The sequence below is a fragment of the Mixia osmundae genome, assembly GCF_000708205.1.
Source record: "Mixia osmundae IAM 14324 unplaced genomic scaffold scaffold_14, whole genome shotgun sequence".
Lineage (NCBI taxonomy): Eukaryota > Fungi > Basidiomycota > Mixiomycetes > Mixiales > Mixiaceae > Mixia > Mixia osmundae.
This window is the reverse complement of record NW_014575550.1, coordinates 250-120,564: the sequence shown is the minus strand read 5'-3', so window position 1 is coordinate 120,564 and position 120,315 is coordinate 250. Positions and strand designations below refer to the sequence as shown.

Genomic DNA, 120,315 nt, shown 5'->3' with positions numbered 1-120,315 from the left:
AGCATTTTGAAGCGTGACGACGCATCGTGGCCCCACCAACCGGAGAGTCTGCAGACCCATATGGCTGAGTCTACGCGCAGACTACGAAGAATGGCTTGCTTTACCTAGGTCTGGTTGCTGGGTCAGCGTGTCTTTCGTGGACGTACAGACCCGCTATTGCGCCAGGACCGGCGTTGAGATATTTGTAGGAGCACCAGGCTGCAAAGTCGACGTTCCACTTGTGCAGCCGTAGCGGTACGTTGCCGACTGCATGTGCAAGATCCCAACCGACTAGACAGCCCTGCGACCTCCGGACGATCATCAGTACGGCAATGCGTGATGATGAACGCTTGGCGGGCTCGCCTTTGCTTGCGCCGCTCGAGTGATCGGTTCCATCTGGAAGCATTGGCCGGTGTAGTATTGCACGCCTGCCAGCATTGAGACGGCGATGGTGTCGCCCTCTTGTTCGATGACTTTGAGTATGTCTTCTATCCTCAGGGTATACTCGCCTGTTCGGGGCACGAGTGCACGTAGCGCTTCTGCTGGATCGAGACCATGATGGATGACCTGTGAAGCGAATGCATACTGTCTCCGCCACCAGCTCATCGTGGGACGCGCTCAAGTTGGCTGCTTGCTGACCTGGTCCGATCCAAACGCTTTCTCTTCGTACAAGATCTTGTATCGCGTCGCTGTTGGTGTGTAGAAGGAAGAGAGCAGCAGATGCAAGTTGCTTGTCAGTGTACCCATCGCAATGACCTCGCTGGGCTTTGCACCTGTCGCGTGCGTGACCGTGAGCACTTGACCCTATATCCTGACGCCGGGTGAGCGTACCGACGATCTCGCCGAGTGCTTCGGACGTCTTGTCGCCAATGTACATCCATGGTCTATCGAGCGGATGATCAAAGTGCCCTAGGACGGCTCTGTGCGAGTGACGAGCGAGACATGAGCTCCGTCGCGCGAGTTCATGTCGGTCGTGCTGCACCTCGATGACCAGATCTCAAGCTCCTCAGAGACGACCTTGCTGACATTCTTGGGCATCAGACCGAGCGAATTGCCGCAGAGATAGACACAGTCTGATGGATCCTTGTCGGAGGAGCCCGTGATCGTGTCTTTGGAGGGGATCGCATAGTGCTGTCGACAATCCTGGAGCGGGTCGAGTGAGTCCAAGTACCGTGCAGTCTCGAGTGCTCGGACGGGCTTGTCGCTGAGGAGTGCGTCGAGAGCTGACATGCGTTCGTCGGCTGGTCAGCCAAGGCGCGCGAGCAGACGAGGTTGCCACTGCGAGCAGCAAGCCCCAGTGAGCTATGACGCTGCAGTCAGTGGCCGCATAGGAGGCATGGCATTCAGACCCTTGCGAACATCGGCAGACGATGATGGCACGCTCAACGACTCGTCCATCACCTCGTCGGTCACCCAACAAGGCAGCGGCAGCAGTCCCCTCAAGCCGAGCAATGCAGCCGCATCCGAGTCTCAGTCTCTCCTCGACAGCCATGCAGAGGAAGACGCAGGACAGGCGACACTGTTCAGCTCGGTCGCCAACTTGTCCAACACCATCCTGGGCACTGGCATGCTTGCTCTGCCTCATGCGATAGCCCAAGGTGGACTGGTCACTGGCTTCATGTTGATCAGTCTGGCAGGCGCAGCCTCCGCGCTGGGCTTGTACCTCCTCTCGAGATGCTGCGCAAGACTGGGCAGCCGTCAGGCTTCCTTTACTGCGCTCGCCAGTCTGACTTATCCCGCCGCTTCGACTTTCTTCGATGCCGCTATCGCACTCAAATGCTTTGGCGTCTCCATCTCTTATCTGATCATCATGGGCAGCCTCACTCGTGAGCTCTGATCATTTCGCTTATGTGGGGAGCTTCGCTGATCATGCGAGGAGCAGCACAAGTGGTCGACAGCTTGACGCCCAAAGGCATCGAGCCGCACCCGGTTCTGCTCGACAGACGGCTATGGATCTCACTTTCGATGATCATTCTCACCCCTCTGGGCTTCCTCAGACGGCTACATTCCTTGCGATTCACCAGCTATTTGGCTCTCCTAGCGGTCGCGAGCTTGGTCAGTCCACGCGTATGAACCAGCGGTTATCGCTGATTCGCAGACATCGTCGACAGTGTCTCCTTGTCGTGGTCAACATAGCAGACCCTTCCCACTTACCTCAACGGGGCGAGATACACTTGTTCAGATGGTCTGCTGGCCTCCTGACGAGTCTGCCCATCTACGTATTCGCATTCACCTGCGCTCAGAACCTCTGCTCCGTCTACAACGAGCTTCAATCAAATACGCAAAGCCGGATGAACATCGCAAGCTTCTCCTCGATCGGTGCTGCGGCCATCATCTATCAGCTCGTCGGTTGTCTGGGCTATATCAGCTTCGGCGCAGCAGTGAGCAGTAACATCATGCTCGACTATCATAATTCTGTTCTGGCCAGCATTGTCCGGATAGGCGTCACCCTTTTCGTCCTCTTTAGCTATCCTCTCCAGCTGCATCCCTGCCGTGCTTCGCTCGACAAGGTCCTCGCTGGTCAGCAAGCGGTAGCCAAAGCCGCTGTAGAAGGAACGCAACAAGAGGAGCCCACGCCACACGAGATCCCTCAAGGCAAATTCATCGCGATGACCGTCGGCATCCTCGTTGCGACATACACAATTGCCATGAACGTTCAGAACCTCTCCGTGGTTCTTGGTATTGTCGGCGCGACAGGCTCAACGACAGTGAGCTTCATCCTGCCTGGCTTATTCTTCCTGGCGCTCTTCAGAAATGACCTATCCGCCAAAGATAGGATCCTGCGCATCTTCGCCTGGATCTTACTCGTCACCGGCCTGACACTCATGATTGTCTGCCTGTCTCTGCAGGTCTGGCAAGCTCAGCGATCGACAAGGTCACCTCACCCGTCCATACTTCAGCAAAACTAGACACAGTGTACAAAAATGAATGTTGTATGTACGACACACTGCCACATTACGAACTGCATGAGCATTGAAATCCGAGTAGCTCTTTCGGTCCTTGGCTACACAGCCTTCTTTGCTCTTTGAGATCATCCGTCTCCGGTGCACAAGCTTGTGCGGTCAGGTCTTCCTCGCCGTAGGCATCAAAGGGCGAGACGGACATGGCCAGCACACGTTCGAGGAATGCAGTGTCTTTATCTTGCTCAAGTCGCTTGATGGTTTCTTCAAGGATCCACTGCCGCAACACGAAGCGTGGGTTGACCAGTCTCATTCGTTCGGTGCGGCTGGGCAAGCTGGAATGACTCGCTTCGTCTTGCTCGAGACGTTCTTGCCACTTGCCTAACCATGTTCGCCACTGAGAATGAGCGTTATCGCGTAGGTATGTAGGCACGATCGATTTGGGAACTAGCTTGTTGAGATATGTATCGAAGCGTGGCGAGTCGACCGATTCGAATTGACATAGCATTCGAAGTGTGATGGCATAGTCAAGCTCGTGTGCTTCCATCATATCGAGTAGAGGTGTGATGAGGCCAGCAAAGTCATCCTCCTGCAAGCTCAGCAATCCCAATCGCTGCAACAGGCCATTAGTCAATATCGACAGGTATGCACGAGGACTGACTTTGACCATCTGGAGCTTATATTCGCGCATGAAGACGAGCGTGAACTCTTGCGCTACGTCGTCGATGATAGGCTCAGACTTTTCGACCCATGCTTGAAGCTGCTTGATCGGTACGTGTTCTGCCCATCCTGGCTTGGCAGCGCCATGCTCGCTCTCGTACCCTATGAGAACGCTCAAGCCTTCGCCGAGCTTGCGGATGTTGTACACGCCAATGCTCGGCTGGTTCTTGTAGCTGTATCGACCTCCGTCATCACTATGGTTGCAGATCGTACTTGCATCGAACTTGTCCATGAACGCGTAAGGACCGTAGTCGATCGTTAGTCCCAGCAGCGAGATGTTGTCGGTGTTGAGCACGCCGTGCATAAAGCCCACAGCTTGCCACTTGGCCGTCAGATAAGCCGTGCGCTTGCTGACATCTCGCAAGATACGTGTTGCTAGTCCTTCTCTCAGTTCTCTGCCATCTTCGGCTCTGATGACCTGGCCGGCACTGGGAGGACCGTCTGGCTTGCCGAAGCCGAGCACCTCTGTGCCGGCATACTCGGCAAGCTGGAGCAAGCTATCCCATTCCTGTCGCTGGAACATCGCATGAAAGCTGCCCACGCGTAGCCAGCTCGGCGCGACTCGACAAACAACAGCAGCTGTTTCGACCTTCTCTCGCTCGACGTGAACATCGGGCAGGTGTACGAGCGATAGTGCGCGAGAAGTGGGTACACCGAGTGCAGCCATTGCTTCACTACCCAGGTACTCTCGCACGCTGCTCCGTAAGACGGCCAGACCGTCTGCAAAGCGAGAGTAGGGCGTTCTGCCGGCTCCTTTGAGCTGCAGCTCTGCTAAGGGCGGGTAGTAGAAGCCGTGTTGCCGCGTTTGTGACTGAGTGGAGGCTTGCGATGTAAGTATGCTGATGGCGCGCCCATCGCCCAGCTGGCCGGCGTTGCTACCGAATTGGTAGCCTGCATAACATAGCGAGTGAGGCGCAAATGCGTCGGGCTTGGCAAGGACTGTCTTGGCACCCAGAACGTCGGCAAGCATTTGTCTGGACTCCGAGCTCTCAATGTCAAGCTCTGGCAAGATATCGTCGCGGCACGTTTGGGAGAGCCCAAGAAGCTCTGTACGACCTATGTCTTTGTTGCGAGCTCGAGACGAATATACAGCTAGCTGGCTAGCGTCGCCAGCGACGGGGTTCGAAAAGTCTGGCTCGAGCCTTGCCAGCCAATCCTCGACGGTAAGCTCTTTCTGCTTGCCCTTTGCTACGGGCGGCGACGCTACGTTGCTCGCGCTAGCCCCAACAGTAGCAGACCCATCGACCTGCACAGATGAATCGTCTGTGCTGGCTTCTTCGGGCTCATCCTGAACGTTGTACGGAAATACAATGGGCAAGGGCGTAACGAATGAGAAATGGGCGCCCTTTGTGATCTGACGTGATCGCCTGAGCATGGAAGGCGGTTGCGCTTGACTAGACTCGTCATACTGATGCAGCGAGAGCACTGCCTCGACGGAAGGCGTGAGAGGGTCGGGTTTGAGGAACTGGGGCAGCGATTTGCCAAGTGGCAATTGGTCGATCGTCTTGCGAGCCATGCTTGTACTTGGCTGCTTGGGAGCCGAGGTGCTGTGTACGTAACGCCGTGCAGCAGCAGCTCGAACTCTGCTTACAGATGCCACACTTGTGTCTTCAATCCGATGCAGCTCTGTAGGCCTGTCGATGAATCGGTGATGACGACGTTTAGATTGACGCGTTGGCGGGCTGCCAACATGGCAAACCCCCTCTGCCTCGCCCAGGCTCATCCTCTGTATCATCGTCAGGGCACACTGTCAATACGGCATGCCCGATAAACGTCCAACTTTTGGTTTCCGGGCTTGACAAGCTCTTGAGGGCTTGTTCTTCGAAAGCTTGCAGTAATGCTTCGACTACAATGTCACGCGAGCAACAGCTTGGCATTCGATTTACAGCGAAGCTCGAATGGCCCGGCGTCAACATCAAGCGACTGGTGTGGGCCAGACTGTACTCAGTCGTACATGATGACTGCAAAGATGTCACGCCATGCTCTCAAGAGAACAGTCACCCTAGGCGTACAGCAAAGCGCACATCAGAGCACTGCAACGAGCCTGGTGCATCTGGAAGGTCCATGGTGTCAGGCCTATCGTTCGACGAGAGACCGCCTATGCTAGCTCGCGCGGTTTTACTAAGCCCGACCTAAGATCACAGACGTATTCTCGTGCTCGCCCTCATGAAGCTGAGCCTGGCTGAGTCCGCCCTCGAGGCGGGGATTGTATGCATGCACTGTGACAGTCGTGCATGAATGTGTAGTGGTGCTCGTTCGCTATCCATGGTGAGATGCTGCTCTCGTCGCGGCCGCCAGCGGGCTGTAGGGACGCGCTCGGCTGGCCAATCAAATTTCGCGATGAATTTTGGCGTACAGGCAAGCCGTTGGCCCAGAGATCGTGGACAGGCACAAATATGTCGTTGATTCGGGCAGGCCGGATAGGCTTGAGAGCAAGCCAGCCGAGCTATGGCTCCTTGTCGGCTGCCTCTCTGGCGCCCAAGACACTCCGATTCGCCTCGACTGCAAGCTCCGCTCATGCCAGCGGATCGACGGCACAGGTATGCTGCCCTGATTGACAGCTTCACGAGAGCTACGCTAAGGCCACAGACGACAGTCACTCTTCTTCTCGCGCACCTCCGCTTGGTCCTTCACGCTTCTGTCGGCGGGCACGATGGCCGTGTACGCCAATGTGTTCGGGCTGCCATCGCTCTTGCCGGAAGTGAAGGCGATGACCCCGGCAGAGGAGGGCTTGCACCCGCCTAGCTACCCCTGGGCACACAAGGGACCCTTCGAGGCTTTCGATCACGCTGCGTCAGTACCCTCTCCCCCGCTCCGTTGCCACGCCATGGTCTGACAGAGCGTTTGCAGCATCCGACGAGGCTATCAGGTCTACAGAGAGGTCTGCTCGTCATGTCACTCGCTCGATCGTATCGCCTGGCGCAACCTCGTCGGCGTCTCACACACAGTAGATGAAGTGAAGGCCATGGCAGAGGAGATAGAGTACGAGGATGGTCCAAGCGATACGGGCGATATGTTCCAACGACCGGGCAAGCTGGCAGACTACATGCCGAGACCGTACGCCAACGATGAGGCTGCGCGAGCGGGCAACGCAGGCGCGCTGCCACCGGATCTCTCGCTCATCATCAAGGCTCGCCACGGCGGCGCTGATTATGTCTACTCTCTTATCACGGGCTACGTCGACGCCCCTGCCGGTCTGACTATCCCAGGCACGATGAACTTCAATCCGTGCGTGTCCAAGTCAATCAGGGGAGATGGATCTGACTGACTGAGTGTAACAGTTATTTCCCCGGCACACAAATCGCAATGGCGCGCGTGCTGTACGATGGCCTCGTCGAATTTGAAGACGGAACGCCCTCAACGACATCTCAAATGGCAAAGGACGTCGTCTCTTTCCTCTCGTACGTTTGACATTGCGTGCGACGTGACTTATCTCACATGCATGGGTACAGATGGGCAGCAGAGCCAGAGACCGACGAGCGAAAGAAGATGGGTTTACAGACAGTCTTGGTGCTCTCGACGCTCACCGCGCTCTCCGTCTGGGTCAAGCGATTCAAGTGGGCACCGATCAAGACCAGGAAGCTGGTCTACAGCCCTCCACCCATGCCTCGTACTCACTGAACGGGTCGCCAAGTCCTGTCTTTGATTGCATGACGTCTCGGTTTCTACAGTCTGGCCCGGTCAAATGATGTTCTCGCTGGCATAAAGAACATGTCCCCTTGCCACACTGGGCTCTATTCGCATCTTGAAAGAATGAGTCAGTGGCGTTGACGCGTCGTCTCGGTAAGCTCAGACCTTCCAAGGCACGCTCCCTCCTTCACACGCCCGAGGGCCTTGCAATTCCATCTCTCCTTCGACCATGTTGACCTCCTCCCGATCGTCCCATCCTCGGTCTAGCCGTCACACACAATGTACGCAGCGATTCTACTAGCATTCTACGGGTCAGCATTTGCGCAAACGCCGGGCACGGGTCCGCTACCTCCAACACTCACAGCAAGCGCCCCAGCCGGCACATGGACACCGCGCCCTCCGAGCAACGGTCTGCCTCCGGCCTCACTCACCGGGATAGGCAGACAAGCGCACGTCAGGAGCAGTACGGATTTCTGCCTCTTTCTCCCCAAAGATCCCGTTCACGAAAGCAAGTCAATCCCCAAGCACGTGCAACCGACTCTGATGTTGGGAGCAGACTTTGTGATGGCCGAAGCGGATGCCGTGGCTTATTGTCTCAATCCGGCAAACGATACGAGACCCTTTCCAGACGGATTCATCTTGTCTGCTCACTATCGCAACACATCGGTCTACTCGCAGGTGTCCGGTGTCTTTCGAGCGAGGCCGATGAACGTTGCGCCGGCAGAAGCAGGTGGCGAGTACGAGTGCGTTATAGACCTGAGCTGCTGTGCGCGTTGACTGATGTACTGCGCAGTAACCACGGTGCGCTAGGTGTGGGGAATCCAGTAGGCGCAGAGGTGGACGGCGCCAACAAGTAGGTCTTGCTTTCGAGACCTTCGAAGTGAGGCTCACCGATCCAAAGCTGGTTTCAATTTGCTGGCATGACGGATGAGCCTGACCTGCAAGCTCAAGGAAAGGGCATCTTTGTCATCCGTGCATGTCACGGCGATTATGATACATCTTACGCTTATTGCCGTAATACGTACGATCTCATGGGCGCAGAATGGGTTGCCCCGGGCGTCTACACAGAGTCAGGCTTCGAAGACTGTCAAGCAGATCTCAATTTGCCCGTGGGCGTCTACAACGCAAGCTACACTTTTAAGCAAGGCATGTCGCCCACACCCACTGCTGTATCTGCACCTGCGTCCAGCAATTGTATCATCTCACCCACGCCAGCTCCATCGTGAGCTCGTACGTTTGCGTAGGATGCTCGCTAAAATCCAGGTAGTGGCGTGACATATTCGTGGGGAGAAACCAGCCAGCCCACTGCCACGCCAAATCCGAGCAACGGAGCTTCGTCTCAAGCGGCACAGAGCGCCGCTTCACGCTTTGGTTTCGACGCGATGATCGCTTCGCTAGCGCTTGCGTCGACGATGGTCGTTATGGTTGTTGTCAGCTGGTAGCCATCTTCATTTCACGCACTTCAATCATTGGCAACGCTCTTTGCCGAACATGCCCATCGTTGCCCCGAGCAGAGCTGGTTCGCTTCCGTCCCATCCTGTGATACGTTCATGCAATGGAGCACAGCAAAGAACGCTCAGAAGACTCGATATTGACTTTTATCACCGCGCGCGTTGCCGCCGAGCCAATTGCGCCCACGATTGCAGCGCTTGTGAATGCCGACGATGTGATCGAACAGGATCCACCGCCTCGCAACGACTATGCGACATACGCAGAAGAGGTCATCCACATTGCCTCGGACGTCAATCTAGTCCCACTAAGACAAAACTTTGCGAAACGATGTCTCGCTACTTTGAACCCGAGACCTCTGTGGAAGAAGATCGCACGGCCATTATCATCAGGAACACTCGTGCGACGAGCATCACTGAAGTCGCCAAAGCTGCTTCGCGCGCGTCGCTTGGCCACAGAACAGAGTGGCGATTCGCCGGTGACGGAGCAGAACCGTGACTCTGCGCACGTCGAGCAGCCCGCTACTGATGCTGCAAGCGTCAACATCGACACTCAATCGGTCGTGAAAGATACAATACTGACTCCTTCGCTTTCATCTGCCTCTCATGCAACATTCGCGTCTGCTGCAGTGCTCGACGAGCGATACCTTTTACTCGGCTCGACGCTTGGCCTATCCTTTATAGCGTTGGATTCGCCAATTCCTTGCAAGCCTGTTGCAATCCTTAGACATATCCGTGTAAGCAGAATCGTCATCCTGCCTCGAGCTTCGATTTTGCTACTTGCCGTTGGGCGCCCAACCGACGTCAGAGTGCGTGTATACAATCTCGCAGAGATACGCGCTCGGATCGAGCACAAGCTCTCGCCACATCTGCGTCGCTATACCGCGCAACTCCTCAACCCAGACCGCTCTCAACCCCGATCGAAACCGGTCGCAGTACCTGTGCAAGACGTTCAAGCGCTTCCTCCCGTGGCCGGACCAGTGCGGGACCGCCAACCTAGTATTGCGCAACAAGTGCACGAACGCGAAGTTGCGAGAATGGCCGCGTCTGCCCTTGTCACGGCGGATGATACGCACTCCCTGATCGCTTGGGCCAACGACTTGTGTCGTACCGCATTCGGAGAGTCTGATGACCCTGGCAACCAAAGATCGGTACAGCGGGCATCTTGGCGTAATTCATGGCGAAGAAGCTGGCTGGGCGGACTGCCTCTGCATCTAGATCCTCCACGCATCGCGACGCCTCCAGCTAGAAGGACTGCGCGAGAATCGACCCGCGCTTCAGATGTACTGGATCACGAGGCGCTCCTCTCGATGCTCAATGCCACGCCAACTACGTCCATACCGGCTGCGACAGTGACGGACAGAGCACGTCGACCTTTGCCAGCGGTACCAGACACCGCAATAGCGCCTACTCCCAGTGCCTTGGAGAGCAAGACTCAAGAACAGAGACCTTCTTTCGAATTGCCTCTTGTGGATGACACACTCTCAAAAGTACTGTTCGGTAGCCAGTCGCATCGCGGTCTCTCTTTTGGACGCGAGCCACCGTTCGTCGTTCTGCAAGACTGCTACAAGGTGTGCGACATCGTCGCACACGAAGACGAGTCTCGCTGTTTCATTCTTACGCTTGGCGGACAGCTCGGTCGGATCTTGCACACCTTCGAGGTAAGTGCATAGCGTCGAGGTAGCAAGTGAGCTCATACTCGCCACAGGGCACTCCACGCAACCCTCTTGCATTGAGACGAGGCTTCGCTCTGCCCGAGAAACCTATCACAATCAAGTTGCTTTCGCACGCAGTGGGCTGCCTCGAGATCGCGCTGCTTTACCCTCATGCTGTCTTTCTGCTCGATCCTTTGACCATGCGCGCCCGCCGGCTCGGCATATCTCAACAAAACGCAGTCGTGCCATTTCAGAACCTCGTTCCTGTACCGCGCATGCCTTCCTTGCCATCTTCCCAGCTGTCCAGGTCATACGCTATCCCGCCGACGTATGCGAGCGCGCTTCGCCGTACGGAGCCGCCTGCGCCAGACTTACTCTCGCCCATCAATCTGCTCCTGGCTTCTCATCCGCCGGTCCTGGTGCTCACGACAAGCTGTAGTACAATCCTGATCGACGAATGTGGCAAGGCCATCCTTGCATCGCCTGTCAGGTGGCAAAGGCGGCAAGGTGAAGAAGCACGTGATTGCCCGCTGTTCCGCGCAGATGGCTCCTTGCTTTTGGTGCGCGTGAGTGCAGCCGTCTCTGCGGTTGACCTGGCTCAGGTCGGCTGGCCTGTCACTACACTGACATCTTCGAAGAGGAAGAGTCATTCGCTGCTTTGTCTAACGGATCGCATGCTCTACTATGTGCAGCATACTCAAGTGAAAGGAAGGACAGAGCATGTTGTACGCTGTCTACGTGCATGAAAGCATGCATGTACAGATGAGCTAGTCTTGGCTAGCAGGCGCTGGTGCTATTGCAGCGGATATGCGCTATGAGCTCGCTCCCAGAGAGGGGAAAGCTGTAGCGTCTTCGGTGTTGACTGAACGAGCACCGCCACGTCCTCCACGAGACGAGGTACCATTCTCTGCTCCACGTCCTCTTGGCGCGCCACGGGCACCTCTCCCACGGCCGCCACGAGCACCACGGCCACGATCTCCACCACGATTGCCAGAATCGACGGGAGCGTGTCTGAGATCGACGTCGAGGAAGGTCTTGCCTTCTTTTTGCTTGCGCTGTCTCGCTTTCTGCTCCTGTCGATGGGACCAAGTGTATCAGCCGAAGGCCAACTGAAACGCCAAGCAACGGACCTTTGCGCCAAAGTATTCATGGTCATCAATCAATGCCTTGCGTTCGGCAACCTTTGCGTCTTTCCATTGAGAGTCATCTGATCCTTCGTTTGCCTGTCTAGCCTTTGGCAGTTCGAATCCGAGCGTCTTGCCGGCCTTTTCGGCGAGGTATTCGTCGTACGTCTTCGAGTTGTCCACTTCCTCTTCTACCTTGGGCGCAGCATCCGCGCTGACGGGGCCCTTGGGATCAGCAACGTTGGACTGATCGATGAGCGTCTCTCGCTGAGAGTGATCCTCGGCATTGGGCTGGGCATTCGCGCCGTCTGCCGCATTGACTGCATCGAGCGCGCCGGCGTTCTCTGCCTCGAGCTCACGTTTGCCGTCATCGCCTCCCCAACCCTGGTGCTCTTGCTTAGCGCTATCTCTGTAGCAGCGAGCATCAGCATGAAGTCCATCGCACGGGCACGATAGACTCACGTTATGCCAGTGTTGGAGTGACGGTCAAAGGGCTTGCCACGACCACCTCGGCCTCGTCCGCCGCGACCACGACCACCGCGTTCGCTCTTTGCTCGAGATGCAGCTGCGATGTGTTGGATCGCATGAGCCGGTATGACGACCGAATGCAGAACGAAACCCACCACGCTCGTCTTTTGCATCGAGAGAGTCTCCGGCAGCATTGCCAGATTCCTCTGCAGCCGTCCTCCGTGGACCCTTGCCAGATTGAGCGTTGGGTGTCTTTGCGCCGATGCCAGGAATACGGCGGGGTTCAGCAGCAGATTTTGCGGCTCCTCCTACGGCAGAAGTGCCAGTGGTGCCTGCCGTCTTGCCTGCCTTGTGCTTCGTCTCCGGTGCTGACGTGGCTGCAGGTACCGATGACTGCGACGGTGTGGGAACATCGTCTCCATCGGTGTCTGTCCAGCAAGAGCAAGCGGTTCGTCGACAAGAGGGCGGAAGAGCGACAGAGGAAAATCAGAGCACAACGTCAGCTTGCGTCCTCCTGCGCTGGGGAGCTGCCAAAGGGCACAGATAGATCACTGCACTCACCGCCTAATAGGCTGAACCGATTCGCACTGAAGCCTGCCATTGCAAGCTCTCAATGATTGCTCGCACGAGCTTCGAGCCACATTTCCCACTTACGACGATTACTGTGCGCGAACGCGGGAGCCAGCCAGCACTTCAGCTAGCCACGCGCGTCGAGACTGCATTCCAGCAGATGCATGCAAGCTACAGAGCAGGCGCAGCATGGCCATCACCGCGAGGGTCAGAGCCGGCAGCCCATATGAGCTCCTTCCCGGGTAGCTTCTGCACGATCTGTCCTCTTCCGAACATGCCTCGATTGGCCCCCGAGACAACCTGGACATCGTGACCTTTCTTCCTGAGCCCTTTGACGGTGTCTGCCGAAATACCGTCTTCGAGGAAGATCTGACCATTGAAGTTACCCGAATCTTCCTGGTTGTCCGTTGCGTCTGGCATGGAAGGCGAGATGACCGCCCTGGGAGCGTCTAGAGCAGATTGGGGATGCAGACCGTGATGGAGCATGTTGAGCATGACTTGTACTGTGCATTGCGGTTGCGCAAAACCGCCCATGACGCCAAAGGATAGCATGAGCTCGTCATCCACAGTGAGCATCGAGGGCATGATGGTATGATACGGCCTCTTATTGCCTGCAAGACAGTTGGGATGGGACTCGTCGAGCACAAAGCCAGAGCCACGGTTCTGCAGACTGAATCCACAGCCTGCAGGTACGGCGCCTTGACCGAACCCGGCATAATTCGATTGGATGAAAGAGCATGCGCCGCCAAACGAGTCTGATACTGATAGGTAGACAGTGTGACTTGCATTGGGCGGCGAGCCCTTCTTGACATCTGCTTTCGCTCTGCGTGGATCAAACATGGCTGCTCTCGAGCGCAAGTACGCTGGATCGAGCAACTCCTGCACAGGTATGCGAGAATGTTCTGGGTCGCCCAGATAAGCCCTCGTGTCTGCAAAGGCATACCGCATAGCTTCGAGAATGGCGTGTAAATACTCTGTAGAGTTGTGTTCGACCGAGCTGAGGTCGATCTTGCCAGCTTCGTGCATTGCATCCAGAATACCGAGCGCAATGAGGGCGGTGAGCCCTTGTCCGTTCGGTGGGCACTCGTGTAGTCGGTACTTCTCCCCATAAGTATAGCCAATAGGCTCGATAAAGGTAGACTCGTGTCTCGCTAGATCGTCGAGTGTCATCACGCCGCCATTGGCTGAGATCACATCAACAATGCCTTGGGCGATCCTGCCCTTGTAGAACCCATCCCGTCCTTCTTCTGCCAACGTGCGAAATGTACGTGCAAGCGTAGGGTTCCGAAAGACCTGTCCGGGCCGAGGCGCGGTCTTGTCTGGCATGAGCAGCTCGCCACCGTTGGCGCTCGCCTTAAGCAATAGCTTTTGTGATTTTTGCCACATTGCAGAAGTGAGCTCGGCAACGGGGAATCCGTTCTCTGCTAGCTGGATGGCCGGCGAGAGTATGTCACTCATACTGACCTTGCCGCTTCCCCATTCGCGATGGGCATCCGTCCAAGCAGCGGCAGCGCCCGGCACCGTCACGCTGTCTTCTCGCTAATCAGACCATGTGCTCGGGTAGCAATGCCGATACGCGAGACTGACGCATTGATATTGCCCAGAGGTATCTCTCGCTGCTTTATACCCAGCTCACGGGCTTTGGTAAGTGAGAGTGCAGCGGGCGAACGTCCCGAGCCATTGAGCGCGAGCACTTTGCGCTTTTGAGGATCCCAGTACAACGCAAAGACGTCCCCGCCAATGCCATTATTGCATGGTTCTGTCACATTGAGCGCGGCTGCGCAAGCAATGGCAGCATCGACTGCATTGCCTCCCTTTGAGAGGATGTCGAGACCGGCTTGAGTTGCTGCAGGTTGGGTACAGGCAACGATACCTCGCGAGCCAAAGACGACTGAGCGTCTGCTTGCGAACCGATAGTGCTCGTACTCTGGATTCGAGCTAGGGAGGAGTCTGTCCCAGTGGATGGACGACGTCATCGAGCCGACGACGCCTTGAAAGCGCGACCTGACGAGGAAAGTGAAGCGGCCAACGAGTCTCTTGCTGATCGAGCCATGGCAAAGAAAGGATCAGTGACACTATCGCAAGTTGTCCAAAGGCCGACTCAGCCGAAGCTACACAAAGGCAAGGGCAAAGCAATCGAAGTTGTCCCTCAAGAGGATGCAATGTCAAATTTGAGCGAGGGCGACAGCGACGACTTGTCTGAGGACGGGGAGCATGGCGCTGCACCTGCGAGCGATGTGGACGATGAGGAAGAGATCGGCAAAGCACTCGCCAAGCGACGGGCCCAGACGCAGTCAGGCAGCAGCAAGAAAAGTACGTTTTCCCTGTCGGTGACTTGATGGCTACAATGCTCAGGCTTGCCACGTACAGAGAAGCGCAAGGTGCTCGATCCAGAAGAGTTTGGGGCCTCACTGCAAGCTCTGCTGTCTGCTGCCCCCTTGTCATCCACCAAATCCAACAGAGTCTTCACTTCCCTCAAGCCAATCCACGAATCCCAAGCCGAGACAAACCAAGCTCGCAAAGCGCTCAAGCAAGTACAGCAGACTCGACACCAAGTCGCAGAACGAGGACATGTTTCGGATCTGATAGCAGATTGGCGTCCCAGGCCGCAGAGACCGTTCTCCCAATGGACAAAGAAAACTGAAGGCGATCTCGAGCAGGAAGAGCTAGGCGTCTCTTCTGCCGAACAAGAGAAAGCTCTGCGACGATTAGCTCAAAAGGGTGTCGTCAGGTTGTTCAATGCTGTCAGAGCAGCTCAGGGAGTCGATCAAGCTCATAAGCCGAAACCTGGCCTGGGCGCGCCTGCAGCCACACCGCGCATCGCAGCCACAGCTGCAACAGCCACGCCTGCGATCGACACAGATCACCGTAGAGCGAACCTGCTCGGCAGTAGGGGTAGAGAAGATGCTCTTGCAAATCTGTCGAAAGATACTTTCCTTCAGCTCATCAAGTCAGGTGGAGCAAACATCAAAGTCTGAAATGCAATGCATACTAGACTTCTGTCTCAGCGACCATTTGGTCCCCCGTCGCTTCTGTCTCGGGCGCTATCTCGTGCATGGCGCCCACTTGACAATCTTTCAGCACGCTGCGATCGCCAATCCTTGCACCTTTGCCCACCACGCAATTCTCCAATTTGACGTTCTCTCCTACTACGACTGAATCCATCAAGACAGAATTGAGGACTTTGCAGCCAGACGAGAGCGTGCATAGCTTTCCGACAATGCTCCGTCTGACCATTGACTTTTCGCCCATCGTCGTGTTCTGCGCAACGAGCGAGTCTGCCGAGACAGTACTCGAAGCGCCTTGATGACCTGCTGCATGCGTCGAGGGCGACCTGAGCGCATACCGATTGAGCTCGATGTAGCTCTTTACAGTATTGCCTCGGATGCAGAACCCATGCGATTTACGCCATACGTAGATGGCTACCTTGTTCTGCTTCGTCATTGCTGGCGTGGACTCGAGCGAAGGCGCACGAGTGATGTCGGGCGTATCTTGTTCCATTGGCTGACGGTGTAAAGCTGAAGTGTGGCGTTGAGCGGCATAGACTGAATGAAGCCGTGACACAGGTGGCCGTATAGGCTGACGAGGCTTCTCGGGCGCGGCCTCTGTTCGCAACGGAATGTGACCAGGCGGTGGGAGGGTAGACGAGCGAGCGAGCCCTCCATTTGTCAGATCCTTCGGTGTCGTGAGCGCATTGCCTTTTGCCGGACGTCAGTCAGTCTCTGAGCAAGCGCCAAACAGCTCACCAATGCCTGCTTTGCCTGCCAGTTTCGGCTGCCATTGCGCTTTGCAGATCCAAGGCACGACATCGTCGCGAAAGCTAGACCTGGCCGGGAAGTCGGGCAGGATCTCAAGAACGCGCTTCGAGCAGATGTAGATATGCGTCGTGGCGAGGGTAGTCAGATAGAGCGGCGATGGGAACCTGAACCGGAAAGCTCGAGTCAGGACTGATAGTGATGACGGGACGCCTTGCAGACCTTTTCAGCAACGACGCGCGGATGACAATCTCTTCGTCAAAGTCGGCCAGCTCCTTCTGGTCGAGCAAGGTAGATGTTGCGGGGTCCAGAGTGACTAAAACGGGCGGTAATCCTGCTTCGATGCTTCAGCGACGAGGTCTGTTGTATATCGCTTGACTGACCATCCTTGAGCCTCTCTTCGCCGCCCGCTCTACGTTCGTAGTACAAAGTCGTGATATAATTGTCGTCCACGCGATGTCGGTCGACTAGCGAGCCCAGCGAAGGTGCTAGCCCGCTGTCAGGAGCAAGTCTGAGATCGCAAGGAAGCACAAGAAAGTCCGTCTGCTGGACGACTTAAGCTCGTAGTATCAACAGATTATGAGCATGCGCGCCTTTATGAGGTGCTGTCGAGTCGCCCATGCGAGCACACCTGCCGTCTCTAGCTCCTCATGTTGCTCTTCATCATTCGATCCATCAGGGAAGCAATGCAAGTCTATTCTGAGCTTCGTCGAGCTCGTGTCTGCATGACTCCGCCTCGAGCGCAAGTAAGAGCTTAGTTGCGCTTGTTGAGCTTGGGGTGCCAGAACAATCACATCTATCTGCAGGCTGTGAGCGTACGGTCACAAAATGACATGACTGGCTTGCCGTAGAAGCCTGCCTCTTCGGCCAGCTCAAGAGGACCTTCGAGCAATGGTCGGTTGGCGACAGGTAGCAAGCACTTTGGTAGCGAATGGGCGTTGTCGGGATCGACGAGCGGATAGAGATCGTTTCCAGGCCCGGATAGTATGACGATCTGGAACTCGATGGGCAGCCTGCTCGGCCCAGCAGTAGGCTCTTCGAACATTTTGGCTCGCTGGTGACAAATCGAACGCGTTCAAAAGATTGGAAGACTGCCGTGACATGAATCATACAACAGGCTCTGCGTCTTCGCGAACTTGCACGCACATCAGCTTCGCTTCAACGTCGCAGGTGTTCTCGATACTGTAGACATTGTCTGTTGATCTTGTCAGCCGAACGAGCGCGAGAGGCAAGCAAGGCGAGCTTACTGGGAGGCACGACGAACAATCCTGCTTCAGAGACGGTCATGCTCTTGTTGTGGATTGTGACGCGCAGGCATCCGACGGTGACATAGAAGAAGTACCTGTTATCGACTGTCATGCGATTCTTCCTGGACGCGGTGGGCGGGATCGTCAAGACAAGAGCCCCGCTTGTGCTCGCAAAGTCAAAGAGTGGCTCGATCCGTATCTTGCCATCCCTGATCGGCCGAAGATCTCGCATACTGCTGGTGCAGACAAGTGCTACACAGCGTATCAGCTATGAGCCGCAGAGCAATGCAGAGATACCTACTTTCCGTCACCACATTACCAGAGCGATCGAGCACCTCGACTGTGCTCGATGTGTCGTCGTCCCAGCCGTCGAACCGTCCAATACCCGTCGGCGTTGGTTCTGATTCCACAGATCGCTGTGAAGGCGCGGCAGTGAGGGCTCTACGTTTGGGTCTCGCAGGCTCATCGTCTGGCTTTCGCACGACATTGGACAGGACGAGACCTTGAGAGTCGCCCCGTTTGTATTCGGATCTATCGCCCGCCCACCACTTGCCAGGTCGTACAGAGTTTCTGCCCGAGCGGGTTGTTGTCTGGAGGGGTGCACTGCTCGCTCGTTCTTTCCGAAGCGTCGCAATGAACGTCTCGTCGCCTTGCTCAGGTTCTGATTCTTCTTGTACGATCGACAGATCAGGCGCCGGAAGGATTGCTCTCCGTTTGGAAGGTAGTACAAACTGCTTGCGAGGAGGCGAGGGAGATGGCGAAGCAGAGGAAGAATAGTGACGTCGCTCAGCTGGTGATTGACTCCTGCTGATCTTGCGAGAGATGGTCACGTCATCGTCGGACGAGCTAGGACTTGTGGACCGTTGTTGCGCGTCGCTGTAGCCTCCCTGACCGTATTCGTTATCGTCTATGGCATACTGGTCTATACTCGGTCTGTCGTCAAGGAGGGACCCGCGCCTGGAACCAGATTCACTCGGCCCATCGTCGTCAAAGAGCTGTTCGACCGAGTCATCAAGTAATGTCGATACATCAGCCGCAACAAAGGCAGCTGATTGTTGTGGTCTTCGCTTGGCATCGCGTTCTCCGGCAGTGATGAGCTTGCCCGTCTTGAAATCGACAAATTTGGTAGAAGCCGTCGTCACATTAGCCTCAAAGAACTTTGAAACATCCTCAAATCCGTTCGAATCGACAGAAACGCGCCGCATAACCTTGCCTGTCCTCCTGCCGACCTGTCCATATAGCTCATGTTGGCCCTCGGGAAACAGGATAGGTCTATCTCCTCGATCTCGTTTGCCAAGTGTGCTCTCCGTTGCAGTGGGCGGCGGCGGCGGTTTAGGCTGGGGGTAGACATGCACAAAAGGTGCCTGTGATGGCGGGAGGATGCCAGACTGGTCGAAGAACTTGTCCACATCTTCGAACCCTTGAGAATCTACAGACACGCGAGGAAAGTAGCGACCCGTCTTTGGGCCGATCATGCCGCCTTGGGTATCGTACAGATCTGGCCTGGGCGCTCGCTTCTCCCTCGCGGGTGCCATCACACTTGCACTCGTTCCCTTTGTCGGCGCTGTATAGTCGACATACTTTGGCACGAAAGATCCTCGCACATGCAAGTTGTTTGACTCGACAGTGACATCTGCCAAAGGAGCCCGATTTGACCTTGCAGTTTCTACCGACTTGACTACGGGTGGCAGACCAGTCTCGTGATCGTCTGGTACCATGGCATTGAAGAAAGCAGACACATCTTCGAAGCCATGACTGTCCCGGGGTACATGCTTGGGCACGGGTATGCCTGTTCGTCTGCAAAAGTCGTTGATCAACGCAACGCCGAAGTCCAGCTAACGCGTGATTTACCTTCCATGGTTCTCTGTGTCTGTCCACTCTTGCTTTGCTGGCTTGGGCGCCCTCTCGCGGACCATGACCTGCTCGCTATCGCTGCGTTTCTCTGACCGTTCGTTGTGCGTAGATTGTTATTGACGCGCGTTGTGGCATCTTGTTTTCAGCTAGCGAATCAGCTGATCGCGAAGTTGTGTGCCTGGAAATTCTGAAGTTGCCGAATTGACACAGAGAGCGCTCCGATGCTTTGCCCTGTCAGATCTGCAAGCTTGCGACATGCAAGACGGCACACTCGACTGGACCGGCGCAGTTTTGCAAGTCACGTCGCGGTTCCCGGACAGAGCTACATCGAGAAAGTGGTGCAAAGGCACGTCGTTGATTGGCCAGAGGGTCGCCAAGTCAGGGCAGGCGACTTCGTCATGCTCAGACCTCAACACGTCATGACGCATGACAACACCGGTCCGGTGATATCAAAGGTGCGCTCATCTTCTCTTCGGATCTAACCAATCTGAAGATAGCCTTGCGAGCACAGTTCAAGTCGATTGGCGCCAAGGCTATCTCGAATCCCCGTCAGCCTGTGTTCACTCTTGACCACGACGTACAGAACAAGTCCGCAAAGAATCTAGAAAAGTATGCAAAGATAGAAGCGTTTGCCATGGAACGAGACATCGATTTCTACCCTGCCGGGCGAGGAATTGGACATCAAGTCATGATAGAGGAAGGCTACGCGTTTCCTCACACCCTTTGCGTCGCCTCAGACTCTCACAGCAATATGTATGGTGGTGTAGGCTGTGTCGGCACGCCCATCGTCCGCACAGATGCAGCGTGAGCTCTTTCCTGCTCAAGCCATCTTGTTCGCTGATCATCAGCGTTGGCTCGCAGAGCGATATGGGCGACTCAGCGGACATGGTGGCAAGTCCCGACGGTCGTTCAGGTCGAGTTGACAGGCAGACTTGCGCCTGGCGTGACGGGCAAAGATGTTATCGTCGCGCTATGTGGCAATTTCAACCGCGATGAGGTACTCAATTGCGCCATCGAGTTCGTCGGTGCCGGTGTATCTACGCTCTCGGTGGACGAGAGACTCGCCATAGCCAATATGACCACAGAATGGGGCGCACTAGCGGGCGTCTTCCCAGTCGATTCGACTCTGCTCGACTGGTACCATGATCGGATACGCAAGCTCGACTTTCATAAATTCCGTTCAGAGTTCACGACACATCCTCGCTTGTCCACGCAAAGATTGCAAGATATCGAGACCAATCCCTTGAGAGCTGATCCCGATGCGCACTATGCGAAACGACTCACACTCGACCTGAGCTCTCTCGTGTCTCACGTGTCTGGGCCGAACTCGGTAAAGATCTCTACGCCTTTGCCGGAGCTCGAAGCGAGAGATATCAAGATCCACAAGGCGTATCTAGTGTCTTGCACAAATTCTCGGGCGTCGGACCTGGCAGCCGCAGCTCGTGTACTACGAGGACAGAGGGTCGCATCTGGCGTCGAGTTTTATGTCGCTGCAGCGAGCAGCGTCGTTCAACGAGAAGCAGAGGAATCGGGAGATTGGGGTGCAATCGTCGATGCAGGCGCTCGTGTCTTGCCTGCAGGTTGCGGTCCCTGCATCGGTCTCGGCACCGGCTTGCTCGAAGATGGCCAGGTGGGCATCTCTGCGACCAATCGTAATTACAAAGGCAGGATGGGAAGCCCGAATGCACAAGCATACCTCGCCAGTCCAGAAGTCGTTGCTGCGAGTGCGATAGCTGGCAAGATCTGTGCGCCTAAGGATCATATCGAACCGAGACAGTCTCAATCTCCTACCATCACACTGTCTCGTGCCGTTTCGAGCGAAGATGCAGCAGATGCCTCTGTGTCGTCTAGCACGACCGACGCAGTTTTGCCCTTGTTCCCAGAAATCTTTTCTGGTCCATTGCTGTTCGCTCCTCAGGACAATCTCAACACAGATGCGCTCTACCCTGGCAAGTATACGTATCAAGACGACATCACGCCAGATCGACAGGCAGAGGTTCTCATGGAGAACTACGATCCCAGCTTTGCATCACTCGTTGCATCGATCCGATCACAGGGCTCGGCTAAGCCCGCCGGCCCCGCACACACGACACGAGATGGCAAGGGAGTCCTCTTTGCGTCTGGCTACAACTTCGGCACAGGCTCTTCTCGCGAGCAAGCTGCTACTGCTCTGCGCAATGCAGGCATTCCACTCGTCATCGCAGGCTCCTTCGGTGATATCTTCAAACGAAACGCGATCAACAACGCACTCATCTGCTTGGAGTGCCCCGATCTCGTCGATGATCTCACTACGCTCTTCGGCAAAGACGGCAAGCGAGGGTCGGGTACTGCCGACGGACACTTGACCGCTCAGACGGGCTGGCAAATCAGTGTTGGCAGCGCAGATGGTAAGATTGAGATTACGCTGTCGAACCAATCGGCATCGCAACCTCAGCGTACGGTGTACAGGTCCAGTCCGATTGGCAAGAGCGTACAGGAAGTCTCTGTCGCTGGCGGACTGGAGCAGTGGGTCAAAGCTAGGATCTAGGCAGGTTTATCCTTGCCAAAAACGCGAAGACAAAGTCGCACAGGTCGGCAAAGTGTACACATCAGCGCGACGACAGTGCGTTCAAGCTCCTGCAAAGTCTGCGGCTGCGCCTAGCGCGCGGGTCACTGCAATTCATCGCGGTGGCAAACGTCACAGCGATTCATGGGAGCAGGCAAGTCCTCGGGTTTGATCAGGGCAGGCGTTGTCAATCCATGTATGCCTGTGCGCTGTGCGAATAGACTCTGGACCTCACAGCGCGCCGCGTCATGCATTGATCGTCTACTGGTTCGCATACGGCGAGACGACCTTGACATAGGCATCGATCGTTTCGTGTGCCTCGACCTCTTTCTCCCAGCCTGAGGAGATCCGTGAGGCTTGTTTACGGACTGCTTCGACACCATGAACTTACTTCGGAAGAGCGTCGAGCACTCTCTTGTGACGGGAATCTTCATCGCGGTCCCAGGTGAGCAGTGGAGAGTGACATGCGTCGGCTCCAACTTCTCTCTCTTCATTATCATCGGCGTTACTGCAGGATCAGCCGCAAACCTGGCCACCGTCTCAGCAATCGCTCGTCACTGCAAATCTGAACACACGTGGTCACGAAGTTGAACTCGCAACACTCGCGAATCTTCGTCAGCGTTTCGAGATCGGCAGGACTACCGTCCAATGCGATTCTCTCGTTCCAGCTCATACTGACACGTTTGTAGCCCGTCTTCTTGGCCTCGCCGGGGTTATGGTCGTCCAGGGTATCTTCGGTGATCTGAGTCTCAACGCCATCCTGAATGATCATCTCGACAAGATATTCTGTTGCTTTGAACCAGTGGGTGACCGTCTCGACTGTAACGTATTGCGTTCTGCGACTCGAGACGGGTACGCTGCGGGTCCAAGCATCACGCTCGTAAGAAAAGAAACGGAAAGATCGCGCCATTGTGACTTCGAAGCCGTAGGATGACATATCCCCCGGCAGGGACAGCTTCGATGTATTCAGAGAGGGAGCGATAGTCGAATCGAGGGACTGATCGTGGTCGCGTTGGGGGCTGCCGTCAGTGGGCACACCTTGAACGAAGATGGCCAAACCGAGCAGGCATCCCAGGGCAAGCAAACCCATCGTGCTCAAAGGGTGTGAGCCCAGCATGTTGAGCTAGCTAGACAATCGACCGTCTAGCCAAGAGTCGTCGGGTTGAAAGCGAGGGCGTATGGGGCCGTATGGGGCAGGCGCGCTAACGACCAGGGCTGTATCACTACCCTCTAGGGAGCCCCGTTTAGAGCCCCTCTTAACTCTTGACAACCGCATATTCCCGCCGACGAGAAAGCATGTGGGTATGACAGGTTCCTGTTCGGAGCCGGCGAGGTTGAAGCCGCAGATGGAACATCCACCAGCTTGGGGGGTTTTGCTCATCGTATCTGATCGAATGCGTGCCTGACCGGGAGCGTTCAGAAGAGAGCTATGACGTCGGTTCGCTTGCTGGGGTCGATGATCCACAAGGCAGCTCACTTGACCTGGATGCATGATAGCTCTTGCGATCTTTAGCTCACAGTTTGAACGCTCTCCTCACAAGACCATTGAGGAACCAATCACATCGCCGAGCAACCAATGTAGTCGCAGAATGCGAAGCTCGGTTTGCGCGATGTTGTACAAAGGCACAAAGGTCAGGAAGCAGAGATGGAGGCAAGTCATGCATGGCAGGTACCGGCAAGTGCACGTGTTAGTGAAGCGCGTCAATTATTGAAATCGATAGCTTTCTCGCCCCCATGAGGGCCTCGACGAAGCACGCATGACTTTTCTAAGCTCCTCTGACCTGTCGTCTAGGTCTTCCTCGTCTCCTGACTGTGTCGCTGCTCATCGGGTCAGCCCTGCAAGAACCTCCTGAATCGGCCTGCACATTCAGGCCTCTACGAATTAACGATTCGATGGCAAGACACGATCAAGACGGACGATAATCGTGGCGAAGACCGGCAACTCATCGAGACGTACTCAGACTGTTGCCGAATTACTATGCAATGACGCTATCATTGGACACAGCCAGGGATGCGTCGGACTGATGCTCTCTGTCACGGCAATGTCGTGGTGAACCCCTGGACAGTAAACCTTCGCGTGCTCAAAACCGATCAATATCCGAGCTTCATGTCGCTTATCTGCGAGCCAGACGAAGCCTTTTACCGTTACAATCCCGCTCGCTGTACCGAGCTATACAAGAGCATCTCACGCGCGCCTTGCCTTGCGTGTACGTTGACACGCGAGAGCAGATTTCACTTTCAAATTCTACCAAGACCCTCAGTGGGATGTAGGCTTCACACCTGCTGCATGACTGTAGTAAACATCGGACCGACCAGTAGAATGCATGACGAAGATGAGAGCCCGCCAAGTGCTCGAGCAGGCCGCATGCTTCCACGTGTCACTCTAGGACGATGCCACGCGTGTCAGCACCTTTCGTTGCCAAAGCCCGCGTGACCGGTGACCTGTCTCCTCTTTACTCCTTATCGCCAGTGCGCCATCTTTCTACATCGTTCAGCTCCGCACAGAGCCGCTCGACTGGCATCGACAAGGCTTGAGCCTTCCTCGATCTTCTACGAACTCGCAAAAGCGCAAAAGCGATGCACAAACTCGTTCTCGCCCTCGTGGCCTCCTTGGCTTTGCTCAACTTTTTCAAATGCGTACAAGCCGATGATGGAGATGATCCCCTCGGACCATCGGACACCTTCAGCTATGTTCTCAGGGTCGACATCGCTGTGAGCTCTCGAGTCTGCTTGGCATATGCCTTTCATAACATTGATCTTTGGCACAACAGCGCAGCATGCAAATCCAGTATGGGCCGGACGACCGTTACTCTGATGTCATTCTTATGGACGGCACGCTTGAATTGCCTTTCACCACGCCCTTCAAAAAACTCAAGGGACCTGGTGATCAAGGGAGGCACAACCAATATTATTTTCGCTATCAAGGTCAGTCGAGACAGCCGAGGACTTCGTTTGGATGACATTTGTCTCACTGCGTACAGTCCAAGATGATGTATGGATCAAGACCTCTAGCGATTGGTATTTCAATTACAACATCTCTCTTGCATGGTACGGTCGCATTCCCCGCCGCTATGATTATACCGATGAGCGATGGGCTGTCAATCTCTGGCGAGATTGCTGTCGGACTGTCTTCACGACCTCGCTCTTAGTCAACCCTGACGCAAGACCGCTTAGTAATAGCACAGTCATCGACGCAATGCTGACAAGCTGACAAAGTGCGTGCAGAGATCAAGAAGGAAAATGGCTGGAAGACGACTGTCAAGATCAGCTGCGAGCATGCGGACGCCGATGTGCCGGAACCTTACGATCAGCGATGCATCAACTTTTGGGCAAATCGTACGTTACCGGCTTGCCGGGCGCAACTCGCTAAAATGCAGCGCGCAGATAAACCTCCGATTTACCTCAACGACCTCCGTGCAGGATCTGTGATCTCTGCTGCAGATGACCCGCCCATCGTCCCATCGAAGTGAGAGCTCATGAAGACCTTCACATGGCGCACACCGAACGCAGTCTTCCCACGGATGGTCTTCTGCGGAATGCAATCTGCTGGGTTGCTACGACTCCTGTGCGACGTCATTCGTGCAATGTCTACATGTCCTCAATGCACCGTGACGCGAATCATCAGCAATCTGCATCCCACGATGAAGCATCTCTGCGAAGCCTCTGTCCTAGCACCCGTCGAAACCTGCTCATTGCAGCACTCGTGCAAATATCTGCTCGGTCGAGGATCTCCAAGGACTTTGCGACGTTTCATCCCCTGTGCACCTATCCGATAGCTCATCTGATCTGTCTTTGCAGCGGCGACCATCACAGCGCCTGAGATCATCATGTTGCTCAGCCTCTTCTCAATCTTCTTCGCCGTGCTGCCTTTCGGCATCGCTGTACCGATGCAGGCTGGTCTGCAGAAGCGCGACGTCCGCGAGACGGCCTTTGTCGTGAAAATGTGGGTCAGTGCCCACGAGGCTCGATCAGCGTCCACGGCTCAAATGGACGAAGAACCATCTCCGCGTGCAGTCACCCACAGACAACCGCTGGACATCGCTCCTTCTCGTCTCTTCAGAGATTCGCCAGCCGTTCACGATCAGCGGGGGAGACAAGTGGTATCACTGGGTCATACCAAACTTGCCCGAATACGTTTTCGACTTTGCCCCAATCGACGGAGTGAGCGCCCGGGTCAAAAACAACATGAAAGCGGCGCAATGGACCGGCTTTTACGATATGACGCTGCAATGGCAAGACACCATCAAGACAGATGATTACCGTGGCGTCAATCGCGAGCTCATCGAAACATATGCAGACTGCTGCAAAATCCACTACGCTATGACGTGGGTGAAAGCAAGGACTCCCCGTAAGAGCCCAACAGCTGATGTTCGCCGCAGAGTCGTCGTCAACCCCTGGGAGGTCAAGCTCAGGGCAGTCCGCATCAATGACGAACCGACGTTCATGAAGCTCGTCTGCAGCCCCAGCGAAGTCGAGTTTCATCCTGTCCCTGACCGCTGTACCAAGCTGTACCAGAGTATGTCGTGCATCATCACATCTTCCGATCCCGACTGACGCACGATCACAAGAATGGGTTTACGATTTCTATCAGGACTATCAGTGGAAAGTATTCTTTCCGCTGGACTAGTAGCGTCCGAGGAGACACGAAGAATGTGCCTGTCGACCAGTTGCAAGCCGACCGTGATCGCTTGTGGAAGGCTTTCCGTGTGTTTCACTCTGTCACAGCCACTCTTTTGCAACGATCCGCGTGACTAGTTCATTTCTGTCAACCCGAGCTGAGTTATTGCGCAACATGACTGTCGCTATGATTGCACTGATCTATCTGGCTGCCCTGCTTGGGGTCAGCTGCACACCTCTCAACTTTTCATCGAGCGAGGTTGCGAAGACCCTTGTGCAGCGTGATGTCGATCGATTCGGGATCACGGTGGAAGCACGAGTGAGTGCCGTCTCGTCGACACTCAATATGATACGCTGATCTGCGCAAATGTAGCGACCTGCTCTCCTGCACAATCTCGCAACGAACAGATGGTCTTCCATCATTATTTTTAACGGCCTTGCCACCCAAAAATTCTCCGTCATCCCGGTTAACGGTCGCTGGCCCAGTTGGATCAAGCCCAAGTCTAAAACGAAGTATCGAATCGACTTCGACCTGACGAACGGACTGCAAGCGCATGCGGAGGAAGTGGCTAATGAGAATGGCTCGAGATTCAAGATCACGCTGCGATGGCGAATGCGCATCGTCACAAAGGGCTACACTGAGCCGGATGTGGAAATTAGTGAGTCTGGCTTGTGTCTGCTTGGCGAGCAAATTGATCTCAGAGCGGTAACAGTGTCTATCTATCGAGACTGTTGCTCCGTTCGGTTCGTGGCAAGGCGGGTCTAGGGGGGTGGCGAGTGCACGAGAAAGCGAGCTGATGTAGCTTGCAATCGCAGCGCAATCTTTGACCCTCGTACAAGCCAGTTGAACCCTCCTGGAGAGCAACAAGTCGAGCCTCTGGACATATCGCTCGTCTGTGAGGCAACACAAGCGCGTTTTCTGCCGATTAGCCAGCAGTGTCAAGCACTCTACGACGGTAGGTCGCGGCTCGTTTGCGAATTTGGCTGACGACATCACAGACCATGAATTTGAGTACAATGATTCGGGCAGATTCCTCTTCACTTTGCTCGATGGCAGCGGCGTGCCGATTGTCCAGGGTCGTCATGGTGTCGCTTAGGGATGCAGAGGATGCATTGTGCTTGATTCGGAGCCGTTTTTGAAGAGTTTGCGCGTGCAGTGTTATCGAGAGACAAGTGAGACATGCTAGCGTTGGTGGGCGTGCCCGGCCTAGCGCACTTTATTAGTGGGCCGCTACGCGCCGGGCGCCGAAAATCAATCAGCCAGAAAGGATCGGCGGCGGCACGACGACGAGGACAGCGAGGTCACACGCTTGGCGACACGAAGCGAGCACTGACCCCTGACGCTCGCGTAGATAGCAGATAGAGTGCCACATCGTGCACGACCCCTCTCTGACCGCGTGCTGTGTGTTCCCAAGGCGACAGGACGGCAAGGCCTGGCCAGTCAGGCGGCCTGCAGCAGCAGACAGGCAAGCTCAGCACGCTTTTGCATCGTCCTCGTGCTCATTGCAGCTCTCACTGCAGGAGAATGCACGTCATCTGACTAGGCGTCGACTCGAAGCCGACGCAAAGGCACCATGCTGGCAGCTCAATGCGCCTCACCAGAGGGCTCGCCTACTGATATAACAAGCGGCGTACATTCAGCCGCTCGGCAACAGCAAGGCAGCCGACAGGACTCGTCTGATGACGAGTATGCGCGCAATGATGACGACTCGAGCGCGAGACCGTATCAGTCGAGTACTCTGTTCGAGTACACGAGCGACGAAAAGCTAGCGAGTACCAAGGACCTCAGCCTGCCCCTACCTGGTCAGCTAGAGCAGAACGTCAAGCAGATCTCACTTGACGCGCCCATGCCTCCACTACCGGGCGGTCTGAGCCCTATCATTTCTGGCTCCCACGAGCTAGCGGCAATGTCGCGAGCGCCAAGCCAGAGCAACCAGACGAATGCGCATACGAATGGACACGCCGAGCCTGCCTCCTCTTCGCACAAATCAAGCAAAACCGTCTCTCGAGCTGATCTCGTCGCCCTGGCATCACCTAACGCTACCGAGTCGCGCGCTAGCTCGCCCAACAGTCGCAGGCCGCCAAGCGCCAGCCAATCCAGACGATCATCTGGACAATCTGCCTCCAACTCGCCCGCACAGACGAAACCAGGGCAAGAACCAGAATCGGCGCCAATGAGCAGAAAATCGACAGCTGATTCGTCATATCAGGGTCGTTCGTCCGACTTGCAGCAGCAGAAAGCGGTACGCTCAGATTCGCCGACGAGCGCTGCTCGTGGGGCTATGCGAAACGTGAGTGCACCTCTTGCTGCTGCCAATGGCAGTGCAGGTCGACATTCTTCTGCTGCGCTGTACAGCAACGCCATTCACAAGCAGACGAGCAGCGCTAGCAGTCTCCGAGAGCGAGCAGTGACGGCAGACACTGCGAGGCACTCGACAGGGTCTTATATTGCCTCTATGGACCAAAGAAACTCGAGACCCTACTCCAGCTATTCAGGCGTTCCCATCCTTGACAACAATACGGGACCCTACCCAGCTTCCATCTCTTCGAGAAGCGCAATCAAGTCTGTTCTTTACGACGGCGCATTCGGTCTCTATCGACCCCAAGAGCAGATCACTCATCCCTACCTGCCAGAGATGCGACCTTCGGCAAGAGATGCCAAGCCATCGGCCAGTGCGCCAATGCCGCCATCTCTACCACTTTTGCCGAAACCTTTTCCGCTCGATATGGACAGTCCGACAGCGGCAGGCAAGCCCGCAAACGGACCTGAAGTTTGCATAGAGTGTATGATGCGTGACCGTGATCTAGCTGACACCGATGTCACCTCGCCTGGCATATGGGCAAGAGCTAGCGATGCAGCCTATGAAGAAGCGCTCCGACGAGAAGAGGCAGACGAGCAATCGAGTATAGCTGGAAGCAGTCATCACTCTGACGCCCCGAATAGTCACGATTTTCCATCGACTTCGCCGAATGGCCGTGAGAAGCCGACTTCTGCTCCGACTTCCCGAGAGGCTCTTGGCAGCCCCAGCCATGCCGAAGAACGCGCCCGTTCGAAGAGCATGCGTATTGGCAGAGGCCATATGCTCACACAACCTGCTCTCAAGCTTTGGACGAGCATGGTCAGTCCTCCGCGCACGTCAACCTCAAAGCTGATTTCATGCATAGAATATCCCCGCATCTAATCACCGGTGGAAGACGTTGCAGACCTATCTAGCAGATCAGGCTCAGTATCTACCGCCGGAAGCTGCTGCGCCCGCCGAGTCCCTGCGACAGCCGAGTCTGTCCTCTGAGCGGGATGCCTGGCGAAATCGGACGAGTGTTATTCCTAGCCGCGTGGATTCGGCCGTGCTGTCACGTACCATTTCCGCGACTTCCGAGCCGAGACCAGAGACTCGCGCTCGCTCGCGTCCCCACGTCAAAGACGCCTGGCGTTTCTCTCGAGCAGGTTCTCGTGATACAGCGCCGCTCAACCCGAAGGCAGTGTTATCAGATCTCACAGACGATGCTTCTGCTCGTCGGTTCTCGTCGCCTCTGGGTAGTGGCAGCGCGAGTAGGATAGGCTTGCACTATGCTGCAAAGAGCTCTTCTGATTTGCTCAGCCCGGCACGCCCGGCCAACGGTCGTGCAGAAGCGAGACCCCTCTCGCTATGGTCACGGACAGCACGCAGTGCCACCAACTCCATGTTATCACTCGTGCCGAGCGGATCAATGGTAGACATGCACCTCGGCCTATCGTATGATCGCCATCGCAGTATGCAGCCGATGCCGCATCTGGCACACACCACCTCTCGCGCCCAACTCGACTCTATGGGTGAGCTTATGGATCACCCTACGCAGCAATCATTGCCAAAGTCAGCTTCGAAAGGCTTCAAGGGGCTCTTTCAGCGCATTCGTAGCAGTGACGGCAAGAAGCAAAGGGTCAGATCAGTGGCGAGCCCGCCGATCTTGCTGCATGACGAGAGCGGTGGCAGGCAGACTTACTTCGATCTAGCCGAACCCTTGACACCGCCGCCGCCACTGTCATTCCTGACGGGTCAGTCGAGTAGACGGAGAGCTTCTGTGGCATCCGCTGCATCTTCGCAGGCGCCACAGTCTCCTAGCGAAGCGTTGAGCTCTCGTCCGACCTCGCTATTCATGTCTGGTGTCCTCTCCGAAAGTCAGCTCAGTCGACCCATGCCCGCCCACAGCTCGCGGAACTCTGGCGGGCAGCAGTCTTCCGCGGACACGACGCTCGACTTTCCGCTTACGCCGCAGTCTCTGGCCATGTCAGAGACGGGCATGCCGAGCACGGATGCCCTCATGTCTGATCCTTCGTACGACAGTCTTACTTCGATACGGAAAGCACAGATGAAAAGCCTGCCCGATATTCCAGATGATTATGTCGAGATTGGCGATCGCGAACAGTGGAGTCCGACCGATGGCTCGCTGAGCACGACCAAGCGTAAGAAGCCAAAGTCACGCATTTTGTCAACATTAGGCTTTCGACGCACGTCAAAGCACGAGTGATTGTACGCATCTTGTACTGCACTGTTTAGAGTCACTGGGACCGTTATGACGCGTAAAGAGATGAATGTTCGAAAGAAGGGCAATACAGTCAACACTAGGGCTTACAACAGCACTATACAGCTCAGGAGCAACCGCTTTGCGCGATCAGAGCTCGTCTGAGTGGAAAGGTCCATATTCGCCTTCGGGCGGCGCTTGCTCTGCTTGCTCAAAATGGGCTTGAGGCCCGGGGAAAAAGGCGACAGATGTCGGAGGGGCAGACGCGAGCATTGGCTCGACTGCATAGGTATGGAAAGGACTGCCGGGCACAGACTGGGATATTTGCGGCTGATGGAAGGTGGGTATTGCTGTTGCGAGTCTCTGTCTAGATTTGTAAGACTCTTTGCCGCTGTCGGTGCTGGGCTGCATCGAACCAGTTGCTTCTGAGACGCTGCGAGCGTGAGTGGGTTGCCACGATGGAGGTGCTGGTGGCCGTTGTCGATGCTCAGAATTGTGAAAGTCATCGTGTAACATATGCACGAAATCGAAGTGTTGATCTTCCGATGCACTGACGGGTTCCGAGCTGCCTGCGACAGGCCTGTTCGAGCCACCCCGGACTGACGGTTCTGACGAATGTGAGCTCTGCTTGCTGACGCCTCCGGATGTACTTGGCGCCGTCGAAGGACCCATCGTATCTTGCGGTGGCTCTGGCGCGGATGTATAAGGTATCGGATTGGCGGAAAGCTCAAAGACGGGTTCTGGACTCTGTCCGTCTTCGGCTGCATTGGAAGCATTGATGGCCCTTTGACCAAGCACGCCCGTGTATGCAGCGCTGCAGTTTCACCGTCAGCAGCATCGAAACCAGATCGGAGGACAATCTGACCTGTACTTTGCTAGGATCTTGGACGCTGCTTGCTGAAGGGTCTTCCAATAAAAGACTTTAACGTCCTTCTCAATGTTGCGAGGCTTTGGGTTAGGGAAGCCCATGATGAGCTTAAAGAAGTCTTCGCTATCGGGCTTGTTCTTGGAGACCGTTATCGGCTTGAAGCCTTCGAGATTACGACGGATACGGTTCTTTTCCTCGACGGTGAAACGGATCCCGACCAGAGCTTCTAGCAAGTAGATTGAATCGACGGATGTCACGTAGCATTGATCGTCGTCCTCTCGAAAGATGCAGGAGAGTATGATCTTGTCAGACGCATATTCTGCCATTGTGATGGGCCGGAACGAAAGGTTGATCGTGTTGCCTTGTTGGTCTCTTTCGAAGAGTACCAGTCGCCGCTTGGCTGCCCATTCTTCTTGATCCCATCCAGAGGCCATTGAATTGAGATCACCGTGGATGACAAGCTCTGCTTTGTTGGTTGGCACTCGATCGGCAGTCACGTGCTGTCCTGTTGCTCGTGCAGCGTTTGCCATCGTCAATGTGATCTGCGTCGTGCGAATAATCAAGGGCTGACTGCCATCTTGAATTGGAAAAGGCGGATGTCTCAAGGTCTGACCGCTTTGTGTTGCGCCGGGCAACGATGGGGGTATGCCAGGTCGAGCCTTGCGGACGTGCATACCAGGCGTAGAGGCGCTTGCAATCATTCTGGTAGATCTGCTCGTGCTTGCGACAGGCTCACCCGGCTGGCTCTGACTGGTCTCTAGCGCAGAAGCTGTCCGTTTGCGAGGTCGCTTATTTTGCGAGAGGTTGTCACTCAACAAAGACAGAGGCGCCAGAGGTGGATGCTCGGGTATGTAAGTGAAGTAGCCAATCTGGGCGCCGTCTCGTATATTACCCTGCTTGTCCAGCCCCTGAGCGATGACTGGGACGATTTGATGAAGTTCGCTCGCTTGCTGGGGTGCGAGAGCGAGCAAGGTGATATGCTCTTCGCCTGGCTGCTCGCCTAGGCTCGAAGACAAGCGCGTCATGACGGGTATATCGCCGACAAGAATGCGAAAGGTGTTGATCGGAAGACCATCTAGCAAGATTGGATGCGATGGCTTGAAGCCCAGTGCGACAGAGATCTCTACGCCCGCTCTCCCCACGAGTCGGCTCATGCCCAGCACGCGCAATGACGACTCGGGATTGTACATTGGCGCAGAGGCATGCACTGGGCTGCCTAGTGGGGTGCTGTAGTCTGCACCGCCAGACTCAAGAGGCCTAGGGGGTTGTATACCGAGTCCGGCTGGCTCGCCAGGCAGATAGTGTATTGGCGCGGGCGGGTGAACAGGTCGATGATCGACGAAAGGCGAAGTGTGTGCGTTGTTTTCTGTCAAGCTGAGGATATCACTAGGTAGCATGGCTGATCGCAAGGGTATATCTGCGTGTTGTACAGGCGAGCTCTGAGCTGCACTGGGAGGATAAGCGCTGCTCATTGACTTGGCCAAAGGGGTATAGTGGACTGGCGAGTTGGGCGCGGTGGCAGACTTGTAGAGTTCTGTTCGCATATGCTGTGGCACGGTGCTGAACCTTGCCACATGGGGTGAGACTGGACTGCTACCTGCTGATGGTGGATTGCCAGCTGCATTCGTGCCTGGATGGACTGCGACTGGACCTGCAAACCCGTCGATGCGATGAGCTCTTTGTGCCACAATTGGCGGGCTAGAGAGCGACTGACTGCTGTGGTAGCGTTCCAGCTGGGACATTACCAGTCAAGCCGACGCTGGAGCTTTGCCGAGCTCAGCTCTGGCAGTGATCCCGTTGATGCGTGCCCTGTGCCAGTGTTGACGGCCAGTGTTGATGTTAGGCACGCGAACTCGGTGATGGCCTACAACGCTCGACGAAAGACATCTGGCCCTCCGAGCGCTCGCCTCCTCGCTGGATGATCTGAGATCAGCAGGACCGAAAGTGCCGCCGCAGATCTCCTTTTCGAGCGAATGGCCCGTCACCGGCTATCAAACGCCACCCCGCGATTTCTCACGCTTGGTACGCGATGACGCATTGCCAAAGAGCCAGTCTTCGCTCTCGAAGGACTGGCTACGAGAGAGAGGAGAGCATATGCATCTAGATGTTCTATAGGCATTGTTCTTCTTCTTCGCTCCGCAGTAGATCCGAAGATCTAACGCCCCAAGGGACGAATTTGTCCCGGCAAGACAGTGAAGAAGATCTGCAGCGTGCCAAGACATGCGGCGAGACAGCGCTGGCGGAACTTTAAAGAAAGAATACTCTGCAGAGAGTCATCACCACTTGACCGCAAGTCCGTTTATCTCTTCAATTTCAACGGCTCGGTATTGCGTTGTGAGCATCTCCTGCCTCACCTGAGCTGCGCTTTGGATTTTGCCAAGCTCAGCTTGCCGGGCTCGCGTGCTGTCGATCATTTCATCTAAAGCTGCCTCTATTTGTTTATCGTCGTTCCTGAACAGGTCATCCAGCGTATCACTTTGCGACTGAGCAGTGTAGTCCCAGTAGGCAGCTTCGACCCGTGCAACCCAGTCTTTGCCAGATACAGCGGAGACATCGGAAAGGTTGATTTGGGGCATTCCTTCTGTGTCGAGTTGCATGTGGTCTCTTGCCGAGCTAGGCGGAAGCTGCCCTCCCCCGTTGACGCATCCAGAAGGACAAGCCATGACCTCGATAAAGTCGTACGACCTTTCGGCCGCATCTACGACAACCTCGCGGGCGCCAGCGCGATCGTTTCTGCGAGCTCGCCTGACTGCAGCCAAACCTTTGCTGCGCGCTCTAGGACCTTCCATAGATCCTCTAGCAGCTCCATGCCCTATGGCGAGCCCCTTGTCCTTACCGACTTTGCGAACGACATTCTGCAGGTTCCGGAAGCCGTAGCATTTCGCAGCGCGGAAGATGAGCGCTCCGTTGAACAAAAGGCGATACTCGATGTAGTCTTCGCCGCGTACTGCGCGAGACTCGAGGTGTAGCATGCTTTGCTGATCTGAGGGTAGTGATGCAGCGACTGCCCGAAGCGCATTGAAGAGGTAGCCGCCGCTCGAAGTGCCGAGAGCAGAAGAAGTGAATCTAGGCAGAAGCTCGTCTTCGATCTCGGAGGTCGAGGATGCATCGCCGTCCATTTGCATGGCATTACGTTCAGCATCGCCAGAGGATAGATCGACATTGTGATCCTGTAGCATCTTATGTACTTCGCCCGTGGTCAAAACGCAATCGACATCTCGTTCGCCGGTAATGGGATCGGCAAAATCAGGTCGACTTGCTTCCAGCTTCTTATCAAAGCATGGCATCACCGAGACGTGGTAGATCCTCCGTCTTCCTCTTGGCCTTTCCTCGCTTGCACTTGTCGTATTGAGCAGAGCCTCTACATGTGGTCGTGTGACCAGATATTGCTTGATGAGCGAGCCTGCTATTTGCTGTGGCGACTTAACAGCCGAGATGAATGGTAACAGCTCGCCGTGTGTCTTTTCGGCGTAGCATATCCAGCCAGGGCAAGCGCTCGCAAGCAAAGGCAGAGGCAGGTGCGCGCCTGTGTCTGCTTGAGCATTTGATTGCCAACGTTCGAGGACTTCACGTCTGCCTTGCGCCAGAGATAACTCTCGTGCATAATCGGTGTCAAAGACCAGAGCAAAGCCCAATGTGCGCTTGAAGAATCGCGCGAGGGCGTTGAAAGTCCTTTGTGGCGAGACGCTGTAGAGCACCGAGAGCGATGCGATCGACTGTGGCGAGATCGACAAGACTGGTACAATGTCGTCCTGTGCCTGCCCTCATCAGCTCTGCCGTCAGAGCTTGGATCAGATAGACGTACGGCTTGCTCTTGCAAAACGGTATAGACCTCTGTGTGAGATTGCAGATTGACGAGGACAGATTCGGCAGAGGTGATACATCCCGAGCATGCCAAGCAATCGTTGAGTGTGATCTCTGCCTTCTTGAGCTTGTTGCCCTGCTGCTGCAGTCCTGTCACGCCAAGCGCTCCTGCTGACTGATCACCCCCTTTGTCCTTTCCCCGACTTTCGATTTCGTAGTAATGACCGGTGGGCTCGTCTAGCCTGATCTCCGTGGCTGCCCATGCTTTGGATTCTGAGCTTATCTGAGCAGGATCGGGCGTGGGATCGATGATTTCATTGACGGGCTTGATGCAAATCTGTGATGGCCCCAGATAGTCGTTCAGATCGCTCAAAGTCTGTACACGCATCGCTGTAGCATCAGCATCTGGATCTGATGAGAGCACTCTGCACATACGAGCATGGCCATGATGACAAGGCAGCATCAACCGCGAAAGAGAGAGCGAGAGAGAGACAGAGAGCGAGCAGTCGACGCGCCAGGTCGGTGAGGTCATCACACAACTCAGAGGAAGTCCTCTCATCATGCTGTGAGCCTGCTTCAGTGCCTGGGTGGGCATCACTGACATGCCAATACAGCGAGGGCGTGGTAGCCGGCGTGCTCAACAGGACGCTGAGCGCCTACGTCGACAATCTCGACACGAGCCAGCTCAACCTCGGGATATGGTCTGGCGATGTCAAGCTGCGCAACTTGCGGCTCAAGAAGGAAGCGCTCGACAAGTTCAGACTGCCTATCAATGTCACCGAAGGCTACTTGGGCGAGCTGACGCTCAACATCCCTTGGACGAATCTCAAGGGAAAGCCAGTGAGGGTCGTGATTGACAATGTCTACTTGCTCGCAGAGCCTGCCGGTGAGACCAACTTTGACTTGGAAGAGGATGAGAGGAGAGCGCAGCAGGTCAAGATGGAGAAGCTGGAGAACGCTGAGCTACTGACGACTCAGCCGAGCGCGGGCATGTCGGCTGAAGAGGAACAGAAGAACCAGTCGTTCGTGTCCAGCTTGGTCGCCAGAATCCTCGACAACTTACAGATCACCGTCAAGAACATTCATGTGCGGTACGAGGACAGGCTATCTGTGCCTGGCCATCCCTTCTCTGTCGGCTTGACCCTCGCTGGTTTCTCAGCCGTCTCTACAGATGAGCACTGGCAGCCCACGTTCTTGCACAACTCGGACAAGGGCATTCATAAGCTCGCCAAGCTAGACTCTCTCGCCATCTACTTTGACACAGACTCGACCTCTCTCGGAGGTCAATCTCAAGCCGACGCGATGAAGACTTTCGTTAGTCTGATCGCGACTGAGACGAGCACATCTTCGCATCAATTCATCCTCAAACCCGTCTCCGGCGCAGGCAGACTCATCATGAACAAGCACATGGACGGTCAGACGCCCAAAATCGATGCTGAGCTATTCTTCAATGAGCTCGGTTTCGTGCTCGATGGCGATCAGTACCGCGATGCTCTCTCGATGGTCGACTTGTTCCACTTCTATACGCGACAGCACCAGTATCGCAAGTTCAGACCGCCCGAGATCGAGTTCGAGAAGAGCAAATCGCGCGCTCTGCTCCGCTTTGCAGGCAGCGCCATCCTAAATGAGGTACACGAGAAGAACAGAGTGTGGTCGTGGTCATACTTTGCCGAGCGGAGAGACGATCGCAAGGAATACATCCAGCTCTTCAAGCTCGTTGCAAAAGATGCCAACGATGTCACTGCTAAAGCCAGGATAGGCGAGCTCGAGCGAAAGCTTGGCTACAAAGACATCCGGTTCTATCGCTCTATCGCTCGCTCAGAGATGCGCAAAGAACAAGCCACAGCGCGCAAAACGGCAGAGCAAGAACGGCTGCAAGCTGGTCCAGTCAATCGAGGCTGGGTGGGCTGGATCTGGGGCGGCGGCAAATCGAATGGAAGTGATGACCAGCCACAAGATCTGTTGAACACGCAACAACGAAAAGAACTCTACGCTGCGATAGACTGGGACGAGAAGGACGCTGTGGCTGCTTCTGTCGATTTACCTCGCGATACCCTACAGCTGAGATTGAAAGCCAAACTCGACACAGGTTCGTTCGCACTCAGAGAAGACCCGCATGGGAAGAACACGGACATCATCTCGATGGTCTTCGATGCTTTTTCAGCGGACGTCTTGCAAAGGCCAGACAGTCTAGAAGCCATTCTTGCTTTGGGCGGAATGCGAGTCTACGATGGCACCCAGCCGAACACCCTTCATCCTCAGATCGTGCGCGTCAAGCAAGAGAAGACGGCCATTGCGCATCGTAGCAATAGTCAGGACAAGCTTGGAACTGCTCTTGCGTCTGTTAAGCAGGAGTCCGATCCAGACAATCCGTTCTTCTATGTCAAGTTTGAGAAGAACCCGCTTGATGAACGAGCCGACATGGGCTTGACTGTTCGAATGCGGTACATGGAGATCATCTATCATCGAGGCTACGTCGAGCGCATCGTTGCCTTCTTCAAGCCCCCCGCGTCTCAACTTGAATCTGTTAGCGCTCTTGTTGATGTGGCAAGCGAAACGCTAGATGGCATCCGCAAAGAATCGCGAGCGGGACTCGAATACGCTCTCCAAACTCATTCTACAGTCGATATACGTCTCGATATGAACGCGCCCATTATTGTCGTGCCCGAGGATGTAACGAAGGAGATCTGTCAGCACATCGTACTCGATGCTGGTCACATCTCTATCGAAAGCGGTCTGGCGGACAAATCTGCCATCGAAGACATCAGATCCAAGCAGAAAGAGGTCTATACGGATGATGACTTCCACAAGCTCGAATCACTCATGTACGACAAATTCTTTATCAAGCTCGATTCTGCTCAGGTTTGTCCTGTCAACATGCTTCTTGAATCTGACCTGATGAACGATCACAGCTCTTGATGGGCGATACCCTGGAGGCCTGTCTTGGTGCCCTCGAAGGCCATGCTGGTCCGGAGCTGCATGTGCTTGAGCGCATCAACCTCTCATTCACAGCGGAGAACTCTATACTGTCCAAAGCGCCCAACTTGACCCGCTTCAAGGTATCAGGCCATTTGCCAGATCTCACTGTCAATTTCAGCGACAGGAAATACAAGATCCTGATGCGCATGATCGACGTCGCAGTGCCCAAGTTCGGCGAAGACGAGCCAGAGCCAGAACATGTCAAACCTAATATTGGCCCCCGTAAGCCGACGCAAACCTTTATATCTGCGCCAATGTACTTCTCCAACAAGGAGGTCGATCATGAGCTGCATCTCGATGGCGAGCACCACGAGCAAGAAGAAGAGCAGAAGGAGGATGCCGGCAAGGACGATGTCTTTTACGATACGCAGGACACTGGCGAAGGCGGCGCATCGTACAAGCAGAAGACATTCGAGCTCAGCTTTGTCGTCGATAAGCTTCAAGCGGCTATCTACAAGTCAGATCCGAAGCAAGTGGAGAGTGACAAGCTACTCGTCAAGACTGTCCTCGAAGGCTTTGACCTGATGTTCTCTTTGCGGCCGTACGACATGGAGGTCGACATCACCTTGCGCGCTCTACACGTAGACGATGCGATGGTCGAGGAGGGCACCGTATTTCAGCATCTCATTACTTCCGAGCGACCGGGGCAAAATGGACAATCGGCCAGCGAAGACTTGGTTCACATCAAGTACAGCCAGGTTCAGCCCGATTCACCCGAGTTCATGACAGTGCACGAAGCCTTCAACAAGAGTGTAGAGATCCAATTTGCGACTATCAACGTTATTGTGACCCGAGCGAGCATCGTACGCCCTCTACAGGTCATGCATAAACTTACTGATGTTGGTCTAGCTGCTTCTATTCGACTTTGTGATGTCTACTTTTGCCTCCGGCGACGAGTCGGCTTCAGATCCGGACACGCCATCCACGGAGGAAGCCACGCTCGTGCAAGTTGGCGAACCTATCGTCGAGAAACTTCGTGTCAAAGTCAAGCTGACCTCGGTCGTTCTCATCCTCAATGATGACGGTGTCCGTCTGGCTACCCTGTCGCTTTCAGCAGCAGATGTCATGGTACTCTTACGTGGAGCTACAATACGCGTTGCTGCCAGGCTCGGCAGTCTTGACTTTGTCGACGATCTTGAGCATGCTGGCGTGCCACTTAACTCACCGGCGCGCAAGATGCTCACTATCGATGGCGAGGAATTGGCCGACTTGCAATACGAGACACTCGATCCTGCTGACGATGAGCGACCATACGACACGCTCATCCGGCTGAAGACAGGTTCACTTCGCTTCACATTTCTCGAAGTTCCCGTCCATCGCGTGCTACGCTTCCTGACCAAGTTTGCGCGAATGAAGTCGCTGTATGACCGCGCGACACAAGCTGCCGCGCAACAGGCGGCGACTGAGCTCGAAAGCAGGCTGCATTATGACATTAGTATTGCGTCGCCGATCATTGTCTTTCCTCGGAGCTCACACTCGAAGGATCGGATCATCGCACAGCTTGGTACAATCGAAGCTACCAACGAATTCTCCACTTCCACGGACGGCAAGCTCATCACTAAGATCAGAGCCGCGCTGAAGTCGGTTGCCCTGACATCCGAGATCCAGCACGATGGCCAGCTGAACACATTGCCAATTCTCGAGAAGCTCGATCTGAGCGTCAGCATTCAGCAAGCCTCGGGGATCGACCATACGCAACAAACAATCGAACCGGATACTCGCATTAACGCACGGATGTCGGACGTCAAGATTGGCCTCACACAGGCGCAATATGGATTTGCAATGAGCTTGTCACAGTCAATACCACGCGCGCTGGCTTCTACACAGGAAGAGCTGGACGAGGATGCGGAAGAAGAGGCAGCGCATCCCATGCCTGCACCTCCGATCACGAATGGCGAAACTTCGCCCGATGAGAACAAGGAAACGGTGGATCTACTGCCAGAGTTATCCTCAATTGCGCATGGACAAAACGGCGAGATCGTGCGCTTATGGATTTCGCTTGAGCTCTCCTTTGCTGTCCAATCCGTCGGTCTCGAGCTTTACACTGCAGCTGCTATCGATCCGGCAACTCTTGACAGCGCCAGTCTGGCGCGCTTCGCCCTGACAGGCACTAAGCTGAGCTTCAAATCGCTGAACAATGGATCGAGCGAAGCCGAGCTAAGCCTGAGCAAGTTCACGCTGCACGACACGCGGACCGCGGTTCAGACAAAGTGGCGAGAGATCATCCCGGCCAGCAAGCATGAAAGCGCGCAATTTATGGTTGCATACTCTGCGGCTGGTGGCAAGGACCCTATTGCGATAGCGAACATCACCATCGACAGTCCAACTTTGGTCTTCTCGGTGGATCCCCTCTTTGCGCTGCTGAATTATTTCACTTCGGCATTTGATTCTGCCGCGCCCGCGGTAAAGTCTGCAGAGACCAAAGCCGATGAGGCAGAAGAAGAAAACGAAGAAATCCAGCCTGCACAGTCCGTGTCTGCACTATCGTATCGCGTCAACCTGGTCCAGCCGAAGATCATGCTGCTTGCTGATCCGAATCGACACGATTCAGAGGCTGTAGTCTTGACTATCGACCGACTGCAAATGGCTCAGCAGGGCACCTTGGTATTAACCATCGACCAGCTAGGCATGTTCTTGTGCAAGATGGACGCGCAGTCAAATACTCTGCGATTTCTGGACAGCTTCGATCTTAGTCTGTCCCTCGATACAAGAGAAGATGCCGGTCGGCAGCTAACCAACATCGAGATGCGCGTTCAACCGCTTACCTTTAGGCTGTCTTTCCGCGATGTCAAGATCATCATGCTCATCGTCAATCGGGCGATCGAGCTATCCGGCGAAGCATCACCGGCCCCGGCAGACGCTGTCGAGATGCCTGCGAAAGATCGCAGCACCGAACGGCGCGCTTCCGTCACGGAGGCACGACCTGGGCTGCCTAAGCGGGCTACCAGCGAAAGGGCGGTCAAAGCCGGTCTGGTCATGTCCAAAGAAACATTGCGTGCAACTTGCGAAGGATTCCAGCTAGTGCTCATCGGTGACATGCACGAGCTGCCTATGCTCGATGTTAAGGCAGGTAAATTCTCGGCCAAAGCAAGTGACTGGTCGGCAGATCTCAAAGCGTCCTTGACGATTGACACCTTTATCAACTACTATAATCTGCGCAATTCTCATTGGGAGCCTCTGCTCGATCCCTGGGAGTTCACAATCAGCGTGTCACGTTCGCAGGCGCAAGAGAGCACGGCTCTTGCGCTGACGTCAAAGAAGCGAGCAGAAGTAAACATCACCGCGACTTTCATTGAGCTTGGCTTGACCACAATGGCTATTCTGGAGCAACAAGGAGAATCGGTGATGCGCATGAAGCGAGGTCAAAACGCGCCATTCGAAATCCGTAATCGCACCGGCTATCCTATCATGCTTGCTGCGGAGTCTGACCACAAACAGCGCCGCAAGCCTGCACAACGTCTGGAAGATGGGGCAAGTATGCCCTGGCGATTCGACGATTGGCGCGTTATGCGCGAGGTAGGCCTTCGGTTGGCATGATGGCATGAAGCTGATGCATAGCGCAGAACGTGAATTCGTCGAGTCACAACTCGCTTTCTGTACAGATCGAAGGCACAGCCTGGGAACGTTTACGACATATAAATGTAGATCGAGAAGGTGAGCAGATTCACGCACTGCGACCAAAGGTCGATAATACCACGCATCGCGTCATGTGCGACATCAAGCTACAAGACAATGTCAAGATCGTTACCTTCCGTTCCGCCTTCCGGATCCAGAACATGACACTGGTTCCTGTCGAGATGGTGATCGTTGATAGCACGGGGAAGAAGGCCTCTTCGGTGTACAAAATCCCTCCAGGCGAGTATTGTCCAGTGCCTATTGAAGCAGCCTACAATCAGAAGCTCCGCATTAGACCGGATCCTGGCTTTGGCTATCTTTGGTCGAGCGAATCATTTGACTGGCAAGATTTAGTCAAGCGACCTTCCCGTGCTATCGTGTGCAAGTCACAAGAAAAGGAAGCGTCCTTCCGGTTCCAATGCTTCACGGAATATGACAGAAACGACCCGTTGATTCGTGTCTATCCGCGTCTTACTCTCAAATTGCGCGCACCGATCGAGATTGAGAATCTCCTGCCGTACGACATTCGCTATCGTGTGTACGACAAAGCGCGCGAGCATAATTGGACGAGCTTCTTGCGCAAGGGCGGCGTCAGTCCGATGCATATCGCCGAGCTGTCGCATCTGCTATTGCTCAGCGTTGAGCTCCAGGACACTGACTTCAAGCGTAGCGAGTTTGCCATCATAAATACAGACAATCCAGATGATCTGCCAATTGAAGAGGTGCTGCAACTTGAAGACTCCGCAGGCCTCAAGCTCAATCTACGCGTCAATTACGAACGTCATCCGGATTCTGGAGGCGCCTTTAAGGTACAGGTCTACAGCCCTTACATCTTTATCAACAACACCGGCTCTGACTTCACGATCGCTACCAAGTCGCTTATGGGTACTGCTAAGGGCGTCGTTGGCAACGGAGAAGGCTCTCCCGGTACTTCGGGCACAGTAGAGAAACCTTTGCTCTTTTCTTACGCTACCGTCGACCGTCGGAACCGTGCCCTGTTGCGCTTCGGGCATTCAGCATGGTCCAAGCCTCTCTCTTTCGAGGCAATCGGCACAGAAAGCGAAGTCTCTGTCCCGTCTCATGACGGCAAGGAGGAAATGCGCATCGGTCTTAAGGTCACGGAGGGCACAGGCAGCGTGAGTTTCAAGGACACCCCAATCAGCGGGCTCATATTGTCGTGCAGTACAAGCTCACCAAGGTCGTCATCGTCTATCCTCGCTTCATTCTGAAGAACAATTATCGTCGATCCATACGCGTCCGCGAAGCCGGCTCAACGAATTCAATCCTTGTCCAACCGGATGTGATGTGCCCCTTGAAGTGGTGGCGAACCAATCAAGAACCGCTGCTGTCCGTCGCATACGACGAGACGTCGAGCGCATGGCAAGTCTCGTCCGTTCACGAGCCACTCGATCTCACTCGGCTTGCATCACAGGTGCTCTCCCTTCAAAGTCAAGGACATTGGTCGAGTGCATTCACGTATGAAAACACAAAGCGGTCAGGAGAGTCTCCTGCGCGCAGAGATTCTGCTCGAAGGATCCAAGATCTTTATACGTGTGGCTGAAGAGAAGGACAAGTGGCCTTTTGTAGTGCGCAACAGCTCAAAATATCCTTTCTCCGTTTCGCAATCGCAAGAAGACTTCCGTGATCGTCAAGAAGCTCGCAAACTACCACCAGCCAAATCTTATCGAGTCGAGCCCGGTCAGACTTTGCAGTATGCATGGGACGTGCCGTCGGCTTCTGATAAGCTTCTACGACTCGAGATCAGCGGCAAGGACCGACTGCTCAATATCATGGAGATCGGTGCATTACTTCCGTTCCGCTTCCCGGTAAGCTCATTATCGTGGCCCTAATAATCACTGACCATCTCTGCAGATATCGAATCGATCGCATGCTGTAGTTTCGCTCGATGTCAAAGCTGAAGGCCCAACGCAAGCGCTCATCATCAGTGACTACGCAGAGCAGGACAGCGTGTACACGCAGCAAGTTCGACCTGGTTCACTGTCACGACAGAATTCGACCACGAGCGTGAATCAAGTCGACTTCGAAGCTCGCGACGTGCAAGTTAGAACGACACTCACTGTCAAGATCCAGATGGAAGGCTTAGGCATCTCACTGGTCAATCGCAGCATGTCAGAGCTGCTCTATGCCTCCTTCCGTGGTTTTGAGCTCAATTATAGCGACTCAAGCACGAATCAGGCAGTCAATTTGTCGGTCAAATGGATACAGATAGACAATCAGCTCTTCGGCGGCGTCTTCCCCATCCTGCTCTATCCGGCGGTCATACCCAAGGATGGTCGAGAGCTGGAATTGCGGCCCAGCTTTCAGGCCTCTGTCATCCTTCTCAAGGACTCCGAGCACGGTGTCACATACTTCAAATACGCCTCGCTGCTGCTGCAAGAGATGTCAATCGAAGTGGATGAAGACTTCCTGTTTGCTTTGCTTGACTTTTCGAAGCTCGAAGGCGCGTCTTGGCAGAAGGATCCTCCTTCGTAAGCAGCATCTCTCGATGCACTGCATGCGCTCACGTTCAGCATGTCACAGAATCTTGACAGACGAGTCTGGCACATTGGCCGAGCCCGCAGAGGTCGCGGGTGCTGGCGACGTCTACTTTGAGTCGCTTCATCTTCAACCGATGCAACTCGACATCAGCTTCATGCGGACAGAGACAGTCAACAGCGAGCAGAAGGTCTTTGCCAGCAATCGCAATCCCGTCACTTTCTTCTTGAATGCGCTAACGATGGCACTTGGGAATGTCAACGATGCCCCAATCCGTCTCAACGCGCTTATGATCGAGAATGTCCGAATATCATATCCTGAGCTGGCCAACAGAGTTGTCTTGCACTATTCGCAAGACTTCTTCGGTCAGCTGTACCGCGTGCTCGGTTCTGCAGACTTTTTGGGCAATCCTATCGGACTCTTCAACAACGTCAGCTCCGGCGTCAAAGACATCTTCTATCAGCCCTACGAAGGTCTGGTCATGCACGGCAACCGCGATATTGGTCTCGGAATCGCGCGCGGAGCTGGCAGTTTCGTCAAGAAGACTGTCTTTGGCGTGACAGACAGCATGGCCAAGGTGACAGGCAGTATTGGCAAAGGCCTGTCTGCTGCCACGCTTGACAAGGAGTGGCAATCTAAGCGTCGCATGCGCCAATTCAGAAACAAGCCCAAGCATGCTCTCTATGGATTCACGGCGGCAGGCAACTCGTTCTTCACGAGTGTCGCAAGCGGTATAGAAGGACTCGCTATGAAGCCTATCGAAGGAGCGGACGCAGGCGGCGCCGCGGGCTTTTTCAAGGGTGTAGGCAAGGGCCTAGTGGGCGCAGTGACCAAGCCCGTCGTGGGCGTCTTCGACGCGGCCAACAACTTCACCGAAGGCATTCGCAATACGACTACAGTTTTTGACGATTCTGCGATTGACAGAGTGCGCTTGCCTCGATATGTTGCGAGCGATGACGTTCTACGGCCGTTCCAAGAACGTGAAGCGCTTGGACAAAGCTGGCTCAAGTCGCTCGACAATGGAGCATACTTTTCCGAACGATATGTCGCCCATGTCGACATTCCCAATGACGGCGACGACCTGCTCGTCGTCTTGACCGAAACTCAGATACTGCTTGTCCGTGCGCTGAAGCTCAAAGTCGGATGGGCAGTCCCTCTCAGCGATTTGCAAACGATTAGTCTCGAGCCAAAAGGTATCGCACTGACTCTGCGGAGAGGAGCAACGGGTCCTTTCCTCAATCTGCCAGATCAGAGCGCTCGACTATGGTTCTTCAAGCATATCGAAAGAGGTTGGTTCTGCGCGCACTGGCCGTATCTGCAGGTACTGACATTTACACACAGTCGTTCGAAATTACAACTCCCAGCGGAAGACATACACCGAATGATTGCAATCTGCAGACACGATGTACATAATGCACGATGACAGGTAGTAGGAAACGCTGATGCGCAATAGATACAAGCACGCACGAAAGACACAGTGTAGGAGGTGACATGTTTCCTTACAAATCGCAAATCAACAGCAGCCGCTCGAGCTCGAGCTCGCGTTATTACGGCTGAGACCGAGCGCGTTCGAGACAGTCGACAGCATGCCTGGCGAGCTGGAGCTGCCCGCGAGAGTGAAGCCGCCGAAGCCGCTGGTGCTGTTCATATACGTGCTTGAGACGCGTCTGATCGCACGTTCGCCGTAGGATACGCCCGCATTCGAAGCTTCTGGATCGATTCGGCCCGACTCGATCGCAAACAGGATAGATCTCGCCAGTAGTACAAAAGGCTCTCTTACGTTCTCACCTGCCCGCCGTATGACGTTATCAGCGTTGCAAGGGGACGTTGGACGTGGCATGCATACCTGTGAGTGATGAGACTTCGACAAAGATGAGATCGTTCTCTTTGGCCCACCGACTCGCTTCGAGGTAGTCGACTTCCCGTTCTTCCTCTCGGTCTAGCTTGTTGCCGACGAGTACCGTGACGAGCTCGGGCGAGGCCAGTGCACGCGCGTCTGCTAGCCATATGGCCAGATTCGTGAACGTACTCCGCCTGTCAACAGGGTATTGCAGTGAGCATGACGAGCAAGGCGCATGAGGAGCATTCGCGGACCTGGTGATGTCATAACAGAGCAGACAGCCCGCCGAGCCTCTGTAGTAATTCCTCGTCACCGACCGAAACCGCTCTTGACCGGCGGTGTCCCATATTTGTAGCTTCAGTGTCCGTTCGGGCGATGGCCGCAGCGCGAAATGAGAGGAAGAAGCGGATCCGGAGCGCTTCCATCTCTTGCCTAGGCCCATCTGATCGCCTGCCTTTGTCTGGCTAGACTTCACCGGCGAGGCGGCACTGGCCGTCGTTGAAGGGAGTCTGATGAGCGACGACGCAAAGGAGACCCCAATGGTGTGACGGGAGTCATTGCGGAAGGCGTTGTTGATGAACTGATTGAGCAGGCAGCTCTTGCCCGTGCCGGACTCGCCGATGAGGATACACTTCAACAGGTAATCTGCCTTGCCCCGTCAGAGCGTCATCAGTGCGGCGTCTGGCCTGCTCGACTGACCATATGTCTCTACAAGTTCGACGTTGTACTCTGATTGAGCCATGACGGCCCCTTTGTCGCCAGCAAGTCCGCCGTCGTCACGCTCCTGCCGGTCAGTCAGCCAGTCGCGGCGCGTCTTGCTCGTTGCTCGTTTGCTTTTGTGACCCGATCGGTGGATTGGTATTGCTCCTCCCTCGCACACAGCTCACCAGATGGCAGCGGCCGCCAGCTCACGCGACTCAGGTGAGCTCGAGCTAGCTGATGGCACGCGTTCGAGCATGCCTGTGCCCAGTACATCGACGGGATCGACCGACGAGGGCAGCAGTAAGGGCAGCTCTCATTCTGCTCATTCCCGCCAGAACAGGCGTGCTACTAAGCGACCTCGTCTGTCTGTACCTACTCAGGATGTATACGACGACATCGACGGTGCAACGAGGATATTCATGCTTCAATCTCAATCGGAACGGTCGACCGCCCTCAAATTGGCCCGCGCTGCTCTCCTGAGCAAGCCCGTCGAGCCCATTCGCGGCAAATCTCATCGGTTGATGAGCACGGATGAGGAAGACAGCTCAGGAGACGATGTCGTGCCTCTGAAGACGACGCCGAAGAGGATTAGACCGGCAGAAATCACTCCTCCGCCGGCATTTTCTCGTGATCTCAAGTCGTCTGCTCGTCCTGCTGTATCTGCGCAGCCAGCCGACTCGCACACGACAACCATCACTTCGTCATCTCCGGTTCAATCTAGCCAGAGGTCAAGCAAAGGAACGCAGAGGACGACAACTCTATCGCCACAGATGGAACGTGACGACTGGCGGCCCTCTGTGTCTCGTGCACGACGTCGCGCCAGTGTCGCTGCTCAGTCGAGTACACCTACTGCTACCTCACAGAAGACCACGCCGTATGTCGACTCGACCATTGACCTGTATCCGCTCCTATCGCCTGATATCACCCTGCCGCCGCCATTGCCTCAGACTCGTCTTGCCATAGCTACGCCCACCAAGAAAGGCAAACACGCTCACAGCAGATCTCCTCTGGTTGATCTCAGCCAATCAAGCCAGGCCAGTGTAATGGTGCTCTCACCTGGCCCCAGTCTGTCGCCCAGACGCCTCAAACCCAGTGATGCTGTAGCAAAGGGCAAAGAGAATCAAGGCGCGGAAGCCAGAGGTCAATGCCCCGTTTGTAACGACTGCTTTCCGGTATCACAGCTTCAGGCACATACAGAGGCAGAGCTAGCGATGAGCGCTGCCCTCTCATCGGAGGATGAGTATGGGACCGGAACCTCTGCACAGGCTGCCCCACCGCCGAAACTCGTCAAGCAGAGTCAACTCGCAATAGCTAATGATCGCCTAGCTTTCAAGCCGACTAACGTGGCGATCTCGCCGGCCAAAGGCACCAGCGTAGCCAAATTGCCAGCATCTAGAGCAGTCAGGCGGCAGATTACAAAAGTCACGACAGATGATACGCTCCTGCGCGATCTCCAGTTCTCGGACAACGATGAGGCACCTTTGACCCCGCCTCGTCCTATGCAAAGATCGAACAAGTCCAATGCTGCAATTGCTCCTGGTCAATCTGCCGAAGACTTCATGCGCTCAGCTCTGGAGTCTCCTCTGTCCGGCGTTCCCGCTCTCTCCAATCTCAGCCCAAGGAAACGAGACAGGTGTAAGCACATTGCTCAGATTACGCGGCTTTGGTTGAGCCGCGAGCAGATCGAGCGATGTTCAAGCCGAGGGGCCAAGCAGAACGAGGGGAGGACAGCGAAGATGAGCCGCCCGTTCCCAAGTCGCAAGCGTCCCGTGGCAAGACCAGAATGGCCAAGCCGAAAGCCTACAAATCCTGGCCAAAAGCACGCGGGAGAGGTAGAGGCACGAGTCGGCGCAAGTGATTGCATTCAGCTCTGCAAATACAACGCGCCCAGTCTCACGAACGACCACGAGATGCCCAGCGCACAATAGACGCTCGTGAGCATGAGCGGCAAGAACTCTAGATTGCTTGCGACTGCTTCTGAGCTGCTCTTGATGGCATCGCTTGCATTCGCTGTTGCGTTGATGACCGCTTCTACCATTGGCTGGTCAGGCTGGAGCAAACCTGCGGAAGCTGTGAAGCCCGTCGGCGCGGTGACAGCTGCTGTGCCGCTGGCAATACGCGCCGTTGTTGCGACCGGGCTTGACGCAGTTGCGAGCATTGCTGTCATACTCGTTGAAAGCTCGCTTGCCACTTTGCTCACCGCATCGACGAGTCCTTCCGCCGGTATCGGTAGGCTGTCCGCGCCCGCAGGGAAAACGATGGGGTGAAGAACAGACACATAGGCTTGCAGAGCGACAAAGCCTGCAAGATACAGCAACTCTGCTCGCCATGTCATGTACGAGAATAGCGATGGCGCGGGTCTGCTATGGCGATCAGCGAGATCATAGCCAGTGCATGAAACGTACTTGTGGACGGATTGCTGTAGTGCCGGAAAGACAAGTAGCGCCCACAAGGCAGTGTAAGCAAACTTGATGAGCGTTTCGTCTCGATTGATGAGCAACGGGAACAGCGCGATGATGCTAGACATCGAGGCGAGCACAAAGATGCGATAGTGGTCGTGATCGCGCGTTGCCACCAGACTGCTCGCTATTAGCTGAATGCTTGCTTAGCAGGCTTTCACTCACCTCAGAGGCACCAGGAATAGCATTGACGCTTTCTCGTGCACATGCCATCCGAAGAGAAAGCTGGACATGGCGCACAGGATGATGGCGCTGACGAAGCGATCGTATGTCGGCCGGAACCACAACTTGGTCAAGAAGACGAGCATGAAGCTAGCTGTTATTGCGAAACAATGCTGGGGCGTGACATTTGGGAGGACGCCGAAAGAAGTGTCACCAACGAGACCGCGCGAAGTGGATGCGAGTGCTTCGAGGTTGACAGCTCGGCCCGTTTGCATGTAATCTGTGACGCCCTGGATCACTAAGGGATACTTTGCTCGGAAGAAGCTTGCGCACATTTGACCAGCACTCGATCTGCTGCACTCGCCAGCGCCCAAGCGTTCGGCGCCCAGTATGCGTGATTGAGTCCGCGCTGGAACGGAAAGAGGCGAGCAATGATCTCTCGAACAGCTTCCAGACCGCCCACCGCAAGGAAAGGTCCGAATGAGGCAGCACAGACCAGTGCGGTTATCGTACCGAGCTGCAGTAGCCGATCTGTGCGGAAACCTGCAAGGCATATGCCGCTCAGCAGTGGTGAAATGCTGAGATAATGCGACTCGCCGTTTGCTGTGAAGCAATGCACTCGTGCGACATAGACGAAGAATGGAGGAGCGAGATAAACGAAGATATGCTTGAGATTGAGCAGCGAGGCGAAAAGGAAAGTACACAGCGCATATCTCTCCTGACAGCACGTCAATTCTGCTGCGCTCCCAATCGTGACCCTCACAAGTTTTGCTGCTAGGATGGCCAGTAGAAGTATGCCTAACAAGAAGCTATTGTACTGGAAGTGGATGTGGTCAATGATGATCAGACCCGGGTGAAGCAGAAGAGACGCGGCAACGATGAACGCGCTATTGGAGTCTGACTTGTTGTTTCGAGCAAATCTGACGACTCTATGAGGCGGCACAAAGCATCGGGAAAGCGGATGACGCACATCAACAAGGCCATGCCGAGCACGAGTTCTGATAGGATCACGGTCGAGCGCTGAAAGGCAATGACCGACCATGCTGAATACTTTAGGTTGTGCACGTCGATGATCTTCGGGTCAACGACAAACGCAGCTTGGGCGAGCAGCCATTCGAAATAAGCAAAAAACGGTGGCTACACCGTCGTACGCGTGAGCGCTAATCAGGAGGCTTAGCAAGCTGTCGAACTTGCATAGTCTAGCGTCCATTCTGATGTCGTCTGTAATTTTGTTAAGAGCCCAACCCAGCTACCTGGAACACGAGAGCGTACGTCTTGATACCATCGCCGTAGAGGTAGACTGCCCGTGATGGCGAGCCAATTTCTGTGCACTTCAAAGTCGGTCGAGCGGCTGCGCGACGATCAGCCCTTTGAGCAACTTGCAAAAGAAGTGCTGACTATGACGGGAAGAGCAGCAACTTGAGGGCTGTCGAGACGATGAGCAAGTCTTTCTCTGCACTGCTTAGCCATGTAGATGGCTTGCTGGTCATTGCGGCTGTCGGGAGGATGTCTGGGGCATGTGGTCGACTGATTGTCAATCGGTGAAGCTACGAGACACGCGACGCGACAAAGTCGATCAAGGCCAGAAACCCATGCAGCAAGATGCATATTGTACAGATCTACTTTGCGCTCACGCAAGCGGAGAGTCCTCGTAGAAGGACTTGCCAGATGTCGTCGGCTTGATATAACCAGCACGAATGGTCCAATCGCCAAAGTGCTCGCCTTCGAAGCGTTCCTTGGCGTACCGCTTGATCATAGGCGTCAGGATCTCGACAATCTCGTCTTCGGTGACAGACTCCTTGTAAGGCTTGTTGAGACGATCACCAGCGTAGCCTCCGCCAAGCATCATCATGTAAGCACCAGGTGCCTTGCCGACCAAACCGACCTCGCCGAGCCAAGGACGCGCGCAACCTATAGTTAGGCAGAATCAGCCCGTGTGCTGCTTCGCATGATGGTCATGACACACCATTGGGACATCCAGTCACTCTTAGCACGATCGAGTCACTTCGTAACCCTTCGCCTTCGACAATGGTGTCAAGCCGATCGATGAGTTTGGGGATCCATCGCTCTGCTTCGGCCATACTGAGACCGCATGTCGGTAGCGCGACGCAAGAACTGCTACTCAATCGCAAGCCGGTAAAGTCGACGTTATCGAGATGGTACTTCTTGAGCAGTCCTTGGATAGTGTCAGCCTGATCGGCAGGTATGTCGGCAATGATGAGATGCTGGTTGCCGGTCAGCCTGAAGACGCCCTTGTGGACCTTAGCAATTTCGCGCAGACCGGTCTTGAAGGGCTGGCCAGGTCGGTCTTCAACTCTGCCATTCTCGATGAAGCAAGTGAAGGCTTTGCGACCGTCAGGTGCATCTTGCCAGCCAAAGAAGTCGATGTTTCTATCGAAATGGTACGGTCTGACGGGCTTGAGCTCGTAGCCAAGTAGCTTCTCGACTTCTGCCTTGAACCGATCGACGCCCATCGTATCGACGGTGTATTTTAGTCGAGCATCTGCAGATTCATCAGATGGGACGGGGACATGAGAGCAACTAGCTTACGCTTGCGGTTAGTGCGATCGCCATTATCGCGTTGCACGAGCATGACCTTCTCGGCAGCAATGACGGCCTCTTCTGGCGTCACAAAGCCAATGACGTCGGCCAGACGAGGATATGTGTTCTTGTTCGAATGCGTCACACCCATACCTCCGCCAATAGTCAAGTTGAAGCCCTCAAGCTGGCCAGATGAACTCGTGATGGCGATAAAGCCAACGTCGTTTGCGAATAGATCGACATCGTTGTTCGGCGGCACAGCGATAGCGATCTTGAATTTCTGCAGGCCCACAAATGACTCAGCGCAAGAGACAGCACTGAAGCATTCTGGCTCACCCTCGGCAAATAGTACGGGCCGTACAAAGGCTCGTTGTCCTTAACAGCATCACCTTTGACGAGCTTCTTGTCGAGCCAAATCTCAGCGTATGCAGATGTGTGAGGCATGAGGTGCTCGCTGAGATGCACGGCGAATTGATGCACCTGATGATGCAAAGGACCGAGATTGGGGTTGGCAGAGCACATGACGTTTCTGTTCACATCGCCACAAGCTGCGATGGTATCGAGCAGTGCCTTGTTGATCTCCTGGATTGCAGGCTTGAGGTTGTGCTTGACGATGCCATGGAATTGGAATGTCTGACGTGTGGTGAGCTTGAATGTTGAATTGCCTCTCTGCTCTGAAATGTTGTCGATCTGGAGCCATTGCGAAGGCATACAAACGCCAGCAGGCATTCGGACTCGGACCATGAAGGAGTAAGCCGGCTCGAGACCTTGCTCTTGACGCTGCTCTCTGATGTCGCGATCATCCTGTTGGTAGATGCCTGCGAAGGAGAATTAGTTGGCTTCACGTGACATAGGCTGAAACGGACCATGGAACTTGGTCAGCTGTCCATCTGCCTCGGCCAGCGCACCGGTCGAGGTATCGACCAGGCCCTCTGGAATCGTACCACGCAAATAGTTGCTTGCGATCTTGATGTGCTCATTGGTAATTGGCTCAGGCTCTGCTTCTGTGACTTCTGCATCGGCAACGCCCAGCGACTTCCAGATCTTTGGCTCCCACTGCTTGTAGGCCGTCTGTGGACCATCTGCATCTTGATCGTCGCCCAGACCGATATCGGCGAGTGGCTCTGCGCCTAGCTCATGCAACTTCTTGTCAAGATCCTTGCCTGATTTGTTAAAGTAATGGGCGTCTTCTGGTCTAGGCCAATAATGGGAATCGCCAAGCGCAAAGACGGAGAACTTGATCTGATCGAGACTTCGTCCGTCGCCGCCTTGAGGGCCGTTCGATGAAGTGTTTGCCGCAGCGAGACTCTTCCAGAACTGACGACCATTTTGCGGGAATTCACCCTGGCCTGCAGTGGACGTGATCAGAACAACATTGGGCTCGAGTGCTAGATCCTCGATGCTGAAGCTGTCCATAACGAGCACACGAGCGCCGAGGCCACGTGCGCGAGCTCGAGCAGTGAACTTTTTCGCTAGCTTTTCAGCATTGCCACCGTCAGACGCATACAGAACGAGCAGAGGCGGACCATCGACTGCGCCTGTCAGTTGCTCGAATGCAGCCTTTGCGCGGCGTTCGGCAGCATCCTTGACAAGGGTGCCATAGGACGATGAGAGTGTTTCTGAGAACTGTGGCACGCGCTTTGACAGCATCGTAAGGTGATTCTGACGATCGAGGAATGCCTTGAGATCTGCCTTGATACGCTCCGAGTCTAGATCGAATCGCTCGTCTGAAGTAGCGATCGATGGCTCCCAGCGATAGAGCGGCCAGTATCCCGAATCGATGGCAAGCTTTGTCTGCTTGAGTACATCGAGTGCCGAGACACTGTCCTCGTGGCCACCTGGCAGATAGGCGAGCACAATGCTTGGTCCGTTGAACTTGTCTGCTTCGTTCAACGCTCGTACGGACTGACTATAGTCGCCATACACAGCAATTGAGGCAGTATAGGCATTGCCGTAGTTCATCGCATATAGACCGATATCCTTCTTCCTCTGCTCTGCAGCTTCTGCTGTGCTCTTTGTCAAGTCTGATGAGTAAGGCTGGGAATCGATGATGAGGATATTGACGTCGACATCAGTCGCTAGCGCATGATGAATACCAGATGCACCAAGATCGTACGCCCAAGCGTCCGAGCCTATGATCCACTGCGAACGACGCTCGAAAGCATTCTTCTGCGAGGTGATCGACTTGAGCAAAGGCGAGTCGAGAGTAGCAGCGTTGACGGCTTCCAAGGCGTCTGAAATGGCCTTTGCGGATTTGGGCGCCTTGAGCCAGGATGTCAGCGCCTTTGCGAGCGCAGGGGCACTCGAGATCTCTGTAGACGACAAGAGCTGCTCGACTGTCTTGCGCAATGTTGATCGAGCAGCGGCAGATCGCAACAGTCGACCTAGCGCATATTCGGGAGATGTAGGCGAGATGGGAGATTGTGCCAGCACAGCCGAAGCGGCAGATTCGGGCGAGTTGACGAGCTCAAACCGATCGGTAAAGGTAGAAGCAAGCAGTGATAGGTAATTTTGCTGCTCCCACTTTGGTATACGAGGCAGCTCCGGCTTTGTAGCGTCGCGGTCAAACTTCCCCACGGTCACCGAGTCTGACTTGGTGGATGTGAGCGCCTTCGTGATGGTAGTGACGGCTTGCTTGATATCCGACGAAGTCAGAGCACCAGCCTGTACGCTGACGATGCGGGGCGAGCTAGCGCGGGGAGTGCTATTCAATGCGCTGACGATGTCTAGGTAGAAGGAGCTCCATTTGCCCGACTTGCGCTGGGCTCGCTCTACTACTGCCACTGAAGACGTTGAGACTGGCAGCAGGCTGGCGAGCTTGCTCGCATCTAGGGGCCGCCAGACGGATATGCCAACGACTGTATTGGCTTGATCGGCAAGGGAGGCGAGCAGTGGAGACGATACTGAGCCTAAGGCGACAACGACACGCTCGCCCTTACCCTCTCGCAAGCTTATCGGCTCGAATTTGCCCAAGCTCGCTGGCAGATCTAAGCTACTGATGACTTCGAGAGCGGTCTTGGGCTCGTTTGATGTATCGCTGCCATCAGACATCTCAACATCGCCATTTGCATCGGGAGCATGTCCGTTGCCATCCGCATGGCCATTTGAGACTTGTGTAGACAAGAAGCTAGCAATGTCTTCTGCAGGTAGACTCGGCAGTAGCTCTAGCTCCTGGAGTAGCGCCTCGTCGAACCAGTGAATGATAGGCTGCTGCAGCTCTTTGGCCAATCGAGCAGCAACGACAAAATGAGTGGCAATCTCCTTTGCTGTGCTCGAGCAGAGCAGCACTGCCTTCTTTGCAGCTAGCGATGCCAGAGAAGCATGATCGCCGCCTGCAGGCACGACGAGATGCAAGACGACAGGCAAGGTGGAGAGAGCCGTCAGATGGGAGAGCAATCGCCCTGTAGACTGTGCCGTTGCTCTCGAGACAAGCGTGACAGGTAGCTGTGAGCTGCCAGAAGACTTGCTGGCCTTGCCCAACCGTGTGAGCACGACGCCGGCTTCGATGCCACCAGAGCCAAGTCGAGTTGTTGGGATCGACAGCTTTGACGCATCTAACACCGCTGGCGGATCGATAACGAGATGAGAAGCCAATGGCTCGATCCGCTGTGCAACACTCGCCGTTGCGCCCACCATCGTTGATTCTCAGCCAATAGCTGGCAGACCGATTGACAAAATTTGGATTGGCCAAGCGCGGCCAGACTCGCGATTTCGTCTTTAATATTACGTCAGCATCACGTTCGCCGGCGTATGCACCGCTAGCCATGCTGGAGATGAATTCGCGTTCATTCACTCGATGTGCATTCCCAATACAGACTGAAGTGCAACACTACTGCCTGCTAGCGGGCGGAGTCGATATAGGTACGAGAGGAGTCTTGAACGATTTGCCCTTTGAAGTATTGGCAGAGGATAGGCCAGATTCCCCGGGCGAGGGAACAAAGATGGTCGATGCATCCCCGAGCGAGGCAGGTGTAGCCACGCGCAGATTGACGTTGGATAGATCGGTGCCTTGAGATGCGAGCTGACGACGGCCGCGCTCGAGCAGTATCGCCTCCGCTAAGGACGGCAAGGCTTGTACTATAGGTCGAGGGCTTGCCGGCACTGAGCTCGTGCGACCGTCCACTCGGGCGGAGCGATCGAGCGCATCTAGCGAACGACGGCGTGCAACGATTGGCTTGGGAAGGTCTTGGTTTGCCTCGGTATCGCTATGTGCAGTTTTGTCGCCACTCGTATCGCTGCCGGTATGGGTTCGTTCTCTGATGAGCTCGAGCGCGCTTTCCGGTTCCTTGACAATGGGTGTACCCGTCAACGTTGCCTCATCTGCCGGCGCGGTAGCGGCTGTGTCCACAGAGCTACGCCGACGGCTGGGCGCCGAGCGCGATCGGGCCATGCCAATTGTCATGCGACGCAGAGCATTCTTGGCAGCCGGCGGACCGGTACTCTCGACAGTCTGGGGTGTGTTGGATCGTGAGATGGAAGCGGCAGTACGGGTCAGAAGACTTGACTTGGCCGCAGACTCCATTGGCAATGTCGACTTCTGCGGTAGAGCTGCAGCTTGTGCTTGTACTGCATCGATGCGCTCGTGGGCTTCGGGCGGAATGTAAGTCTTGAGAGAAGTTTCTCCCGTGACGATATTACGATCGGTCTCGTCATAGATCTCTCCAATGAGCTCTTCGATGACTGTAAGATATCCTAGGTCAGCGTATTGATCGAGATAGCTGCAGCGCATGCTTACCATCCTCAAGGGTGATGATACCCAAAGGTCGATCGATGTCAAGGCCCACACCAGAGAGCGAGCTCTTGCTGCCAGCAAACCATGTCAATTGCTGCACCATGAGACCCTTCTCGGCAGTGCTCTCCTCCGCCTTGTGCTTTCCATCATCGCGACCAAAGAGCTGACGAAGGATCGATCGCTCTTCATGCCCTGTAGAGCTCGCCTTGGACTCCGAGAGCATGCTGGTAGGTGAGCGCAGAGCGTCCTCAGGCTTGAGGCGGGGCGCGACAATTGCCATATGACTCTTGCCCTCCTGAAACTGGTTGAGCATCGCAAAGAGAGCGAGATCGGCAGCGACGACCGGCAGAGGATGGATGGGAATCTCTGACAGGGGCGTTGCGTCTTCCGGGTCGAGTAGGATCAGCTGCTTTGTCAGCAGAACGCCGACTATCTTGCGTCGCTTGACAGGCGTTTGAACTTGTACGCTGGCAGGAGAGCCTGGTGCGGCAAAGTCTTTGCGGAGCGAGAACGCCTGATGATATGACGGCAGGGGAGGTGGCGTAGAGACAGGCGAGGGGACTTCCATCTCTTCGTAGACCGGAACGCGAGAATGACCGGATTTGATGATGTCACCCAATGTAGCATAGTCAAGTCTGGTCGTGTGACGGTTAAGCATGAAGACGTCTTTGATGCTCGTCATTGCGTCAAGCGCCTTCTTCTCCTGAAGATCCAGGGTAGCACCTACGATTGTGATCGTGTCTTTTTCGAGATCGCCACCGTGGCCGCTGGCTTCCTGGTGCATCGAGATGAGCTCTTTGAGCTCAGCGCGGCGATAGACGATGCCAGAATGTTGACCGAGAATACGTCCGAGGAGCCATGCAACAGGCCATGCAACGATGCCGAAAATGTAGATGAGAATCTGGACCGGCCAGACCATGCGTGCGCCAATGGCAAGACCGAACCGTGAACAGACACTTTGAGGGATGATCTCACTGAAGATGACGATCAAAGCCGTCGAAATCACGACGGCCTGTACGCCACCGCCGAGGACATTGTCGGCAATGACGGGCAAGGTTTCATTGACGATCATATTGGCGAGAAGAAGAGTGACGAGCAAGAGATGTCCGTTCTTACGAATCGGGATGATCTTGCGAGCATACTCCTTCTCCTTCTCCGAGCCCGTCTTTGCCAGGATCTGTAGCTGTGTAAAATCCAGCGACATGTATCCCAGCGTCAAACCGGCGAGTACGCCGGAGAGGATGACGAGGAACGGAATGAGTGCGGCTTCGACGCCAAAAAGGGCTTCATTGCGTTTCTTCTCCACCGGCTGACATGTCGGCAGAGAGCTTGTCGCGGCCTGTGCCGATACGCTCGAGGTCAAGAAGACGATGGCGATGAGGAAACTAGCGAAAAAGCGCGATGACGCGTTATGTTTGTGAGGACGGTAGTGAGCAGACTTGTAACCACATATAGGCGGTTCGTCAGCTTCGGCTACCTCTGGACCATCTGGAACGATCGTCGTCAAGCTACCGCCTGATGGAAGAACGACCGCGGATGCCTTCTGGTGATCACCTGATCCGCCAAGAGATCCATCTTGCCTGAGATTGATAAGCTCGGATTCGTTGAGCTTGTTACGGGTGTGCAGCTGCTTGTGCTGAAGTCGTCGAGGCGCATTGTCGAAGAGCGCATAGTCTTGATTCCCTTTGGGAGCTTTCACCATTCGTTGTCTTGATCGCCAAGCCCGAGTCTGGACGGCACAGCATCGGATCATAGAAGTCGATGTGGGATTGCATATCAAGCAGGACGCACAAGCATGAGTTCACGTCAGCTCTGTGTGGCTCGGGATGGCCAAAGACTGACCTGTAGTGCTTATCAGCGACCTTTCGCGAGCCGTTCAACTGACTTGGCCGACAGGAGGTCTATCCTTTCGGCCCCACATTGTTTTCGCGCGATCGCTCGAGCCAGGGCAGACTGATGCTCGAGCTTGCTACTCACTCCTTCGTGCACACCATGTCGTCGGGCTGACGATAGCTTTCGCCCGGTATACGCTGCGTCCGATTGAGTCTCCTTCGGCAGAGTCACTCGCCACAGGAAAGAGATTATCGACGCCGCCTAGCTTGGCGCGCCCGACTGCCTCTCCGTCCCAGTCTGAGCGGACAAGATGAGCAAGCTTGCATCGAGAGCGACGCAGACGATCTCGTCAGCTTGGTCAGATGCCAAAGAACCAGGCGCATCATGGATGGAAGCAGCTGCGAGGCGAGTCATGGACCATTTCCGCTAAATTGGCCACCCGGCTGATGCAGTGCTACTCATGCCACAGTCACCTCAACTTCTATCGGGTCCATTTTGTCTTCTTCGTCCTCAATCCTCTGATGTGGTCACTCATCATGTATGCATCGAACGGGCCGAACCATATCAGATATATCGACTGTCTGTTCAGTCCGTCCATGCCATCTGATCCACCGTGCTTGGGCTGACCACTGCGCTACGCTTCGCAGATTGTGTATCGGCGACATGTGTATGCGGTCTCAATTCGAGTCTCTTGGGCGTCATGACAGGCTGGCAGCAAGTCATCTTGTTCATACAGATGATCGAAGGCTCTATCGTCACGGTCTCGATCGTGACCATCATGATCAGGCGGCATTTCTTCCGCAAAGCCTTCAAAGAGCTCATCAAATTGGACGAGAAGAGCTGCAGACGAGTAGAGGACGTCGAGCAAGCGCAAAAGCGACGCCAAGGCACCTTTCTGCATCGCGTCCTCCACCCAGGCCATCATCCAAGTCCAGAAGAACCTATCATGATGGACAAGCCCCTCAGAGCTTCGCCATCATCGAGCCTGTCACCGCCTGGCGACAGTGAAACGCTCGAGAAGTCACCGAGTACAGATCGAGCGCGAGCGAAGAAAACTCACGACGATATTGTTGAGAAATTGCGGTTGCGCGAACAGGAGCGGATGCAGCAAGCGCAGGCTGATAAGGAACGTCGCGAGCAAGAGAAGCGCAAGAAGAAGAAGACCGGACCTGTCACCGTTGGCATGATCAAGCGTACTGACGAGCCACCCAAAGTCAACATGATGTCTGTAGGTGGATGGCTGTCGGATCATCCAACGGCCGAAGGGCCCGCAGGGGAGATTCAAGACGCGCAAGCGCTTGCACGAGAAACATCGCAGACTGGTAATGGGCATGTGCCTTCCCAGCCCGTAACCGCCGACAACTCGGCCAACATCAGCCGGGCAGCTTCTCCGGCGTTGAATTCCGCAGACTTTGGCTCACGCGACAGAAGTGGTCAGGCGTCTCCATTCGATCCATCGTCGCCTTCGTCCGGCGCGAACAAGCAGAGGCGGCGCAATAGTGATCCGGCTACAGCTTCTAGAACGCCGAACCTCGAAGTGCCGCGCACTAACACGATCGCTCACTTTGCTGAATCGCCTCATCCGCCGCATCATACCCTGAACTTTGCGGAACCAAGCCAAGAGGCTTACGGCCGGCGGCAGAGCGTCTATGAGCCCGAGCAAACGATACGGCAGCGTCACCCGACCGCTGCGAGCCATAATCTCAATCTCGAACGCACAATGACGAGGCGCTCTCTGGCTCGCCACGAGACGATGCCACGGTCTGTGACACGTCAAGCTACGATGACACAAGGTTTCGGTGGCTTCCCAAATCCCCTAGCAGAAGGTGTGCGAGTATTGCGCAGGGCGGCAGATCAAGCGATCAGAAAGACCATGACGATGCCGCAAACGTATTCGCGCACCGGCACTGTACAATCGGCGCATTCGACCGGTGCGATATCTGCAGCTACGACCAATCGCAACTATCTGTCGTTTGATCCACAAGTCAGGCGAAACTCTCACTTTGTCAAGTTGACTGCAGCGCAAGAAGAAGAACTCGGCGGAGTCGAATATCGAGCTCTTTCTGTACTGCTTAAAATCGTCATTGGCTACTATCTCGGTGTTCACTTGATAGCATGCCTTATCCTGGCACCTTATCTCACTTATGGCGCGCCTCAGTACGCCTCAAATTTCACTCAGACCGGCGGCTATACCTCACCTGTTTGGTACATCTTTTTCAACGTATGGTCTGCCTTCAGCAATACGGGCATGTCACTCCTCGATTCCAGTCTCACACTCTTCCAGGATGGTGAGTCCGAGCGCTCTCCCCTCTTGTGTCACGCTGATGTCACTCTTTAGCCTATCTATTGCTAATTGTCACGATCTTCCTCATCCTGGCAGGCAACACTGCTTTCCCTGTGTTTCTCCGATTAACGATCTGGATACTCGCAAAGTGCTCGCCAAGGCAATCACGTTACAGAGAGACGCTCGACTTTATCCTCGATCACCCTCGACGGTGCTATATCTATCTATTTCCGACGTACCAAACTATTTACCTCGCCGTCGTCGTATTGCTGCTCACCTGCATCGACTGGCTGTCTTTCCTCGTGCTCGACATTGGTAATGACTATCTCGGCGCCATCCCACTGCATACGCGTGTTATCGATGGTCTGCTCCAATCTGCTGCGGTCAGAGCGGCAGGCTTTCAGGTTGTCAATCTAGCCGCAACAGCGCCAGCTGTCCAGCTTCTCTATGTGATCATGATGTACGTCGCTGTGTACCCGATTGCGTTGTCGATCCGAGCCACGAACGTCTATGAAGACAAGGCTCTGGGCATCTACGACGACGACGATGACGAGTCTGAGGTCGATGCAGAGTTCGAGCAGAAGAAGGACACCAAAGGCTATCTCGCTTATCACGCCCGACGTCAGCTTGCTTTCGATCTGTGGTACGTTGTACTGGCAGCTTGGCTTATCTGCATCATCGAGAAACACAACATTCAGAATGTAGACCTGCCTTGGTTCTCTATCTTCTCGATCATCTTCGAGATTGTCTCTGCATACGGTACTGTCGGTCTATCACTCGGATCGCCCGTGCTAGGCACATCGCTCTCGGGTACGCCCTTTTGAGTTCTCACGAGTTGCGTCGCTTAGACGTACTATGCAGGTTCATTCAGTCAGCTATCTAAGATCATCATCTGCATGGTCATCATTCGTGGCAGACACCGAGGCCTGCCGATCGCGATAGATCGTTCGATCATGCTGCCCAATGCGCTCGACATGCAAGCCAAATCAGATGCAGAAGGCGCTAGTCTCCACCGAACAAAGTCATGGAGGCGTGCATCGCTCGTGCCTGAGCTCACGAGCGATTCGCGCACACGCCAAGACAGCATGCCCGGTGAACATGTGTATCCGCCGACATTCTCTGATCAGGGCGGCATTGTCGAGGATGAGAAGACACAGAGACAGCGACAGCAGAGCGTTCCTGCTACAGGTATCTCGTTTGCAAATCCTCACGCAGCACGAGATGCAAGAACACTCCAGAACGGCAAGGATCAGTCATCAAGTGAATCCAGTGGGTCAGGGCTAAGTGTAGAGGAGAAAGCAAGTTTGTAAAGCATGTGTGAGAGATGTTGTATGCTGTAGATCGCAAACGTGAACGCAAAGGACAGCTCGGACCGCAGCTGGTTGCACTTACGTCGGATGGCAACAACAGGCGGGCGCTACAACAGCTTTGCGGCTTCGTGCAAGTACAGACCGAGTACTTGCGTTCCTTTGATGTAGTTGGATATGTCTAGCTTTTCCGGCGCAGAATGAGCGCCGTCATCAGATCGGCCCATCGGCAAGAGCATTGTTGGCGCAACGTTATCAGCAAACGTTAGCGTCACAGGGATCGATCCGCCCTCTCGCGTGAGCTGCGGGTCGACGCCCCAGACTGTCTTGATGGCCTTTGCTGCTGCGGTGAAGTTTGCATCTGTCGGGTCGGCCACCCAAGCTTTCGCTGCATGTCCACATTCGACAGACATTGTATTCTTGCTGTTGAGCTTGGCAAACTCCGTCTCGAGGTGGTCGCGTACGAGGCTGACAACCTTTTCGGGCTGCATGTCCGGAACGAGACGAATTGAGAACTTGCCCGTGACCTTGCAAGGAATGACCGTCTTGCTGCCTGGCTCTGCAAAAGCTCCTTCGATACCGTGCAGAGATAGCGAAGGGTTACGCATGCGTGCCATAAGCAGAGTGACCTTGTCGTCTGAAAGTGTCGTCTTTGAGCCAATAGCATCGTAAATGTCGTTCGCTGAGAAGTCTAGGTCTTCGTAGCGTTTACGTTCTTCTGGCGTGAGCTTTGCGACTTGATCCAACAATCCGGGCACGAGGATCTTGCCGGAAGAATCAACCAACTTCGACATCAGCGCAACCACATCGACCATGGGCTCTGATGCCATTGCGCCGAATAGACCAGAGTGTAGATCAGATCCTGGTCCATTGATATGCAAGAAAAAGTATGCGATGCCTCGCAAGCCGTATGTCAGCGCTGGTTTTGTTGTATTGAGCCAGTACTGTAGTCCGATCAGACCCAAGCATGATGGCAAGCTGCAAGCGTACGTTGTCCGAGATGCATACTGCGTCTGTGCCTGCAAAGTACTTCTTGGCTTCCTTCTCGACAAGCTCATCAAGCCCTTCTGAACCACTTTCTTCCATACCCTCGATACAAAACTTCAAATTGACTGGCAGCTCAGTCTTGGTCTCGGCATGCGCTTTGAGGACATTGAGCCAGCCTACGAGCGGTCCCTTGTCGTCTGTCGATCCTCGGCCATACAATCTTCCTGTGGCTTTGTCGTGTCTCAGCTCGAACGGATCTTCGCCCGACCAGCCGCTATCCTTCGAGCTGGCCGGCTGTACATCCGCGTGCGCGTAGAGTAATATTGTCTTCTTGCGGGGATCCGTGCCTACTGTCGCCAACACAATCGGTGGAAGCTCAAGCTTTGCGCCGTTCATTGTATGCTCGCCGAGCGGGCGCATCTCGACGGAAGCCGAGAGCGATTCGAGCTCATCAGCGACCCATTTCATCATTCGATGCACTTCCGGTCTGAACTTTGCATCGCCAGAGATGGATGGGATTGCGACCGCTTCGGCGAGCTTACCAACGAGCTCAGTCTCATGGTCTGTGATCCATTTGAGCTATGCACATGAGCACGAGGTCAGCAATAGGCGTCGTCAAGGTAGGCACGACTCACCCATGGTGCGTCCATACTTGGATGTCTAATTGGCAACGTCCGCTCTTGGGTGCAATCTGATTTTGATGGTCAATCCGTCGTCGAGCTGCGGAATGCTGCAATGTGACAGGGATATCGGCCTTGGTGCACTTGGTGTCGTGGCACGCGATTGAATCGATTGGCGCGCTGACGTGGAGTCATCGCCTTATCAATCAGATCAGTAGATGGCGCGTGTGGGGCGAACGGAGACGACAGCTGCGTCAGTTCCCGACGACCGAGATCCACATGGGCACTAGCATCGTTATGGAAGGACAAGATACGCCCGCTCTCAAGATCGTGCTAGGCGACGACAAAGACGTTGCCTATCGTAGTCGCGGAAAGTTGCTGCCTGAGGACCAGCAAAGCACCGAACCGCACATAATCAGAACCTTTGCAAATCTATCCCTGGCTGCCCGAGACGAGCGCCGGAAGAACAAGATCATGGAGCCTATGCCCGGTGTAACGCGTCCTGAATGCGTGGACTATGATGCCTACCTCGTCTGCGATGTCGAGGCAACGTGCGAAGACGGTGCAGGCTACACGTTCCCCAACGAGATCATCGAGCTTCCAATAACGATGCTGCGCTGGCGCAAGTGCGAACCGCGTCGAACGCTCAAAAAGATCCTGAACGAGTGGGAGCTCTATGTACATGCAGAGTTCCATACGTACGTGCAGCCAACGTGGAACAAGACGCTGAGCAAGTACTGCGAGGATCTGACGGGGATCAGTCAAGCCCAAGTCGATCGGGCTCCATCTTGGCGCGAGGCGCTCAAACTGCTGAGCGACTGGGTGCTTGCACATGGCATCCAGGGCAAGGGCAAGCTCAAAAGCTGCTTCATCACTGACGGCCCTTGGTGCGTTCTTCCCGGACCCGGTGCTGTGTTCCGTGCTGAACTTTCAGCAGGGATCTGCGCGATTTTGTTCCAAAGACTTGCTGGATCAATGGCGTTTCAGTACCGCCCATGATGACCGAGCGCTACATCGATCTGCGCCTTTGTGCAGCAACGTACTTCAAGATCCAGCCCAAGCTAGACAGCGCCAGAGCGCTGCGTATACCTCACCGCAAGCCGGATCGTATGGATGTTCCGAGTCTGCTCGACGCGCTCGGCCTGCCGCCTTTCGAAGGTCGTCAACACTCTGGCCGTGCTGATACGCGTAATACAGTATGTACAACATGCTCTGACCTTTGGAGACTCTACTGATGCAAGGGGCTAGGCGCGCGTCGTCATGGGGTTCGCCGACATTGGCTGGATCCTCATCCCTACTCTGCACGAATTGCCAAGATCGATTCCCAACAATCGCTGGCCATGGCAAAGTCGCTCGAGATCGCGACACATCATCTGGCCAGTGACTACTTCGACAGCACATGCCGGGCAGGCGCCGACGGCCAGAATGTGATGACGAGAAGACACTGAGGGTGACATTGTTTCTATGCTTGTGAAGGGGTCTTGTAGAGTATTAGATCATGGTTGTGTGGCGGCATCGCAAATGTCCTGAATAGCGTGATGAGCTTAGCCTGTACTCTGACGATTGAAAGCGGGCCTACCTCAATCATGCATTTTAGTCTGACAGGTAGAATGGTAGAGGAGTGTGATTGCAGTGGGACCAGGAGGTCCTCGATGGGCAGCTTCAGAGCCAGTAGGTGCGTCAAAAATCGACACGTAGCCTCGACTCTGTATTCAGCCAGATCTTGCTGTGCGGGCCGCATGCGGACGGCGCAATCATACAAAAAGCTTTTATCTACAAGCTCGGTCTTGTAGAGCTCGACGATGAAGATGATCAGACCAAAGTAGTGTCGCCTTGCTTTCTGCAGTGAGTAGTAGGCGTCTGAGAACATGATCGGCTTCCACTTTCGCATACTCTCGAGCGTGTTCTGACTTTCGTGGAGCCGACGAGTACATATACGCTCTATGCTGAGGACCTCATCGGGGCACGTGATGGCCGGATGCCGATCTGCAAGGCGCCGAACGAGTCGCGCGAACAAGGCGCTATACTGATGCTCATCGCATGCTTTGTCGAGTACCAAATCGAGCACTTGAGCCAGACACTCGGCTGAGAGATCGATGATGTGGGTTGAGATGCTCCCAAAGTTCTGAGAAGCTAGCTTGTTGAGCAAAAGACAGCTCTGGCGTCGAATCCTTTCGGATGGCGACTCGCTGGCGATGCCGGCTGCTCGTCGTTTCCACGGATTCGCTGATCGCCTGAGCGGCGCACTCGTGGTGACCGTGCTCACGGGCAGTACCTGCGCTTCATCCCTCGAGAGCACTCTCATTGTCAAGCGATTCGACGAGTGGCAATCGAACGCGACAGCTCTTGTTCGATAGCGCAGACGTCATGTGGACGCTGGACAGATCCTCCCTTCCTCATCGACTTCCTTCTGAGTCTCAGTCTGTTCGTCGGCATCACCGGCCATGGTCTATCGATGCAGTGTCCGCCACATTTTGGGGCCTTGTCTGCCCGCCGCTCTGTCGTGACCGCCAAGTTTCTTGAGCCTGTCGAATGGCTACTCGCGTTCGGGCTATGCACAAGTCGGCGCAAGTCAAAAGGTTGCAACCGACAGATCTCATTGTACTTCAACAAGTTTGCGATGTCTAGACACACAAACTCAGACAAGCTCAATAGCCTCCATCTGAACCCCTTTGAGCAATCAAACAGAGTGCTTCTCTGCAACGTCGACAGCTGCATCTGAAGGCCTTTGCTCCTGCCAGCGTCACCATCGAGTCCTGCGTTTGTGCAAGGGTCGAAGCCAAATCAAACTGCTGCATCGCTCAGAGTATCTGCGTGACATTCATGTGCGATCGCGGAACGCCGCAGGCTCCGTGTGAGACTAGGCCTGCGCTCGTACGCTCCCTTCGGCCAACCCAAACATCATGGTCTGGCTTATGGTGGTCGTACTGGGTGCCCTCAGCTTGACATCAGCTCGTCATTCGCATCGCGGTCGTGCAGACGCCGTGCTTGCTGCGCCGAGCATCAAAGTGACAGACAAACAAGTCACGCTTACGTCGTCTCGATACGGCACGAGAGTCGTGGTTGACCTGCTGGGCGCGAACGTACGAGAATGGACTAGCGACATCACACAAGCAACTGCAAGCAACCATCTGTTCAACGCCAAAGTAGCGAGGCCTCACACCCCCGCGCGTGGCGGAATCCCCATTTGCTTCCCTGCCTGGAGTCACGACGTTCGTGTGCAAACGGTACTAAGTGAGTCATGCTGACAATCTCGGCGCAGATCACAATCGATGATGAGCAATACACAAAGAAGTATACTTCTCATGGGCCGGCCTTCAACATGACATGGAAGTATGTGCCGGATGCAGTGCCAACTGATTCGCTCGCTTTCGAACTGGAGAGCAACGAGTACAGCAGAATCATGTACACGCCAGACTTCAAGCTGCGATACACCGTCAATGTCACTTCTCCAAACACGATCAACCTGACCTTGACCGCTACCAATCCTGCACGGGATCCCCAAGCTCCTGCTCTGCATATCACGCCCGCTCTTCATGCATACGTAGCAGTGGACAACGCAACGGATGCCGTCGTTTCTGGCGTGGAAGGTTTGCATTATCTTGATCAGACGGCGAACAACGTCGAACGTGTTCAGAAAGGAGCACTGACCTTCCCCGATGGGCTTCCGGTCAACAACATCTACAAATATGTCTCTACGCCCAAGTCCGCATCGCTGCGTCAAGGCGCAACAGCTATCGATGTCTCGGCACCCGGATTGGCCAATTTCCTCGTCTGGCAACCAGGCAGAGACGCACGAATTGAAGACTTTGGTCATGATACTTGGTACGTCTCTCACACGTCTGCGAGCCTCAAGATTGACATTGACCCAGGAACCGATTCGTCGCGCTCGAGCCCGGCACGGTCTTTGAGACTATTCGAGTCGCGCCGGGAGGCAGCTGGTCTGGCTCCGCTCAGTACTCAAGTCATGTCAGACCCTAAGGCCATTGCACACTTTGTCGCGCGGAATGGCAGGTAGCCACAGACTGCGTGTGGTACAGAGAGCACGTAGGTTCGAGTCCAAATCAGGTCGAGCTAAGCGCCGTAGACTTGGCGAGCTTCGACGTTGACGTACTCTAGATGAGCGAGAAATTCGGCAGCAGACATCTTCAGCAAACGCGCGGGATGAGCCTGTTATTTTGCCCTCTTGGATCGATGAGTGGGTGGCTTGAAGGTCGGCCAGTGATCAGAAAATTGACGCTAGTGCGATTGCCCGAGCCAATGCCAGACGCGTCGAGGACCGACGTCTGACAAAGTTACGCTAGGGGAGCCCGACGACCCTCTTCCTTTGTGACCAGTACTGCGGGAGGCGTGATCTGAGACGCTGGCAGAGGAGCTCGTGAAGATGAAAGACAATGGACTTTCCAATGACCATACAGTGGCTGAGTCAGTCAGGCCGCGAGCATGCATGGTGACCAGTGCTCAGGAGGCGCAGAGGGCTTTGGCTGTTCAGCATGGCCGTGATTGCTGCCTCGAGACTTGTGATGGCTTGTATCTGTGGTGTGCTTGTCATTGAGTGCGAGCTCGAGGCAGACTCGCTGGAAGTTGCGCAGCGAATTCACGTGGAACATAATATGGCGAGAGCCCGTGTGTCTGCTGAGCGCTAACGACTCCAAGGACAGCCGATCATCAATTCTAGAGGCATCTTGCCACTATGTAGTCGTGCATATAGTCTTCTGGGCGCTCACGACCGACCTGCCCGCCATCACCATGTTTGCTGCCGCTGACGCGTAGAGATTTGGGCCTCATGGACGAATTGGGAATGGCGGCTATGAGTAAGCACTAACTTTCTTCAACCTTATCGGCACTCGAGTCAATCAAGCTGAGTGCGAATATGTACAGGCTGACGAGAGAGAGGCTTCGTTCTCTATGAGCGCATTCAAAGCCTTGAGCGTCGCATGCGTGGCGCAGGATAAGTGAAGCTGGGTGATTGCGTGTCCCAGGCATAGAGCGCGTACCGATCGAATGCCGAAAGGCCAGCCAGTGAGCTCGGGCATATGATGTGGCAGATCGTGCAGTAAGTCTATCATCGCATCGGGCGTATCCTCATCGCCCAAATTTCCGATTCTTCTGACGTTCATGGTCGGTCTGTCGGTGCACAGTCTGAGCGACACTGTGCATTTGGTGAATCACTGACTGCGAGCGTCGATAAGGTGTGCAGGTACGCACAGTCGCAGAGTGAGTCTACGCAGCTTCAAGCACAATCCTGCGCTGTGTGCCAAGAAATGTACATGCTCGGGCTGACCGCTGAAGCTGATTTCGGCATATGAGAGGAGCCGCGTTCAAGCGATGGCATGCATTCATTGAGAGCATTGTGCAAGCTGACGGAGTTCGATCTTGCCCATGTATTCGGTGACATCAAGCCAGGTCTCGAGAGGCCATGCTTACGATGGCTTCTCGGCCATCTTGTCAACAGAAAGCGCGAAAGCGAGCAAGGTACCGTGAGCTCTGGCTGTCTGATCGATGAAGGAAGCGTGTCGCGTGATTTAGCGAAGACAGAGTGCCCGCAGGTGTGGATCCAAACGTATGGTGATGACAAAGTACTGAGCAAAAGACTTGCTGAAGCTGGGTAGATAGGAGGCCGGCAGACGCGCGCAGACGCATTGGACGACAAGTTGACACGTCGACACCAAAGTCTCAAAATTGCTCTCGCTACCTGTCTTCGATCACCCCAGACGCTGATGGCTTATGCCTGAGCCTGGCGTCAAGGGTGAGGCGCCTCTACCCACTCGTCCAAGTCATTGGCCTGCTAGCAGACCGCCGCAGCCGAACGAGTACCTTGGCGAGCATGAACGAGGCCAAGATGAGAAAGTGCTATTGCTCGCTTCGAATGCCCAGCCAAAGGGTCACGCGATCCAGCACACCTTTGTTCCTAGCACGTACAAACAGTACAGCAAAGATCAAGTGTCTATAGACCCCGAAAAATCACTTCGACTGGTCAGAGCTCCTGATTTTGCAAAAATTTGATTTCAAGCTGACTCGAGCTGGTTTAGGCTCATATAAGGCGAATGTATGACATTTGTCACATGCTCATCCAAAGAGGCGATCTTGCTCGAGCTAGCAGGGTCTGGACGGTCTTAGTCGGCTGTGACGAGGTCGATCTGCGTGCAATGTGGCAGATCAGCTTGCTCCTTGTCTCTCACAACAGCGCCTCACTCAACGTCGCACAGGGCGAGCAGCAAGTTCGTCTTCTCAAAGAGCTGTTTGCTCAATCAAAGAAGCCGGAGGAAGTGCGTCATACACGTACGCTCCTGCAGCAAGGCTCGCCTAACATACAGCGCGCAGCGAATCTCGTTCCTATGCGAAAGGATACAAGTGCTCATCATGCCCGGCATCGAGCGCTTCGATGATGCGCTTGCCGAACTAGAACTGTATCTGCCCTCTGAGCCTTTCATCGACTCGGGTCTGCTCCATCTCTACGCGGGATATATCAGCCTCTACCTGGCCCAACAAGCAGCGGACCGTGTCGATGATTCCGACGACATGGACGAAGATAGCGAAGCCGCACCATCCCTGATGGAGCACTTGCTCCAAGCTGGTCAGTATGCACTCATCAACACAGCTACGCGAAGCTTTCTCCGCGCTTCGACGCTCGAAGAGCCTTATGCACCCATAGCGAAAGACTGGCTTACTCTCATCGGCCACACGCCTCCTTAGTGAACAATGCATCGACGTCTCCCAAACACTGTCTGCGCTCGAGCGATGAACAATATCCAAGGCCCATTCGAAGCCTCTTCTGCCCACCCGTCTCTTCTGCTCTGCAGAATTGAGTCAATCCATGGCTGCAAGGGGTCAAAATGATATTATAAATGGCCAAGACAAATGCCAAAGGTCTCTCCAAAGGTCGCTGTCTTACCGCACGAGCAATGGTATGGCATGCATTACCCGATTGACTCACAATCATCAAAATCTCGAGCCTGTCTATCGTCCTGTGGGCGCGTGAACAGCAGTGGACGTCCTGCGCTCAGCACTAGCCTGCACGACTTCGCCTCACTCCTGTCAGCTCATTCTGCAGGACGACACACAGCTTGGAAGCATGCCGTCTTATCAGCTGGGATCTACATACCTTACAGATCTTGCGCTCATTAAAACGGCAAAGACTCGAAAAGTCCGACTTTCGCTATCAGCACGAGCGAAAGCCTTGACCGTCGATAGATAGTAGTCGAGACGATATCCCTTTGCTGCTGATCAGCTGACGTCTTGGCCGGGCTAGCGAACGCTACCGAAGAGTCCAAGTGCATCTCCGGTGACGTCCGCAAGGCGAACAAGCCGTCACATGCGCAGACGCGAAGTTCCTACAAGACGGCCTCTTTCTGACATTGGATCTCCAATTCTCATAGATTCGTGTCCTGGTATTGGCCAAGAATGACACGTCGGAGCTCCTTCTGTTCACAGAGGTCGAGAACCGGCGGCGCACCGTCAAATGCGCAGAGTCTTTTGTCATTTGTGTCTCTATCGTTTGCATTTACTCGATCGAGGTCAATATTGAATGACTCGACATCTATGCAAGCATGAATCTATGCATTCTCTGGTTGCACAGCTAGCCTTGAAATGGCAGATCGAAGCGCTTCGCCTGAGAGCAGCAATAAGCACAGAGCAATGCAAAGTGTCGAGCTTACTTCTGCTACGCCGCCAGCTGCATATCCTGTCCCTTCCCTAGAGAGCTCCAGTATGGTCGCAGGCAAAGGCTGATCCACTTTTTCAGAACTCTTCTTCGATTTCGATGATTTGGACTCGATGATCAACGGCGTGTCGCATTGTGGGCATTGGCCTGATGGGCGTGAGAGCGTAACAGTGCACGTTTGGCTGTAGCAGCAGCACAAGGATGAGCAGTCTATACGCAACCCATTTGCTGTCCTACCATATCACATGTCCGCAAGGTCTGTGTGCAAACACTTTTGTATTTTGCGTTATCGTCCGTCGACATGGTCCGCAGATGAAAGACGACTCGCTGGCGGTCGTTGCACTGCCTGACGTCTCGCCGTTGTCGTTCGCAGCAGTGAACCTGACTTCGAACAGGTCTTTCAGACTGAGGGGATGAGGCGGCTTGGTACAATGACAGACTGTCTGCTGAGGTACATCAGGCAATCGTGTCGGCTTGGCTGCAGGCGTCAGAGAAGGCTACATGCGCTCGTCAGTATAGTGAGGCGCTAGATTGGGGCAGACATACGAGCCAGAATGACGGCAGCTTGTCCTTTCTGCGATTATTCTGTTCGATTGCGATCTGCGCAAGAGCCTGATCCTCCGCTTCGCGCTGTAGTTGGTCTATGTCTCCCTGCTCGACCTTGAATTTCCTCTTTGTACTCTTTTCATCAGCCGGCGGTGCCTCGATCGCGAGACTAGTCGAAGTACTAGGGGCGGGCGTTGAGGTCGCAGAACTAGATTTGCCTATCCCTCGTGTACTCTGCGATTGTTCGAATTCGGCCAAGACTCTCGCTCTGGCCTTTGATCTTGCTTCCGCTTGTTCTTGCTCTTCTTGCTCTCGCACTCGTTGGACGACTAGCTGTTGTCGTTTGGCCTCTTTCTTCTGGGTCAGGAGCGAGTTGACGATACATTCGTGGCAGAAGAGATGGCCCTGTGTGCACGATCGTGGATCTCTTGCTCGTTGGAGACACAGCGCACAGGCGTCAAAGTTGCGCATCGAGTCGGCGCCGAGTCTTTCGGTCTGAGTGCCATAGTGCTTGATGTTCCGCTCATGGTTTCTGTCAATGCCTGCTGATCAGACTATCGCGATCACATTGACATGCTCGAGACTTGCGAGAGGTACTGTCGAGCTGTGCTGTTGCGCGAGTGCTTGACCATGCTGTCGGCTTGGCTGGTCAACCGGTCACGTCACTTCCTCACTTTCTTTTACGCGTCGGCGCACGGCGCTCGAGTATAAAATCAACAGCTCAGGATTTGAGATTGCCCGATGAGACTGGCGTGTACGACTGCATACATTGTGACAAGAACCTGTGTATGTTTGCTGTTCTCGAATATCCCAAAGTCGTCTAGAGCTTTGCACCCTGGATCTCGGCAATCTTGACTGCCTGACGGATACCAAGGTCCAACATAATCTCTTCCGAACCACCAGGGATGGCGTATGCTCTCACCTGCCCATCGATAAGCCAAAGAGCAAGAAAGCGAAAGCGATCTGCTTACTTCGCGGTATAGTCGCTCGACTTTCTCGGCCTGACCGCCACGCGTGTACGCGAGACCGCCGAAGATCTGAGCAGCTTCGCGCGCGCAGTATTCGAATGTCTGCGTGCTTCGTGCTTTTCTATATTGCCAGACGCGATCAGCACATGCGAAGAGCTGTTCAGGCAGACATACAGCAAGGCAATCGGACCACCGCCACGGAGCATGAGGTCATCGTCGTCATAGTGCTTGGATTGGTAGATCATGGCTTCTAGCCAGCTCTGGCAAGCCTCGATCTGTCCCGCCATGTGACCGAACTTGTTGCGGATGACAGGGTGATCCCTCAAGAGAACGCCGAAAGTCTTCCGCTTCGAGGCGTACTTCATCGCTTCTTCGTAGCAGACGCGAGCGAAACGCGTGGCCTGCATCGCGATACCCAGTCTTTCTGCGTTGAAGTTGGCCATGACGAGCTGGAAGCCCTTGCCCTCTTCGCCGAGCAAGTTCTCGACGGGCACCTTGACGTCTTCGAACGTGACGTAAGATGTACCTGAGGACCATGCACCTGAGCAGTCCATCTTGCGAGTGTTGACGCCGCCGAAAGAGCGCTCGACGAGCAGGAGAGAGATACCGCCGTAGCCTTTGCCGCCTGTGCGGACTGCGACAGTGAAGTACTCGCAGTAGATGCCGTTGGTGATCCACTTCTTTTCACCGTTGACGATGTAGTGCTTGCCATCCGCCGTCTTCTCTGCCGTCGTCGTGAGATTGGCGACATCAGAACCTCCAGAGGGTTCAGTGATTGCCAGGCAGATTCGCTTTGTGCCTGAGAGGCAGGCAGGTGCAACACGATCCTTCATTTCCTGCGAGCCAAAACGGAGAATGGGCGGAAGACCGATGCCAACTGTACTGGAGGTCAGAATGAGCTGGTGCACGCACGAACGACTTACGGCCGCCGATCAATGCCCACATGACACCACCCGAACCTGTTCGGCATAGCTCGTCACACACGATGTAGCCTATGATCTTCGTCAGCTCCGATGGTCTCTTCAAGGGCAAAGGACATACTGTGGAATCCATCCCATTCTGCGGGATCGACGCCGCCGGGCACCGGGATGCCCTTGGCGTAGTCGGTCGGCCAGTGGTGCGAGACGACGGCAGCGAGAATGCCTGCCTTGGCGCATTTTTCGATCATGGCAGGAGGGATCTCCTTCGCTTCCTCCCATTCGTGGCAGTTGGGCATGAGCTCGCGCTCTGTAAAGTCGCGCATGTACGTTCGCACGCGACGGTGAGAGTCATTGTAATATGGCGATGCCCAATCCTGGTACCATTGAGGATCACCAAAGGGTACCATGTCTCTGTGTGTCACCGCTGTTAGTGACGCTTCGGCACACAAGAGAGTCTACATACCCAAAGTAGGTTGTGTCTTCATCGTAATTCAGTGCAGCGGTGTCACTTTGACCACCACCGCCAACATCAACGACATCGCCTCCGCCGACTGCATCGCTTCTCAGCCAGGATCAAGGACTTGCAGATGGAAAGTACGCACCTGTGCCGATCTTGAGCTTGCCGCCAGACTTCTCGAGAATGGCCTTGTTGTGAAATTTCCAGAACTGCTCGCTCGAGTCTGTACCCGCATGCTTCAACAGGATCTTCTTGCCGCCCTGTACCAGCTGTGAGCATAGGCTTCATCGACAAGCACACAAGACGTACTGGATGCTTGTCGAGAAAGCTGGTTACATCTATCCCGCGAGCTTAGCACAATGAACCAATCAGACCGATCGCAATTACCATAGACACCTGCGTGCGCTTGTCAGCTCAGCAAGTGTCTAGCGAAGAGGTACACGAACCTCCATCTACGATGATCCAGGCATCCTTCTCGGACGTGTGCTTTGCAACCTCGTTGGCTTCAAATGTCTGATCGCGCAACAAGATTGTCAGCTCTGTGCTCTCAATACGCGCAGCTGCGCCGGTCCATTCGGCGACGAGGTATTTCAGAAGTCGGTCAGGAAACGAGACAGGCGAGGAGGACGTAGCTCTCGCATAGCGCGCGCTGCGTTGTTGAGGCTGAAAGGCGTCTCGAAAGTCGCCGAAAGCTTATATGTTGTCGTACCGAATGGCATTGCCGTTTTGTTCGGTGCATAGCTGCTAAATTCAACGTACTGCAAGGTTGGATGCTTGTGACTGCGCGATGGTCGCTGCTAGTAGCTTGAGAAGGGCTCGATCGCTTGGGCACGAGCATGCTGAGGCCGCTCGGATGGCAGGGGGATGACGATAGGAAAGAAGACATTTGTCTTCAGAAGCTATTCACCTTGCTCATGCTGTCTGGCTGAGATCGTCGACGTCTCTCTTGCGTCGTCAGACAAAAGTTCTTGTCGTGCTACCCCGGTCCGTCGGCGACCTTGGTTGAAACGCCGAACCCCCACAATCGCGTCAATAAGCCGGTGATAGGCGCCAGTCCCGTGCATTTCAGACTGAGCACGTATTTCGATAGACGCTTGCCCTTACTCGCGGACGGACTTGCAGCAATTCAACGATGGCCGCTCGGGCTGTACATCTGCGTGTTCATTGCGCTCCGAACCTGTTCAGACATACTGCGTTTCAGTCTCTACTCGAAGCATTTCTACGCGATCGCAGAGCCTCTGCTGAAGAGGACCGTCTTAATTCCGCCAAGCTCAGCACGTCTGTATTCATGTTTCGAGAACTGCAAGCGCTCGTCTCAATGTGCCGCCGTATCCGTGTGCACGCGCACGTGCAATGCATCGCGAGGGAGCCGAGCCATGTCGAGATCGGCATAGTGTACAATTCCTCTAAAGAGCCCGAGGCAGGGATGTTGCGTCTACATCATATGCCACATACGGACATGAACTCTCCTGCTACCCGGGGCACCGTTCCATTCGGGTAGTCGCTGCGCATCGGTCCTGCTGACACAAAGCTGACACCGCCAGTGACTCGCATGCGACGCTGATCGTATTGACTCCTTTGCTCAGATCCGAGTACCTTGATCGGTTGGATGAGTTCATGGTACAAATACATGTCGCTCTGGGCATGGCGCCGTCCTTTACTGACGCTTTGACAGCCTGATTGGTACGACCCACGTCGCTCGTTATTCAAGCAGTTGGGGTATCCAGATGTTCCTTGCATCTATCCATGCCATCTACGCTACCCAGATCGTAAGGCTCGCGACAATGTCATTTACCGCTGTCTACTCGCGCCAGCGCGTGCCGTCATGCGAATGCACAGACGCGGAATCACTCGCATCAGGTCTGGCTGAATCACGCGCTACATGCAATTATCGCATGTCAGTCGATCGCGCGCTATGGGCAAGTATTGCACGTAATCATAGGCGATGACGACAGCCTGCGACAGCTTGGGCTGTCGCACAACGCGTGTGAGGGTAAGGGCTAGATGGCCAGACGAGCCTTCCGTGAACCGTCTCAATAGTCCCCGCGCCATCATCATTAACAGTAACTGACCGTACCTTTATGCTTACCCGATGTCGCCAAAACCGTCAGGATGCCTTCGACGCGTCTGCACAATTCTGCTTATATGTGTTGCTGCCATCTCTCCTCCACTTCAAAACCGTTTCCTACTCGCTCGCTCACAAGTCGACGTGCAAGTACTCGCACACTCTTTAAAGCCATCTTCGCACAAGACCAATACTCACCAGAGCACGCCACCATGTTCGCCGCCGAATTCATTGCCCATCTCGAGTCAGTTGCCCAGCCTGCTTGACACATACTCACTGACCTAACAATGCCGTGCAGAGCTCGTCTGCGTCAGGAGCTAGCAGCCAAGAAGGCTGCGCCTCAACAAAAGAGTGTCGCGACGCCGTTCTTTGTCGAGGCGGCCTGCAGTGTGATCAATTCCCAGGGCGGTCTGGATGTCAGTGTCTTCGTCGGCGTGCATCCCAGGTCCAAGAGTGGCCATCTGTCTTGCGTCCGCGCCGGATCTTATGGCCAGCCTCGCTGGTACCTCATGGAATGGCTCGCCTCTCCGAAACAATTCGAGCACCTCGTCGAGCTCGAAGGCATCCTGGAAGCGCTGGCAGCAATACGCAAGGGTCCCGTCGAACTGCCCAAATACAATCTCACGATCTTCAGCCCGTCTATCTCTATCATCTCGATGATCAATGGCACGGTCATGGACATCAAGGAGGAAGCTTTCCGAGTCTGTCGCGCTCAGGACAGACCTACGCCTATCTTTGAGATCAACATCGAAGCTCGCCGCCTCAAGGTGGATTAGCGCTTCACACGCCCTGCCGCCATGAGAAGCCGACGAAAAGTGCAGCAGGCGGTCTTTGGCACTGTGAACCCATCTTGGATCTGATCTCTGCCGCTGTTGTTATCATATGCAGCCGCGGCTTCTGTGTTCACAGATTTTCGCAGCGACCCCATCTGCGAGCTCGAAGGCACGCGAATACGGACGGAGCGCCGTTAACCTTGCGCCCTTACGTTACTCGGCCGAACATTGTCGGGTTTAATCGGGAACGCGTGCGCAGATAACGCTAATGAATAGACAAACCTCGCTTGCTTACTACATGACTCCTTGCTGCTATAATAAGCCGGCAGATCTGGTATCCGACTTTCTCTCTACGTACAGACCAGCACAATGTCGGCGAGCTCAGCAGACGCTCATGATGAGAAGACATCTTCGCATACCGCCAGCTTGAACGAGCACGACACCGGCGTGCCTGATTTTGAGCCTGTGCCGAGCGAGAAGCTCGCGGAAGAAGGCAAGGCAGGCGCAGCACCAGAAAGAGACGAAGCAGCAATCTTCGCGGCCGGCTATGACAAGGTCAGCCTTTCGACGCGAAATGCTCGCGTTTTGTTGACTTTGCATCATTTCTAGGGCTGGCGAGGGTGGGCCACAGTCGGAGGAGCCTGGGTCGTACTGTTCTGCACATTCGGATATGGTGCGCTGCCCTACTTCGAGAATCTACCTCGCTCACGCAGTCGCAGTCAACGCGTTTGGCGTCTATCAACAGTTCTACTCGGCAGGCTACTTGCACGAGAGCAACAGCTCGATCAGTTGGGTGGGAACAGTCCAGCTCTTCTTCATGTTCAGCTGTGGTAAATTATCTGCCTTCGCGACTCTCTGCTATCCTCACAGTAACGAGCAGGCATGGTCGTCGGTAAATTGTTCGATGAGGGATACTTCCGCGCACTTACAATCTGCGGCTCGGTGCTGTACACATTCAGTATTTTCATGCTCTCGCTCTCAAAGTCATACGTCGAAGTCTTCCTTGCGCAAGGTGTAGCAGCCGGTCTGGGCCTCGGCCTCCTCTTCCTGCCAAGCGTCAGCGTGATCGCCCACTGGTTCAGAAAGCGACGCGCTCTGGCGATCGGGGTCGTCGTCAGCGGTTCGTCCATCGGCGGTGTTTGCTGGCCCATCTTCCTCAACAAGCGTCTCGAGAGGTATCTCTTCCTCAGCCTGCGTGCTTGCTGGGGGCGCTCATACGCTTGCTCAGGACCGACTTTGGATCAGCTGTGCGCGAGAATGCCTATCTTATCCTCGGACTACTCGTTATTGCCAATCTGCTCATGAAGCCAAGACTTCCCGGCAAGAAGCACCGACCAGCAGGACTGCAGCTACCTCCGCCTGACTTCAAGGCGATCTTGACCCACCCTGCTTGGCAAGTCGCGGTCGCAGGCACCTTCTTCGTCATGTGGGGCATCTTCTTTCCCTTCTTCTTCGTCGAAATCTTCAGTCTCGACAAGGGTATCGATCAAAATCTTTCATTCTACACTCTGGCGATCCTGTAAGCTTTGCTTGATCTGGCACATGGACCGCACTAAATGCCATGTGAGACAGAAACAGCGCAAGCACCTTTGGGCGAGTGCTTCCCAACTTCACAGCGGACAAGATTGGTGCATACAACATGATGATACCTTCCGTCGGCATTACGGGCATCATGATCTTCGTGCTGCTCGCGTGCGGCAGTCCTGGCGGCATCGTGGCCTTTTGCATCCTATTCGGTCTATTCTGTGAGCCTCCTTGCGTCAGGGTCAGCACAAGCTGACGCGCACTGTAGCTGGCGCTTTCGTATCACTGATGCCGAGCATATTCGTGGCTCTCTCCCGCCATCCTGGAGAGATCGGTGTCAGAATGGGTCTAGCGTAAGTTGTTGCACCATCTGACATTGATCGATTGCTTACGATGAGAGTACAGTTGGGCCATTGTATCTATTGCAGCATTGACGGGCGTGCCCATCACTGGCGCCCTGCTAGGGTCGACAGAATATACATTCTGGAAGCCGGTCGTCTTCTCTGGGGTATGTTCCTTCCCCTCTGTATGACACTTGACTGACCCCGAGTCTGCAGACCACGGTATGCTTCGGTACGTGCCTTATGGCCGTCTCGCGCCAGCTCCGATATCGCGAGCTTGCTGCACAAGGCAAAGTCGACTGGCGGCTCTGACTTATCATACGGATCAGTTCCGCTCAGTCTGTTATTCGTTGCTTATAATGTATGTACGCTAGCAGCTAGAATCCGAACGTGCAACGGGCAGGACAACATGAATTGTGACGGGTCAGATGCTCAGGCGTCCGGCTTTGTCTTGGCTTTCGCCTTCGCCGGTTTCTTGCTCTGAGCAGCTTGAGCAACGAGCCTTTCTAGCTCTCTTCTATCTGCGTCTGTTTCGTCTGGCTGTACCGCTTTGAGTGCAGACCCGATGAGCAGAATGGCCTTTGCGCGACTAGTCCTCGTGGCTTCTGATACGCCTTGCTCGCGAGCTAGAACGCCGTCGACGACCTGTCGCAATACGTTGAGGCATTCGAACCGGGTTCCTCGCCATGATACAAGCAAGATCTGCATGTGCATCAGCACGTTGCAGATTGCAAAGAGAGCCATGGGCTGACCTTGCCGGTCATGTCTTGCTCTAATTGGGCTTGCTCCTCCTCGGGCAGCTCGCCTGCCTCTGTCCTCTTCGCCATATCTTCCAGTGCATTCTGAACCTCTATAGATGAAGTGATGAGGTTGAAGCCCTCTTTGATTGTCCGGCCCTTCTCTTGCACTCTCGACCACCAGCCGGGAATACCTAGCAAATTCGATGAAGGCTTCTTGTGGATCTTGAGGAAGGTGCTCGCTTTCTGCACATAGACAGAGCCAATGAGCTGGCAGAGCTCAATGCCAAAAGACTCCATCTTCATATCGTCTGCTTCTTGCCTGATCCTCTTGAGCCAAGCTTCGGTCTCTGGGTCCGTCGTTTCGCTCGGGTGAGAGCTAGCATCTACATAGGGTCGTACACGATCTTTCAGCTTGCTCGTGAGCGTCTGTATCCTCTCGGTCTGCTCCTTCTGACGCTGCTCGTGGAAAGCGGCCATCTTCTTGCGCTGATCCTTCTCTTTCTCTGCCTTTGCCACTGCCGCCTCTCTCTTTTGCTCGGGGGTCAGCTTTGGAGAATCTTTGGCAGGTGATGCAGTCCCGTCTGTTACAGCGGTGGTCATGCTCGAATCTGGACTCGTGAGTGTCGTTCCCGCAGTGGCGGTTGGAGCAGCAGCGTTCGCAGGCGAAGCGGTCGTCGACGCACCGGCGGTTGGCGAAGCTGGTGTTGCGCCCGAAGAGACAGGCGTCGCACCTACAGAAGCAGGAGCAGCGCCATTTGATTTCTTGAGCTCGGCGTTCATCTGCTCCTTCTCTTCGTCAGTCATGAGGATGTCGCCCGCTTTCGTCATGTCTTTGACCAATCTGCGCTTTGTTTTCAGTGTGATCATGCGAGACCGAGGCCTGTGACTGACGAGATATCGCCTATCCAGTCTTTGAAAGACTCGCCGCCGAACATCTGACTGAACATGGCCGTAGGGTCGACGACCTCGTCCTGAGAGAGACCGCTGCCTTTTTTGCCATTCTTGTTGTAAGCGGCTCTCAAGTTGCTATCGCTCAGAACCTGATATGCTTCTCCAATCTCTTTGAACTTGACCTGTCGTCGCGCAACACCTCAGTCACAGCTCGCCGAGAGGCGCCCGAACTGACTTCTGCTTCCGCGTTGCCCGCGTTTTTGTCCGGATGCCACTTGATGGCGAGCTTTCGGTAAGCCTTTTTGAGATCTAGATCTGTTGCATTGCCGGGCACGCCCAGTCGGTCGTAAAATTCCATGTCCACGATCTTCTCGCTACGCCTTGGCGTCAACTCATGTCGTCTACGCTCGGGTGCAGCGGCTTACCCATCCGGGCCGACATCGCGTGGGCCGACTTTGGTGTCGCTCTGTTCGGTAGCTGCCATTCGGAAACTTGATGAAGGTCAAACGGTCTCGCATGCGTGCAGCGCCCGAGTGAATCAAGTCATTAATCAAGATGCTCAAGTTGAGCCGATCTTATCACAAGATCTCGCGTCGGGACCAATAATATCAAGGGACGGGATTGATTGTCAAGTGGCATTAACAGGTCGGGATGAAGTCAAAGAGCCTTGCGCTGACGGCAGTATTGCTTGTCGTGCTCGTCGGGTTCTGGCAGTCACGTAAGCAGAATCTGTTTCATCACCTCGAGTACACTTCTGCCTCTTCACAATGGTCGTCCGAGCATACGCTAAGCCACAAGGCATTCAAGCACAAGGCAATCAGACCGACCGGCGCTGCGTGTGATCCCTTTAGGGAAGATGGCTATCTGCTTCACTATCCCGACAATCGCACCCAGAGCTGGATACCCCACCGTAAAGCGTGTCCGCCTGCACCGGACTGGGTAGCTCTGCTAGCCAGAGCAGACCCGCCAATCAACGAAGCATGGACGCAAGAAGTTGCGGCTGTCAAGTATCAAGAGTGGCAAAGGAACGCGCAGGCGCAGGAAGCCTACGCCAAAGTCAGTTGGCTAGCCAATCGAACTATCTTTGTCATGGGCGATTCCGTCGACAGGAACATGCTCGACCATTTTGCGTACTTTGTATATCGTCCTATGATGTTGGCAAACTACTATTCGACCAGCATCAAGGTCCAAGATGATCCAAGGATGGCAAACATCTCCTTTCACGGCACACCGCGCATCTTGCACTTTCATAAACTCAATCTCACCATCATCACCGCCTTCTTCTATGGTTCTGATGACACTGGCTTCCACGCTAGCGCGTATGACGTCCATCCGCCCCTTGTCTACGAAGAGCGGGCAGAGAAGCTGTTGAAGCCTTTTATCGATCTCTACACCGACAATCGCGGTCCGGACCTCATAAGGCTTCACACGGGCATGTGGGATCTGGTGGCCATGCCATGGCAATCCTATGGTTTTGTCGACAAGGCCAGCAACGAAACCAATCTTCCTATGCTTCCTGACGACTTGTCACATTACAAAAAGAGGGTAGCGTCCGTCTTTGCAAAGACGAAAGAACTCTGGCCGAACGTGCCTGTATGGGTTCGGATACTACACCGAGTCGGGACCGCGCCACCTCACCAGAGAGACGACAAGCGCTCGCATGCTATCATATCAGTCACGCGGTATCTGGCCAAGCGAGCTGGACTGCCGTTCTTCGACTACGGCCACATCCTCCGCGGTTATTCGCTGGGTGAGATACATCCTCTCGAATTTGTGAGTGTCTTTCTCTTCGGCTGACCTGCGCTGATGCGACCGATCCCGGCAGCCTGGTTCGTATCTGCTCTGCCAGTCGCTACTGCATCATGCCTACCTTGAGTTCGGGCCACAATTAAGCCACGAAACCAGCCCGAGCAACCGGTGGGAAATCCTAGCGGATACATCGCATCTCTAGAAGACGTCATATTTGCGTTGTGCATCACCATAGATCGGTTTGTATGTCTATACAATATATTATACTTAGCAGACAGCGTGTGTCTTCCCTGGCTTGTGCGAGTGTTTGGGCTGCATGTGTTTGTGCTTGCCGTGATGAGTGGCTTCATCGTGGTTGCCACCGACTTTGGGATGCTTGGCCAGATGGTCCAGAACCGCTTTCGGCGTCTTGTCGAGGTATTCCACGACTGCTTGCACTGCAAGTCCGCTACCCCGTCAGCACCCTAAGTCAGCGAGTGGGATGGCACGCACAATCTCGCACAAAGGTCTCGCAGCGCGATCGTGAAAAGTCTTCGCGACAGACCACGCGCAGCATCTTGACCGATTCTGCTCTGGGCGCAAGCGTGTAAGCCGGTACGACCCATCCCTGGCTTCTGAGCTCTCGAGCGATGGCAAACTCATCGTAAGCGTGCTCGCCGACAAGTCGCCATGCAACGAGAGGCAGCGAATTGCCGCCAGTTTCGCACATGAGCTCAAAGAGCTTGCCGCCGCCCATCTTTATGATCTGCTCTGCCAGATAGTCTGACGTATTTGTGCAGTTCATCATAATGTCACGATAGCCCGCCTTGCCTGCACAGACGCTGTCAGAGCGCCGCATCGACGGACATGAACTGATTTACCAAGCTGGATGAGCTGATAGTATTGTGAGATGACGCCGAGCGCACTCTTGCTGAAATTGAGCGTAAAAGAGATCTGCGGCGATCCGAGGTAGTTGACCGTGAAGAGAATCTCCTCGGGCAAGTACTTCTTCGAGCGCCAGATGGCCCAACCGATACCAGGGTAGCAGAGTCCGTACTTATGCCCAGAAGTGTTTATGGACGACACGAGCGGCAGACGGAAGTCCCAGACGCGGTCAGGCTGCACGAACGGTACGACGAATCCACCGGACGCGCCATCGACATGGATGGTCACATCCGTACCGAGCTCTTTGTTCTTCTTTTCGAGCAAATCATTGACAGACTTGACATCTTCGTAGCCACCGGTGTAGGTCGAGCCCAGCAAGCAAGCTACCAAAATGGTGTTCTCGTCCACCAAGTCGACTAATTCCTGGGGCACCGCAAGGAAGGTATCTTTGCTGCAGTACCAGAACTTGGGCTCGACTTCAAAGTATCTGGCGGCTTTGTCCCCTGCAACACGGACTGCGTCAGCACCGGCGAGGGGCAGAGCGGGAGGAAGGACTTGCAGCAGACTTGTACAGCTGCGTTCATGACGATATTGGGCTTGCTGAAGTCCTTTCCTGCCGCCTCGCGCATGTTTCTCCAACGGCGTTTGGCAGAGAGCACGGCCAGCATGATGGCTTCACTCGAGCCAACTGTGCTGACGCCGATAACCTCATTGTCTGCATCATGGATTGGCGCGTTGAACAAGCGCCCGATCATGTTGACGCAGCGTGACTCCATGATTGCCTGGGCCGGATACTCTTCTGCGTCGACGGCGTTGATGTTGAGGTTTTGCAACACTACATGGCACGATTGAGCTCAGTGCCGCGCAGACAGCGGAGCAGAGCACGGACTAAGCTCTTCGACCTCTTTGTCCATATAAGTCGTAACAAAGGAAGCTAGATTCAGAGCAGGCTTTGCGTCGGTCAACATCTCATCTTGGACGAATCGCTGAGCTTGTCGAGGCTCTAGACCCTCCTCGTTCATCTCCCATTTCGGCAGGGATTTCCCAGCTGCCGAAGAGCCATAGACCGACGTAGCGATGTGCGAATTGTCGGGATGCTCTGTAGCGTGGACGGGCGAGAGATAGGACATGTCGCGAGCTTCGTCTGGGTGCGAGTCGACTATAAAAGCTGGCGGAGCAGTATCCTATCGTGCGTCACACGCTCGAAATAGCCACGCGCTCGCTCTCCGCGAACTCCGCGCGGCGTTCTCCGAAGTTCTCGATCACTCGCGGCGGCAAGGACGGTACACGATTTCAGATCAATGTCTCTTTCAGATTTGCTCGTCTGATCGTTATCAAAAGAGTCTATCTATCAGGAGCATGAACAGGTAGGCAGGTCCGCAAAACGCTGCCACAGCGCGCATACAGCCTCGCTGCCGTCAATCAGAAACGATGCGCAAGTATATTGAGACTAAGAGGGCGAGATCACTGTCACGCTCCTCCTCGGCCTCATCTTCGCGCTCCGGCTCGGTTGTCTCACTGTCTGCGCTCGACACCGCATCCAATCTGAGTCCACCGACGAGTGTGGCTGCTTCTGATGCAGGCGACGGCCCCGGCAAAGGCGTGCAATTAGGGCCCTTTGAAGAGCGTCAGTTCGTTTACGATGTCAAGACTGATCAGGCCGAGTACTTTACGCCTGGCTTGGCTCGGCTCGAGATTGCCGACACGGACGCTCGAGTGGGCCACAATGGCGCTATGCCCAGTCCGAACCTGGCCAGGGGTATTCCAATGAGTCGTGACGCCATGCCAGTGTCGCCCTTTCGAGATGTTACTCCGCACAAGTCTCGTTCGGTTTCACCTGCTTCATCCATCTCTTCGGCGCCCTCGCCAAGATTGAGACCATCGAGTACTTGGATGGATCCAGACTACGTCGGAACATATATCCTGAAATGGCGCAGCCAGTCGACGCAGTCCATCTTGATAAAGACGCCAGAGAATGAGCTGGACGATCCGCCGTCACCATCAGGCACCATTTCTGCCAAGGCTTCGCATGACGCACTCAAGGCGAGTGCTGTCAGTGCAGATGCTTTACATCATCAACTGTCGCAATCAATCAGCATAAAGCCCGAGCCGAGCGTACACTCATCGGAGCACACAGACGATCTGCACCCGGATCCGAGCATCGACCAGCATGATCTAGACGATGGGTTGCCTGACGAGCTCGCGATGACCTATCACAGAAAAGCGGGAAGCGTTGCCAGCGATCTCACTGCACAACGATTGGCAAGAGCCAAGACGAACAGACCCATTCCCGCACTTGAGCTGCTCATGCCTTCGGATGTCATTCTGGGTCGTGATCCATCTTTGCGATCGATCGAAACCGATGATGACGAGGACGATCAGAATGACAGCTCGGATGCAGAATCAGATTCGACCACCTCGTCCGTACCTTCTTCGTTCAGCTCGTCTACATCGTCAGACGAGAATCTCTATGCCACAGCGCAAACAGCACGTTTGACTCCTGCTGCGCTCGAGGCAGCCATGTACCGCTCTTCCCTGCCTGCGAGCGCCCTTGACCCGCACTCAGATTACTTGCCTACCTCACCGGGCAGTGATGGACATAGCTCGGTCGACAGCGAGCCCGCGGTAGTCAACTCGCTAGGGCTTGTCGCGCAAGTCACCTCAAAGCCAGCGCCAGTCGCGCCTCTTGCTCCTCCGCATGCTATACCCCTCAGCGCGCTTAGTCCTCCCGGCCAAGCGTCAGCGCCACTACCAAAAGCTACTTCCATCGCTTTTGCCCCCCTGCCAATGCTACCGCCGCGAACACAGCCTCGGAAATCCACACTGCCGATCGGTCTAGCTGCGAGAGGCCGAGTACTTCGAGAGCAGCTGCAGAAGCAGAAGGAGCAAAGAGAAGCTGCGCTCAATTCCAAGCTCAGCTATATGGACCATTTCGGATCTACCGCTCAGAGCAGCACATTGAGGAGGCGACCGGATTTTGATCGGGGCGATATGAGATCACGACCTAGTGTGAGTGCAGTCAGTCACTGTCCGGCCTATGCTGATCGTGCAAGACAGCGTCGCGCTGCTGGCTCATCTCGCCCATCGACGCAAAGCCATCGGCGTAACAATCGACAACGAGCTCATAAGCCGGCAATCCGTTTGAGACCCTCTCACCGTACGCAACGTCGCTCGTCCGCTCTACAGACAGATTCCGACTCCGACTCGGATAGCAGCTACATGTCTGTCGACTCTGAGGAAGATCTGGACGAAAGGCGAGCCGACAGTCCGAACGCATACGTCCATGATGCACAAGCTTGCATTTGGCAAGACCGTCCACGCGCAGAAGAATTCGATGCGCATGACGAGGCATGCTTTGACGGGCTTGTCGAGCACATTGAAAGCTCCGAGTCGCCGCAAGGTTTCAACATCGAGCTCATAGATCAAGCTCTCTTGGAACTCGACACACATAAAAGCGGCTTAGACGTTCTCATGGAGGACGCAGGCGAGACAGACGAGTCCATGTCACAGACATCTAGTCAAGACGATGACGAGGAAGAGGATACGGTCGAAACACCGCGTGCAACACCAGGCTCGCAGACGCCTGCCATGTCATACGCTGCGCTCTTGTCACCGCCGCCGGCAGCACGACCCATTCGTCAGCCGCATCGCATCTCGCAAGCCATCGTCAAGCTACGGCCGAGCGAGCGTAATGTCAACTTGCATTACGGATTGTAGACTCGCATTTGTTGTAGCGAATACAGAAGTCGTGGTCTGACAAGTGAGCACTCCAAGGGACAGGCTTGAATGCGATCACCGTCGCTGCTCTGTCGAGATGACGGCCCACGCATACAGCTGATCAGCTTCGATTTCTTTTTTTGATTTGGCCTGCAAATTTCGTGCATCACTCCCAAAAAGCTTGCAATTGCGCGCTCGTTTCGTCCACATGTACACCCACCCTCGTCACAGTAGAGCTCATCGGTGGCACAGGGCGCAACACATATGTCACTCATCCTCAGTCTTTCGAACGCTCGATCATGCTAAGCTCCGATTGTACCGATAGGTCTCTTGATGCAATCTTCTGGTTTTTCAGCCTACCGGAAGGAACAGGTGCTGGCTTGATGGCCACAAGCCAGCACGTATATCCTGAAGTCTTCGAGGGTCTGTGCGTATCGTCCCGATCTTGCCGCATCCTGCGCAGATAGTGCAATCAAATACAAGAGCAACTCGGGTCCTCAACAGTCGGCAGCGCGACTATCTGGCTGCAATGTTTCCGAGTCACCTTTCGCTTATCTCATGTACTCCGCTGCCAGTTGCTTCCATCGCTCGTCTTGCAGCTGACCTTTCAAGAAGGATCATCTGCATACAACATGCGCTTCATCCTCTTGACTGCTGTTGCGGCGGCTCTGACGCTGTGTGATGCGATCAAGATACCCGTCCATCGACGCGACGTAGCGATCACAAAGCTCGACAAGCGCCGTATACATCACCATGTATCTGGGCAGCATTATCGCTGGCCTGTTCCTATTCTCGGTGGCTCGACGTTTTACGCTAACATTTCAATCGGATCGGATGTTTATAGCTACTGCTCCCTCGATACTGGATCCCCCACAACGGTCATCAGAAAATATCATTTCGGTCGCAACGCAAAGAACCTGACTACACCTTACGCACAGGTCTACGCGGACTTCTCAGTGTGAGCTTTCGGCGAGCTTGACAAGTCTGCAGGGGTTGACGTCCAACAGTTTCTTTGGCTACATGTACGAGGACGAGGTTACGCTCGCCGGCAGCGGCTTGACATTCGATTTCAAGTTCGCGGGAGCAGTCTATCCAGGCGGACCAGTGGCCGACAGCGTCAATGGCATCATTGGCCTCAGTCCACAAATTGAACAAGACAACTTCTTCTCGCAGACAAATGGCATCAAACCAGGCACATACCTCAACCTTATGGCGCAACTCAAAGCAGACAAGCACATTGCTGCGGACATCATTTCGATGTACTTTCAACCAAGGGACACGTCAAGGACGCTCGGCACAGACGCCGGCGCCCTCGAGCTCGGCGCGATCAATTATGCGCTGCACAAGTCCGACATTGCTTATGCAGATATGCTCGGTGAATGGCATAACTCTGCCACTGACTCTAATATCCAGTACTGGGCATGCACGGTGGCCATCCCTTCAGTTGGAATCGAAGCGTCAGATCCAGTCGCTTCATTCACCATAATTGACACCGGCTCTACTCAGCTGATGCTTCAAAAATCTGCCTTTTCCAAGTCAGTCTGCCAAAGTCGGTGAATCTCCCGCTAATGGCGGCTCACAGATGGTACAACCAAATTCCAGGCGTCTTCAAGGACGCGACCTTTGGAATCGTAGCTTTCCCCAACAGCTCACTCGCTCACGTGCCTGCCCTCGACTTCGTCGTCGATGGTGTTACATTCAATTTACCTGCAAGCGAGCTGCTTTTGCCCGCAAGCTATGTCAACGAACTCATGCTCGATACAAAGTACACCTATTCGTAAGTCTTTCTCAAGCTGTTCGAGGGGCAAGCAGCTGATCGCTTGCCAGCTACGTTGCCGAAACGGTCTTGCCAACTCTCAACATCTTCGGCTGCTTCTTCCTTGAGCGCTTCGCCGTCATTCTCGACGGTGACAAGAAGCGTATCGGCTTCGCAAAGACCGCGTATTCGCCGGCCTGATCGCGCCCCACGTCTGCTCTCCGATCACGTCTGCTCTCCGATCTTGATCCTATCGCGGCTTCGACTGTACTCGCCCGGAGATGCATCGCGATGATGGCATTCAGCAATGCATTTCTACCCTTGACTGCGCAGTCTTTGCTACCACTTTGCGATGGTCAGCTGCGCACTTGCGATGCATTCATATTCTGACAACAAGCATGCTTCATTCTTCCTCGCTGCTCTTGACGAACAAGTACAGTGCTTCTTCCATGCGTTCGTCCCATGCAACTTTGCTTCCCGCTCGTGTCACCTTCCAGCCCTCTTCTTCGTTCTGCCATCTACGCTCCTTGTCGAGCTGCTGCTGTCGTAACTCTGTCTCGGTGATAGGAGGATACTTGACTTCTTCCTTTGTGGGCTCTCGATCGCCTCGGGCAAGCTCTCGTGCGAGTGCCAACTTCTTTGGCAGCTGGGTGTACCACTCCTTGCGAGAGCTGGCAATCGTCTCTGGCCATTTGCGGAATGCCTGAAATCGATGAGCGAAATGCTGATCAATTCAGCAGAGAACTCACCCTGATGTAGTGTAGCTCAGCATCAGAGCCGATGTCGAGATCCGTGCCAGATTCAAGAGGGGTATAGTCATAATCCTTCATCTTGCCCTCTTCAGTCAAGAAATTGTCTTGTGGCGCTTCTAGCTCTCCTACGGCGCCTAGCTCACTACCGGTCCTTGCAAGAATGTATCTCTGATCGCTTGGTCCTCGGAGTGGGCGTGTATGGCAGTTCAAGATGGCAAGAGCGGTCTCTGCCCCTCGTCGCACGCGTTCGCGCTCGCCGAATAGCAATCGCCAGGATTTGAGAGGCCACCAACGCATACTACCCAGTGGATGATCGTATGCTACGATAGCTATCGGCGGCTGAGTAGGTAGCTGGGCTGGTGCGGGCAAGATGCGAGGAGTTGGCTCGGGCGCGTCGACCTCAAAGGGAGGATTGAGCTCGAAGGCCGGCAAGGGCGGTGGTTGCACTGCTGGTTTGAGCCAGCTTGACCATCTCGACACTGACCCTGCTTCTGGTGCGGCTGACTGCGGCTGTAGCCGAGTCAAGACAGGCGGCGCAGGCTCGTCGTCAATGTTGCCCACATTGGGACCATCTGAATTCAATTGGTCGGCAGGATCATCGAATACGTGGAGCTTGGCCAGTCTAGCGGAAAGTGCAGCATCTGGTTCGTCATTGTCGCGTGCAGCTTGCACGAGATCCAGCTCAGACAGCCAGCCCTTGCGCAAGGCATAAAGATACTCTTTGAGCGTGTTATGGCCGATGATGAGCGTGCCGCCTTGGATCTCTTGCAATCGTCGGACAGTACGAACATAATCTGCTGTGCCGGGTACAGGCTGTTCGATCGGTCGTTTCGCTTCTTCCTCGAGTCGGCGCGTCCGTATCTCATCTATGAGCTTGCGCGCAAGATTGCCGGGCATCTTGCCTGTGTGAATCTCATAATCTACTCCCGCGGCATGCAGCATAGGCTACAATCATCAGCCGAGCAGAGACAGCCACTCAAGCGACGCTCACTTTGATATATTTCTTGAAGTAGATTGCGCTTCTGTCGCGTTCGGTATCCTCAGGCAGGGTCGTTGTGAGCACATTGATACACCGTGGCACTTCTTCCATGCCTGCAATAGGCTGCCGGCCCATCTCCTTGACTTGCTCGAGATATTCTGCAGCCATACGCTTGGCTTCCTTGCGATCGTATCGTACGCCAGCGTAGAGTGAAGTCGTCACGACGATAAAAGTGATCATTTTCCGTCCTGGCCGATAGCTGGGGAGTTTGAAAGCGTATGGATCCCAACCTGTGATAGTATGGACTATGTTCTTCGGCTTGGCTGGCACTCGCAGCTGACGAACGCCGGGACCTAAGCCAGGGCCCAACGGGGGCGGCCGAAAGACGTATTTTGGCCTCCAGCGCAGACTGTCTTCTGTGACCACGGGAGCCTGCGCATACTGACCTTTGGGCTGACCAGAGCTCGTGCTCGCTTCCGGCGGGCTGTCAAACTGCGACATGGCACTGGTGCCCGGCTCCTGGAAGCTGTAAGGACGACTTCTGCAAGGAAGTTTGAGTGACGTGGAGCCGCGACGGCAGATCAGGATCAGGCCAGGCATAGCGTCGAGTCACCTCATTAACTGAAGCCATGATAGTAAGGTTAGGAGCCTACTGAGCCCCCTCGATCAATCATCAACACAACATGTTCGGCGAGGAGATCAGCGAGTCGCCTCGGCTCGACTCGCCTTTCCAATCGCTCTCGAGCGTGCTAGCAAGCACGGTCGTCGATTCAGGTCAAACAAGCGGAGCAGCGTCAGTCGTACAGCGAGATGGATCTTACCAGAAGATGCTACGGCGTGCCTCGAGCAGCTTGCTGTCCTGCTCGACCACATCGCACGCTACCGCGTCGGATGAGCTCGATCTGCCGCTTCAGGCGCTTCACATCGATCGCAAACTATCCCAATCGTTCGGCATTGCTCCCGAGTCGGATGACAGTGGCCACGTACGTCTGTCCTCCGGTCTGAGTCAAGTCGAGCTGAAGCGCGTCGTGACAGATTGAGTACAAGTATAGGTTGCAAACGGCAACGGGCGATCGTCTAGGACGTCTGGTCACCCAGCTCAAATGGCGACTCATCGAAGGCGGTGGCTTGGCTATCTACGAGATCGGCATCCTCGACGATGGAACACTCATTGGTCTCGACGCGCAAGATCTCGAGATCTCTCTGCGTACCTTGCGCACCATGGCCGATCAATTAAGCGCCAAAGTCGACATTCTGCGCAAGATTGAGATCTCGCCGTCTTCTGATCCAGAGACAGAGGACGCGCTGGCACTCAAGATTGCAAGACAAGAAGCCATTGATGAGATGGGCGACGATCCCAATGCCAAGATGAAGCGAGATCTCATCGAAGCAGGCTACCGGCGTGAGCCGCCGCAATACCTACGCCAGCAGACCGTGCAGGGCTTACATCCAAGGACGATCAAGATGCTCGAGCGTCAAGCAAGGCGGCAGAAGCGTGACCGTGTGCTCTTGAGGCGCGCAAACGGTATCTTTCAAGACACAGACGACGAGGACTCAGATTCCAGCAGTCAGAGACTGCCTGTCACTACTGCGACGGTCCTCATTCCAGATGAGCAGCTAATCACCATAGAGCCGGGCTTCGATTGGCCGGACGTGAGCTTGTCTGAGCCAGAGCCCCCCATCGCTGCCGAAGCAACGATCAAGCCTAGCAACACCACGAGGTGGCGACGATCGCCCAGCAATTGCTTCAGCGTGGCTGATGACGTATATACGAGCGACGACGAGGAAGGCGACCTGGAGATCGTCAAGCCGCTCGAGGCGTTGACGTGCAGGCCTCCCGATCGCCCAACGCCATCACCTCGACCGCCGAGTCTGACAGCGGCAGAGAAGTGGAGACGACGTGAAGTGAGACGGGAGAAGAGCCGGTCTGCAAAGGCTGCGCTTGCCCGGAGCTTGCCATCAGAAGACACGCAGCCTGCTCTACCGTCTTCAAGCAGACAGTCCGATACTGACAATTCGCAAGGCTCGGGCCATTCCTCTCCTTTGCCTTCACCCTCGCTCGTGTCCTCGACGACGTCGATGTCGAGCGCGAGCGAGCCTGCTACGCTTGCACAGTCAACTTCTAATCCGAGCGAGCAAACGAGCTCGGATCACTCAAGTCGCATGCGCTACATCGTCGAAGCCCAGATCATTGCCACCGGTCCACTCACCAGTGCCTTCAAGACCAACACGAACTCTCTGGACGCATCGTTTCCTGCATATCTCAATCTCGAGGATTTCGGACCGTCCACAAATTAGCATGCGATGCAATGTTGTCAGTGCGTGAATGCAGATGTTGTGCTGTTTCTAACACCAGAAGAGGTTCTCATTGACCAGCCAATCAGCGCCTCTCAGATGGTCGTCGTAGATCGCCAGTGCCGGCAGACTCGACTTTTTCGTTTGACTTACTAGACCGGCTGACTTGAGCAAACCCGTGTCGACATTCCAGGCGGTGATTGTCTGGCATTCTTGCTCCCTTGCACATTCTACTGCGACCACCATAAGCGCCTCTAATGCCTCTGTGTCGCGAGTGAGTTGTGCGGGCTAGAACGTGACGACGAATTTACCTGGCGAATTGACCCGCAGACGTAGGATGTTGAGCTCGGAGCCGCTATAGTCGTAGTTCCACACCGCATACTCGCTCGCGGAGTGACTCTCCAATGAGTCTGCATGATCAGTGATGACCCTAGCGCCGAAAGTGGTTGGCGGCGAGTGCCCGCGCCGCGCCGGTAAGTGTTCATGGTAAAACTTCGATCGTGTTACAAGCCATTGCTGTTCATCTCCCGTCGGGACGAATGCGAAAGCAGTGTCGGCCGATGTGTACACTTGTCTCTGCGTCGCGGCTACGTCTTGTTTTGCGCAAGAGTTGATCATGCCATCATCAAGACGCTCTGTAGACAGCTGTGGCTTCACTTCGAGCGCTACTGATTGCACTGGCCAAATCGTATGGAGCGCGCCGATAATAGTCCAGCCGTGAGCTTGGTAGAAAGTGCCTGCGTCCGAGTAAAGCACCGAGAGCGTGGCATCCCTGGGCCCATCTTCGTCGTCGCCATCCTGAGCATCTGAAGCAAATGGCGAAGTGCCGGGCTTTGCCAGCTTTGCATGCAGCAGCTTCATCATCTGGCCCGCATACCCTTTGCCTCGGTATCGTTGAGGCGTAAAGACAGAGCAGATACCATAGCCAATACCTTCAAGACTTTGTCCAGGTTGGCCAAGCCGAGGCGCGTGTGCAAACAGCCGCCGTCTGTATGTCTCGCAAGCGCAAAAGAAGTCTAGTGTGTCGGTCGGCGCCGAGCGTGGAATCAGGACCCATGCGAGAAGACCCTGGGCTACTTTGCATCGTCCCAGCGTCTCTTCTCGAGATAGGTACTCGTCGACGGAGAGGCCTTTTGCCCATTCGACATGCGATCGCTTGTTGGCCTCGATGGACTGCGCAGCTGTGGCGCGAACGAGCCTGACCTCGCCCGGCATCTTGACGGCCAGAACGCCCTGCGAGAATCGTCTGAGAGATCGACAGTGAGCGACAGATGTGGCACATCGATCATTCATCTGACACTATCAGCTAGCTACTTTACGCGTCGCGTGCTGCTCGCGTCTCCTCCATCTACGCTGCAAAGTCATGAGTCAAAGGAGCGATGTCGACAATGCCGGCCTGGCCAATGGTGTGGCCAGAATGGAGCTACAGCCCTCATCAGCGCCTTCGCAGGCTGGTCGTAATGGTGCTGCACGCCGAGCAGAGCGCGACGATCCCATCGGCGAAGATGAAGCAGACGAAGCAGGCCGACGCCCGAGACCTCGCGGGCCTGCCAATCGTCGAGGAGGGGACGGCGTAGAGCGAGTCAAGGACGAGACGGGTCAGAAAGTGCAAGAGACTTTCATCAGATTCCTTGAGACGTGAGACTCCTCTTCCTCATGCTTTCCTTGAAGCTGATGATGAAAGCTCAGTTTCACTCTTGACGACACCGAGCAGCAGCTCCGGACGGATGAGATACACCAGGGAGCTCGAGCCATCTACATCGATCAGATCCAGGCCTTGCGCGAGTTCGACCTCACGACGCTCTACGTCGACTTTTCGCACGTCCTTACTGCGGAGGAGGTCCTTGCACGCGCTGTAGCAGAGCAATACTACCGGTGAGCCCCAAGCAAGCTCCATGTAGCTTCGAGTGACGCAATTCCACAGGTTTCTGCCTTTTCTGAGGTTGTCACTGCAAGAGCTAGTCAAAAAGTGGATACCCGACTATCTCTACCTCAACAATCATCAGGCTAGCACCGTTGCATCAGGTCTAGCGACGCGAGAATTTCAGATTGCCTTTTACAACTTGCCACTCGTGTCCGGTATCCGCGACTTGCGAACTGACAAAATTGGTCACCTGCTGTCCATCTCAGGCACCGTCACACGGACCAGCGAAGTTAGACCGGAGCTGATATATGGCACATTTGTCTGTGCCGAATGCAAGACAATCGTCACAGATGTCGAGCAGCAATTCAAATATACCGAAGTGTGCCTATCTCTTTCAGCTTCCAGCCGATACTGATCCGCGCACGCAGCCTAACATGTGCCCGAATATACAATGCCAGAATCAGGCTAGATGGACGCTCAGTATCGAGCAATCAAAGTTCATGGACTGGCAAAAGGTTCGCATCCAGGAGAACGCGAATGAGATCCCTACGGGCTCTATGCCTAGATCGTACGCATCCTCGCTTTCACCACAGGCCAGGCTAACACATATGGCAGCCTTGATGTCGTGCTGCGCGGCGAGATCTGCGAAAAAGCAAAGGCTGGCGACAAGTGCGTCTTTACAGGCACCTTCATCGTCGTGCCCGACGTGGCACAGCTCGGCCTGCCTGGCGTGAATGCAGAGATGACTCGCGAAGCCGCTCGCAGCGGCTCCGGCTCGCTCGGTGGAGCTGGTATGGGCGTCACAGGCTTGCGCTCGCTCGGTGTCAAGGACTTGACATACAAGACCGCTTTCCTGGCCTGCATGTCACAATCGGCAGATGCACGAGCCAATGCGTCGTCGACTGACGTGCGCTCGGATTCCCAAGAGAGCCCGGAGCTCGCTCGAGAGGCTTTCTTGTCCACGCTGACGACAGCAGAAGTCGCCGAACTCGAGTCGATGGTCAGCTCCGAGCATATCTACGCTCGCCTCGTCAACTCCATCGCGCCGACCGTCTTTGGCCACGAGATGATCAAGAAGGGCATCTTGCTGCAGCTCATGGGCGGAGTACATAAGCAGACGGCAGAAGGCACGCACCTTCGTGGCGATCTCAATGTCTGCATCGTTGGTGACCCGAGTACATCCAAATCGCAATTCCTGAAGTACGTCTGCGGCTTTCTGCCTCGTGCTGTCTACACGTCTGGGAAAGCGTCATCTGCCGCTGGTCTGACGGCTGCTGTCGTCAAGGACGAGGAGAGCGGCGAATTCACCATCGAAGCAGGCGCGCTCATGCTGGCAGATAATGGCATCTGCGCGGTCGACGAGTTTGACAAGATGGACCTGTCTGATCAAGTCGCCATTCACGAAGCGATGGAGCAACAGACCATTTCTATAGCAAAGGCAGGCATCCAAGCTACCCTCAATGCGCGCACATCGATCCTCGCTGCTGCGAACCCAGTCCAAGGCCGGTATAACCGCAAGATCTCTTTGCGTGCGAATGTGCAAATGAGCGCGCCCATCATGTCTCGATTTGATCTCTTCTTCGTCGTCCTAGACGAGTGCAATGAGGACACCGATCTCAAGATCGCCAACCATATCGTCAATGTGCACCGCTATCAAGACGCTGCCATCGAGCCAGAGTTCTCTACAGATGCTCTGCAACGCTACATTCGCTACAGTCGAACGTTCAATCCAAAGCTTACTCCAGCAGCCTCCGCTGTACTCGTCGAAAAGTATCGCATCTTGCGTCAAGATGACTCGCAAGGGTTTGGCAAAAACTCTTATCGCATCACTGTGCGTCAGCTGGAGAGCATGATCCGTCTGAGCGAAGCTATCGCGCGTGCCAATTGCATGGACGAGGTTTGTCGCCGTTCCAGATGATTGGCTGGCGCTGATCGGAAATGCAGATCACACCCAACTTTGTGCGAGAAGCATACAATTTGCTCAAACAGTCGATCATCCATGTTGAACAAGACGACGTTGCCATCGAAGAAGAGGATGAAGAGACAGAGCAGCCAGCAGATGAGCAGATGCAGGAAGATCCGCCCGAGGCCGAATCGTCTCAAGCTCAGCCGGCGCCCTCGAGCCCTACGGGTGGACGTGGGCTACGTGCAGATACCGAACCAGCGCCAAAGAAGAAGATCACGATCACGTATGAGCGATACATGTCAATCATGAACCTGATCATCCTGCATCTCTCTGAGCACGAGCGAGAGACTGGCGAGGGTCTGCCGCGGCCGGACGTCGTACAGTGGTATCTCGAGCAGAAAGAGGACGAGATCAACGACACAGAGGAACTCCAGCAAGAGCAAACTCTCATCGAAAAGGTCATCTCCAAACTTGTCAAGGAAAAGAAGCTATTGGAGCTGCTTGGGCAAGGGCTTGCCTCTACTGACGGCACCGAAGCGTCTCTGGAAGTGCCGCAATCGCTTCTGCTCGTTCATCCGGATTTCAGCCTGTAGTGTTTTGGTGTCTGTACGTACATTGCATATTGGGGCTTAGCATACGTCGCGACGCGTCTTGCTCGCGCGACTTGACGTCCGTCCCCTGCGAGTGAAAAAGACAGCCGAAGATGCCGGACGAGAGCAAGCAGGGCAAGACGCTGTCCGACTACATCGATCTCATACATTACTCCGAGTGCGCAACGTGGGCCTACGCTTCTTTATGTCTGAATGATTTTGCTTTGCAGACGATATAGCGACGACACGCACGAATACAGGCGAGTCGCATCGCAGCTAGATCATTGCTGTGCTGATCGCGGACGAGACAGACATGTCATCTTGCCAAGTGCGTCACGCGAGTGCTCCAGTGGGCATAGGGGCTCACTTAGGCTGCCAACGCCAACGAGCAGAAGGACTCCTGAAGGTGACCAAATCAGCTATGACACTACGCAGAGCTCATCAAAGGGCCGTATTGCAGATGCTACCGAAGCATATGTTCTCAAGTGAAGATTCGGGCGTGCTAAGGATACTGACCGAGCAAGAGTGGAGGGGAATTGGCATAACGCAGAGCTTAGGCTGGGAGCACTGTGAGCCCATTCACAGCATTGGTTTGATAGGCTGACATCCGAAAATACAGTCGAGGTTCATGGCAAGCTTTACGCCGTATGACGAGGTCGCGTATCTGACATCTTACCCTGCCGTGCAGCGCCAGAGCCGCATATTTTGCTGTTCCGAAGAGATGTGAGTATTGCTTCGCTGCTAAGAGCTGAGCTGATCTCAAGCTGCACCTACACAGAAGGCGCCACAAGAGTAAGCGGTTTATTTACTGCAGCATATGCAAGCTAATGCGACACGCTCAGTACTGCGATGGCCACTGGCAAGGCTGGCAAGCGATAGACGTCTTCATTCTGTTGTGAGGCTCTCGGCACACCCTCAATGTAATGTGTACACCATCTTCCGACGACTTGCTCGCGAGCAGACCCGACCTTTGCGCCATGCTACGCTCGAGAAATCCATTGTGCGCGTCCGCTACGACGATCGTAATATCCCAGGGGCCTCAATTCGTAGCCCCATCGACATATGCCGGCGCCGCTAGATACTTGAGGGTGTCATCCTCTTGCATGGCATAATCTTCATCTTGAAGCAGGCCGGTCACTTGCGCTAGAGCCGCCTTTGAATCCATACCTAGATTGTGCGGCTCGTCGTCTAGCGTAGCACTGCGCATCGTGGTGCCTGAATGCGGAGCCATGACCCCAGTTTCGTCCGTGAGAGCGATGGGCGACTGCGAGCGCCCCTGGGAACCGCTCTCGTTTGCAGGCAATCCAGACGGTGAGCCCGATGCTTGTGATGCTGTAGGTCTATTCGAGCCAGTAGACAGACCCGCGCTTGGCTCTTTGCCGGCCCTGGAGCGTCTGGCCGCTGCAGGAGATCGCTCGGCGGTCAAATGCGGTCCAGACGAAGGCAAAACGTCGTCTATTCGTAAGGAAGTCATCGGTGGTGGCGTGCTATCAGTGGTCATGGGCACAGGTGCTGGAGCAGAGCTTGCTGCTGGCTTGCTGAAGCGTGGCTTTGACGGCCGCTTCCTCCTAGGGGGCTGAATGACCGCCGGCGGGCTCAGCCGAGTACGCTTTGTCACGCGTCGTGGTCTCCCTTCAGGCACGGCATCTGTAGAGCTCGAGGTCGACGCGACAGGCGTGTCCTGCACGACGGGGTGCTCCTCGAACTCTGGACTTGCTCTTGCGCTGCCTTTGCTTTTCAGCGATAACCTGATCTTGAGCGGATGCCTTGGCTTCTTGGCGTTGCTTTGCGGGCGCGCGTCTTGCGCATTGTCTATTCCCAAAATGCCATCTTCCGGTGCTGGTAGAGCTGATTCGGCCGAAGGCGCCCTATCAATGGTCTCGCTCGGATGTGGCTTGCCATTGCTAACAGTCGCCGAGTCGGGCTTGCTGCTCTGAGCTCGTCGCGTTGGACTGCCGCTCGTGATGCTATTGGGCGTCGTCGCGCCATAGATTGTCCGACCTACTACACGGCGACCGTCAAAAGGGCTCTTCGGCTGTCCGTTGACCTTGACGCCAGCGGTCTCATCGGAACTCTCAGAGCTATTGTCAGGCGTCGGCAAGGCTTCGGCGGGGCTTTGGACCCGCTGTAGGACGGCTTGCGCGAGGATTGGTGAGATGCTAGCCTGATCGGGCTCCGCGTCCATATCCGCGCTAGGCGGTCCTCCATCCGAAACGGGCGCCGCCAGATGTGGCGCGGTTGGGAAGTTGTTGAGCACAAAGTCCGACAGATCGGATAGCGTTGAGAGTGACTCGGAATCTTCCTCGCGCTGCCGCTGGAATGTCGACTGTAGCTCAGCCAATTGACTGAGGGCGCCCTGATTGGTATTGCCGCGTACCCGCCGGAAACTATGCCATCTGTCAGCGCGATCGCTGACAACTGAACAAATCATAGACTTACCTGCGCGCGTCTTTGGCCTTGGTCCAGAAATCGAGGATGATGGCGTCTTCCGGAACTTGATACCGCACGCCGTTGACATTCATGCGATCGTAGTCAACCTCTTGGTCGAAATAACGCGAGAATCGACCGGGTACGATATCGATGTCGCCGTTGTTGCGCTGACCGGGTTTGCTGATCGCGACGACCGGCGTGTTTCGCGCCCTCTTTCGCTTGGCCTGACGGGAGTCATCAGTAGCCGGCTGAACGGAAGCAGTGGCGCGACTTACTTGGACATGGGCAGGATGCGTGGGACACATCCATCGCTTGGTTGGCGCAGGCATAGATGCCATCGGAGGATCGAGACAGTCAAGGTGCCAGTGTTGGTCGCAAAAATCGCAGGATAGAATAGGCTTGGAGGGCGAAGAAGCTGCGCCTTTGCATCGGAAGCAAAGAACAGATGCGCCTGACTTTGACTTGAGCTTATACGGGTCACGCTCCTCGACGCCGGTTCTGCTTGCAGATGAGACACGATTTCGAACAGTAAATCTCGCTCACTTCTTCGCTGGCTTATGCTCGACGAGGTCCATGAAATCGCCGTTCTCTCTGCTTGCGACTGCGACCACCAGACCATCCTTGAGCAGGTATCGCGACCGGACAGACAGAGGCGCTCACCATCTTTACAGAATGTGCGTATGCTCGCCGGTAAAGAGAATTCGGTGACGTTGCTTTTGGCAACTTTGGTCATCAGCGTCGTGAAGGGCCCAGCTTCGGAGGGGATGGCCACAACTGTCTTCCGCTGCAAGCATATGCAGTCAGCTATTGATGCGCGCAGTGAACCCTCAGCATACCCTAGAAAAGAGACAGGTGCAGCAATACCAGCTGTTCTCTGGCAGATCAGACAGCTCGAGCGGTGGGTCCAGACAGCTGAAGTGAAAAGATCGCGGGCATGCCTCGCAGCATAGAAAGTGTCCCTTTCCCTTGCAAGCGTCGCAGAAGTCATTGTTCATCTGTGCAAGCGGCGGAAGGACACCGACTGGTCAGCCAAAGCATACAAGCCACACCACTCGCTCACGATCCCATTCTCGGGCTCGGGAGTGTCTGCACTCGACAAATCGTCCGACTTTGGCTCGCCTTCAGCTCTACGAGCTCGACGAGTACCCTTGAGAGGACTGGGACACGATAACCAGTCAGTCAGGAGGAAGCATAGTCGACCAAGCATGGGGTTTACCTAAATTTAATCGCAGTAGTCGGTTTCGTTCTCGATAGCGTGAGCGCATCATTGTGTGACTTGCCAGATCCCATGCTAGCACGCTTATGGGCTACGGCTGACTGTACATAGCTTTGCACGCTACCCTTGACCGCGGGTGGCGGCGGTAGCCTGTCCTCATGCGAGGTCGTGAGCTTGCCCGACGGCGTCATCTCTATAAAGCCGACTGCGAGCTCCTCTGTCAGCAAGGGATCTCTCTCTTTGTGCGCATCGAGGGCTGCAACGAGTGGGTTGACGGTCTCTGCAGTAGATGCGGCCGATGCGGCGGACGAGACGGGTCGCTGTCGACTTCTCGTCGGTCGTCGGGTCGCAGGAGGCGCGGATTCGGCGACGACTGACTCGACAGGCTCAAGGGAGGGATCTTTGGAGCCGACGTCGCTGAGAGAACCAGCGTCTGACATCACTGACGAGGCCATGGGCTCGCTGGCCGCCGGCTTGCTGGCTCCAAGTGGGAAAATCGACGCGTCTCGGTCATGCTAAGCCTGGCACCTGTCCTGCCACGACAGGCAAGTGATCCCGATGCAATACAGTCTACAGATGTATGTCAACAAGCTAATAGTGTCCATAGAAGTCAGAAGTGAGTTTGCGAAGTGTGATTTGCTTGTGTTGTGACAGAATGAACGAAGCGACTTCGTCATGCCCAAAACAGACTAAAGCCGAGCGTGCTGGCAAGAAAGACTGAAGCAGTAATGAAGAGAGCGCTATTGCTGTGCTGCACTGATGGTGCAGAGCCCAGAGCGCTAAAGGTGGCGAAAGATCCCGAGGTAGTACTGGATGTCATCCTGGCTGCAGCTGCAGGGTCCAATGCCGTCAGACTCGGCTGAGCAGCACTGGAGGTGGTCGCTGTAGAAGTGACGGGCGGTAGTGACGCGCAAGGTGTCTCGTATACCGTCAAGACGGTACCCGAGATGGTCGTGACGACGCCCAAAAGATTGACCGACGACGGGCAGGCATTGAGAATCGTTGTCGCTGAAGCCCTGAGCATGCCGACGCACGATCAGCACAATCAGGTCTAAAGGGTCAATCGAACGCACCATGCATAGCGAGTAGCGACCGAAGACAGGTCCGATTGGAAAGCGCTAAGGATATTTGTCGCGTTCGTGATACGATAGTCTCGCAAGTCCGCAGTTCCCGTGTCATACTCCTCCTTGAGAAATTCGAACATCATGATGCCTTTCAGTCGGGGGTGAGCATCGAAGAAAGTGGCGTTGGTAAGGCAGTCTTGCCACCAAGCTTGTTGTAGCTGTAGCTGAGAGGCATCGCCGTCCGAAGTGACATGGTAAGCAGCCCCACTCTCGCCGAGCATGCAAGCCTTGTTCGGCTTGTTGGCGCAATAGGTCTGATAAAAGTTGTAGCCTGAGTCGGCTCCTGTTGTTGGGTCACTGCCGGCCAGCAGTGAAGCCACAAATCCGCCCGGTTGAGCTTGGTTGTACTGCGGTGGAGCTATTAGCGTGCGACCTTTATGGTCAAAGTTATGCTGCTCACGCTCATGCCACCATTGGGTCCTTTGTAGTAAAGCGAGACAGCGTGCCAATCGGTGTAGTCATCGCCGGGGTAGTACGGTGTGAATGGGTCATCTGAGCTGTCAAGCACGCCGTCGTTGTTTGTATCTAGCGCCCGCTGGTCTGCAACGTTGGGTATCTCGCCGAGTGTGACGCCATAGGGATATCCGCTGCCGATATTGGGTCCCCAGACAAGAGCACAGTTAGGCGAGACCGCCTTGACGGCTCGGTACATTGCCTGCCACATCACAATATATTCTGTCGGCTGTACGCCATAAGGCATCCAAGCTGCTTTGCATCTCAGCGAAGTCTTGTACGGACGTCGTTGCGCCACGTACGACCTTGCATCTCCGGCGCGAATCGAATGAATGTGGGCCGACCCTGCTCAATATACGATTGACATTGGTATCCTAATGCTTCTAGATCGACGGGTTGCACTGCGGTGATGTTGACAGGGTATACAGTCAGGAAGAGTGCGGCAGAAGTGTTTGTGGCGGCAATAAGCAATTCACTGCCCTGTCCGCCAGCGCCAAGCGTAAAGTTATAAGGCACCAAGGGTATCTCTTGCGTCTGCTGAAACATGCCGAAATTGCGTTCTAGTCTGGCGTTGACTTGAGCAGGTGTATCGCTGTAGTTGATCGCCTGATCGACCCAAGCGCCAAGGATGACCTGATTCCCAGGAGGTTCGTAGAGCGCTCCTGTCGACGTGGGTATTGCTACGGCGCTCGTTGTTGTCGGCGGGGCCGATGTGGTAGCAGTCGAGAGCGAGGCGAGCGAAATCGAGGTCGAGGAAGCAGGGTCACCGGCGATGCTGAGTGGTGTCAGCGGCGGTAAAGTGAACTGAGGGGCCGCCATGGCTCTTGCAATACAAGCTGCCAGACATGTCAGGCGGCCTACTTGCCTCGCCATCTCTAGTGTCTGTCTACGACAGTGAGCGCTCTCGCTGCAGCAATGGACTTGTTGTCCGACCAAGAGACTGCGTGTGTCGCCTCTCCGGATCGAGAAGCTGCAAACTGCGCACTTTCCAATTGTCCGATGGAGTCGCCTGAGGATCTACGCCCGACTGTCTTCGACGGACGATCGCCGGCATCCCGGCTGTCGCAAGGGTGGCGTCGCGTCAACGCTGGGCGCTCGGTCAAGGCGGTCGCCAAGCATGGCGTCTATGCCTCGCCAAGCTCATCAGGATACTTTGTAGCCACGACCATGTCGTCTTTGTCCTGCTGGCTCTGTACGAGCCCAGCTTGTGCTTCTTAGCCAGACTGGATCTCAATGCAAGTCATTTCCGATAAGTTGGCTCCTATCGACGACATGAACCCGCAAGCTGTCATGGTGCCGCCGAAGCCCTCAGCGGCAGCCAAATCACCTGTGAGCGCCCCTCCTGAGGTCGTCTGTGCCGCTCAAAGGGTCTGTGCGGCCTTGCGCTGGCCCAAAGTTGGTGAGACGTCATTTCGCGCGTCGAGATTCAATTGTTCCAGATGCCGCCCATTCCTTGCGATGGCTATGAGCGAGCAGACTGGCTGCAGCACATCAGTGACGAGATCAGCATCGCAGAACTATGTCTACCTGCCACCCATGTGAGCGATCCGTGCTCGCGAGCAGATGTAAAGGCTGACATCATCGTCAAGGAAACTTTGGCACTCTATGGCTTTCCTATCTCGGTCTGCCAGACCCAGGCGCTCGAGCAACAGCTTCTAGAAGGCATTCGCTTCATCGATGTGAGATTCGCTTACGTCAAGAAGAAGAGGCGCCACGTGCACCTGGACGAGAAGAATACACAGCCGCGAGAGTTGTTGGCCTACCATGGCATACAGTCTCAGCGGCTCAAAGCAGTCGATGTGCTCAACCTCCTCGTCGATTTCGTTGAGAAACATCCGAGCGAATTCGTCATTGTGTCCATCAAGCAGGAGAACCGAGCGGCAGGATTCGAGCAAGCCGTCATGAACCTCATCGCCACAAACAGCAAGCGGTGGTTCCTCGAGCGACGCATACCCACCCTCCGCGAAGCGAGAGGCAAGTTGGTGCTCTTCTCGCGCTTTGGCCAGGATCCAGGAGGTATTCAGCTGCCAACGTGGCCCGATAACCAACCACAAGCCTGGCGAACGTTCTTCGACGGACGAGACGTCATCGTACAAGATCGTTACTTGATCGGCGTACTTGACATACCTGAGAAAGCAGCCGTGTCCGCTGCGCTGATCGAGGATGCTTTGCTTCCCCTCGACCAGTCACGTTCGCGAGCATCGTCGACAAGCTCGTGCAAGCCTATGATCCCATTACAAGCGTCCGACAATGCTTGGCGCATTGACTTTACATCGGGTGGTTCTCCGCCGTTCGCATATCCTGTCGTCGTTGCAAAGGGACTCTCGATACCTTGCCTGTCTCTCTTTGCCGGCGTCAACGAGCGCATCAAGTCTACCCTGATCGCAGCGACAGACAAGGGTCAGAAAGCTCGCGGACTCGTGCTGCTCATGGACTTTTATGACCTCGAGATGGTTGATCTGATCATCACATTGAACTGATATCTCATTTGTCGATATTGCTTGTTGTGCTCATTCATGCAGACTATACTCATCACTCGTTCTCTCGATCGATAGGTCAATGAGCTCGTGTATGTTACACGTAGGGTAAATGTGGCTTCTTCGGACTGAACGAGCAAGAGGGCTGGCTTCGATGCGATCTGCTCGCACACATAAGCTACCTTTCGTGCTCGATAGGCTTGAGCGACTTACTCTAAATTGCTTATCGAGGCGCGAGCGGCAATCGTGCACACTACTAATACTTTAAGATACTGTATGATGACCTCGTGGTCAGCTGAAGCATGCGCAGAGGGCATCTGAGCTGACATGTAGAGCGCGTGAATGATGCCGGGAATGTAACCGAGAATGGTCAACAAGCTATAAGACACTTTCGTCAGTCTTGCCCTAGCTTTGCGATGTCATAGCATCCGCTGCTTATGATGCAACTCACACGTTGATCCCTGTGAGACAAGGGGAAATGAGCAACGTTCCAAGGGGAGAGATGGCTGGACTTACAGACTGCACAGCACAGACGCGAGAGACGAGGCGCAACGGTCAGCGGAGGCAAGCACGACGAGCAGGAAGGACGCACAATCGGCATTGCAGCCTCGCTCAAGGAAGACACCAACTGCAAGGCCAGCGTTAGCTCGTTGGGCTGTGAAGGCCCGGACGTCACGAACGAGGCGGCACGAAGATGGCCAACTGTACGCTCGCTCGTGTCAGTGCCCGAACGTCATTCGATCAGGTTGGAGAGCGTACGATGATCTTGCAGATGTCTGAAGCCTGTAAGGAGCAACAGCGTCAGTACGGCGATATGAAAATAGAGACGCTCGGCTGTGCAAGTCGACCTCGTCTCCATGCTCTCTTCGCGGCAAGACGCATGTAGACGAAGCGAGCTCGATTGGCGAGCGTGTGGACGCACGGTGAAAGGCATGTTGACTTGCTCTGGGAGATGAGTTGCTCTGTGTGCCTCGCCTGTTTCGGAGCGTCGTGGTGACGCAACGACGCCACATCACCCGCGTCGGCCGATTTTGGGCTCGAAATCGTCCGCCCAGCCAACTGCGATTCTTGGCTCTTGAGCGCACTGCACCGTCACTTCTACACTCGTGCGGAAGCCGCCCTAGCGAGCGTAGACCGGCTCCGTAGCTCGACGATCGTGTCCGCGCATCATCGGCAGCGTCGCAGAGGCAGAGGCGAAGTTCAGTCCGGAATAGCTACCGTAGCCCGTCCTGCGATCTATACTAGCAGCGTAGACAGCCTTTGAGCCTGCTCTGACCGACATGGATTTCATTCCACTCATCTTCACCTGCGGTCCGTCGACAAACTCCATAGGAGCTAGATAGGAGGCTTATCATCATTAAGGGCAGGCTGCCAGACAAAGTACAAGGATGAGCACGACGGCAGCGTGCGAGTTTGTCCCAGGTGCCACAACCCATCTATCGCAGCCGTGAAGCAGACGGACATCTTTGAGTTCTGCTACATACCTCTGATTCCCTGTCCGTTGCATCGACTTCAGTATCTGCTTGCCGGCTGACGTTGCCGCTCGCGTACAGACAGCAGCTCTCATCTCTGGCAGTGCAGCATCTGCCGTGCGTCACTACGCTCAAATGCGAACGAGGAGCTCATACCACTGACAGAGTGGAACTGCTCGCGTGAAGGGCCAGCACCGCCCCTTGCTGGAGGCCCGCCACAAGTAAGCAGCGCCCCTCCCACTGCAGATGCAGCTGATGCAACTGTTCTACAGCAACCGCAGATGCAACCGCAGATGCAGCAAGGCTATCCGCCCAAGTAATCATCCCGTCATGACTTTATTCGAGCCCGTCACCCTCAGCTCTGTGTGGCATGCGACGAATCACCGGCTTCGCTCTCTTGCACTCTGTTGTACCCTCTGCACGCGCACTAGACTTCTCAGACTGTGCTCATGATCTGACAGCCCCATTATGAAGCACAGAGCCGCGAGTCGCTGTGAGCTTAATGCGACGCGCCTGCTGTCACCGCACACCAATGGCTACGCTGAGGGCGGCTGCCAGGCCACGGTTTGTGGCTTCTGTCCGGCAGGGACAGAGTCGGACCCTGTTCGGCTTGCGAAGAGCTCCTCAGCCTGCCTTCCAACGGACACGAACCGTTTTCTGGACGACAACAGGCTTACTGCTCGGTGGCCTCTTTATCGCCTATGCACACGACTCGCGAGCTGGCATTCACAGGCAAGCAGGCTTGGAGCTCCCCCGACAAAGTGCTCATGCCCACTGTCCATGTGCAGATGGCTTGCAGTGCCTGTGATCAATTTTGTGACCAGCGACGATCCTGAGAAAGCTCACAAGCTTGCTGTCAAAGTACTGGCCAGCGGCCTTGCGCCTGTCGACAAAGTACAAGACGATGACGTGCTAGCAATAGAAGTATGCCTGCTCCCCTCCAGCGCCACGCGAGCGAGCTGAGCCGAGAGCAGCTCTGGGGGAAACGCTTCTCGAATCCAGTCGGTATCGCTGCAGGCTTTGACAAGCATGCAGAAGCGATAGACGGCCTCTTTGGCATCGGTTTCGGCTATGTCGAGATTGGCTCGGTGACACCCCAAGCTCAAGTGAGTCCTGTGCGGTCAGCACACCGCGCGTGGGCTCATGCGCACGAGGCAGCCTGGCAATCCGCAGCCTAGGATGTTCAGAATACCAGAGACGCAAGCATGTGTCAATCGGTACGGCTTCAATTCGGATGGTCATGCAGCTGTCATTGCGCGATTACGCGCTCGCATACGCCACTTTGTTCACCACAATGCGCTCTCTCTGCCGACCAATCTGCTGCCGCCTTACGAAATGGCAGCAGGAACAGTCACTGTCGATGCTGTATCACGATTGCTTGCGTCTGATAACGGCAGAGACGCTGTACTGACTGATTCACTCGGAATGCCACGCTCTCTGCACGAAGGCAAGGTTCTCGCAATCAACCTTGGCAAAAATAAGACGAGCGAGCCGGACGATGTCGAGGACTTTCTGGAAGGCGTTCACTCGCTTGGCCCCTATGCAGATGTGCTCGTGATCAATGTCTCTTCGCCGAATACGCCGGGATTACGCGGCCTGCAGCGCAAGGGAATGCTCGAAGAACTTCTAGAAAGCGTCGTCCTTGCGAGAAACGATCTGAAAAGTAAAGTCAAACCGCCCGTGCTCGTCAAGGTTGCTCCAGATCTTTCGGCTCAGGAACTGGGCGATGTAGCAAAGGCAGTCCTCGATTCGGGCATCAATGGCATCATCGTTTCGAACACGACCATCTCCCGACCACCCAGCGCAGGCACAGGTGAGCTTCTTGTCCTTTATTGATACAGCAGCGCTGATCACCTACGTCAGATCCGCGCTTGGCCGAAGTGGGAGGACTTTCCGGGCCACCTCTCAAGTCACTGGCAATACAAGCCCTTGCGACCCTGTATCGCAAGACCGAGGGCAAAGTTCCATTGATAGGCTGTGGCGGTATCTCGACTGGCCAGGACGCTCTGGACTATGCACAAGCAGGCGCTTCATTCGTCCAGCTTTACACTGCGCTCGGCTATCAGGGCGTAGGACTGCCACGAATCATCAAAGATGAATTAACGGCTCTGCTGAGGAAGAGAGGGACGACTTGGCGACAGTCTATTGGCACAAACGTCCCCGCCGGCGTGCCTGAAGTCGACGAAGAACTCATCGCGCTCAGAAGAGAAGTCGAGGCAGCTCTGAGCGATATGGCGCAGTCTGGTGCAGCAAATGCGCCTCAGATTCCCCGAAAACCAAAGCAAAGGGTCGAGCAACCTGCGATTGCAGAGATCATTCTGTCTACCGCGCCTGTGGGCTCACAATCGCCCGCGCAAGGTGCTTTGCCTACGTCTGGCTTCACGGAAGTACCAGTACAAGTGGGCAAGAAGCACGATCTCGAGGAAGGTCAGGTCAAACCCGAGCTAAAGTCAGACAAGAATGAGACATCAAGTCAAGAGCTCGCTTTGCCTGGAGAAAAGGGTCATGGCAAGGGAGGCTTGTTCTCTAGCTTTGGCTCTAGAGCGTCAGCAGGACAATCAGGCAAACGACTTGTATAGATCATTGCATGTCAATGCGCCGCCGCTTTCTCCAGACCCGGACATGGCGTCCGTCGAGTGACGCGGGTTTGGGCGTTTGTGTTTGTGCGCGGCCGCGAAACACATCGACGAGGCTCTGCTGAAACATCCCTTCCTCCTTCCTCAACAACTCATGCTCAGCCTGACAACGCTAGTGCGCTACACTGTTGGCCATGGGCTTTCTCACTCTGGCCCGCAAAGCCTCCTCGGGCTTCTCAATCAAGAGTCGAGGTGGTGACACAGACGCTCGTTCTCACCAGACGGAGACGAGCGCGGTGCCGTCGTCTGCAGGCGATTCGACTTCTGTTAGCATACCGTCGTCCCGTAGACCGAGACCGCGAGGAAAGAACTCCTTCACGAGCAGATTCTCAGGTCTCGAATTCTCGCTCAGTGCCTTGACAAAGGCAGAGGGCGTTCCCATTCCCGGCGTCGAGCTGCAAACGGACGCAGTAGACACAGCTGATACAAAGTCTGTCAGTCCTTCCTTCCTGTCTGCAAGATCATGGAATCAACCTGGTCTTGATCCGCCTAATCTGCCTGTCAAAGCGGCTTCTGATTGCGAGGCGAGTATGGGCCACAGCAAGCGAGCCTCAGCCTCCCGCATCTCTGTGAGGCTACGCACACTCTCTTCAGCGCAGAAGCGGCCACGTACAACGACGAGTGTCTCGCTGCGTGATCTCCTCGGCATCCGCAAGACTGACGGTAAGGAAGTCAAAGGTATGCTTGGGCCGATGACGTCAAAAGCGCTGTACTCACTGTTCATGCACAGGTGATAGTGAGCCACCGATGCCAAGTCCGCCTCGTCATATCGAACGGCCAAAGTGTCTTTCGAGGATGCCTTCGCCACCTTTGCCTATACCGACTGTACAGCTCAACAGTCCGAGCTCTGCGACCGAGCTCAATATCGGCTCTCCGACGCTCGTCCAAGATGCGAAACAACTGCAAGCTGCAGACATGTCTGACATCATGAAGCGAGGTCTCATTGCAGCTCAATTTACCCAGCCGAAGGCCAAAGCTGCAGACGCGCAGCGCGTCTCGCGCGAGATCGATATCACCATCACCGCTTCGGCTCCCGAGAGATCGCTCGCCTCGCCACGAGAGAGCTCTGCATCCAGCACACGTGCGTCTCCGACCTCGCTCATGCAAGCCACACAATGTGCAATGCACACGCCCTCGCCCAAGACCGGATGGCTTGAGCTCGATTCCAATGCGACGGTTGACAATAGCGACCAGAGCGAACGAGCGACGAGCGAGACCAAACCAACTAAGCGTCGTACGATGACGACGCTTAGCATGTTCGGCTCGTCACGTACCCCGCTGATTGGTGATCTGCCACCTGTACGCTCTGCGACAGGCTCGACGCTCACTTCCGAGACCGATCAATTTGAGAGCATCTCGAAGCCTCGCTTTCAAGGAAACCTGGCGGATGTACGGCCTGTATCTGCCGTGCCGTCCATGACCTCGGTCTCGTCAGCCAGCGGTATAAGCAGCAAGCGCTCCGCTAGCGAGCGCAAAGTCAAGCGTGTACCACCGCCGAAGCTAGACGATGAGGGACCTGCGCCACTGAGCAACATGCCTATGCTCGAAAGCCGCGATAGCTTGATAAGCGAATCGACGCATGGCTACTCGACCGAGACTTCTCAGGCGCTCAATGATGACGGTCCCATTCACGACAGTCCTTCTACGAACGAGAGCGATCTCATCGATATGCTCAGGACCGAGTCGGATGCAGCTGTACAGCGAGTCACAAGCCTGCGCTCCAGCATAGCGCTCAGTAAGATCTCGCTGCATAGCTCACTTACTTCGCCAGACAGTACGGCTGAAAATAAGCAGAGATTGGCGAACGCGCGTAAACCTAGTCCTCAGCGACCGCTCCCTCTACAGCTGCCGCCTCCGTCCTCAGTCTTTGAGAGCACAGCACGTCACTCGCGTCGCGAGAGTTCGAGCAGCGCTTCGCTGGCATATGCGCGCAGCGACAAGCTGCCCTTTGGACACTTTTCAAATGACAGTAGATCTGCTACGACAAAGTCTGTCTATCAGGCCGCAGCTGCCTTCGACATCATCGCAGGTGATCGGGCGGCAGGGACTATCACTTTTGCGGGCTCAACGGCAAGCCTCTCTCCCGAATGCGAATCAGCCGTCAGCAAGGCACAGTCGATGGCCAGTCTCTCGCGCTCGATGAGTGCCAGCAAACGCAACAGTGTAGCGAAGCAAACAAGTGCGATCAGACGGAGCGCAACGCAGCCAAAGGCTAGACCTGCCGCAAGTCTGACTTACAAGTCAAAGCAAGAGGACAGTGCCAAAACTACGCCACCAAGAGCACCTTGGGCAGATGGCAGTGCATCTCAAGCCATCGAAGAGCCAAAAGCCTGGCGCAGTCAACTTGAAGAATCAAGTCGTCTTTTCACGTGCGCGCTGAAGGTCGGCCTATCTGCCTCAACGCCGACAGCCTGGCGTGCATACAATTCTGCCGATTGCACTGCACCCAAGGCATGGCAGGGTGAGCTCCTGCAATTCTACACAGGGAAGATACGAGAGCGCGACTTGCTTGAGCCGGAAGTACAGAGACATATCCAGGCACGGCTTTCCAAGGTGCGCGTCCTGGGCTGCACAGAGAGCTTGATCTGAAGTCGCACATTCTGGCAGCTTGCATTTCCTTCTGGCGCGAGCATCGTCAAAGCGACGGATATGCGTCCCAGGGAGATCGGACTCTTCCAGTTTGACATACCTAAAGAGACTATGCCGACTTCGCCGGTCAGTCATATCCTGAGTGCCAGCATCTCGACACCTTCACACAAGCGTGCCGCGCGGCGGACAATCTATGCTGGCGTCTATCGCGGCTGGATACGGGCGACCAACGACGAGATGATGGCTTTCCAGTCATCATTGCAAGCTGGCGAGCTGGACGCAGAGACAATGCAGTACCTCAGCCAGCGACTCGTGCAACAATCTCGAGAGCTGATGGCTGGTGATGACTCTGATGATCCGCAAATACCGCCACCTACTGCTCATGGCACACTCATGCCCGGTCAAGCGTACAAGTCTCGCCCGCAGGCTTCACATCTGTCTGGCGTCCTCGAGCTGTGGCTTCCTCGAGCATGCATTTACTGCAGTGATTATCCTATCTTCGACACTCTGGTGCTGTGTGCAAAGTCAAGCTTCGAAGAGGATCTCAAAAGCGCTCAGCAGCTCATGCAGACACCAGTGCCACTACCAGGCACAAAGTTTCTCGTCGCGCCGCCAGGTCGTGGCCAAGCGTTTTCTGCCCAGATGCCAGCTCTTGTGGGTCTCAAAGGCGGCAACAAGGCTCTGCCAGAACTTGACTTCCAACCATGCTCGATGCTCTCCATGCTCTCGATTGACGCGCTCATCACAATTGCCGAAGTTGCATCGGCGCAAGGTCGCGTACTCTTCATTTCGAAAGATCCTGCAATCCGAGACCTAGCCGTCCTGACCTTTCAGCGCATCACAGCAGTTGCAGACTGGGACGGTCTAGCTTGTTCCATCATCCATCCGCGCGATCTTCAGCAGTACTTGCTCGACCCCGGAGCTTGGCTGTACGCTATCGACGAAAGAACGGCGCAGACTGTTGCACTTATCGACGAGCTCGATTGTCTGATCGTCTGGCTCGACACGTGCGTCCTTAAATGCTCTGCTGGGTGCATGCCACTCGTCTCTCGCGGCATTGCACGAGATCGCAAGATAGCCGAGCTCGATAAGACATGTCAACAGCTCGGAGGTCCAGCTTCTTTGTCGCGCGAGCTTGCCTCAGAGCAGAGCGATCGCAATGCTACAAGACGAGGCCAGGCGTGCAAAGAAGTCTGGTACTCGCGACAGTACATCATCATCGGTGCGCTGGAACGCCTGGTCGAGCAGAAAGCAGCCATGGTGCCTTCACGTGTCCGCTCACTCTTCAGCAAAGCCCCTACAATCGATAGTGTCAGTCAGATTGGCAAGCGGAAAACCGAGCTCGGTCGGCTTTTGGGGGCTGCAGCAATCGATGAACGCGATCTGGCCTTTCTCAGCGCGCAAGAAGATGCTCAGATGGCTGCTGTATTGACGATCAACTGTCGAGAGCTTCAGCAAGCTCAACGTGCCGTACTGAGCCTCGCATCGCGCTACACAAACGAGCACCAGAACATTCAGCGGTTGCAAGAGGAAAGCCGAGCAGCCGTCGCTGCTGCTAAGGAAGACAAGCGCCGCGCCAACCGAGAAGCCGAGCACTCTCAGAAGCTGGTCAACGAAGAACGACTGGCTCGTCTTGAAGCCTTGCGTCAGCTTGCCGTGGAAGCCAATGCTAAAGCAGAGCTCCAATCTGCCAATGCTGCCATCTTGCAACGCGTCCGGAAGATCTTGTCGGCCAAAGAGCAATCTCACATCTTCGACAATGTGGCCAGTTTGTGCGACGAGACTGCATCGATTCTAAGCAGTGAAAGCGAAGTATCTCGTCGACCTCGTGCTGCTGAGCTCACTATTGACTCTGACGCCGATGGTGCTTCAGACGGCAACAGTAGTCGACTCGCTACCTCGGTCTCTCTGAAAAAGAAGCACGGCGTAGGCTGCTACGATTAGCGAGATGCCAGCTGACAGATGATGCAGGCTATTCGAGAGACGCTAAGGCGCGTATCTATGGATCTTCACGCTGTACTGCGTGATGCTGGAGCTATCGACAGTATGCCACAAGAGTCCGGACCAGAGAATACTTCGACGATCATCTCGATAGGCTCAGGCAATCGTCGCGCTTCCTCTGCCATTAGCACCAAAGCTTCAAAGGCATCCCTACGATCGCGTCGGCGCAGCGGGGTAAGACAACAGTCTGCGCGAGAGCGCATGCCATCGACCGAAGGCCTGCGTGCTGCGCATATGAAGCAAAGTGATCAAGGCGATGCACTCAAAGCGAACAACGAAGCCTTTGAGGCTCGTTTGGACGAATGGCGCAAGTCTATCGATCCAGATCCAGATACAAATCCTGCCGTGTCATGAGCACATGCATCTTGACGTCGTGTGGAGAGGTGAGAGGTAGTACAGTACACAATGCATGTCTACACGGATGAGCACTATCGGATCTACGTGAAGTCAGATTACTTGATGCGCTTGAGATACTCGGTGTTCGATGAGATGCGCATATCGAGCGTGTCCGTCTTGGTCGACAGTCCGTCCAGCTTGCGGTTCTGCGAGTCGACCTCTTGACCGGCAGCCATGGCCATGACTTTGAGTCTAGCAGCAACATCGCCGATCTCGTTCAGGTTGCTATCGAGTTCATCTTCGAGCTCATCGTCGGAAGCCGTGCTTTCGAATTGGTACCTCGAGCGCTGCTGCAACCGCTGGGCGGTAGCATGTGGACCATTACGATCGAGCGATGATGATGTTTTGCCGGCTTTGCGGAAAGCACCCTCGATGCGCTGTTGTGATTGCATGGCTTGTAAGCGGGTCTCTTCTCGCTCTTCCTTCTCGCGCATGTGACGAGCAAGCTGCCTCGCGTCTTCTGCGTCTCGCTTCTTCTCCTTGTTGAACGACCAAGTAGGCCGAAAGATGGACCGGTTAAGTCGACGGATCTCCTCAGCTTCGTCTTTTGCTCGATCGTTGTAGCCCTTGGCAATGTCGAGATGGCGGTCAGTGTTGGCCAGTCGATCGCTTTGTTCTCCGAGGCGAGTGAGAGTGCTGCGAGCGGTCTCCTCTGCTTCCCTTGCCGTCCTGAGCGCGTTTCGTGTACTGCCCAGACTCTCTTGCTTTGTGAATCTCATCTGTTGCTTGATCGCTTCCCTGTACAAAAAGTATCGTCAGCTCAGCCGGCATGCGCTCGTGAAGGACGACGTACACTTCATCGTCCTCTTCTTCTTGGGTGACTTGTTGCTGCTCGCCGGGAATGTTGTCCAATGAACGTTGCGCGTAGCGGTCGCTTGGCGGTTTGGCGCCCTTGAACAACTCATCACGATCGGCAGGTTGGCCATAGCCTCGTCCGGCAGGAGCACCATAGCCTCCTGCGGTCCTAGAAGGGCCAGCAGGTGCGCCATAGCCCGTCGCAGCGGGTGCGCCGTAGCCATTCGAACGCGGTGGGTCACCATAAGTCGAGGAGGTGTTGGTGCGGTAGCTTGGTGCACGCTCGCTTGGAGCGTACTGAGATGCGCCTACTGGTGCTTGCGGACCTCGAGAGCTGCCGTAGCCATTGGCGCTGCTTTGGCCGGGACGAGGTGCATAGCTTTGTCTGTCATCCTGGACTGGCGGAATGACCGACTTGTTCTTGCTGGACTTGAACATCGTTGGATGCTGTTTTCTGACTGGTGTACTCGTGTGGAAAGCCTATGTGCTGGCTGTGGGCACGCTGATCAGTCGATGGGAAGTGCTCGCAATCTCGTGAGGAGGCCGAAGCGTAGGCGCGACGCTCGCCATCTATTGACTCGCTCGCGACTGGCAATGACGAGATGGCGGTGAGCGCATCGGCCCACCAGGCCTAGCATGACTGACGTACGGTCAAGCAGGACGACCGCTTCTGCTACATCCACACGAGACACCTAGAGCAATGCAGAGAGAGCCTATCGGACGAATTCGACATTGATCTCACTCAGGACGAAGGCAAGCTCGCTCTCACTGGCTCAGACGCCCTGCTGACTTTGTCGGACAGATATCGAAGTACCGCTAGACCTCCTGCTTCGCTACCAAGACGAGGAGGATGACAGTACGCTCTCGCGAACGCGCTCTTTCTGCCTCTTTGGCTGATGAGTCAACTCAGCCGTCTTGCCTGCCAGCAGTCATCCCTCGTACATCTATGGCAACCCGTATGGATCGAGTCTCTCGCGCACGGTAGGGCGCGCAGGTCTCTCGACGACGCTGCAGCCCCATCTAGCGCCAAGCACGCTGCACCAGTCACGCTCTCTCGCCACCAACCTGCCCGCGCTCACTCGGCCCAACCTACGCTATCAAGCTCGCGTCTGGAATGAACAGGCGCTGGAGATCTTGATGCCGTTCGAAGAAGCGGAAGAGCCTGCGGGCGCGGCTAGTGCAGTCAACGAAGAGGGACAAGACGGTCAGCTTCCGCAAGGTCAAAATGGTCAAGACAATGACAGGCAAGACGAGGCTCAGGGAGACGAAGAGATGATCAATCCCGCCAATGCTTCCCCGCCCGAGCCACCGCCCTTTCCTGCCTACGCATCTCCTGAAGAGCCATGAACACGAGAGGCGCGAGCAAGACTTCATCAGAAGCGAGTTGGGCGCCCATCGACGCTCGCCCTTTGTCGAGCGTATCGGCCTGCACCGTGTATGCTCACCGCCGTGCTCGTGCGGTGCCCGCACAATGCATCAGGAGGCTCGACGCTTCGTGCATCACTCTCGGGAAATGAAGAGTGTTACATTTGTGTGTTGTCACATATGAGGGCTGCAGAGAAGCCATGCCCTGCTGCCATAGCTGTCTGCCGTTTCTACGACAGCAATACAGTATAGCCGATTTGTGCTTATGACGAAAGCGGCGATCGCATACGTTGGGAGGAGCTAGGAGCTGTCTGCACTGACGTGTCTGCACTGTGGCGCCAAGCTCGTTTGACGATGAAGTGCTCGTTCAGCTGCTCGAAGGATCTGTCCACGTCGTGTCGCCGATTGCATTGTGATACCCGTATATACGCCTGACAGCAATTTCTGCCAGTGCGGACTGATCACTAATCCGTGTGCGTGATCTCAACAAAGGCGTCGTAGAGCTTGTCGAAGCTAATATTTGGTTGCACTGTATGCACGAGCAGGATCGTGTCCCACCACTTGATGTAGCGACTTTTGGTGGCAGCAGAGATGGGCGTCTTCAGCTTGGGCATCATGAAGCCTTCGTACGCTCTCTGTGTAACTGCGACGACGAAGATGAGCGTAAGACGATGACGGGCTCGACGACTTACGCTCTGCAGCTTTGACTAGGTGTCTTAGCTTGGCCTCAGTGGCAGTCTCTGAAGAAGTAAGAACGTCAGCTCGCATCCGATGAAGGTGAGTATGACTTACTTGGACACCAGAGGGTACAGCCTCTGATCGCCCTGAATGCTTCGAAGCGAGTTGTTGTGAAACTTGGATCGGCAAAGACATAGTCAAAGACCATTGCTTTCAGTTCTGCAGTCGCCATAGCAGTGACAGAATTGCGAGGTGCGCAAATGGCGATTTGGTACAGCATAGCCGAAACGTGATGGAGGGATAAGATCCTCTGCATCGCGTCTTTACGGAGCTCGTGAATGAGTTGCTCTGGCTTTGCCGGCTGTCCAGGGGTGAGCTCAGAAAGCTTCGCTGCAAGCGCAGCGCATTGTGCCTCGACTCGACTTGCATCTTTGACTCTATTGCCGAAGCCTCTGTCTGTTTTCGAGTAGGTGCAGTTGAAGCAAATCGCCGCCTCGCTACCATCTTCATAAGGGTACGTGAGGCATGCTGTCACCTTAGCGCAGAAGAAGCAATGAATCTGTTGCCACTGCTCGTTTGAGAGCTCTTGCGCGGCAACGGCACTGCTCGCGACGGCCGTACTTCTCTTGAGTCTCTTGCTTTCGGGAACTTGATCTGTTGGATCTTCTGGAGCAATTGGGTCCGGAACTAGATTGATACGAGTTGCAATTGCTGGCTTGCTGCGCGTTGTGCGAGCTTGTCCTTCGAGCGCGGCGTAATCGCGCGGCGGCAGGGGTAATCTCTCGATAAGTATGCGGCCCTGATCATTTGAATGCTTCTCTTTGGGCTCGACGGCTTTGATCACGACCGCAGCAGTACTTGTGCTGGCTGAGATCAATTCTACAAAGAGAAATCAGCTTTTGCGAGTGACGGACTGGGATTCTGCTCACCCGGTATCGGTTCTGGAATAGTTTCGAGCGGTTCCTGCACAGATTCAGACCTTACGCGCTTCTGGCCCAGATGCTCGGCTTCTTCGATACCTCCTCTCCGTGGAAGCGGAACTGCAAGCGCATGATGAGCGACTGAGCATCCCTGTCGCTCAGTACATACCAAGGCGCACCGCTAAAGACGCAGCTGTCAGTGATCTGACCTTGTCCCAGGCCTGCGCGAGCTCTTCGGCCGACCGAGTTTGGTCGATCAGGGCAGCGGTGCGATCGTTCTCAGCTTCGGCAAGTAGCTCTGCGCGGCTGCGTATGCTCTTGTCAAGCGCTTTGACCTTCAGTCTATCGAGTCGATGTCGCTCCGTCCAGCTCTCTACGTTTTCCCAGGCGAGGTTGACGGGATCGTTGGATTTAGTATTGCTTGCGCCATGATGTGACTCGTCATCATCGTTGTTGATAGAGGTCTGCGAGTGAGATGATTTGTCGCTCCACTCGCCAGCAGGAGCGGTGTAGCTCCTTTCGTGCGGCATGACTCGAGTTGCTTGGTGCGCAAGTGTACGCAGAGGGCTCGCTGAACAAGCACCCGATGATGTGATCTAGAATGATCCATGCTGACTGTACCGAAGACGGTCTGCGCCTGCTCCGAAGGCGCGCGATTGACGCACTNACGTCGGTGATCGCGAAAGGCCAAAGGCCAGCAACCGAGATTGTTGACCGTACGTGTCTCCTCCACGTTCACCTTGCTCCCGATCACATCGAGTACTCCGCACCCGCCTCTCCTACGCACTTGCAAATTCACGAAGAGTACACGCCACTTGCCTGACTTCCTCAAGCATGTACATCAAAGATCGCGTCGAATGTTCGGATCGTTCGGATGCGACAGCTGCAGGCGCGACCGCCACAGGTGCTCTGTCGCGCAGCGTATCGTCGGCACTTCTCTTGTACTTCAAGTTGCATCTACGATCGTCCATAAGTGTGTTCGCCGGCTCATCACGCTGGACATGATCTTGCAATTTGATGCGCTCCTTTCTTGCTCGAGCACTTGAGGACAATTCGTGCCACACAGATGAACGACGCGCACAGACCCCAAGGTGCTCTGCAACTTGAGCCGGGACGATGACTGCGCACGTGCCATGGGTACCAGATGCTGGCCGTCAGCGTTGCAGCTTGGCCATCGGGAATTTGGCTTGACACTGATTGGCATGGACGCGATGAAGTCAATCGATGACGCAACCGTTTCGCACAAGATCAGTCGAGCTTCCTGACCGGCTGCATTTGGTACACTGATAACAGTCTATGCTCGAAATCTCGCTCGACGACATGGTCTCGCCTTGTGCACTCGTGCACTCAGCCCACGACTGAGGAAGCTTGGACGCGTCACCCGAAGGTTAACTGATACGTCCCCAAGATCTGACGAAGGCCAGTCTAGCGTATGAGGCTCGCTCCTTATCCTCATGCTTTCGCGCCGATCGCAATGCAGGAGCACTAGACGATGTCTCTGCGGGCTTTGCAGTCGAGGCCGCCATACACGAGCATGCTCGATGTCGGGGCGCCCTGAGCTCTTAAGAAGCCCTGCTGTCACATGTCACACTGAATTACGCGTCTGCTCACGAAGGCAAAGATCACGTGTCGACCATTGAATCCGTGCATATGCTTGCAGAGTTCAGCAGGACCTTCAGTGGGTATATTCAGCGTTCTCGAGACGATGCAGAATCATGCACGCTAGTCGCTAGTATGACTTAGTGTTCGGCGGCTTGGTGATGACCAGAGAGGGGACAAGTGTGAACCGGCCCCACCACAAGCGCTTNTAAGCTACTGTGGCTCCAGGCTACAGATCGCTTCCACAGCAACAAGTGCCATTGCTGCATACTGTGTGACGGCGCGGACGAGATCGTCGTTCAGTATCTCGTTCTCCCTGCCGTCAGAAAGCTCATCAAGCAAGAGTGGTTTACCCGATGCGTGGCTGCTCGATGCAATCTGTCCGCATATCGACCGCAGATCCTGGGCGGCTGTGGCAGGTTACATTGGCGCAGCGTGCCGTTGATGTGATATTGGACGGCCGACGTGTGTTCTGAGAGATCAGCGGCTTCAGGCGATTAGCGGCATTGCAGATCCGAGACCGTGCGTCTATCGGTGCAGCTCAAGCGCCTCACAGGACGCAA

General features: G+C 55.1%; 53 protein-coding genes across 53 annotated transcripts in view; 27 read left to right on the top strand and 26 right to left on the bottom strand.

Moving 5' to 3' along the window:
• The window catches only part of L969DRAFT_79921 (uncharacterized protein), a gene marked incomplete at its 3' end in the record, with an annotated part of 1,728 nt that extends 499 nt beyond the window's left edge, over nucleotides 1-1,229 (bottom strand). Inside the window, exons 1-6 of the mRNA XM_014709559.1 lie at nucleotides 962-1,229; nucleotides 811-899; nucleotides 619-752; nucleotides 328-564; nucleotides 105-280; nucleotides 1-48 (exon numbers count right to left, since the gene is read on the bottom strand). The exon at nucleotides 1-48 is cut by the window's left edge and continues 499 nt beyond it. Of these exons, the coding sequence (XP_014565045.1) occupies nucleotides 1-48; nucleotides 105-280; nucleotides 328-564; nucleotides 619-752; nucleotides 811-899; nucleotides 962-1,209 (932 nt within the window). The 5' untranslated portion in view covers nucleotides 1,210-1,229. The remainder of the gene's footprint in view (nucleotides 49-104; nucleotides 281-327; nucleotides 565-618; nucleotides 753-810; nucleotides 900-961) is intronic.
• Nucleotides 1,230-1,315: 86 nt separating this feature from the next.
• On the top strand, nucleotides 1,316-2,888 carry L969DRAFT_97211 (uncharacterized protein; the record flags this gene model as incomplete). Its single annotated transcript, XM_014709558.1, has 3 exons — nucleotides 1,316-1,805; nucleotides 1,862-2,034; nucleotides 2,091-2,888. 3 exons carry the CDS (start codon nucleotides 1,316-1,318, stop codon nucleotides 2,886-2,888), a joined length of 1,461 nt encoding a protein of 486 aa, XP_014565044.1.
• A 46-nt stretch (nucleotides 2,889-2,934) lies between these two features.
• L969DRAFT_54791 (uncharacterized protein) lies at nucleotides 2,935-5,115 on the bottom strand (the record flags this gene model as incomplete). Its single annotated transcript, XM_014709557.1, has 2 exons — nucleotides 2,935-3,492; nucleotides 3,541-5,115. 2 exons carry the CDS (start codon nucleotides 5,113-5,115, stop codon nucleotides 2,935-2,937), a joined length of 2,133 nt encoding a protein of 710 aa, XP_014565043.1.
• An 880-nt stretch (nucleotides 5,116-5,995) lies between these two features.
• Nucleotides 5,996-7,220, top strand: L969DRAFT_20212 (uncharacterized protein; the record flags this gene model as incomplete). The annotated part of the gene is made up of 5 exons (XM_014709500.1): nucleotides 5,996-6,139; nucleotides 6,196-6,392; nucleotides 6,450-6,827; nucleotides 6,881-7,000; nucleotides 7,052-7,220. 5 exons carry the CDS (start codon nucleotides 5,996-5,998, stop codon nucleotides 7,218-7,220), a joined length of 1,008 nt encoding a protein of 335 aa, XP_014564986.1.
• Nucleotides 7,221-7,229: 9 nt separating this feature from the next.
• Nucleotides 7,230-9,145, top strand: L969DRAFT_79910 (uncharacterized protein). Its single transcript, XM_014709556.1, has 5 exons — nucleotides 7,230-7,737; nucleotides 7,786-7,972; nucleotides 8,023-8,082; nucleotides 8,131-8,451; nucleotides 8,497-9,145. The coding sequence occupies exons 1-5, from the start codon at nucleotides 7,509-7,511 to the stop codon at nucleotides 8,669-8,671; spliced, it is 972 nt and encodes a 323-aa protein (XP_014565042.1). The 5' UTR covers nucleotides 7,230-7,508; the 3' UTR covers nucleotides 8,672-9,145.
• Nucleotides 8,407-11,245, top strand: L969DRAFT_256293 (uncharacterized protein). Its single transcript, XM_014709555.1, has 3 exons — nucleotides 8,407-8,451; nucleotides 8,497-10,338; nucleotides 10,386-11,245. The coding sequence occupies exons 2-3, from the start codon at nucleotides 8,785-8,787 to the stop codon at nucleotides 11,076-11,078; spliced, it is 2,247 nt and encodes a 748-aa protein (XP_014565041.1). The 5' UTR covers nucleotides 8,407-8,451; nucleotides 8,497-8,784; the 3' UTR covers nucleotides 11,079-11,245.
• On the bottom strand, nucleotides 11,145-12,525 carry L969DRAFT_20209 (uncharacterized protein; the record flags this gene model as incomplete). Its single annotated transcript, XM_014709499.1, has 5 exons — nucleotides 11,145-11,405; nucleotides 11,463-11,865; nucleotides 11,919-12,021; nucleotides 12,080-12,352; nucleotides 12,486-12,525. 5 exons carry the CDS (start codon nucleotides 12,523-12,525, stop codon nucleotides 11,145-11,147), a joined length of 1,080 nt encoding a protein of 359 aa, XP_014564985.1.
• On the bottom strand, nucleotides 12,487-14,557 carry L969DRAFT_90789 (uncharacterized protein). Its single transcript, XM_014709554.1, has 3 exons — nucleotides 14,082-14,557; nucleotides 12,579-14,022; nucleotides 12,487-12,518 (listed from the first exon to the last, which is right to left on the bottom strand). The coding sequence occupies exons 1-2, from the start codon at nucleotides 14,468-14,470 to the stop codon at nucleotides 12,666-12,668; spliced, it is 1,746 nt and encodes a 581-aa protein (XP_014565040.1). The 5' UTR covers nucleotides 14,471-14,557; the 3' UTR covers nucleotides 12,487-12,518; nucleotides 12,579-12,665.
• L969DRAFT_256279 (uncharacterized protein) lies at nucleotides 14,499-15,479 on the top strand. Its single transcript, XM_014709553.1, has 2 exons — nucleotides 14,499-14,807; nucleotides 14,865-15,479. The coding sequence occupies exons 1-2, from the start codon at nucleotides 14,546-14,548 to the stop codon at nucleotides 15,470-15,472; spliced, it is 870 nt and encodes a 289-aa protein (XP_014565039.1). The 5' UTR covers nucleotides 14,499-14,545; the 3' UTR covers nucleotides 15,473-15,479.
• On the bottom strand, nucleotides 15,312-19,412 carry L969DRAFT_612468 (uncharacterized protein; the record flags this gene model as incomplete). The annotated part of the gene is made up of 10 exons (XM_014709552.1): nucleotides 15,312-16,192; nucleotides 16,241-16,416; nucleotides 16,472-16,583; nucleotides 16,633-16,792; nucleotides 16,843-17,045; nucleotides 17,096-17,303; nucleotides 17,362-17,444; nucleotides 17,497-17,748; nucleotides 17,798-19,293; nucleotides 19,348-19,412. The coding sequence occupies 10 exons, from the start codon at nucleotides 19,410-19,412 to the stop codon at nucleotides 15,486-15,488; spliced, it is 3,462 nt and encodes a 1,153-aa protein (XP_014565038.1). The 3' UTR covers nucleotides 15,312-15,485.
• Nucleotides 19,413-19,545: 133 nt separating this feature from the next.
• On the top strand, nucleotides 19,546-22,067 carry L969DRAFT_79898 (uncharacterized protein; the record flags this gene model as incomplete). The annotated part of the gene is made up of 4 exons (XM_014709551.1): nucleotides 19,546-19,805; nucleotides 19,862-20,154; nucleotides 20,212-21,737; nucleotides 21,805-22,067. Exons 1-4 carry the CDS (start codon nucleotides 19,572-19,574, stop codon nucleotides 22,065-22,067), a joined length of 2,316 nt encoding a protein of 771 aa, XP_014565037.1. The 5' UTR covers nucleotides 19,546-19,571.
• L969DRAFT_256250 (uncharacterized protein) lies at nucleotides 22,017-23,198 on the bottom strand. The gene is made up of 3 exons (XM_014709550.1): nucleotides 22,471-23,198; nucleotides 22,287-22,423; nucleotides 22,017-22,233 (listed from the first exon to the last, which is right to left on the bottom strand). Exons 1-3 carry the CDS (start codon nucleotides 23,010-23,012, stop codon nucleotides 22,157-22,159), a joined length of 756 nt encoding a protein of 251 aa, XP_014565036.1. The 5' UTR covers nucleotides 23,013-23,198; the 3' UTR covers nucleotides 22,017-22,156.
• A 1,274-nt stretch (nucleotides 23,199-24,472) lies between these two features.
• Nucleotides 24,473-26,522, top strand: L969DRAFT_97200 (uncharacterized protein; the record flags this gene model as incomplete). Its single annotated transcript, XM_014709549.1, has 9 exons — nucleotides 24,473-24,607; nucleotides 24,667-24,820; nucleotides 24,877-25,068; nucleotides 25,121-25,231; nucleotides 25,280-25,361; nucleotides 25,734-25,842; nucleotides 25,910-26,220; nucleotides 26,275-26,411; nucleotides 26,464-26,522. 9 exons carry the CDS (start codon nucleotides 24,473-24,475, stop codon nucleotides 26,520-26,522), a joined length of 1,290 nt encoding a protein of 429 aa, XP_014565035.1.
• A 1,564-nt stretch (nucleotides 26,523-28,086) lies between these two features.
• L969DRAFT_54965 (uncharacterized protein) lies at nucleotides 28,087-31,018 on the top strand (the record flags this gene model as incomplete). Its single annotated transcript, XM_014709657.1, has 2 exons — nucleotides 28,087-29,631; nucleotides 29,678-31,018. The coding sequence occupies 2 exons, from the start codon at nucleotides 28,087-28,089 to the stop codon at nucleotides 31,016-31,018; spliced, it is 2,886 nt and encodes a 961-aa protein (XP_014565143.1).
• L969DRAFT_90778 (uncharacterized protein) lies at nucleotides 31,004-33,947 on the bottom strand. Its single transcript, XM_014709548.1, has 3 exons — nucleotides 33,595-33,947; nucleotides 31,878-33,531; nucleotides 31,004-31,826 (listed from the first exon to the last, which is right to left on the bottom strand). Exons 1-3 carry the CDS (start codon nucleotides 33,620-33,622, stop codon nucleotides 31,163-31,165), a joined length of 2,346 nt encoding a protein of 781 aa, XP_014565034.1. The 5' UTR covers nucleotides 33,623-33,947; the 3' UTR covers nucleotides 31,004-31,162.
• Nucleotides 33,948-34,156: 209 nt separating this feature from the next.
• L969DRAFT_54771 (uncharacterized protein) lies at nucleotides 34,157-36,072 on the bottom strand (the record flags this gene model as incomplete). Its single annotated transcript, XM_014709547.1, has 2 exons — nucleotides 34,157-35,632; nucleotides 35,686-36,072. 2 exons carry the CDS (start codon nucleotides 36,070-36,072, stop codon nucleotides 34,157-34,159), a joined length of 1,863 nt encoding a protein of 620 aa, XP_014565033.1.
• Nucleotides 36,073-36,244: 172 nt separating this feature from the next.
• Nucleotides 36,245-46,159, top strand: L969DRAFT_20197 (uncharacterized protein; the record flags this gene model as incomplete). Its single annotated transcript, XM_014709498.1, has 10 exons — nucleotides 36,245-36,249; nucleotides 36,299-38,546; nucleotides 38,597-39,466; nucleotides 39,513-42,179; nucleotides 42,227-43,414; nucleotides 43,462-43,667; nucleotides 43,711-44,104; nucleotides 44,151-44,767; nucleotides 44,820-46,063; nucleotides 46,116-46,159. The coding sequence occupies 10 exons, from the start codon at nucleotides 36,245-36,247 to the stop codon at nucleotides 46,157-46,159; spliced, it is 9,483 nt and encodes a 3,160-aa protein (XP_014564984.1).
• A 74-nt stretch (nucleotides 46,160-46,233) lies between these two features.
• Nucleotides 46,234-47,485, bottom strand: L969DRAFT_90775 (uncharacterized protein). The gene is made up of 4 exons (XM_014709546.1): nucleotides 47,314-47,485; nucleotides 46,869-47,259; nucleotides 46,621-46,808; nucleotides 46,234-46,562 (listed from the first exon to the last, which is right to left on the bottom strand). The coding sequence occupies exons 1-4, from the start codon at nucleotides 47,354-47,356 to the stop codon at nucleotides 46,288-46,290; spliced, it is 897 nt and encodes a 298-aa protein (XP_014565032.1). The 5' UTR covers nucleotides 47,357-47,485; the 3' UTR covers nucleotides 46,234-46,287.
• A 19-nt stretch (nucleotides 47,486-47,504) lies between these two features.
• L969DRAFT_97194 (uncharacterized protein) lies at nucleotides 47,505-49,174 on the top strand (the record flags this gene model as incomplete). The annotated part of the gene is made up of 2 exons (XM_014709545.1): nucleotides 47,505-48,951; nucleotides 48,999-49,174. 2 exons carry the CDS (start codon nucleotides 47,505-47,507, stop codon nucleotides 49,172-49,174), a joined length of 1,623 nt encoding a protein of 540 aa, XP_014565031.1.
• A 6-nt stretch (nucleotides 49,175-49,180) lies between these two features.
• L969DRAFT_54994 (glycosyltransferase family 57 protein) lies at nucleotides 49,181-51,427 on the bottom strand (the record flags this gene model as incomplete). Its single annotated transcript, XM_014709544.1, has 9 exons — nucleotides 49,181-49,676; nucleotides 49,722-49,895; nucleotides 49,941-50,217; nucleotides 50,271-50,497; nucleotides 50,531-50,655; nucleotides 50,701-50,857; nucleotides 50,908-51,074; nucleotides 51,183-51,288; nucleotides 51,336-51,427. 9 exons carry the CDS (start codon nucleotides 51,425-51,427, stop codon nucleotides 49,181-49,183), a joined length of 1,821 nt encoding a protein of 606 aa, XP_014565030.1.
• A 100-nt stretch (nucleotides 51,428-51,527) lies between these two features.
• On the bottom strand, nucleotides 51,528-56,174 carry L969DRAFT_90771 (uncharacterized protein). Its single transcript, XM_014709543.1, has 5 exons — nucleotides 53,345-56,174; nucleotides 52,815-53,296; nucleotides 52,488-52,758; nucleotides 51,904-52,440; nucleotides 51,528-51,848 (listed from the first exon to the last, which is right to left on the bottom strand). Exons 1-5 carry the CDS (start codon nucleotides 56,112-56,114, stop codon nucleotides 51,568-51,570), a joined length of 4,341 nt encoding a protein of 1,446 aa, XP_014565029.1. The 5' UTR covers nucleotides 56,115-56,174; the 3' UTR covers nucleotides 51,528-51,567.
• A 133-nt stretch (nucleotides 56,175-56,307) lies between these two features.
• On the bottom strand, nucleotides 56,308-58,912 carry L969DRAFT_54980 (uncharacterized protein; the record flags this gene model as incomplete). The annotated part of the gene is made up of 2 exons (XM_014709542.1): nucleotides 56,308-57,158; nucleotides 57,214-58,912. 2 exons carry the CDS (start codon nucleotides 58,910-58,912, stop codon nucleotides 56,308-56,310), a joined length of 2,550 nt encoding a protein of 849 aa, XP_014565028.1.
• Nucleotides 58,913-59,353: 441 nt separating this feature from the next.
• L969DRAFT_97190 (uncharacterized protein) lies at nucleotides 59,354-62,637 on the top strand (the record flags this gene model as incomplete). The annotated part of the gene is made up of 5 exons (XM_014709541.1): nucleotides 59,354-59,448; nucleotides 59,513-59,631; nucleotides 59,691-61,331; nucleotides 61,382-62,137; nucleotides 62,189-62,637. The coding sequence occupies 5 exons, from the start codon at nucleotides 59,354-59,356 to the stop codon at nucleotides 62,635-62,637; spliced, it is 3,060 nt and encodes a 1,019-aa protein (XP_014565027.1).
• L969DRAFT_90767 (uncharacterized protein) lies at nucleotides 62,332-64,403 on the bottom strand. Its single transcript, XM_014709540.1, has 3 exons — nucleotides 64,257-64,403; nucleotides 63,625-64,200; nucleotides 62,332-63,578 (listed from the first exon to the last, which is right to left on the bottom strand). Exons 1-3 carry the CDS (start codon nucleotides 64,269-64,271, stop codon nucleotides 62,745-62,747), a joined length of 1,425 nt encoding a protein of 474 aa, XP_014565026.1. The 5' UTR covers nucleotides 64,272-64,403; the 3' UTR covers nucleotides 62,332-62,744.
• Nucleotides 64,404-64,507: 104 nt separating this feature from the next.
• Nucleotides 64,508-65,872, top strand: L969DRAFT_67429 (uncharacterized protein). The gene is made up of 4 exons (XM_014709539.1): nucleotides 64,508-65,128; nucleotides 65,179-65,437; nucleotides 65,490-65,767; nucleotides 65,821-65,872. The coding sequence occupies exons 1-3, from the start codon at nucleotides 64,521-64,523 to the stop codon at nucleotides 65,670-65,672; spliced, it is 1,050 nt and encodes a 349-aa protein (XP_014565025.1). The 5' UTR covers nucleotides 64,508-64,520; the 3' UTR covers nucleotides 65,673-65,767; nucleotides 65,821-65,872.
• On the bottom strand, nucleotides 65,489-67,014 carry L969DRAFT_255376 (uncharacterized protein). The gene is made up of 2 exons (XM_014709538.1): nucleotides 65,821-67,014; nucleotides 65,489-65,767 (listed from the first exon to the last, which is right to left on the bottom strand). Exons 1-2 carry the CDS (start codon nucleotides 66,544-66,546, stop codon nucleotides 65,738-65,740), a joined length of 756 nt encoding a protein of 251 aa, XP_014565024.1. The 5' UTR covers nucleotides 66,547-67,014; the 3' UTR covers nucleotides 65,489-65,737.
• Nucleotides 67,015-67,144: 130 nt separating this feature from the next.
• L969DRAFT_55001 (uncharacterized protein) lies at nucleotides 67,145-68,222 on the top strand (the record flags this gene model as incomplete). Its single annotated transcript, XM_014709537.1, has 3 exons — nucleotides 67,145-67,453; nucleotides 67,504-68,066; nucleotides 68,114-68,222. The coding sequence occupies 3 exons, from the start codon at nucleotides 67,145-67,147 to the stop codon at nucleotides 68,220-68,222; spliced, it is 981 nt and encodes a 326-aa protein (XP_014565023.1).
• A 1,746-nt stretch (nucleotides 68,223-69,968) lies between these two features.
• L969DRAFT_20186 (uncharacterized protein) lies at nucleotides 69,969-70,937 on the top strand (the record flags this gene model as incomplete). Its single annotated transcript, XM_014709497.1, has 3 exons — nucleotides 69,969-70,217; nucleotides 70,274-70,510; nucleotides 70,566-70,937. 3 exons carry the CDS (start codon nucleotides 69,969-69,971, stop codon nucleotides 70,935-70,937), a joined length of 858 nt encoding a protein of 285 aa, XP_014564983.1.
• A 428-nt stretch (nucleotides 70,938-71,365) lies between these two features.
• L969DRAFT_97184 (uncharacterized protein) lies at nucleotides 71,366-71,724 on the bottom strand (the record flags this gene model as incomplete). The annotated part of the gene is made up of 2 exons (XM_014709536.1): nucleotides 71,366-71,575; nucleotides 71,698-71,724. The coding sequence occupies 2 exons, from the start codon at nucleotides 71,722-71,724 to the stop codon at nucleotides 71,366-71,368; spliced, it is 237 nt and encodes a 78-aa protein (XP_014565022.1).
• Nucleotides 71,721-73,116, bottom strand: L969DRAFT_90761 (uncharacterized protein). The gene is made up of 5 exons (XM_014709535.1): nucleotides 73,039-73,116; nucleotides 72,451-72,982; nucleotides 72,142-72,401; nucleotides 71,900-72,086; nucleotides 71,721-71,853 (listed from the first exon to the last, which is right to left on the bottom strand). Exons 1-5 carry the CDS (start codon nucleotides 73,080-73,082, stop codon nucleotides 71,821-71,823), a joined length of 1,056 nt encoding a protein of 351 aa, XP_014565021.1. The 5' UTR covers nucleotides 73,083-73,116; the 3' UTR covers nucleotides 71,721-71,820.
• Nucleotides 73,117-73,270: 154 nt separating this feature from the next.
• Nucleotides 73,271-75,633, bottom strand: L969DRAFT_97181 (uncharacterized protein; the record flags this gene model as incomplete). Its single annotated transcript, XM_014709534.1, has 10 exons — nucleotides 73,271-73,372; nucleotides 73,422-73,539; nucleotides 73,593-74,295; nucleotides 74,342-74,410; nucleotides 74,460-74,749; nucleotides 74,802-74,889; nucleotides 74,941-75,055; nucleotides 75,105-75,133; nucleotides 75,242-75,469; nucleotides 75,555-75,633. 10 exons carry the CDS (start codon nucleotides 75,631-75,633, stop codon nucleotides 73,271-73,273), a joined length of 1,821 nt encoding a protein of 606 aa, XP_014565020.1.
• Nucleotides 75,634-77,072: 1,439 nt separating this feature from the next.
• On the top strand, nucleotides 77,073-77,636 carry L969DRAFT_97180 (uncharacterized protein; the record flags this gene model as incomplete). The annotated part of the gene is made up of 2 exons (XM_014709533.1): nucleotides 77,073-77,104; nucleotides 77,159-77,636. 2 exons carry the CDS (start codon nucleotides 77,073-77,075, stop codon nucleotides 77,634-77,636), a joined length of 510 nt encoding a protein of 169 aa, XP_014565019.1.
• A 279-nt stretch (nucleotides 77,637-77,915) lies between these two features.
• On the top strand, nucleotides 77,916-79,810 carry L969DRAFT_26521 (uncharacterized protein; the record flags this gene model as incomplete). The annotated part of the gene is made up of 9 exons (XM_014709514.1): nucleotides 77,916-78,188; nucleotides 78,243-78,306; nucleotides 78,353-78,463; nucleotides 78,514-78,808; nucleotides 78,862-79,152; nucleotides 79,206-79,378; nucleotides 79,426-79,510; nucleotides 79,563-79,665; nucleotides 79,715-79,810. The coding sequence occupies exons 1-9, from the start codon at nucleotides 78,003-78,005 to the stop codon at nucleotides 79,808-79,810; spliced, it is 1,404 nt and encodes a 467-aa protein (XP_014565000.1). The 5' UTR covers nucleotides 77,916-78,002.
• A 13-nt stretch (nucleotides 79,811-79,823) lies between these two features.
• L969DRAFT_90757 (uncharacterized protein) lies at nucleotides 79,824-81,671 on the bottom strand. The gene is made up of 5 exons (XM_014709532.1): nucleotides 81,555-81,671; nucleotides 81,365-81,503; nucleotides 81,130-81,311; nucleotides 80,251-81,079; nucleotides 79,824-80,200 (listed from the first exon to the last, which is right to left on the bottom strand). Exons 1-5 carry the CDS (start codon nucleotides 81,611-81,613, stop codon nucleotides 79,931-79,933), a joined length of 1,479 nt encoding a protein of 492 aa, XP_014565018.1. The 5' UTR covers nucleotides 81,614-81,671; the 3' UTR covers nucleotides 79,824-79,930.
• Nucleotides 81,672-81,780: 109 nt separating this feature from the next.
• Nucleotides 81,781-83,011, top strand: L969DRAFT_79851 (uncharacterized protein; the record flags this gene model as incomplete). Its single annotated transcript, XM_014709531.1, has 2 exons — nucleotides 81,781-82,068; nucleotides 82,147-83,011. 2 exons carry the CDS (start codon nucleotides 81,781-81,783, stop codon nucleotides 82,924-82,926), a joined length of 1,068 nt encoding a protein of 355 aa, XP_014565017.1. The 3' UTR covers nucleotides 82,927-83,011.
• L969DRAFT_612354 (uncharacterized protein) lies at nucleotides 83,004-84,872 on the bottom strand (the record flags this gene model as incomplete). The annotated part of the gene is made up of 5 exons (XM_014709530.1): nucleotides 83,004-83,315; nucleotides 83,371-83,688; nucleotides 83,739-84,245; nucleotides 84,302-84,577; nucleotides 84,632-84,872. The coding sequence occupies 5 exons, from the start codon at nucleotides 84,870-84,872 to the stop codon at nucleotides 83,146-83,148; spliced, it is 1,512 nt and encodes a 503-aa protein (XP_014565016.1). The 3' UTR covers nucleotides 83,004-83,145.
• Nucleotides 84,873-85,173: 301 nt separating this feature from the next.
• L969DRAFT_97175 (uncharacterized protein) lies at nucleotides 85,174-87,459 on the top strand (the record flags this gene model as incomplete). Its single annotated transcript, XM_014709529.1, has 2 exons — nucleotides 85,174-86,751; nucleotides 86,800-87,459. 2 exons carry the CDS (start codon nucleotides 85,174-85,176, stop codon nucleotides 87,457-87,459), a joined length of 2,238 nt encoding a protein of 745 aa, XP_014565015.1.
• A 632-nt stretch (nucleotides 87,460-88,091) lies between these two features.
• Nucleotides 88,092-89,416, top strand: L969DRAFT_20177 (uncharacterized protein; the record flags this gene model as incomplete). The annotated part of the gene is made up of 4 exons (XM_014709496.1): nucleotides 88,092-88,417; nucleotides 88,467-88,994; nucleotides 89,042-89,236; nucleotides 89,287-89,416. The coding sequence occupies 4 exons, from the start codon at nucleotides 88,092-88,094 to the stop codon at nucleotides 89,414-89,416; spliced, it is 1,179 nt and encodes a 392-aa protein (XP_014564982.1).
• Nucleotides 89,417-89,618: 202 nt separating this feature from the next.
• Nucleotides 89,619-91,546, bottom strand: L969DRAFT_97173 (uncharacterized protein; the record flags this gene model as incomplete). Its single annotated transcript, XM_014709528.1, has 3 exons — nucleotides 89,619-89,918; nucleotides 89,965-90,912; nucleotides 90,959-91,546. The coding sequence occupies 3 exons, from the start codon at nucleotides 91,544-91,546 to the stop codon at nucleotides 89,619-89,621; spliced, it is 1,836 nt and encodes a 611-aa protein (XP_014565014.1).
• Nucleotides 91,547-91,629: 83 nt separating this feature from the next.
• On the top strand, nucleotides 91,630-93,244 carry L969DRAFT_97172 (uncharacterized protein; the record flags this gene model as incomplete). The annotated part of the gene is made up of 2 exons (XM_014709527.1): nucleotides 91,630-91,929; nucleotides 91,982-93,244. The coding sequence occupies 2 exons, from the start codon at nucleotides 91,630-91,632 to the stop codon at nucleotides 93,242-93,244; spliced, it is 1,563 nt and encodes a 520-aa protein (XP_014565013.1).
• A 48-nt stretch (nucleotides 93,245-93,292) lies between these two features.
• Nucleotides 93,293-94,456, bottom strand: L969DRAFT_54976 (uncharacterized protein; the record flags this gene model as incomplete). The annotated part of the gene is made up of 2 exons (XM_014709526.1): nucleotides 93,293-93,504; nucleotides 93,553-94,456. The coding sequence occupies 2 exons, from the start codon at nucleotides 94,454-94,456 to the stop codon at nucleotides 93,293-93,295; spliced, it is 1,116 nt and encodes a 371-aa protein (XP_014565012.1).
• A 126-nt stretch (nucleotides 94,457-94,582) lies between these two features.
• L969DRAFT_26513 (uncharacterized protein) lies at nucleotides 94,583-97,640 on the top strand. Its single transcript, XM_014709513.1, has 6 exons — nucleotides 94,583-94,879; nucleotides 94,931-95,116; nucleotides 95,166-95,484; nucleotides 95,534-95,673; nucleotides 95,721-97,002; nucleotides 97,050-97,640. The coding sequence occupies exons 1-6, from the start codon at nucleotides 94,605-94,607 to the stop codon at nucleotides 97,602-97,604; spliced, it is 2,757 nt and encodes a 918-aa protein (XP_014564999.1). The 5' UTR covers nucleotides 94,583-94,604; the 3' UTR covers nucleotides 97,605-97,640.
• A 21-nt stretch (nucleotides 97,641-97,661) lies between these two features.
• Nucleotides 97,662-98,560, top strand: L969DRAFT_254292 (uncharacterized protein). Its single transcript, XM_014709525.1, has 9 exons — nucleotides 97,662-97,779; nucleotides 97,832-97,861; nucleotides 97,913-97,929; nucleotides 97,994-98,007; nucleotides 98,062-98,170; nucleotides 98,221-98,232; nucleotides 98,290-98,324; nucleotides 98,380-98,393; nucleotides 98,444-98,560. The coding sequence occupies exons 1-9, from the start codon at nucleotides 97,715-97,717 to the stop codon at nucleotides 98,478-98,480; spliced, it is 333 nt and encodes a 110-aa protein (XP_014565011.1). The 5' UTR covers nucleotides 97,662-97,714; the 3' UTR covers nucleotides 98,481-98,560.
• An 80-nt stretch (nucleotides 98,561-98,640) lies between these two features.
• L969DRAFT_54889 (glycoside hydrolase family 26 protein) lies at nucleotides 98,641-103,697 on the bottom strand (the record flags this gene model as incomplete). Its single annotated transcript, XM_014709524.1, has 12 exons — nucleotides 98,641-99,988; nucleotides 100,041-100,255; nucleotides 100,307-100,529; nucleotides 100,575-100,632; nucleotides 100,692-100,815; nucleotides 100,868-101,026; nucleotides 101,092-101,188; nucleotides 101,248-101,680; nucleotides 101,938-102,263; nucleotides 102,321-102,718; nucleotides 102,772-103,076; nucleotides 103,127-103,697. The coding sequence occupies 12 exons, from the start codon at nucleotides 103,695-103,697 to the stop codon at nucleotides 98,641-98,643; spliced, it is 4,257 nt and encodes a 1,418-aa protein (XP_014565010.1).
• A 566-nt stretch (nucleotides 103,698-104,263) lies between these two features.
• On the top strand, nucleotides 104,264-105,304 carry L969DRAFT_20169 (uncharacterized protein; the record flags this gene model as incomplete). Its single annotated transcript, XM_014709495.1, has 2 exons — nucleotides 104,264-104,362; nucleotides 104,414-105,304. The coding sequence occupies 2 exons, from the start codon at nucleotides 104,264-104,266 to the stop codon at nucleotides 105,302-105,304; spliced, it is 990 nt and encodes a 329-aa protein (XP_014564981.1).
• A 94-nt stretch (nucleotides 105,305-105,398) lies between these two features.
• L969DRAFT_97167 (uncharacterized protein) lies at nucleotides 105,399-106,235 on the bottom strand (the record flags this gene model as incomplete). The annotated part of the gene is made up of 6 exons (XM_014709523.1): nucleotides 105,399-105,462; nucleotides 105,515-105,679; nucleotides 105,890-105,929; nucleotides 105,982-106,003; nucleotides 106,061-106,084; nucleotides 106,224-106,235. The coding sequence occupies 6 exons, from the start codon at nucleotides 106,233-106,235 to the stop codon at nucleotides 105,399-105,401; spliced, it is 327 nt and encodes a 108-aa protein (XP_014565009.1).
• Nucleotides 106,236-106,320: 85 nt separating this feature from the next.
• L969DRAFT_67392 (uncharacterized protein) lies at nucleotides 106,321-106,631 on the bottom strand (the record flags this gene model as incomplete). Its single annotated transcript, XM_014709522.1, has 1 exon — nucleotides 106,321-106,631. The coding sequence occupies one exon, from the start codon at nucleotides 106,629-106,631 to the stop codon at nucleotides 106,422-106,424; it is 210 nt and encodes a 69-aa protein (XP_014565008.1). The 3' UTR covers nucleotides 106,321-106,421.
• Nucleotides 106,632-106,658: 27 nt separating this feature from the next.
• On the top strand, nucleotides 106,659-106,892 carry L969DRAFT_28270 (uncharacterized protein; the record flags this gene model as incomplete). Its single annotated transcript, XM_014709518.1, has 2 exons — nucleotides 106,659-106,797; nucleotides 106,855-106,892. Coding segments are annotated over 2 exons (177 nt in total), but the record flags the coding sequence as incomplete, so codon positions are not given.
• Nucleotides 106,893-107,553: 661 nt separating this feature from the next.
• On the top strand, nucleotides 107,554-109,352 carry L969DRAFT_54914 (uncharacterized protein; the record flags this gene model as incomplete). The annotated part of the gene is made up of 4 exons (XM_014709521.1): nucleotides 107,554-107,697; nucleotides 107,748-107,879; nucleotides 107,932-108,586; nucleotides 108,637-109,352. The coding sequence occupies 4 exons, from the start codon at nucleotides 107,554-107,556 to the stop codon at nucleotides 109,350-109,352; spliced, it is 1,647 nt and encodes a 548-aa protein (XP_014565007.1).
• A 191-nt stretch (nucleotides 109,353-109,543) lies between these two features.
• L969DRAFT_54734 (uncharacterized protein) lies at nucleotides 109,544-114,353 on the top strand (the record flags this gene model as incomplete). The annotated part of the gene is made up of 4 exons (XM_014709520.1): nucleotides 109,544-110,087; nucleotides 110,140-111,962; nucleotides 112,017-113,924; nucleotides 113,970-114,353. 4 exons carry the CDS (start codon nucleotides 109,544-109,546, stop codon nucleotides 114,351-114,353), a joined length of 4,659 nt encoding a protein of 1,552 aa, XP_014565006.1.
• Nucleotides 114,354-114,451: 98 nt separating this feature from the next.
• L969DRAFT_20166 (uncharacterized protein) lies at nucleotides 114,452-115,628 on the bottom strand (the record flags this gene model as incomplete). Its single annotated transcript, XM_014709494.1, has 2 exons — nucleotides 114,452-115,133; nucleotides 115,189-115,628. 2 exons carry the CDS (start codon nucleotides 115,626-115,628, stop codon nucleotides 114,452-114,454), a joined length of 1,122 nt encoding a protein of 373 aa, XP_014564980.1.
• Nucleotides 115,629-115,703: 75 nt separating this feature from the next.
• L969DRAFT_20165 (uncharacterized protein) lies at nucleotides 115,704-116,537 on the top strand (the record flags this gene model as incomplete). Its single annotated transcript, XM_014709493.1, has 3 exons — nucleotides 115,704-115,740; nucleotides 115,993-116,046; nucleotides 116,101-116,537. The coding sequence occupies 3 exons, from the start codon at nucleotides 115,704-115,706 to the stop codon at nucleotides 116,535-116,537; spliced, it is 528 nt and encodes a 175-aa protein (XP_014564979.1).
• Nucleotides 116,538-117,019: 482 nt separating this feature from the next.
• L969DRAFT_97163 (uncharacterized protein) lies at nucleotides 117,020-119,679 on the bottom strand (the record flags this gene model as incomplete). Its single annotated transcript, XM_014709519.1, has 8 exons — nucleotides 117,020-117,198; nucleotides 117,248-117,295; nucleotides 117,348-118,112; nucleotides 118,163-118,273; nucleotides 118,323-118,724; nucleotides 118,775-118,980; nucleotides 119,239-119,422; nucleotides 119,553-119,679. The coding sequence occupies 8 exons, from the start codon at nucleotides 119,677-119,679 to the stop codon at nucleotides 117,020-117,022; spliced, it is 2,022 nt and encodes a 673-aa protein (XP_014565005.1).
• Nucleotides 119,680-120,315: the final 636 nt, after the last annotated feature.

What these genes read in the sequence shown, in the direction of transcription:
- L969DRAFT_67429 (XM_014709539.1), top strand. Translation starts at nt 64,521, where the DNA reads ATGGGCACTAGCATCGTTATGGAAGGACAAGATACGCCCGCTCTCAAG. An exon ending in TTCATCACTGACGGCCCTTG is followed by an intron (nt 65,129 to 65,178) that starts GTGCGTTCTTCC and finishes AACTTTCAGCAG; the next exon opens with GGATCTGCGCGATTTTGTTC. An exon ending in GTGCTGATACGCGTAATACA is followed by an intron (nt 65,438 to 65,489) that starts GTATGTACAACA and finishes GCAAGGGGCTAG; the next exon opens with GCGCGCGTCGTCATGGGGTT.
- L969DRAFT_26513 (XM_014709513.1), top strand. Translation starts at nt 94,605, where the DNA reads ATGAGTCAAAGGAGCGATGTCGACAATGCCGGCCTGGCCAATGGTGTG. An exon ending in GTAGCAGAGCAATACTACCG is followed by an intron (nt 95,117 to 95,165) that starts GTGAGCCCCAAG and finishes GCAATTCCACAG; the next exon opens with GTTTCTGCCTTTTCTGAGGT. An exon ending in GTGCCAATTGCATGGACGAG is followed by an intron (nt 97,003 to 97,049) that starts GTTTGTCGCCGT and finishes TCGGAAATGCAG; the next exon opens with ATCACACCCAACTTTGTGCG.
- L969DRAFT_256279 (XM_014709553.1), top strand. Translation starts at nt 14,546, where the DNA reads ATGGCAAAGAAAGGATCAGTGACACTATCGCAAGTTGTCCAAAGGCCG. An exon ending in GTCAGGCAGCAGCAAGAAAA is followed by an intron (nt 14,808 to 14,864) that starts GTACGTTTTCCC and finishes TGCCACGTACAG; the next exon opens with AGAAGCGCAAGGTGCTCGAT.
- L969DRAFT_90771 (XM_014709543.1), bottom strand. Translation starts at nt 56,114, where the DNA reads ATGGTGGGCGCAACGGCGAGTGTTGCACAGCGGATCGAGCCATTGGCT. An exon ending in CGATCGCACTAACCGCAAGC is followed by an intron (nt 52,441 to 52,487) that starts GTAAGCTAGTTG and finishes ATGAATCTGCAG; the next exon opens with ATGCTCGACTAAAATACACC. An exon ending in AGTGACTGGATGTCCCAATG is followed by an intron (nt 51,849 to 51,903) that starts GTGTGTCATGAC and finishes GCCTAACTATAG; the next exon opens with GTTGCGCGCGTCCTTGGCTC.
- L969DRAFT_256250 (XM_014709550.1), bottom strand. Translation starts at nt 23,012, where the DNA reads ATGCTGGGCTCACACCCTTTGAGCACGATGGGTTTGCTTGCCCTGGGA. An exon ending in GAGTTCAACTTCGTGACCAC is followed by an intron (nt 22,424 to 22,470) that starts GTGTGTTCAGAT and finishes GACGGTGGCCAG; the next exon opens with GTTTGCGGCTGATCCTGCAG. An exon ending in GTGCTCGACGCTCTTCCGAA is followed by an intron (nt 22,234 to 22,286) that starts GTAAGTTCATGG and finishes GGATCTCCTCAG; the next exon opens with GCTGGGAGAAAGAGGTCGAG.
- L969DRAFT_90767 (XM_014709540.1), bottom strand. An exon ending in CAGTATGCATCTCGGACAAC is followed by an intron (nt 63,579 to 63,624) that starts GTACGCTTGCAG and finishes ATCGGACTACAG; the next exon opens with TACTGGCTCAATACAACAAA.
- L969DRAFT_90775 (XM_014709546.1), bottom strand. Translation starts at nt 47,356, where the DNA reads ATGGCTCAATCAGAGTACAACGTCGAACTTGTAGAGACATATG. An exon ending in CGAACTTGTAGAGACATATG is followed by an intron (nt 47,260 to 47,313) that starts GTCAGTCGAGCA and finishes GGGGCAAGGCAG; the next exon opens with ATTACCTGTTGAAGTGTATC. An exon ending in CTCTGTTATGACATCACCAG is followed by an intron (nt 46,809 to 46,868) that starts GTCCGCGAATGC and finishes CCCTGTTGACAG; the next exon opens with GCGGAGTACGTTCACGAATC.
- L969DRAFT_90757 (XM_014709532.1), bottom strand. Translation starts at nt 81,613, where the DNA reads ATGGCAGCTACCGAACAGAGCGACACCAAAGTCGGCCCACGCGATGTC. An exon ending in GACTGGATAGGCGATATCTC is followed by an intron (nt 81,080 to 81,129) that starts GTCAGTCACAGG and finishes AACAAAGCGCAG; the next exon opens with ATTGGTCAAAGACATGACGA. An exon ending in AGCAAGACATGACCGGCAAG is followed by an intron (nt 80,201 to 80,250) that starts GTCAGCCCATGG and finishes ATGCACATGCAG; the next exon opens with ATCTTGCTTGTATCATGGCG.
- L969DRAFT_79910 (XM_014709556.1), top strand. Translation starts at nt 7,509, where the DNA reads ATGTACGCAGCGATTCTACTAGCATTCTACGGGTCAGCATTTGCGCAA. An exon ending in GAAGCAGGTGGCGAGTACGA is followed by an intron (nt 7,973 to 8,022) that starts GTGCGTTATAGA and finishes TGTACTGCGCAG; the next exon opens with TAACCACGGTGCGCTAGGTG. An exon ending in GAGGTGGACGGCGCCAACAA is followed by an intron (nt 8,083 to 8,130) that starts GTAGGTCTTGCT and finishes ACCGATCCAAAG; the next exon opens with CTGGTTTCAATTTGCTGGCA.
- L969DRAFT_255376 (XM_014709538.1), bottom strand. Translation starts at nt 66,546, where the DNA reads ATGAGAGTGCTCTCGAGGGATGAAGCGCAGGTACTGCCCGTGAGCACG. An exon ending in GACTAAAATGCATGATTGAG is followed by an intron (nt 65,768 to 65,820) that starts GTAGGCCCGCTT and finishes CACGCTATTCAG; the next exon opens with GACATTTGCGATGCCGCCAC.
- L969DRAFT_90778 (XM_014709548.1), bottom strand. Translation starts at nt 33,622, where the DNA reads ATGTCCCAGCTGGAACGCTACCACAGCA. An exon ending in GCTGGAACGCTACCACAGCA is followed by an intron (nt 33,532 to 33,594) that starts GTCAGTCGCTCT and finishes ACGGGTTTGCAG; the next exon opens with GTCCAGTCGCAGTCCATCCA. An exon ending in AAGATCCTAGCAAAGTACAG is followed by an intron (nt 31,827 to 31,877) that starts GTCAGATTGTCC and finishes GTGAAACTGCAG; the next exon opens with CGCTGCATACACGGGCGTGC.
- L969DRAFT_256293 (XM_014709555.1), top strand. Translation starts at nt 8,785, where the DNA reads ATGGAGCACAGCAAAGAACGCTCAGAAGACTCGATATTGACTTTTATC. An exon ending in GGATCTTGCACACCTTCGAG is followed by an intron (nt 10,339 to 10,385) that starts GTAAGTGCATAG and finishes TACTCGCCACAG; the next exon opens with GGCACTCCACGCAACCCTCT.
- L969DRAFT_90761 (XM_014709535.1), bottom strand. Translation starts at nt 73,082, where the DNA reads ATGGTCAAGCACTCGCGCAACAGCACAGCTCGACAGTACCTCTC. An exon ending in AGCTGCCGTCATTCTGGCTC is followed by an intron (nt 72,402 to 72,450) that starts GTATGTCTGCCC and finishes GAGCGCATGTAG; the next exon opens with CCTTCTCTGACGCCTGCAGC. An exon ending in CAGCTGGCGGCGTAGCAGAA is followed by an intron (nt 71,854 to 71,899) that starts GTAAGCTCGACA and finishes TGCTGCTCTCAG; the next exon opens with GCGAAGCGCTTCGATCTGCC.
- L969DRAFT_90789 (XM_014709554.1), bottom strand. Translation starts at nt 14,470, where the DNA reads ATGACGTCGTCCATCCACTGGGACAGACTCCTCCCTAGCTCGAATCCA. An exon ending in CCTCTGGGCAATATCAATGC is followed by an intron (nt 14,023 to 14,081) that starts GTCAGTCTCGCG and finishes GCGAGAAGACAG; the next exon opens with CGTGACGGTGCCGGGCGCTG.
- L969DRAFT_254292 (XM_014709525.1), top strand. Translation starts at nt 97,715, where the DNA reads ATGCCGGACGAGAGCAAGCAGGGCAAGACGCTGTCCGACTACATCGAT. An exon ending in GATCTCATACATTACTCCGA is followed by an intron (nt 97,780 to 97,831) that starts GTGCGCAACGTG and finishes TTTGCTTTGCAG; the next exon opens with ACGATATAGCGACGACACGC.